The following is a 106,314-nucleotide window of genomic DNA, read 5'->3' as shown; positions in this document are numbered from 1 at the left end:
CTACTGAAAATTGAGATGTACAAACAATGGCATAAGGGGACGACAAGCAGATTAGAGGCAATCTGTAATTTCAATTAAGACATGAGCAAGCTAGGATGGACGTAGTCAAAACTTTGCTCAGCACTTTTGAAATGTACAGTGACAGAATTCAGAACATGGGCTGTTCTTACTGTGCCCTCCCTGTACACCAAGTCAGAACTGTAGCATAAATAAAGGCGGCATATAAGCAGACAATGAAAGCTCTTACAATATTTAATTACATTTCTCAAAAACCAGTTATGGACTACATGTGCACCACACATTACTTTCTTAGCTACAGTATACATATCTCCCCGGCATATTTAATTTATGCAGAAGAATACAAGACATTTTTGGACTCACCTTGTACTGTGCTCACTTGAACATTTTTTGTCATCAAACTTTGTCATTAAAGTGGCATTCTCTGGATTTATGGTGCATTCAAGACAACTGGGAACTCGGGGGGGGGGGGGGATTGTATCATGATGACGTCAGTGATCTTCAGGTCGTAGCTCTAGAAAGAGGCCCGAGTTCCCGATTTACAATTCCAAGTTGGATGAAATTTTTAACCGTATTTTCCCAGTCGTAGCTCATTTTTCGAGAGTTCCCAGTTGTATTGAACTCACTAAAGTCAGATTTTGCAGTTTTGAGTGCGGCACAAATCATGCTTCATTGACAGCATGGCCAATATTGAATGTTTATAATTTTAAACTAGGAAAAGAGACCCATAATCTTAGACTTGGGACCACACAGCCACTCCACTGAATAGCAGACTAATGATTGCTTTGCAATGCTAGCAGTTAGCCACTGATTCCTTCCAAACCACTCATTGTTGAATTTGCGATTTCCAACTTGTTGTGTAATGTTTATGTCCAATGGCCGATGAGCACTGATATGTTGTATCAATAATTTCTCTATTTCTCTTTGTATGACAAGGATTAAAAAGGATTTGCCAGTAGATTTTCGACTTGATTCACGATGATGACGGCTAGCTAAGATTTTGAAAGTATGATGTTGAAATGATCAATCCAATCAAAGCTACTGTAGATATAACGTGATGTGACATAATTGTATCTGTGGCCAATGAGCTTGAGCCTTCTTGGATGGGCACTTCTAATGTAACTCTATGGCAGCACCCAAGGGGCTAGAATTTTAGAGCTCTACCCTTAGACTTGGTGGTGACATAGTGTCCCCATGAGTGACAGAACACTGAGCCAATCATGGCGCAACGCTCCGTATTTTCTGCTGGCTTGCCCCACCACCACAGAAGCACTGAACTAGGCTTGAACACCTGCATTTTGGAGCTGCCTTACTCAAGAAAACAAAAAAGAGACCATGTTTGTATGCAGCTTTTTTAACTCAATGATATATATATATTTTACATTGTTTGCAAACATATGTGACATGAATTAATGCCAAAATAGCATGCAAAACAGGCAACCCCCCCCCCCCCCCCCCAAAAAAAAAAAATCTATATATTTTGGTGCTAAAAATGTGGGACTGCCCTGAATGACTGTGTCGCCACTGCTGCGTACCCATTTCAACAGTTAGGAAGCTATTGACTCTTGACAAGTTACAGTGAGACTCAGGCATTTTGTTTGTAGATGGAGAAGTTGACCAGCAGATGGCACTCAGCCTCTGGATATTATAAGTGCAATGTATGAAGAGAACATTATCTAAAGGATATTTCTCATCAGGCCAGTCAATGTTTGAATCTCCCAAAACTGAAGTGACATTGTTTCATCCACTTTTGTGGAAGTGTATCCTAGGCCACACCCACAATCCTACCTTCGTTACATATTATTCTGGAGAGGCTCTGAGTTGAATGACCCAATTGTCAGACTGTCTAGTGGTGTGCCATCACCTCCCATTGCACCATATTTCACCACAACTGTGCAAGTTTTGATATTAATCATTTACACACCGGTGTGTATGAGAGAAAGAATTGCAACTCTTACCAAGGTCTGTATTGCCAGCTGCACTAGACTGAGGATTACACACACTGACTGTACAGGGCACTTGGCTCATCTGACTAATATGATGCAAAAGATTCTTGCTCCTACCAAATGAAATTTTTCCACCTTGAAATGGTCTGATTTTATTACACATTTTAATGTATTACCCTGGTTCTGTTCGTCATACCGTAATGAGCTATCTATACTAGAAAAAATATTACATTGGTTAGACAGCTGGTGTTGACATCATTTTTGTTAGCGTTATTTTATTTGGAATTTGTTGATTTGTGCACAAGGCAATACAAAACAATGTGATGAAAGGCAAGGCAAGCGATAACTGCATGTGCAGGATAGGTAAACAATTATTACGATCTGGATTCCTTCAGACTTTCCTACCCTAAACCCTAACATTAACTCCTTACCCTAACCATAACCCTTACCTAACCTTAACCCTTAACCATTTTCAAATTCAACTAAAATCGAGATTATGTACACACTAGATGATTAATAGGGCCGTTGTGTTGAAGCCACCTTGCCTCCATCTTGGCACTCCCCAACCTTTGTAAAATATATTTTGGAAGCTATAAAATGCATTTATTAATGTCTACACTCGTTTTGCCATATTTATTCCATTAAAGACACCTTAATGCATACTTTTAAATAATATTATGTGAGCTAAACATAAAAATAAAAACATATATAAAAACATTTCCTTAAAGTATATATTTTTTTAGATGACTAATGTTACTGTCCCCACTACAACTAAAAAAGTACTTAAATACATGCTATTTTCTTCCTTGAAACATTTAATTGAAATATAATTCAATGTATTCCTATGGAGTACTGCTCATACTGGTGAGTCCCAAAATGGCCGACCGGCGGCTTCAAAGCCTTCTCAATAACCAAAGACAGAGCATCACAAACCATGGTGTGGTTTAAATGCATCTTTGGACGTCTCAAGGATCTTAGATTGCATGGAGCCCCAAAAAACCCTGAGGCGCATAAGGCACCTCCCCTTTCAAATATTACTAGAACAAAAAAAAAAAAAAAAACTGTATCCTGTTTAATCAAACAAAGAAACAAATAGTTTGGGATTCACACACATAATAATAAAAATACCAGGGGTAAAAAAGCACAATACTGCAGTTTGTACAATTTAGTTCAAGGCCACTGAATGAAAATGCCTTTGGTGAATCATTGGCTACATGTTTATGTATTTATCTACATATGGTCAAGGCCAAGAGCAACGGGAAATATAAGTAGCCGTAATGTAGATGGACTTCAGTTCACTGGTGCCAGAATGTACTCAGATTATTAACTATTAGTATAATTGAAAAAGGGAGACAATTTTACTATCTTTTATACATGATCATGTGATTCCATTCTGATTGGCTACAATACTAAACAGACAATGCCAGCCAATCGGTGTCCTACAGTTGAATAGCGAAGTCTGTTCTTTCAACGAGAGATGGGTGTGAGCGTTATGAAGCAACAGCCATGGGGTGGTGTGACCCAATCGGAGAGCAGGAATATATCAGCCAAGTCTATCATCAGATAGGAAGAGGGGAGAAAACTGAGGAGAACCCAGAAGTGTAGTCAGTGGTCCACGCCGATAGCTAAACCACAGATACAAGAAGGAGCAGTTAGCAGTATCTTTAGCCAAACTGTCCCTTTCCTAGAATTGCCGGCTGAAATCGTTTCACATCCGAAACGATCCAAATCTTCTCAACACATAACCTGGGAGATCTTTTCCACAACTCTCAAGATATAAAGGTGAGGCAAATCTATATCTCGATTTATTTCGATGTTTACAGATTGTAAAGAGTAATTGAAAGCTGACTTGAAAGTTACATAAAGTAGTGTAACATGCGCAGTAAAAAAAAAAGCTAACACAAAGTGTGTGTGTGTGTGTGTGTGTGTGTGTGTGTTGAGTAAGGGAAAGAAAGAGACAAGACGAGTTGAACTGGTCAATCAACAGTACCAGTCTTGAATTCATAAAGAATGAAGACATTATGAAACAATTATTGTAGCCACGGCATAGCTTACTATAGTTTATTTTAAAATGTGTCGCCTCATGGGCTGTGGCTGGTCTAATGCCATAAAAGCATGTTTATTTGTTTAGAAATTTCCGTATTACCCTTAATGTAGTTATTTATTGCCATTTTAATAATGTTCACCTATTTCATTCTGGTAAAATGTAAATCATAAGGAATTAATCATTTATTTATTTCTATTTAACCTTTATTTAACTAGGCAAGTCATGTCTATGGCATGTCTTTGACTAAATCAAATCAAATCAAATTTGATTGGTCACATACACATGGTCAGCAGATGTTATTGCGAGTGTAGTGAAATGCTTGTGCTTCTAGTTCCGACAGTGCAGCAATATCTAACAAGTAATTAATCACTTCCACAACAACTACCTAATGCACACAAATCTAAGTAAAGGAATGGAATAAGAATATATATACATGTATGGATGAGCAATGACCGAGCGGCATAGGTAAGATGCAATAGATGGTATCAAATACAGTATATACATATGAGATGAGTAATGCAAGATATGTAAACATGATTAAAGTTCCATTATTAAAGTTACTAGTGATCCATTTGATTAAAGTGGCCAATGATTTCAAGTGTGTAGGGAGGCAGCAGCCTCACTCTGTTAGTGATGGCTGTTTAACAGTCTGATGGTCTTGAGATTGAAAAATAGCTTCTGTCTCTCAGTCCCAGCTTTGATGCACCTGTACTGACCTCGCCTTCTGGATGGTAGCGGGGTGAACAGGAAGTGGCTCGTGTGGTTGTTGTCCTTGATGATCTTTTTGGCCTTCCTGTGACAATTTGGTGCTGTAGGTGTCCTAGAGAGCAGGTAGTTTGCCCCCGGTGATGCGTTGTGCAGACCGCACCACCCTCTAGAGAGCCCTGCGGTTATGGGCGGTGCAGTTGTCTTACCAGGCGGTGATGCAGCCTGACAGGATTCTCTCAATTGCGCATCTGTAAAAGTTTGAGGGTTTTAGGTGACAAGCCACATTTCTTCAGCCTCCTGAGGTTAAAGAGGCGCTGTTGCGCCTTCTTCACCACGCCGCCCAAACAGATCCACAGATGATGCAATCTCTATTGCACTCCACACTGCCCTTTCCCACCTGGACAAAAGGAACACTTATGTGAAAATGCTATTCATTGACTACAGCTCAGCATTCAACACCGTAGTACCCTCAAAGCTCATCACTAAGCTAAGGATCCTGGGACTCAACACCTCCCTCTGCAACTGGATCCTGGACTTCCTGACGGGCTGCCCCCAGGTGGTGAGGGTGGGTAGCAACACATCTGCCAGGCTGATCCTCAACACTGAAGACCCCATTGGTGCATGCTCAGTCCCTTCCTGTACTCCCTGTTCACCCACGACAGCATGGCCAGGCACTACTCCAACACCATCATTAAGTTTGCAGACAACATTACAGTGGTAGGCCTGGTCACCGACAACGACGAGACAGCCTATAGGGAGGAGGTCAGAGACCTGGCCGGGTGGTGCCAGAATAACAACATATCACTCAAGACTAAGGAGAGGATTGTGGATTACAGGAAAAGGCGGACTGAGTACGCCCCCATTCTCATCAACGGGGCTGTAGTGGAGCAGGTTGAGAACTTCAAGTTCCTTGGTGTCCACATCACCAACAAACTAGACTGGTCCAAACACATCAAGACAGTCGTGAAGAGGGCACATCAAAGCCTATTCCCCCTCAGGAAACTAAAAAGATTTGGCATGGGTCCTGAGATCCTCAAAAGGTTCTAGCTGCAACATCGAGAGCATCCTGACTGGTTGCATCACTGCCTGGTACGGCAATTGCTCGGCCTCCAACTACAAGGCACTACAGAGGGTAGTGCGTACGGCCCAGTACATCACTGGGGCTAAGCTGCCTGCCATCCAGGACCTCTACACCAGGCGGTGTCAGAGGAAGGCCCTAAAAATGGTCAGACCCCAGTCATAGACTGTTCTATCTACTACCGCATGGCAAGTGGTACTGGAGTGCCAAGTCTAGGACATAAAGGCGTCTCAACAGTTTTTACCCCCAAGCCATAAGACTCCTGAACAGGTAATCAAATGGACTATTTGCATTGTGTGCCCCCCACCAACCCCTCTTTTACGCTGCTGCTACTCTCTGTTTATCATATATGCACAGTCACTTTAACTATACATTTATGTACATACTACCTCAATTGGCCCGACCAACCAGTGCTCCCGCACATTGGCTAACCAGGTTATCTGCATTGTGTCCCGCAACACACCACCCGCCAACCCCTCTTTACGCTACTGCTACTCTCTGTTCATCATATATGCATAGTCACTTTAACCATATCTACATGTACATACTACCTCAATCAGCCTGACTAACCGGTGTCTGTATGTAGCCTCGCTACTGTATATAGCCTCGCTACTGTTTTTCACTGTCTTTTTACTGTTGTTTTATTTCTTTACTTACCTATTGTTCACCTAATACCTTTTTTGCACTATTGGTTAGAGCCTGTAAGATAGCATTTCACTGTAAGGTCTACCTACACCTGTTGTATTCGGCACACGTGACAAACAAACTTTGATTTGTCATGTCTGTGGATAGGGGGGTGCTCCCTTTGTTTCCTAAAGTCCACAATCATCTCCTTTTGTTTTGTTGACGTTGAGTGAGAGGTTGTTCTCCTGACACCACACTCCGAGTGCCCTCACCCACTCCCTATAGGCTGTCTTGCCATTGTTGGTAATCAAGCCTGCTACTGTTGTGTCGTCTGCAAACTTGAATATTGAGTTGGAGGCGTGGCTGGCTACGCAGTCATGGGTGAAATGAGAGTACAGGAGGGGGCTGAGCACGCACCCTTGTGGGGCCCCAGTATTGAGAATCAGCAAAGTGGAGGTGTTGTTTCCTACCTTCACCACCTGGGGGCGGCCCATCAGGAAGTCCAGGACCCAATTGCACAGGGCGGGGTTCAGGCCCAGGGCCTCAAGCTTAATGATGAGCTTGGAGGGTGCTATGGTGTTGAATGCTGACATAGGTATTCCTCTTGTCCGGATGGGATAGGGCAGTGTGCAGTGTGTAGGCGATTGCATCGTCTGTGGACCTATTGGGGCGGTAAGCAAATTGAAGTGGGTCTAGTGTGACGGGTAAGGTGGAGGTGATATGATCCTTGACTAGTCTCTCTAAGCACATCATGATGACAGAAGTGAGTGATACGGGGCGATAGTCATTTAGTTCAGTTACCTTTGCCTTAGGTGATCATGCATTTTAATAAATTTTGGAATAAGATTATTTGAGAATCTTAATTGACACAAATCATGCATTTTTAGTCCACTCTCAAAACACAGCTCTTGCTATTTTGAAACCACTTCCTTGCTTTTCCCAAGTTCATTGTCCAGACAGATATCTTCTCTAGCAGGCAGACAGATGCTTTAAATCTTTGAAGCACGGAGGTATTTTTGTCATTTCTACCTGTCAGAGCTAGGTGCAGATGTTTTGGTGTTGTTGTAGTATAAGGGAAGGTAATCTGGAGGTGTAGGGGACCAGGCCAGGTTAAGGTTAATTGCATTCTGACTTCAGTACTGTGAAAGACAAATTCTGTTTCTGTGAAAAGCGCGATCAGATTTTCTGATCAGAAGAAGCCTGTGTTTCTGCTGTAGGTGTCCGTGGTTTTGATAAGTGTGTGTGATATGCATATTTTCTGGTGTGTGCCTTCATTCGTGTGCGTTTTGTGTGCCTCATATAGCAGTCTACAAGCGTTGCGCTTCAACCGCTCTTGATCAATGTTATCCGTGTTGGATATTTCATAGCACTGACAAGCCGCTAGCAGAGGGGAAATAGACAGATATACTGTAGTGAGTCTGTCTCCTCCCCTCCTGTGTTCTATTGGCCTCGGACCAGAGCTATAGTGACTCAGGAAGAAGAGGAGAAGAGGGATCAATACTGAAGATGCTCCAACACCACCTCCATTCATTTATCTAATCAAGGGCTAGCAGGGCAGCAGCCCAGAGCAAAGCCTTATCTGGTAGATACCAGGGCTCTTTATCTAAAAAAAAAATATATATATATATATATTTGACCCCCTTTTTCGTGACATCCGAATGTTCTCCAATTACGATCTTGTTTCATTGCTGCAACTCCCGAACGGGCTCTGGAGAGGCGAAGGTTGAGTCATGCATCCTCCCGAAAACAAGACCTGCCAAGCTGCGCTTCTTAACACCCGCCTGGGATCAAACCCCAGGCTGTAGTGACGCCGCAGCACTGTGATGCAGTGCATTAGACCACTGCACCACTCGGGAGGCCACAGGGCTCTTTATCTGACGAAGGACACCGAGAGCAAGTTGACTGGCTGCTCCATCACTGCAAGAATACTTAAGAGCAACTTGTTGTTTTACTGTCTTCCTTCGTAGTGATATTACAGAGACTACTGATTGAGTGGGTTTGTGTCAGCACAGTAACGGGACACATTTCTCATCATTGATATCCATCTGGTCTGTGGTGAAAGAAATGATAACGCTCTGTCTAAGTGAGTGTAGCAGGAAGCCAAGGCCAGATCAATAACAAAAGAATTGCAACATTCTGCTGTCGGAAGGAAAGAGAGGAGGGCTGGGGGATAAAGAGGGGGCAGGTGGTGTGGTGGAGGCTGGAGGTTGGTCACGTTTGGTACTGTGAGTCTGGACATCCAAGTACCACATTCTTCTGTATCATATCCAGAATGATTTCTTCATGATTTAATGAACATTTCATTTTCAAATTCAAACATATTGAATGTTCTGTTGCAGAGGCAACATAGGGAGTGATTAAGGCCTTTCTAGGTTGACGGACTGACGTGGTCCCAGTAGACTAGTCATTCGAAACTGAGTTTGTCCCATTTAGCATATGGCTTCATTTAAGCTAGCAGGAGGATGCCAGGAAGGGTCACGACCCTTGTCTTTGCCATGAAAGGAAAACAACATTTGATTTACACATCCTGTTGGGTTTTGGTGTTTTTGCTTGAATTCAATGTGCAAATGTCCCCCTCAAACTTTAGCGTTGTTAAATTAACATTTTAATTATTGCAAAAATGATCAAATCATTTGTCCTGACCCTTTCCAAATATCTAATGTATGATTTGTATACATGTGTGCTGACAGACAGCTGCCTTTTGATTAGTCTCTTGGGAATATCCCTAGTGTGGACTTCCAGGTCACTACGTCATACCAGGACGACCCTTCACCCGTTACAGGGTTTATACACGTGACCATGACATCACCGTAGTCTGACAATCGGGCCGTCAGGCTTATCTTGTTTGGGTATGAGACTGCACGTCTGACACTGGCACGTCTCATAATGTGTAGTTCAGAGTAGTCTGACCATCGGGCCGTCAGGCTTATCTTGTTTGTGTATGAGACTGCACGTCTGACACTGGCACGTCTCATAATGTTTAGTTCATAGGAGAGAGTCCTCACACCAGAAGGAGATGTCCTTTACCAACGGTTTATCCCTAGCACTACAAACACTGACTACACCCTTTTATTTAGTAGCAGTAGGTTCAAGGTGTGTCTGTGTGGGTGATTATTTCTCTGTTTGTTTGAGACAGCAATGCATCAGCCTCTCTGAAGGTTGCTTAGTCGTGTGTGTCTGGGTATTGTCCTCTACACAAACTCCAGGCCCCCTTCTATGTGCTGTCTGGTGATTTAAAGCTGTGCGTCTGTCTTAGGGTTCACCTGACTTTTTTTTTTTTTTTGAGAGAGGCAGCCAGATGAGGGTCCATTATTCCATTAGAGTGAAGATCCTAGACCTGGGCTAATCAAATTAGCCTCAGCATTACTGGCTGCCTGAACAAGGGAGATGACTGGGCAGATCCTACAACGTAGATAGAGACCTCTGATCTGCAGTGTATGTGTAAATGAATAGCTCAGTATATACCATTATCATGTAAGAGGCTGGCTGTTGTTAAAGGTAGGCCTATCCTCTCTGATGTGTCATATTTGGGAACATAACTAGAATATCTTATACTTAAGCTAGTCACCCTGTACTGGTATGCACTTGTGGTTATAAACGGGTTTACCTAATCTCTCTTTCGACCTGTCTCTCTCTCCTCTCAGACCACTGTTCTCTGATCTACCATGTCAGCCAAAGCCATCTCGGAGCAGACTGGGAAGGAGTTCCTCTATAAGTATATCTGTACATCTGCAGCTGTCCAGAACCGGTTCCGCTATGCCAACGTGACGACTGAGACCGACTTTGACCGGCTGGCACAGGACCACCCCTGGCTGCTCACTGAGGTAAGGAATAACTGACCCATCGAAGGCCCATATTATTATTTTTTTGAACCAAATATCGACCTAATACCTATATATATTAACAGCAGCTCTTATGTCATTCAAACACCAACGGTCAATGGCACGACTGTCTTTTCAGACATCAACTATTTCTTCATAAGGATGACTGATCCACGCAAGGTTAAATGTTTGCTCAAAACAAGGATTACATTACATTGCGGGCAGTAGATTCAGTTTGGCCACGTCGTCATAAATCTGACTCAATAACTATCACAATATCTACCTTCCCTGGCTGCGTGAAATGCTAAAAAATGTTTGCAGACACAATCACTTAGCAGGCCCATGTTCACTCCAGCCACTCTTCTGTCTAAAATGTAAACAAAGCAAAGTCGATGTAGAGGAGAATGAACGTCGTCATCGGAATGAATCATGAGCAATAAAAAGTGACATCCACAATGGGAGGAGACGCTCTTTTAAGAGCAGTCATAATTACCTCAGAGATAGACCCCTCTTTCTCCCAGACTCCTAATATAATTACAGTATGACTCATCTCCGAGGGGAAAATCTCACTCTCTCTGTCTCTCTCACTCACTCACCTGGAAGGCTGTTTTAGTGCTTTATCAAGTTGGATGCAGGAAGGGAGGAGAAGGATGGAGGAGGGCAGGTGTAGGCCCAGATACACATGACAGGATTGATTAGGGAATGACATTAACTTTCGCCCTTGGCCCTCTGCCTGGTTTTACTGGCAGCACTCCAGATGATAATGGCTTGAATCTCACAAGTCACTTCTCTCTCCATCTCTGATTGATCCAAGAGAGGTAGCAGCCAGGGGGAGGGGGGAGGACAGAGGAATGGAAGGAGGGACCGAGAGACTGATGAACAGCTTCTATTTCCAGGCCAACAGACTGTTGAACAGTCACCACTACCTTAGTCACTGTTACTAGCTGGTTACCACCCGGTACTCTACCCTGCACCTTAGTGGCTGCTGCCCTATGTACATAGATTTATTGAACTCTTGTCACTTTAATAATGTTTACATATTGCTTTACCCACTTCATATGTATATACTGTATTCTAGTCAAGGCTCATCCTATATAACTACTGCTGTACACACCTTTTCGATTCATATACTGTCTATATAGTGGGCTCCTGAGTGGCGCAGCGGTCTAAGGCACTGCATCTCAATGCTAGAGGCGTCACTACAGACCCTGATTCGATTCCAGGCTGTGTCACAACAAGCCTGCACACCTGTATTTGGGGAGTTTCTCCCATTCTTCTCTGCAGATCCTCTCAAGCTCTGCCAGGTTGGATGGGGAGCGTCGCTGCAAAGCTATTTTCAGGTCTCTGCAGAGATGTTCGATCGGGTTCAAGTTCAGGCTCTGGCTGGGTCACTCAAGGACATTCAGAGACTTGTCCTGAAGCCACTCCTGTGTTGTCTTTGCTGTGTGCTTAGGGTTGTTGTCATGTTGGAAGGTGAACCTTCACCCCAGTCCTGAGCGCTCTGGAGCAGGTTTTCATCAAGGATCTCTCTGTACTTTGCTCCGTTCATCTTTCTCTGAATCCTGACTAGTCTCCCAGTCCCTGCCGCTGAAAAACATCCCCACAGCATGATGCTGCCACCACCATGCTTTACCCTAGGGATGGTGCCAGGTTTCCTCCAGACGTGACGCTTGGCATTGAGACTAAAAAGTTCAATCTTGGTGTCATCAGACCAGAGAATCTTGTTTCTCATGGTCTGAGAGTCGTGTAGGTGCCTTTTAGTAAACTCCTAGCGGGCTGTCATGTGCCTTTTACTGAGGAGTGACGTCCGTCTGGCCACTCTACCACAAAGATCTGATTGGTGGAGGGCTGTAGAGATGGTTGTCCTTCTGGAAGGTTCTCCCATCTCCACAGAGGAACTCTGGAGCTCTGTCAGAGTGACCATCGGGTTCTTGATCACCTCCCTGACCAAGGACCTTCTCCCCCGATTGCTCAGTTTGTCCAGGTGGCCATATCTAGAAAGAGTCTTGGTGGTTCCAAACTTCTTTGATTTAAGAATGATGGAGACCACTATGTTCTTGGGGACCTTCAATGCTGCAGACATTTTTTTAGTACCCTTCCCCAGATCTATGTCTCGACACAATCCTGTCTCGGAGCTCTACAGACAATTCCTTCAACTTCATGGCTTGTTTTTTTTTCTCTGAAATGTACTGTCAACTGTTGGACCTTTATATAAACCGATGTGTGCCTTTCCAAATAATGTCCAATCGATCGAATTTACCACAGGTGGACTCCAATCAAGCTTTAGAAACACCTGGGCAAAATTCTGAGTCTCATAGCAAAGGGTCTGAATACTTATGTAAATTAGGTATTTCTGTTTTTTATGCATTTGCAAAAATGTCAAAATACCTGTTAACTTTCATTATGGGGTATTGTGTGTAGACTGAGGAAATGTTTTTATTTAATCATTTTTAGAATAAGGCTGTAACGTGGAAAAAGTCAAGGGGTCTGAATACTTTCCAAATGCCCTATAATATTCCAGACTCATTCTGATATTTCTTTTTGACTTTTTTGCATTATGTGTGTGTTACTGCACTGCTGGAGCTAGAAACACAAGCATTTTCGCCGCACCTGCGACATTGCAAATCTGTGTACCCTACCAATAAACTTTGATTTGAGGGAGGACCCGGAAACCTACCTCCTGATCTACAGATATGGTTCTCATCATGATGGGCTTCAAATGCTGAGGATTTGTAATGGTACCTGAAGTGAACTCGCCCGTTTGTGCCACACCTAAACGTCATCGTCGGCATATAGCCTGTTATCATAAACCACAAATTAGCCTCACATTAACACATTGCTAACTACGTTATCCTACGTTAATCAGTCACTTATGTCCATTATCCTGGTGTTGTGATGCTAACAGTTCGACCGTGTTGTCTGTTCCCTAGCGGCTGGTAGTGAAGCCAGACCAGCTGATCAAGCGGCGGGGGAAGCTGGGACTGGTAGGTGTCAACCTGGATCTGAAAGGTGTCCAAGAGTGGCTGAAGACCCGCCTCATGAGAGAGACCATGGTAAGTCATTACACACCACACACACACACACACACGCCAAGTCATCCTGAAGTGGATCCTCCTAAATACAGTACCTACATCTAGGTTCTGACCCATTCCTGCTAGGCTCTTCAGTCTACACTGTAGTGAACTCTTTCACTCTGCTCACTGTTTACTCTGTCTCCTGCAGAGCATTTGGTTCCACTCAGCCCTCTCGTTTCTCTTATTTCTCTCTTCATCCCCTCATTCCCATGCCCGCTAGTACTACCCATCCAAGTTAAGTTTGTTTTGTTTTGATGTATGTTTAACTCTGCCTCCAGAGCTGTACAGATTGCTAATCAGCTCTCGGTCAGGTGCTTGTCAATCAGGCCAGTCAGCCGAAACAGAGAGTCCTGCCTGTGAGTAAACAGGTTTCGGTGTAAGCCGAGCACGCTACAGTAGGTCCATCACTCTGTGTGCCACATAGATGTTTGTGTGCTTCATAAACCATGGGCTAAGAGAGTGTGTTGGGTAGATCACTGGCCAGACATTTTAGAAGAAAACATCAGTCGCTGCTGGAGACAATAAATAAGAAATCAATTAATTCACAGGTTTTAAAATGGTGTCTATCTGGAAGGATTATTTTATTCTGACTGGTTTGGACAGCTGTTGTTAATTTAGAATCTGGCTGACTTGTTATAGAACATGTTTCACAATATGTTGTGTGTTTTCATTGCTTAATGTGTTTATGGATAGCTGTATATGGGATAGTTAGTGTATTTGTATTTACTATGGTTCCCCCTAAGCAGGAGCTACTCTTCCTGGGGTCCAGCGAAATGAAGGCAGTTAGCGAAATGAAGGCAGTTAGCGAAATGAAGGCAGTTAGCGAAATGAAGGCAGTTAGCGAAATGTTTACGAAATGAAGTCGGTTTACAAAAACATTTAAAAAAACATTACAATACATTCACAACACATTAGGTGTGTTCCCCCTACTCTACTACCACATCTACAACACAGAATCCATGTGTACGTGTGTTTGTATAGTGTGTGCATGTGTCTGTGGGAAGGGTGGTACTGGGTTTTATACTACAGTATGTGTTAGTTATTTATGTAAGTGAATGACATTCTGTAATGTGTGTGTCTGAGAGAGACTGGTTGTGTCTGGACTAGAGAGAAGAAGTGGGGTAGATTTCAGTCACTGTGACTCGACTTTTTGTTCTCGCTCTCCTCTCACAACCCATCACTCTTTCTCCCCAGCTTACCAAATCACTATTCCGAGAGGTTGAGATGACTCCATCCCTGGCTATTTCCCCCAGTCTTTGACTCCATAGCTTCCCTCCAGGGATAGGGTGTGACCAGGATAGTTTGTGTTTCCAGGCAAATGGGTGTGAAAATGTCAGTGGTTATTATGCATCATATCAGTTGAATTTGACCCCTTTTTTGATCACGACTTTTTATGTAAAACTTCAATCATGTTTCACCTTTCTACTTTTTGTTGTTGAGCTTCTTAATCAATATATTCCTCCAACCTTTTTGTCCCTCTCTTCCGCTGCCTCCTCCCTCGTTCTCTAGGGAGCAGTGAGAGAACAGTATGGAGATTATTTGTCTAAATTGGCCTCAGCCCGTCTTTAATCAGATGGACGACGAAGGGAGAAAAGAGGCCGTCCTTTTTATTCCATCTCTCGGAAATGTCAACCTTCTCTTTTTCTTCTGTCGGCTGACTGCTCTCCTGGGCAGTCCATGGTTGTTTTATGCCTGGGGACCTTTTAACACAGGCAGTGTGACAGCCAGCTAAATGAGCTCTCATTTCCATGTTGAATCCACCTAGGACTATACTAGACTGCTGCTCTGTGTGGACGTCATCCTCTGTCAGTTTGGGCCTCCTTTTTTCAGACTTTATTCAATGGCACTTTCTTGTCCCGTTGCCTGACTATTTAGTTTGTGTCTGCTCTGTGGCCACTTTGTGTTCACTTTGGGGCCTTGAGGTGTGTTCATTCATACTGCTTTTTATAGCCCCCCCCCCCCCCTCTCTCTCTGCTTCTCTCCCTCTTAGTCCTGAGGGCGTACCTGTAAACAAGTGCGTTGTTGCGTTATGATGGATCCTCCAGACTTGCTACAGCTGGCTCACTTCAACTGCTCAGAGAAATAGTCATTATAGCATTGTAGTCTCCTGTGGGAATTAATGATGGTTTTGACCAATTGAAATGTAGCCTTTTTGCTTCAGAAGTTATATATTTCTCCTCAACACAATGTCTGTTTGAGCTTCTAAATAAGTGCTGTATGTGTTTCTCAGGTGGGAAAAGCAAAGGGGATCCTGAAGAACTTCCTCATCGAGCCATTCGTAGCCCACAAGCAGGTAAAACAATCTACGTGATGCGATTTCTCTAGTCTAGCTTCCTCACAGAGGACTGCAGCCGAACAGGTTTTCCAACTTACTTTCATTTTATTCATGAGCTGTGTGAGGTACTGCGCCTTCACTAAACAGCATGTCAAATCTCAAGGAATGGCTTTAAAGGGATAGTTCCCCCCCAAAAATGATACTTAAGTATTTTCTTCATTAGTCCATTGTTAATGTCATCTCAAACAGTGATGCATGTCAGCAAGTCAAGTTTTCAAGATTGAGTACTTTTTAAGTACAGAACAAAAACTCTGATGGTAGCTTGAGTGAATTATCCCTTGAACAAAATGTCTTCTATGACGTACACATCTCTGGTTGTCTATAACTGACCGGTGTGTGTCTCCCTATCCCTCAGGAAGAGGAGTTCTACGTGTGTATCTACGCCACGCGGGAGGGAGACTACGTGTTGTTCCACCATGAAGGAGGGGTAGACGTGGGGGATGTGGACGCTAAGGCCAGCAAGCTTCTGGTAGGAGTGGACGAGAAGCTGACTGAAGACGCAGTGAAGAAACAGCTCCTGACCCATGTCGCTGCAGACATAAAAGAGTGAGTGGCGCGGGACAGTGCGTTCATTTAGAAACAGAATTCTACTTTGTAAGAGAGAGACTTTGCACACTAAAATAACAGGATACTAGATTAATGGAAGGTATATTTCTGGGAGAGGACCTCATTCATTCTGAGGTAGAGAAGTGGAGGGTTAGAGAAGGAACCTGTTGTTGCGTTAAACTAAAGCTGGTTGGCAAGCAATGGCAGCACCACTCACTACAAAACAGAGAGGGGAAAGCGATGGCGAGGTACTCTAATAATGCTGGAAGGAGGAGGGGGGGGTGAGTTCCATTAGAGAAATGACATACTCCCTCTACGAGCTCGCCTTTCTTCGATCACCCCCTCCTTTCTCCTTAGCCTTATTCTGAGCACGTTCCTGGAGCCTGACGTTTATTTTGATGGGTGTGATACAGTGACCCACCTCCCTTCGCTCGAAACAGCTCTCTGTGAAGGCAGGCAGGGCCTGGCTGGGCTCCCCACGGTCTTGGCTGACATTGAGGGAGGCGGCTCTGCACTGTTCACCCCCCCCCCCTCCCTCACCCTCTTGTCTCCTTTTGGATCCAGGACCGGAGCGGTGGCCCTAGCCCCATCAGAACCTGTCAGTAGGAGAGGAGCTTAGTCACTGTGGGTGTGATGCGTTGTGCCTGACCCCCCCCCCCCCCCCCCCCCCCCCACTCCTTGAGGCCAGTGTTCTCCTGGCAGCTAGAGTAGCCCCCCTGACAGACAGGAGACCGATGTGGTCACAAGGCCACAGAGCTGCCTGCACAGCTGACAGACAGGCAGGCACAGAGAGAGGAAGAAATACTGCCCCCACCACAGCCCTTCACCCATCTGTTTTGACAGGAGGAGGCGGGAGTAATGTAAATGTTTCCTTCGTTGTAGCGAGGCTCACCAGCTAATTTACAGGTGCAGTGGAAAAGAGCTAGCTCCTCCTCCAACACTGCCTCCACCCCTCCCTCTTTCCCTCACTTTTTCCTTATTAATGTTGGCTCATGTTTTTATGGATTTAGTGCTGTATAAAGGGTGTGACTCACTGATTGAAAGGAAAGTGCTATCACTAAGGGAAATTAGTTAGCTTGAACAGTCAGTCAGTTAGTTGACAGATCTTCCACTGAACCATATTTATTTCTCTGCACATAATAAGGAAGAGAAAGGGGCTGTCTGTATTTTAGGGAAAGTTAAACGATTAAGGTGTGGCTATAAAACAGTTGAACTTGTTGGCTGGTTATTTCTTCCTGCAGGGTTCTGGCCAGCTTCATCGTTGGACTGTTCAACCTGTATCAAGACCTATACTTCACCTACCTTGAGATCAACCCACTGGGTAGGTCCTGTCATACAATCCTACCACATCCAACTCTCCTACCAACCTCCTACCACAGCCTAAACATGATGCTCTGAACGACTCCCTCATCCAGACATACACTCTCAGCCTCGTCATTTTGTCATAGAATTAAGAGGTTTGAGGGGGGAAATAATGATCTGACGGAATCTAAAAACATCTCCTTGTAGGAAAACATATAGAGGAGCAGAAGTTCATTACAACATTCTAATTCTGAGGGGGGAAACTGGTTCTATCATTCATGTTCCTGCTGTTTGGTGACTGCAGTGTGTTTTATCAGGGTGTAGTTGGTCATCAGTACCAGGTTATATGCCTCGTGGCAGCTGTTCCTGTGGAGGGGAGAGGACTGGGGATGCTGAGACCTCCCCTCCTGCTTTGATGTCTCCCCCACACCCCCTGCCTCTCCAATCTCCCCTTCCTGCAGAGTGAGTAGGGACTGGGGAGGTTAGGACTCCCCCTGGGGGTGGACATGGTCCTCTCTCATTTCCCCTGCGTTCTATTTTAGAGATCACCCCCACAGTGGCACCGCTGGAGACCAGCAGGTCTCTGTGGAAACGACACGAATGAACACACACCGTGTCAGTGTTTGTCTCAACAAAACTGTGCCGTTTCCAAACATACCTGACCCCAGAACAAATCCAGTTAGGTAGGATGGAAGCAGTGAGGTACAGATGGAGAGCTGTACTCTGAATCAATCACAGTGGAAGAAGCCAAATCAATATCAAAAAGAGGATGTGGTTCTTTTGCCTTCTGCATTTAACCTGTTCAATACCCCGGGCTAACATGCTACTCTTTGCCTTTCATGTTGTGTCTCTCTCTCCGTTTCCTTCTCCCAGTGGTCACGAAGGATGGCGTGTTTGTGCTGGACATGGCGGCTAAGATCGATGCCACGGCGGACTACCTCTGTAAGGCCAAGTGGGGCGACGTGGAGTTCCCTCCACCCTTTGGCAGGGAGGCCTACCCTGAGGTGAGGACAATCACCTGACTGCTAGCCAGAGGCTGCTATGTCCATTTTGTTACTTAGAAGGAACTAGAAGGATAAGGGCAGTTCCAAGGAAGTCATAAAATATTATACAATCGCTTTACAAGTAATTGTGTGTCATGTAAAGACCAGGGTTAGGGTCAATTCAGAAAGTAAATCCAATTCAATGTTTTCCTCATTGAAAAGAATTTGAATTTCAGTGTACTTCTGGAATTGAAATGGAATTGGCCCCAACCCTGATAAAGACTTGACATATATTTTCAAACAAGCCTCCACCTAAGTTAATCTGCATAAAAATCCCAGATGTACATACTATATCTGGTTCCTCGTGAGTTATTTTTTGCTGACTAGATGCACACCCGACCCGTGATAAAGGTTTTAGTTCCTTCCCATTTGACGACGACATGACTATTTTATGAGTCCTCTGGCTGTCCCAGCTATGGAGAGAGATGTTGATCAGGAAAGGGACTAGGGGAGTGACTCTGAGCCTTGACTCATACTGAGTTAGTACCATATCTCCGTGGCGATACCATAACACACCCCAGTAGCGATGGTCGTCGGGGTGTAGGGCTACTTGGACAACAGGGATGTTGTGACCTCATTAGATGTTGTTATTATTCTACACTTAGATATTCTGTCTTCCATTTCGATGGCCCAGTCTAGATTTAAAATGTTTGACCAGGGTTTTTGTCTTTTATTGTTGATTTAATTAGCTTGTGTTTTGATAGTTGTTTTTGGCATTGTGGTTAATGGTTCTCTGTGTGTGTGTGTGACTCTGGCTGGTCTGAGCTGCTTTGAGACAGAGGGTCTGTCTGGGTGCTGTAGGCACCAGACGGGACTGTTTAATTGGGCTGCTGTCAGTCTCTGGTGTAGCCGCGGGACCAGCGGGGGCCTTTGATTGGGTGTGTCTCCAGCTGTGTCCCTCGTTGTCACAAGCAACCAGCTCTGATTGGCAGCAGGCTGTTTTTACTGCCTGGACATTCCGTCTTCAATAGTGTCAGAAATGCGTGTTTCACCACACAGGAACATCCACGTGAACAGGTGCACATACTAAAAAAAGAATCAGAGGAAAAACACTGATATTTGAAAGTGTGGACCTGGGCTCCCAGAGATGTTTTATCCTCTGTCGTTGAAGCAGGATAAAAATGAGTTTGAAAAGGAAACAACATGAGTGGATTATTACAGCCTAATGAAGTGGTGCTCAAACTGATGTCTGGCCTGAGTTTTACTGCTGCCCTCAGAAAACCCTGCGTTCCCACTACCCCCACAGGACCTTCAGCTAACCTCCTCTTTGGCTCTTGCAGGAGGCCTATATTGCAGACCTGGATGCCAAGAGTGGTGCCAGTCTCAAACTCACCCTGCTCAACCCCCGTGGCAGAATCTGGACCATGGTGGCAGGAGGAGGGGCTTCTGTCGTCTACAGGTAGAGTCACCAATCACAATGTTTCAATCTGAGCCATGCGTCTTCACCTCAGCATGCCAAACAATGTTACTAATAACATGTTTGGAGTTTCTCTCCACACTCCCATGTTCTTTCATTGTGGTGTTGCTGATGGCCCTGTTAGCTTAGTTTCTGGCTGCCTCCTAGGCTACGCTACCTCAGTTGTAATTGGGTTTAGCATTAGGAGTGTGCACCAGCTGGTGATGGAACAATCAGATTGATGGCGCAGCCGAGGTCAGACGCTGCTGCTTGTTCAGCAGAGAGCTAAATGAGATCATCTAGCAACCCGATCTTAACGAGAGTCTGGAGGAATGAGGAGCCTTCCGTCTGTCAGGGACATGAGGCGTAACGTACACAGACACGCCTACTGTGACTGAATGCTTCTGTAGATTGGAGTAGTGTCTGTATAGATTGTTTTAACAGTGTTGACAGACTTGGAGAGAGAGACTTGGTTGATCTAATTAAACTTTCACAAATCACTACTATACTGAATGTACAGTATACTGTAGATGCTTTCTTCAGGTGATTGTGTATCTTGTCCCTGCACCCCTGTGTTTGTGTTTTTATCCAATGGGATCCATCCCACACAGTGACACCATCTGTGACCTGGGTGGGGTTGACGAGCTGGCCAATTACGGGGAGTATTCAGGAGCGCCCAGCGAACAGCAGACCTATGACTATGCCAAGACCATCCTGTCCCTGATGACCCGCGAGAAACACCCCGACGGAAAAGTCCTGATCATCGGAGGAAGCATTGCAAACTTCACTAACGTTGCAGCCACATTTAAAGTAGATCTAAAAATGCATCCACAGAGTTGAACACAATATCTGAAGCAATTGTGATTTAGATTCCCATAGGGTTAGGCTACTCTGAGATCCTCGCTTGTCTCTGTTCCAGGGCATTGTCAGGGCCATCAGGGACTACCAGGGCCCCATAAAGGAGCATGAGATCACCATATTTGTCCGCCGTGGGGGCCCCAACTATCAGGAAGGCCTTAGGGTCATGGGCGAAGTGGGTGAGTAGCTCCACAATAGATAAAGGTTCATTTTGCAAGAGATGTTCATGGTCTTGTATTTCTCCTAATTTCCTCTGTGATAAAAGGTCAGGCCAATGCTATTTTTAGCTTTGATTGACACACTCGACCTTCTGAAGACATTCACTGTGTGTGTGTGTGTGCCATGTTTCCACAGGTAAGACTACTGGCATCCCCATCCATGTCTTCGGCACAGAGACTCACATGACTGCCATTGTCGGCATGGCGCTGGGCCACCGACCAATACCCAAAGAGCCTCCCGTCGCCGCCCACACCGCCAACTTCCTGCTCAACTCCAGTGCCAGTTCATCGGTAGGTTACACTGGGCCTATAATTGGTTACAGGGCAATTCTACCACTTTTCAATGCAGTCAAAAATGTGATGCTGCTGTTTTTTTTATGATATTTCCACACTGAGCTCAAAATAACACTCTGAAATTGTGAAAATGATGATAATGCCTTTTTTAATGTAAGAGATTTTGGAGAGAAAAAATGCCTGGAATTCCAGCCTGTTCAGGTGGGATAATCTTGATTATTCTGATCAATGACCAATCACCATTTATTTGCATATGCATCCTCCTACTTTGAAGGGGTAAGCGGGGTGGTCTAGATGATCCTATCTGCTAATCAGTGTAGGTAAATATATTCGCATTTGTATCAGCACGCCCGCACCGTCAGACCGAGCATTTCAATGGCAAAAGGAGGCTCGGGGAAATAAATCATTTCCAATGATAGTTATTTTCATGAAATATAAACACACGGTGGTTTTATTAGACCTACAGTGATGATATAGAAATAAGACTGTATGGGGGCTTTAATAAGATCTACCCGATGACATCATCAAAAATATGAACATTTTTAAAAAGTGATTTTTTTTTTTTTTTTTCAAACACTGAGATTCACGGTGACGTGTTTCCCATGCAGGCACAGTGAGGTCATCTGAGGTGCGTCTTTTTGTGTGTAGGGCATTTCCTGGCTTTGTGTGCTGCTCTGGTTTTAAATAGCAGCCAGGAGACAAAACACTAGGCCTGTGCTGTAGCCTGCAGGGCTACAATAATGTGCTGCACCGGGGCTTTCAGAGAGATGCGTCCGTGGTCATGAGTGTGTTATGGGAAGGGGGCCCACGTCCATTTGATGGGCAAAAATATGAAAGCAGCAAATGCACAGGTTCGCAAAGGTGCCGATTGGGCTTCCTGGGGAATGCACCCATCTCACTCTAAACACAGCTCAATGATTTGAATGAATTTAAACTGTGTGGGCTCAGCATGTAGATTTGTTTGTTTTTAAAGCAGGTTCAACACATGAGTCTGCTGTGCCATAGACATAGTGTGTACATAGGGCCCTACTGTGCAGCTGGCATTACTGCAGGTTTATCACGCAAGGCTTCATTGTAAAGCTTGCACCGTGCTACTCTCCCTCTCTATGCAGGTAATGTGGCACCGTCACAAATAAAACATTACCGTTTTTTTAGGCAAGTCATTCAAATCGAGCCTGTTCTAGGAAGGCATGTGTGCATCAGGGCTGGTGTTAACCTGATTAGCTCTTCTCCTGTCTCTTATCTCCTCTGTCCTCTCCAGACCCCAGCCTCCAGCAGGACAGCCTCCTTCTCTGAGAACAAGGCTGGACCCGGGGCCTCTGCTGCCAAGAAAGCCAAGTCAGGGGCCCCTCCAGGTGAGCTCCTCGATGAGACCACACACACACACACATACACGGGAAACGTAAGAATGATGCTTCTCAGGTATTTATGTAAAAGTAATGGAATGCAATTTTACAAGCCGGGTTGGGGTCAATTCCATTTAAATTCCAGTCAATTCAGATAATACACTGACATTTCAATTCTCTAAAAATGCTTTTTAATTAGGAAAATTCCATTTCCACATTTTTATTTTCTTAATGGACTAGAATTTAAATGGAATTGACCCCAACCCTGGTAGCAAGAGGCTTCCTTGAGAACCATTGCTCTCATAAAATGTGAGTTTCTGTCTCCCAGCTCCCCCTGGTGGCCATTAGGGGTCTCACAGCCCACATCAGCCCAGGATCTGTTGTGAAAAACCTTCCCTTTTAGAGGGCATAATCGACGCACGTTCTGAATGTAATAACATTGAGTATATTGTTTCTGATTTTTGTTTTGTTTTATTGTTGTGGCACCACAGAGCGACAGGCGTCGTCAGACAGTCCAGGAGGTAGGACACTCCCCTGTCAGACTGACTAGGGTGGGCCTGGGACATGGTTCTCCCCCTAGCCCCCCTGTGAAGCCCTCGAGCTGTGTCATGTTCTCCTGTCCTCTCCTCTCATGTGTCGGGCTTTTATTTCTATGGTGTTCTAATGGTTCATCCATGGGAACAACCCTGGACAATATTGATGTATAGGCGACTACATTTCTGATCACATTTGTAGTTCTTAAAGGGGAATTTCTGACATTCAGAAATATACAGTGATAACATGTTTTGTATGGTTGCGGGTTCAGCTTCTGTCTCACTAACCCCTGTAGTTTCCTGTCGGTTGTGATGTCTCAGTCAGCGGCTGGCTGTCAGTGTTTGGTTCCTTCACTGTCTAAAAACTGTTTGCCCTGCCATGTGTCTTCTGTTGATGTTGTGTGCCCTGGTCTATCACACCTCTTAGCAGAGCAGGATATGACTTCTTTAAAGCTCGTACCTCTCTGTAGCGAGTTAAAAGCCCTTTTCTCTCCTGGTGTGGTAATAAGGAGATCAAGCTATTTTTCTCCCTCTGAGTAAGTGTGTGTGCACGCCAAACCTCTGTTCATTGTTTGAGTGACTTTGCATTTTGTAGTTAACCTTCCCATCTCTCTCCCCCTCCATCTTTCCCTCCCTCACCTTTCCTTGTCCCCTGTGTGTTCCTTGTCCCTGCAGTCAAGGCGTCAACCCTCTTCAGCAAGCAGACCAAGTCCATCGTGTGGGGCATGCAGACTCGGGCCGTGCAGGGCATGCTGGACTTTGACTACACCTGCTCCAGGGATGAGCCCTCTGTGTCTGCCATGGTCTACCCATTCACGTAGGTGTCTCTTTCCTTACACCCTGTCTCTCTACTTCCTGTTTCCTGTATACCACTCTTAACTGTCGTGCCCCGAGACCACAGAGGTGTTCACACATGCTTATCTTATTTGTCTGGTTCATCATTCGATACTCAACGTTGTGACTGTCTGTGTGTTCCAGTGGGGACCACAAGCAGAAGTTCTACTGGGGCCATAAGGAGATCCTGTTGCCTGTCTATAAGAACATGGGCGACGCCATGAAGAAACACCCGGAGGTGGACGTGCTCATCAGCTTCGCCTCGCTCCGCTCTGCCTTCGACAGCACCATGGAGACCATGCAGTACCCGCAGGTTGGTAGCGCCTCCATGCCATTCAGAAGGTGTCATCTAATGGTGAGAGAGCCGTAGGTCTGACCGACTGTAATTCTTCATATCCCCACCCCTTCAGATCCACACCATCGCCATCATAGCCGAGGGCATCCCAGAAGCCCAGACCAGGAAGATCATTAAGAGGGCGGACGAGAAGGGTATCACTATCATCGGCCCGGCAACGGTAGGCCCCTCCTACTCTATACCCCTCACTTACAGTATGTGCGGCCTGCTTTTTAAGGGTGTAGAGAAGAGTATCATATCTGTGTGTGTGTGTGTGTGCTTGGCCAGGTTGGAGGGATCAAGCCTGGCTGTTTTAAGATTGGGAACACCGGGGGCATGCTGGATAACATCCTGGCCTCTAAGCTGTACCGTCCAGGCAGTGTGGCCTACGTGTCCCGCTCTGGAGGCATGTCCAACGAGCTCAACAACATCATCTCCCGCACCACCGACGGAGTCTACGAGGGTGTGGCCATTGGAGGAGACCGGTAAGAGAGTGGCTGTGTGTGAATGGGGTGGATAAGATTACTGATGTATGTCTCTGTGTGTATATAATTAATGCTTATTTCTTCATTAGATACCCAGGCTCAATCTACACAGACCATGTGCTGAGGTACCAGGACACCCCAGGGGTAGAGATGATCGTAATGCTGGGAGAGGTGAGGTTTTGAAAGACACACACACACACACACACGTCCACATCATTGCTGCTAATGGGCCCCTCCACTGAGTAAACTAACCATAGAAAAATAAACCTTATCCTTTTAACACAATCAGTTTATTTTCATCAAGCGTAGCTAATTAACATCGACCATTTATGACCAGACTAATTCCATGATTGGATGTCACCTCTGCAAGTGTGTGTGTGGACTTCCTTTTTAAAGCACTGTTGGTCTCCCTTCTAGATTGGCGGCACAGAGGAGTATACGATCTGCCAGGGCATCAAGTCAGGCAGGATCACCAAGCCTGTGGTGAGCTGGTGCATCGGAACCTGTGCCACCATGTTCTCCTCAGAGGTGAGTGTGATGGGAAGAGTTTGGGGGGGAGGGGTTGAAGTCATTGGATTGATATCAGAGACTTGCAGGGCAGGCATACTGGAAGAAGGGGTCTGGTTTAGAGGTCGACCGATTATGAATTTTTCAACGCCGATACCAATTATTGAAGGACCAAAAAAAGCCGATACCGATTAATCGGCTGTTTAAAAAAATATATATATGTGTATGTGTGTGTATACATGTAATAATGACAATTACAACAATAATAAATGAACACTTATTTTAACTTAATATAATACATCAATAAAATCAATTTAGTCTCAAATAATGAAACATGTTCCATTTGGTTAAAATAATGCAAAAACAAAGTGTTGGAGAAGAAAGTAAAAGTGCAATATTTGCCATGTAAAAAAGCTAACGTTTAAGTTCCTTGCTCAGAACATGAGAACATATGAAATCTGGTGGTTCCTTTCAACATGAGTCTTCAATATTCCCAGTTAAAAGGTTTTAGGTTGTAGTTATTATAGGACTATTTCTCTCTATACCATTTGTATTTCATATACCTTTGACTATTGGATGTTGTTATTGGCACTATAGTATTGCCCGTCTAATCTCGGGAGTTGATAGGCTTGAAGTCGTGAACAGCGCAATGCTTGAAGCAAGGCGAAGAGCTGCTGGCAAACGCATGAAAGTGCTGTTTGAATGAATGCTTACGAGCCTGCTGGTGCAAACCATCGCTCAGTCAGACTGCTCTATCAAATCATAGACTTAATTATAATATAATAACACACAGAAATACGAGCCTTTGGTCATTAATATGGTCAAATACGGAAACTATCGTTTCAAAAACAAAACATTTATTCTTTCAGTGAAATACAGAACCGTTCTGTATTTATCTAACGGGTGGCATCCCCAAGTCTAAATATTGCTGTTACATTGCACAACCTTCAATGCTATGTCATAATTATGTACAATTATGGCAAATGATTTGCGGTCTTTGTTAGAAAGAAATGGTCTTCACACAGTTCGCAACGAGCCAGGCGGCCCAAACTGCTGCATGTACCCTGACTCTGTTTACACTGAACGCAAGAGAAGTGACACAATTTCCCTAGTAGAAAAGAAATTCATGTTAGCAGGCAATATTAACCAAATATGCAGGTTTAAAAATATATACTTGTGTATTGATTTTAAAGAAAGGCATTGATGTTTATGGTTAGGTACATTGGTGCAACGACAGTGCTTTATTTGCAAATGCGGGTGTTAAATCACCCATTTGGCAAAGTAGGCTGTGATTCAATGATAAATTAACAGGCACCGCATCGATTATATGCAACGCAGGACAAGCTAGATAAACTAGTAATATCATCAACCATGTGTAGTTAACTAGTGATTATGTTTAGATTGATTGTTTTTTTATAAGATAAGTTTAATGTTAGCTAGCAACTTACCTTGGCCCCTTGCTATGCTCACGTAACAGGTAGTCAGCCTGCCACGCAGTCTCCTCGTACAGTGCAATGTAATCGGCCATAATCGGTGTCCAAAAATACTGATTACCGATTTATGATAACTTGAAATCGGTCCTAATTCATCGGCCATGCCCATTAATCGGTCGACCTCTAGTCTGGTTATGGGGTTGGTGACTGTCTGCTGTGATATGCTGACCCGCTCTGTCACCTGTAGGTCCAGTTTGGTCATGCTGGAGCGTGTGCCAACCAGGCCTCAGAGACAGCCGTGGCCAAGAACCTGGCTCTGAAGGAGGCTGGAGCCTTCGTACCCAAGAGCTTTGACGAGCTGGGAGATGTCATCAAGTCAGTGCAGAAAATCACACACTGATATGATTTAGAAAAACATACATCTAAGCCACAACATAAGATTGACAGTTTTTTAATAAATGTACAAAAGCACTGATGTGAAATTGAAGCTTCCCATCCTCATGTACAGATCAGTGTATGACGACCTCGTTGGCACAGGAGTCATCGTTCCAGCTATGGAGGTGCCCCCTCCCACGGTGCCAATGGACTACTCCTGGGCCCGGGTGAGTAATGACAACCAGTCAGTGCCACGCTAGCTCATGTCCCCTGTGAGTTAAGCGGGGAATCAGGATCTCTTATTGGCTCTGGACAATGTGTTTGACTTCCATATAAGGCAAACTTCACTGAACCGCATCAGACTGTGTTAAACTGAAACAGATGGAGAGCAATGGGAGGGTGTGGTGACTCCCTCCCTCTCTCTCTCTATCCCTCTATGCTGTAGGAGCTGGGTCTGATCCGTAAGCCAGCCTCCTTTATGACCAGTATCTGTGATGAGCGGGGCCAGGAGCTCATCTATGCTGGAATGCCCATCACTGAGGTGTTCAAGTCGGAGATGGGCCTGGGAGGAACCTTGGGACTCCTCTGGTTCCAGAGGAGGTACACGTCTGTCCCCCAAAACATGAAACCGTGAAACAGTCAATAATAATACTGCCATTGTTCACATAAAACATTAAACATACACTATTGTAATTGAATTTGAATACAATTCTATGTCTCTGTGTCCTCCCTCCTCCTTGCCCCAAGGCTGCCCAGTTATGCTGCCAAGTTCATTGAGATGTGTCTGATGGTAACTGCTGACCATGGTCCTGCCGTCTCCGGTGCCCACAACACCATCGTCTGTGCCCGTGCTGGCAAAGACCTCATCTCTAGCCTCACCTCTGGCCTGCTCACCATTGTAAGAACATAGTCAAGTGAACCTCGACATTCTTAGGCCCACTCAAACCAGCACAGTATTCTCTTCTCAAGATAATGCCTCTAATTAATTGAGCTTTGGTAGTCGACATGTGTCTCTATCTAGTCTTTCTGTGTGTGTGCTTTCCAGGGGGACCGGTTCGGAGGGGCCCTGGATGCTGCAGCCAAGCAGTTCAGCAAGGCGTTTGACAGTGGCATGCTGCCCATGGAGTTTGTCAATAAGATGAAGAAGGAGGGCAACCTGATCATGGGCATCGGACACAGAGTCAAGTCGGTGAGCACCGTCCCTGTGTCTCTGTTTGGATACCATGTCTTTCATATTTTTTACTGTGTGTGTGTGTGCGCTTCAGATCAACAACCCAGACATGCGGGTGCAGATCCTGAAGGACTTTGTGAAGAAGAACTTCCCCTCCACCCAGCTGTTGGACTACGCTATGGATGTAGAGAAGATCACCACCGCCAAGGTACTAACCCTGTCATCCTCTCCTGCACCCTGGATCACCCCACTGGGATCATCTGTTCTAAACCATGTCTTCTCCTCCTCTGCTGCGGTTTCAGAAACCCAACCTGATCCTGAATGTGGACGGTTTCATCGGAGTAGCCTTTGTGGACCTGCTCAGGAACTGTGGTGGATTTACACGGTAAATCCTATGCTATTTAACTCCAGTCAATGACATTCTACACAATGCAACTGTACTACTGTGTCTGGGTCATCCGGCTGTCCTTTTTGTTGGCCTTCGCCTACATTCAGTGTTGCATAAACTCACCATTGTCCCCCGGTGTTTGTCTTCCCCCTCAGGGACGAGGCTGATGAGTTTGTGGAGATCGGAGCGCTGAATGGAATCTTTGTCCTGGGGCGAAGCATGGGCTTCATCGGTGAGTTGGGGGTCAGTGGTCATGACCCTGATGAGTTTGACCCCTAGAAATGGTAATGGGAAAGGGGCTGTGATGTAAGGAGCGGAGGATGCGCAATATGATATTGCTCAAATTAGAAACTTACCTACGCTTCTACTTCTCCCTCAGGACACTACCTGGATCAGAAGAGGCTGAAACAGGGTCTGTACCGTCACCCTTGGGACGACATCTCCTACGTTCTCCCTGAACACATGTCCATGTAACCATGGAAACTAGGCCATGGACACCCCCCCACCCTCCCCCAGTTACCCCACCACCGCACCCTAACCTCCACCCTCACCTTTACTGTGTTCTGTCAGCCCCAAGTGGTGGGAGAACAACAATGAGGACTGATATTATTATAGATGTGTCTTTACAACAGTAATAAGGACAACCCTTTTTTTTTTTTTTTATTAATACAGTTTCAGTTTTTTTAAATCAGTTCGCTGATCAAACATGCTGCAACCCCGTTAATAATAAAGGCCTGCAAAACTGTGGAGGCGCACTCAGATGTGTATGAGTCTGCTAGAGAGATCAAGCAAGCTGCAGAGAATGAGAAAAGAGGCACATTCATTAGTTGACCCTTAACCCTATAGTGTGTGAGTGCAGATAATGCAATTCTCTTCCCAAGATTACCAGTAGGGATACAGATGATTGTCTTCCTATTTACTGCTATTACTACTACTACTACTACAGCTTCTATACTACACCTATGCCTACAGTGAAGTACGTTGATGAGACTGTATCTCCCACTATCATCTCTCTCCATAAACCAAGCATGTGTCTGTGTATCACAGACTTCCTGTGTGTCGCTGTGCAGTTCTCTTTCTTGTGTGTTGGTGCCATATTAAAATCATACGCTTCTTATCAGGGGTGAACCGTAGTGCAACAATACTAGCTACTGTTTTACAGTTATATAGATTATAGCTTTATTTATGTATAGATGTTTTAACAGCCGAGTAAATAAATGTAATGGAAAGTATTAGCATTTGGATGTATTGTAAATGCCCATGAAACAGTTGTGTTTTAAACCGTAAGATATGTCGCTGACCAATCACATTGGGCTGTAAATACAGTGAAAAGCTCATCCTCTGTCCCAAACAGGACGGTGCCCAGGATGGCAAAGGTACCATAGAATGCAGCATTATTTAACTGAATGTTACTAGCTAGACCAGCTCCATTGTGACCGGCTATTTCTCGTAAGCTGTATCTGTCCGTACCATTTGTGTTGTCATGTCAACACAATTTGTTTGACCTAATGTGATGTGAACTGAGCGTGCCTCTGTAGAGATGTGTCGTAATATATTTTCAGAACGGTGTGACTGCGTATATTAAAGATGACCCATTGGAACATAGCTCTGTCTGGTTCTTCCATAAAATACATGTGGTATATAATAATACTTTTAATTGTTTCACTGTGTCGTACTCCATCCATCAGTTTATTAAATCATTGTTTTTTTTACCCGATACATTAATATCATATCCAATAACAACAGAGGACGTAGCTCCTAATAGGCCACTATCTTCGTTTACTCAAACAGCCAGTACAGCTGAGGGTCTACTAGACGACTATAGAGCTTATTCTTCAGACCTCTGTCCTGTTTTATGTGCTCTGGGGGTGTCATTTCTGTACATTCATGGCAAAGTGATTCTACTCCCTTATGTAACAGAGCGGGACTATGTATTGGCCTTGCTCTTTTATATGAAAGAACATCCATCACATTAAATGAATGGAAACATCCATGTGAATTGATGATACCCTAATTTGGCAGAGAAAGCGGAGGTTGAAGAAGCACAAAAGCTTCTCCTGTCAGCCACAAGTGAGTGGGAGGGGCTTTACGACACACGCCGAGCAGTAACGCCTTGCATCCACTGCGCATGTCAGTAATTCCGTCTGTTTTGAGTTTATGTATGTGTGTCTGCGTGTGTGTCCTTTCCCACACGAGTTTACTGCAATTCCGAATTCTTACAACCACCGCCAGAATGGCAGCTGCACCCCCGAACCCAGACGACTCTAGCCGGGGTAGTAGCGGTAGCAGCACGCCCAGCGTCCTTGTCGGGGACGGGGACACTGAAGAGGCCGAGGATTTCACCTCCTCTTCCCACTGCACAGAGCTATCTCGGCGGCAGAACGAACAGAGGAAACAGGGATTGTTCTGCGACGTGACGCTGGCCTTCAGCAGTGGGGCGGCAACCGGGAATGTTCAGAGCTGTGAGCTTTCCGCTCACCGTTCTGTACTGGCCGCGGCTACGGACTATTTCACGCCGTTGCTGGGAGGGCAGTTCTCCGAGTCGCTGTCGGGGCGGGTTGAGATGAAGGAATGGAGCGCTGAATTGGGACCAGACCCGGAGACGGTGGAGAGTGTCATTCAATACATGTACATCGGAGAAATACGTGTGAGCACCTGCAATGTGCATGAAGTGTTAGAGCTTGCTGACAGGTTTGTTTACAATTTACATTAGTGTTCCTTTTAATGTGCATAATCCATTTCATCGCCACATGCTAGTACTTGATTATTTGTATGTAGTTCAGCGACATAATCATGTTGTTTTGGCTTACTGGAGGTGTCACAAGCATATTGGTTAGGGTTTAGGGTCGGGACGTCCCATGCGTCCCGGATAGCACTGACCATCCTGTAACCTGTCAACCCTGAATTTGAGTGTGCTGAGTTCATGGGTGTCATAAATGGCCTTGCCAATGTTTGTTTCTCATGTTCTGTTATTGATTGTGTGTTTTGGCTGCAGGTTCCTGCTGCTGCATCTGAAGGAGTTCTGTGGGGAGTTCTTGAAGAAGAAGCTGAGCCTGGCCAACTGTGTGGCGGTGCACAGCCTGGCCCACATGTACACCCTGGACCAGCTGGCTCTGCGGGCCGCTGACATGATCCGACGCAATTTCCACAAGGTCATCCAGGACGAGGAGTTCTACACCCTGCCCTTCCACCTGGTGAGGGACTGGCTGTCTGACGCAGAGATCACTGTGGACGAGGAAGAGGTGCTGTTTGAGGCTGTGGTGAAGTGGGTCCAGAGGAACACAGAACAGCGGGGGAGGTACTTTGAGGAGTTGTTCCGTCTCCTCCGGCTACCCCAGATTAAGCCTACCTGTCTGACGCGCGTGGTGAAGAACGAGGCACTGGTGGCTGCCAACCAGGCCTGTCTCCGCCTGGTGTCTGATGCCGTGGAGGGCCACGCCATCCGCTGTGAGAACCTCAAGTCAGCTGACCTGGAGTTCTGGTCATCCTACATGGCCTCCTTCCAGCCGCGCTTCGGCCAGAACATGGACGTGATCATGGTGGTGGGCGGGGTGTCGGAGGGGGGTGACTACCTGAGTGAATGTGTGGGTTACTTCATCTACGAGGACCGCTGGGTTAACCTGCCCCACATCCACAACCACCTGGATGGCCACGCCATCGCCACCACAGAGTCCCACATCTACGTAGCGGGATCCATGGAACCGGGCTTCGCCAAGACCGTGGAGCGCTACAACCCCAACCGCAACACCTGGGAACAGGTGAGCAACCTGACCACACGTAAACACTCCTTTGGTCTCACCTGTATCAAAGACATCCTGTATAGCATCGGTGGCCACGGCAACTTCAGCCCCGGCTTCAAGGACGTGAGCGTGTACGAGCCTGAGCCGGACAAGTGGCACAACCTGGAGTCAGCACCCAAGATCCTGCGGGACGTGAAGGCGGTGAGCGTGGAGGACCGCTACGTATACGTGACGGCGCGCACACCGGTGGACACGGACAACGAGGACGGGCTGAAGACGGTCACCACACGTTACGACACAGAGAGCCGCCAGTGGCAGGACGTGGACTCCCTGCCGCTCATAGACAACTACTGTGTGTTCCAGATGGCTGTAGCCTCCACCAACTTCTACCACACAGCCTCCTGCTGCCCTAAGAGCTACACGGTGCGGGACGAGGCCGCCAAGCAGAAGATCAGCGCTCACATATCAGACGAGATCCTGGAGAGCTTGCCGCCTGAGGTCACCAGCGTCGAGGGCGCCGCCATCTGCCACTTCGACGAGGACGTGTTTGTGATCGGCGGCTGGAAGAACAGCGATGACGTGGACAAGCAGTACCGCAAAGAGGCCTACCGCTACTCTGCCGAAAGGAAGCGCTGGATGCTGCTGCCGCCCATGCCCCAGCCCCGCTGCCGCGCCACCGCCTGTCACGTACGCATCCCCTACCGCTTCCTGTACGGCTGCCAGCGCTACCCCATGCCCCAGAACCTGGCCCGCCAGCGGGACCGTATGCAGCAGATGCAGCAGCTACACCGGCGCACCCTCACCCTGCGCAGGCAGCTGCAGTCTCAGATCGAGTGCTGAGCTGTCGCAACCCCTGTCTGTCCATCACACCCACCCCAGTGGGGGAGCAGCCCAGTCCAGCTCCAAGCCCCAAACATCCCCTGGAAGCCATTGTCATCAACCCCCACCCATAACCTGCTGGAGCAGCGGCTCCTATGTTGCTCCCATGTTGGTTCTCTTTCAAGAGAACTCTGTGCCAGATCATCAGGTTGAGACTATGGTGTTGGTTGAGACTATGGTGTTGGTTGAGACTATGATGTTGGTTGAGACTATGGTGTTGGCTGAGATTATGGTGTTGGTTGAGATTATGGTGTTGGTTGAGATTATGGTGTTGGTTGAGATTATAGTGTTGGTTGAGACTATGGTGTTGGTTGAGACTATGGTGTTCAAGGCTGGGAGATGTGGGAGGGATGTGACTCTGTGCTGGCCAGGTGTTAGTCTATGTGGGGAGGACAGGCTGAATGTTACAAATGTAAATAGAGTGTTGTACAGTGACCAACATCGGACTACACTACGTACGTCAGGCACAGGTGATGTTTATCTTTTTATACATGCATATAGTATATATGTATACTTTTATTATATATAAATATTTTCTGTCCCCCTTTTATGCTTATATGATGTAGGCAATGTGACCCTTCAATACCGCAGAATCTCTATTCCTCCAATCCAATGTGCTTAGTGAAGTCAGTCGCTCTCTATGACATTCCATCAGGACACTGACGGTCTCTCCATGCAAATATCATTCATTCATACATACATACATACATACATACACACACACACACTCTGTCCAGCTGTAGGGTCGGGACAGTACTAGTATTGCGATACTCGTTAGTGTCGTGGCAAGTGAACGTAACACGAAGCAGATTTAACTTCGTTAGGAAAACAAACATTTTATGTCATCCAGAGTCTCATTTCTTTTTCCAAGTTATAGCACACAATATGTTACATACAGCAGGTTATTATAGGACCTAAGGGTTCGGTCTGTTTCGTGTATTCATTTTTGCCATGGAAAAATTATTGCCATACTGGTGTCATCCTGGCCCTACCAGTCAGTCGGACCAAACCCTTACCAATGCCTGATGGATCTTCTGTGCTTTATACTAGCCTCATCTGAATGGCTCCGCTTGTTGTTATTATAGCTTTGATACAGTAGCTCAACATGAATGAAAGGAGAATTGTCTTATATTTATTATCAGATCTACGGTCCAATCAAGAGTGGACAACTTAATTAGTGATTTACCATCACTATCTATGTGGGCTGTGGTTTTCCCCTGTTTCCTTAATGGAGCGCAGTAAATTAGACTTCTCTCCTCCCCTGGTTGCTTATTACTGACGATCGATAGTGTATTTCTTTGAGCAGTCAGTGAAGAGAGGGGTAGTCGAGAGAAATCTCCCATGTTGCATCAGTTAGAAAGATAAGAAGTTGGAAAGGAGAATGGAGATGGTGGGAGTCTGAGACAGATGGAGAGAGTTTATTCATCCATCCCCATTCTCTTAATTAGACTCGTGTGCACCCATCCGTCTGCAAGAGTGATGGTCATCATTCTGTTCATGTCTGAGTCTTGTGGAAAATTCTCCTTGTCAGTGTTTTCTGACAGGTATCTTAATTAAAATATTTTTATTTACTTTTTTACCCAATTGGTAGTTAGTCTTGTCTCATCTCTGCAACTCCCGTACAGACTCGGGAGAGGCGATAGTCGAGAGGCGTGCGTCCTCCGAAACACAACACAATGACCATTTAACCCGGATGCCAGCCGCACCAATGTGTCGGAGGAAACACCGTACACCTGGCGACCATGTCAGCGTGCACTGCGCCTGTCCCGCCACAGGAGTCGCTAGTGCGCGATGAGACAAGGACATCCCTGCCGCCCAAATCCTCTCCTAGCACTACGATGCAGTGTCTTAGACCGCTGCGCCACTCGCACGGCCCCTTAATGAAACTGTCTTAACTTGGTAACATTCCATTGATAATTTGAAATTCCATCAACCATTCTGTTTAATTATTCTTCAGTCTTCTGCTCGTCACATTCCCGTTGGTAGGAACATTGTGTAGAAGGAGGGAGGTGGGAGTTTATGAATGTTTCACTTCTTATTTTGTCTGCATTGGTTTTATTGAGTTTAATGGCTGGAGGGTGTGGTTCCGATGGGGGACTTGATAACTTGTGTATCTGCGTATGGTAAAGAATGCTTGGCAAAGCTGGTGAAAAGCATGCTTCGTAGTGCACTTGTCTACCCCTTAATCAGTTTGTAATATTTATGTCCGAGTGGGTTTACCTGTCATATTTGTCTGCAGATATGGCCGATTTGCATTTTTTTTCTTTTAATTGATCATTGAATCCAACACCAGCCGATAATCTATTCTGTTCCCATGTGAGAAAATATGTACACTACAGTGCATAGTAAACCAAAATGAATGTGATGTGAAGTGAAGTGTGAGAGAAACCTGTTGCTGTACCTCAGGCTTATTCAGGGGTTCATCTGAGAGATCCTGCCACATTGGTGTATGTTCTCCTCACCCTCCAAAGACGGTCAGATGAGCTGTATAGACCAGTGGTTCCCAACCAGGGGTACTTGGCCTATCCACAGGAGGTACTTGAAAAGACTGAGTCCATAGGGTTAGTGGTAAAATGCACAGTGGGGGGGGGGGGGGGGGGGGGGGGGGGGGGGGGGGGGGGGGGGGGGATTCTGGGCAGAGCAAAATTCAGTTGGTGGTAACCAAAAAAGATTGTGAACCACTGGTATAGACTAGAGGGTATCCTTATGTTACTGAGTGGAATGACCATATCAAGGTGAATGTGTTGCCATTGAGTTCAAGAGTTCATTGATTGTTATAAGCACTATCCCTGAAGCTAATTTATAACGTAAAGCACTATAATTTTGAGAATGCAATGAAAGTGTATTTCCTCAGTTTTGTTCCTCTTGCATAGCATTTGAAAGAATATTATTGACATATGTAGGAAATATATATTTTGCTTTGCATGTGGCAGTCTGGCATTGTGTCAATATATTGGATGTAAAAAAAAAAATGCTGATGTCATCACTTGCAATTAAAATGGCAATTTTTTTTATACAACCTTGGTTTCCCATCTATCTTGTGTAAGGGGTTATCTAAATTCTGAATGTCAATATTATTGGGCAGTTTTCAAGACTAGCTTTATATACATCTGTCTTTTCCTTGGGTGGAATGTTCTCCTCCAACGTGACAACCTCCTTTTTTAATTATTTGTAAAAAAATGTTACAAAGCATAGAGAATGATAGAGAAAGCATCCCAATATAGCATCTATGAGAGCATGGGCAGTGTCATTGGGGCAATCTCCATGTTTAAGTAGTCCATTTTCTTCTTCACAATTGGCTGATCCCTCCTGATGACCATGAGGGATCAGCCAATAATGTTGGAAGTCCCACCAGGTTGACAACATTAAAATGTTGGAAGCCCTCGATGGCGCTGCCAATTCTAAAACAGCCTTTTGGCCACTAGAGGCCTCTACATGGACATTAAACAGTGCTATGTACTATGCACAGAGTCATTGGGCATGAGCCAAGCACAGTTACAAATTCAGTACAGTCAATCTTCCCTTCTACTAATACAGTAGAAAAAGAATAGTACAATCACCCTTGCAGATGCAATAAGAAATATAGACATTTATATAGATATATGGGATTTTCTCTGGGACATGCAGTAGTGGATTTATTTGCGCATGATAAATGCCAGTGGTAAGTGGGATACGGTGGGCAGGAAGGGGTAAGGGTGGGGGATAGGGGCGAGGGGACGTCACACAGACAGGATGCTGTTGGAAGCGGAGAGCTTCAGCTCTTCCCGGGGGGACTGGAGGGAGTCCCGGGGGGCTGCGTACTGGGCCACGTTGGGCAGCCCGTGCACCACGCAGCAGCTGAGGGCACTGCGGAAGATGCCCATGTCGTGGGCGTCGTACCACTCCTCTGTTTTCTCGTCATAGCACTCCACGTTGAAGGTAGTGGTGAAGCCATTGAAGCCCCCCACCACGAACAGGAGGTCGTCCACCACCTCAATGCCAAAGTTGCTGCGCGGGTTGAACATGGTGGGCACCGTGCGCCATGTGTTGGTCAGCGGGTTGTAGGCCTCAGCGTTACGCAGGCGGTTAGCCCCATCGAAGCCGCCGACCTGGGAGAGGACAGGAAACTTGAGTCAAATATTTCTTAACTTTCAGCTCTTACTGAATAAGGTGCTGAAATGCATTGTGCATGTGAATGTTCTGCTCACCGCATAGACCTGCTCTGCATAGGCGATGACCCCCACACCACTGCGCCTGCTTCTCATGGGGGCGGTCAGAGTCCACTGGTTGGTCTGGGGGCTGTAACTCTCTGCTGTGAACAAACACTCATTCCCATTGAAGCCACCGCAGATGTACACCTAGAGAAAAGATCATGCCAACATTTTATTATCAAAAGTCATTATCCATCATGAAGTTCTCTCCCAGGTCCCTCTGTTCCGCTCACCTTGCCATGTAGTGTGGTAGCACTGGCATCACTCCTCTGCTCATGCATGGGTGCAATCAGGGTCCACTGATTAGTCTCAGGCTCATAACACTCAGCGGTGTTCAGTCGTACGTAACCATCAAAGCCACCCATGGCATAGATACAGCCATCCAGCACCGCCACACTGACGTAGCAGCGCCGCGAGTGCATGGGGGCCACCTGGTGCCAGGTCCGTGTGACAGGGTTGAACTTACGTACACTGTTAAAGTAGTCAACACTGTCAAAGCCACCCACACAGTAGACAAAGCCATTGAGGTAAGCAGCTCCATGGTAGGCTCGAGGGCTCTCCTCCTCCCGGGTCACATTCACCCACCGGTCAGCCCGTGCATCATACGCCTCAATGCCATTGGTGGGGCTGCCACCGCTCCAGCCACCGATGGCCAATAGAATGGCATAAGGCAGACGTGGGCGGGTCAGAGGGTTGCGGAAATCAGTGTTGGAGGGCCCGTTCATGTTCAGGTCGTACATGGCCTTCAGGGCACTGATGATGATAGGCTTGCAGTCATCATTGTCCTTCACCAGGGTATTGTTCTTCACGTTGTTCATGAAGTAGTCGGCTGTCATCAAGGACATGCGGACCTAAGCACACAGACACAGACAGACAGACGTGTGGTTAGCAGTTGACTAGCCCGACACCCAAACTTACAAAAGTTATCCAACAGTAAAACATTGACACTATTGTTCACCTCTCACCTTGGGCAGCAGCACAGAGACGTGGGCCTTGCGGTCCTGAGGCGAGTGGTTGATCCAGCGTAGGACCGCCTCAAACACAACATCCTCCTGCTTCACATTCAGGTCATCCTTCTCGATGATGTCACAGAGCTGTGCCAGAGAGAGCTCCATGAACTCCTCCGAGAAACGCACCATCTCAAAGTGGTGCAGGATGAAGAGGTAGGCCCGGCGGCGCAGATCAGGGCAGGAGTAGAAGTCCGCAAACTTGCAGATGCCGATGCAGTTCTGCAGACAGAGCTGGGCCTCCAGATAGTCGCAGCAGGCCCTCACGATCCCCAGGATGCAGAACTGGTCTGCAGCCGCCAGGAGTGGTTCTACATTCTCTGCAGTCACAGGCACGGAACGTGTGTAGGCATACTCGATGATCAGGCGCATCATGTCTGGGTTCACACCAGGAATGCTGTAGACCCGCTTCTCGACGTTGTTCCAGCCGCTTGTGAAGAGCGCACTGTGGGTCAAGGGTCAGGGGTTATAATAATACAGGGAGATAGAAACATCCTCAAGGACTCAATATTCTTCTCACTACAGCATTGCAATTGAACAAAGTTCCTCAGGACTCCCCAAAAGTAACTAATAATTACAGAGAGTTGGACCAAGGCAGAGATACCATAAATCAACGAAGTTCTCGCATTCTCATTCAAAGCCAGAATGGGAATGTCGTCTGGCCAGCACATCCCAACCCAACCTATCCCAACCAAGGGAAGCTACTCACCGGAAGTATGAGCTGCATCCACAAAGGATGTTCTTGTGGGCATTGAACTCGATGCCATTGACTTTGATGACCACATCACAGAGTTTTCCCTCGAGACGTAGCTCGTTAAAGATTGTACAGGTCATAGCACTCATTTTCCTCTCCATGTTGCATCTTTGAAATTTGATGGAGGTGGCCGTCTCTTCCAGTTCATTCATTCCTTGCGTAATAAATCTATTATAAACTATATTTAATGGGGTTTTGCTAGCTCTTCGGCTTAGACATTTAGCTGGTTTACTACGGCAGCTGTGTTCATCTAAGGATTGTGAATTGTGAACGTTCCACTTATATTATGTTCCAAAGTTGTTCATTATTACATCACAGCGATGAGCAAATGGAATCAGAGCATCAGCCTCACTTGTCATAAAAAGTTTGTGTTTCATTTGATCTATCTGATTTATATGCCTACTGATGGTACAGTGAATGTGTAACAGTCATTTAACACTAATATTTGACACTACATAATACGTGTTATTAAATACAGTCCATTTCAGATTTAGTGAGAGAGAACGTGAATTAAGAATAAATAGAAGCACACAATTTGCCATAATACTTTCTTAATCTGCTCTATCAGAACATAAATTATATTAGGAACATGTAATACTGCTTTTGTGGTACTGGGGAAGATGTTAAACGCACACACTTACTTCCTCAATTTATACCAGCAAATGCGAGCCCTCGGTGTAGACTGGTTATTGCAGCATAGCTAAATGCTAGCTAGCTAGTTATATAACTCATTGATTGAATTTCTAGCTAGATCCATCGTTTGGATCTTTGGACTTTTGTTGAATTAAACAACATCTCTCTAGAAAATGGTATGTGTACTTTATTTTCCTGATTGCCACTGAGTGAATGACTGAAATGGCTAGCTAGCTATTTAAACGTAACTTTAGTTATTACAAACTACCTGCCTAATTTCTATTGCTAGTTATGTGACAGTGACATAACATTACAATCCCAAAAAGTAAAATCACACAGAGTACTTGTTCATGCTTGTTAAGTATGTGATTGGGGTATTAGTTTACCCTAGTGTAAGAATCCATTAATTCAAGTCCTAGCTGTGACAACAGCTGCACATGAGGGGATGTCATGCGATAGATATGTGAAGATCTCTCTAGGCTACAGCTCCTCAGTACAGTATTCTAACAATGTATCAGCTGGATGCATACGATGTTATCCGCAGCAGGACTGCTGTTAGGTTTGGGACACAACATCAGGAGTCTGTGATGTGACGTTATTGATCCAACCAATACACGGGCTCCCGATGTTGTGTCCCAAAGCTAGGCTGCTGTGAAATCACTTTAATCTGTGCTCTGTATATGGTAAATGCTGTAAACAGCAGCAAGCACAGTGGCCTTCAGTGAATATGAGAGTTTATCATCACATAAGTGTTTAGGGGCGGCAGGTAGCCTAATGGTTATGAGTGTTGGGTAAGTAATCGAAAGGTTGCTGGTTTGAATCTCTGCGCCAACTAGGTGGAAAATCTGTTAATGTGCCCTTGAGCAAGGTACTTAAGCTTAATTGCTCCTGTATGTCACTCTGGATAAGAGTGTCTGGTAAATGATAACAATGTAGTGGAGAAATATTTATCTCTTCTGTTTCTTTCTCTCCTCACTCCTTGTCTCCCTCCTCCATAGATCCCGGAGCTGTCCAGTCCCTCAGTGTGTATGAGGGACCCTCGGAGGGTGGAGGAGATCATCAAGGCCATGCAGAAGGCTGGCACCAGCACGATTCAGGTCCCACCACAGAGATCCTATTCAATTAGGATTGTATATATAATTCTATGGGTACCACACCCAAGTGTTTTGATTTATTCTGAGATGTTTGCTTGATAATATGTTGACAACGTCTCTTGCTTTTTCAGGTGATTTCAGACTTCGACATGACCCTCACACGGTTTGCCTACAATGGGAAGCGGTGCCCTACCAGTCACAGTAAGTACAAAAGCTGGGATAGATTGTACGGAGAAGATACTAATGTGTACGTAGAGTTAAGCGATCCATATCTTGTCACTGGTGTTTTTTTCGACAAGCCCATGAGAATGATGATGATCGCATCTGTATTATTTGTATAGATATCCTGGACAACAGCAAGCTCATCAGTGAGGAGTGCAAAGCACAGGTATATTTAATCAGAAGAACAACTAGAGCACATGACAGAACTTCCTGTGATTTGGCAGATAAAGTTGTGTAGATTAGAAAAACGATGACACAAGATTCACTGCTTAAATAAGTGGAAAATAACTGTCTTTTCTAGATGCGTACTAGCCCGTTTATCCTTTCTGAGTGTTGTCCATTCTCCCTCGGTTCAGCTGAAGGACCTGCTCAACACATATTACCCCATAGAGATCGATTCCAAACGGACAGCGGAGGAGAAGCTACCACTCATGGTGGAGTGGTGAGTCACAGCTCTCTGAGCCAATCACTGCCCTTCTCGACCAGTAACACATCACTTTGCTGTCAAACTGACCAATACCCTCTGTTCTACATCAAACATAGGCGCCTCCCTGCAGTCTCATTTAACCAATGAGTCCCACTGTTATACTGACACATTTTTAAAAACTTCTAACCCGTTTTAAACATTGTATGTTTAAGCTACAGACTTATGGGTTGTACCATCGGATTCGTCTTAGTCTTCTGCGTCCAAACATTAGTCTGTGTGAAAAGCTATCGATGAAAAGCTGAGACTCTCACGAACTCACACGCTTTGCTCTATGACGCTTACAAGCTACAGAAGAGTCGTTAGAATGTAAGGGGTTCTTCTACATAGAATATCGTAGGAAATTCTTGGACAAAGTGTCTATAATACTGTAATAAGCTCACGTAGCTCACAACTCCAAACAGTTGACATTGACTAGTTGGATATTCATTTGCCACTGAGTAAACAATTTCTCTACAGCATTCATATCAATTCATTTTTATGAGTTTTTTGCTTCAGCAGGCTTTCTTTTCTTATTGACATTTGTCAATAAAACTCATGAATGCCACTGTTTATGTCAAATTGTTCTGTGTTCTACTTGTAGCCCTGGTTGTCCTGAAAATAAAATGGTAAAACACTTCATTGTGATGCTAAATATAAGCGCTGGACATGCAGAAAAATGAAAGTCAGATAACTGAAAAGGCGATTTTTGCTGGGGTCTCGGGACTGATGGGGTTTACCAATCCCCTTGTTTCATGCATCCCATAGGTGGACTAAAGCCCATACTCTTCTGGTGCAACAGCGCATCAGGAAAGACCTGCTGAAGGATATGGTGAAGGAGTCCGATGTTATGCTCAGGTGAGAAGACCCTGCTACTGTTGCCAAACCACAATTATGGCTGTTTAGTAGTGTAAAGGCATCGATAGCATAGATGGTACCAAATTATGAAGCCATATCAAGTCAATAATGTTAATGCCGACCAGGATGATGACTATAATGGTAGTGATTACAGCGCTATCTATGCTGCTGTCCCCCCAGGGAGGGCTACCAGCTGTTCTTTGACCACCTGCAGGAGCACAGCATCCCTCTGCTCATCTTCTCTGCTGGGCTAGGAGACGTGCTGGAGGAGGTGATCCGCCAGGCCGGGGTCTTTCACCCCAACGTCAAGGTCTTCTCCAACTACATGGACTTTGATGAGACTGTGAGTAGGCTATCGCTGACACACAAACCACAGAATATACAATACATGTAGCCTCTATGGAGTTGAGTAGGGAGAGGGGGTTGTCATGAAAACACTTAGTTTCATTGCATTAAATGCGCTTTTCCTATGCTGGTGACGACGCAAAGACTGGGCAAAAGGTTAGTGGTTGGAATGAGGATTCAACCCATTGGTGTCCCTCATTCTCAGGGAGTGCTGAAGGCTTTCAAAGGGGAGCTGATCCACATCTATAACAAGAGGGAGGGAGCTCTGCTGAACACGGGCCACTTCCAGGAGCTCAAGTCACGCCACAACGTCCTGCTGGTGGGAGACTCTCTGGGGGACCTGACCATGGCTGATGGGGTGCACAGCATGGAGAACATCCTCAAGATTGGCTTCCTCAACGACAAGGTAGGGTAGTACTGGCTACACGTACACCAAAGATCTCTCTCTCCCACCCTAATAAACCCTCAACCATGCAAGAAGTCATGTTTTTACCTACTGTTTTTACTCCGAAGTTGTATTTTAAGGCAATTGACTTGTTTTAATGCACAGTCAGCTTGTTCAAGCACTGTTTAAATGTCGTTGGACATTGACCCCTTGTTAACCGTTCCCTCTCTGCATGATCTTTCTCAGGTGGAGGAGAGGAAGACGTCCTACCTGAATGCTTATGACATCGTGCTGGTGAAGGATGAGACCATGGAAGTGCCGAACGCCCTACTGCTCCACCTCACCAGCACCAAGTGACCTGACCATGAACTTCATCTAACTGGCCAATCAGTAACGAGCGTTCTGACGCTACAGGAAATATGTCGTGCTGGTTTAGGAAGCTCTTGCTCAGGAAGTGCCAGTAGTCAAATACCATGAGCCAAGTCAGAATGGTATTGTTTTTGGTCTTTTACTAAAGCTCCAATGGCTGTTTGTGTGGGTCGCTGGGATGGATTCCAGACTGTCGCCCTTCCACGCTCCTCCAGTTGAATCCTTGTTGAACACTTACAACTTGAGAGCAACATCCTTTATAGTCCTACAATTTGATTTGATTTACTCTACTCAGCAACCCTACGGTCACATTCTCAATTGTTTACGAACCATCAATAGTCCAACTGAAATGGAACAGGGAAACTAGGTGACTTCCCCGTCTGGTAAATGTGTATTGGGTTTGTGGGGAGAGAAACGTTACTGGTGATATGTATGCTCTGTCTACATATGAGGAATGTACAGCACCAGTAAAACGTTTGGACACACCTACACATTCAAGGGCTTTTCTTTATTTTTACAATTTTCTACATTTTAGAATAATAGTGAAGACATCAAAACTATGAAATAACACATTTGGAATCATGTAGTAACTAAAAAAAGTGTTAAACAAATCAAAATATAGTTTATATTTCAGATTCTTCAAAGTAGCCACCCTTTGCCTTGATGACAGCTTTGCACACTCTTGATATTCTCTCAACCAGCTTCACCTGGAATGCTTTTCCAACGGTCTTGAAGGAGTTCCCACATATGCTGAGCACTTCTTGGCTGCTTTTCCTTTACTCTGTGGTCTAATTCATCCCAAACCATCTCAATTGGGTTGAGGTTGGGTGTTTGTGGAGGCCAGGTCATCTGATGCAGCCTGGAGGTGTGTTGGGTCATCGTCCTGTTGAAAAACAAATGATAGTCCAGCGGGGTGTAAACCAGATGGGATGGCGTATCGCTGCAGAATCCTGTGGTAGCCATGCTGGTTAAGTGTGCCTTGAATTTTAAATAAATCACAGACAGTGTCACCAGCAAAACACCCCCACATCATCACACCTTCTCCGTACTTCACGGTGGGAACCACATACGCAGAGATCATCCGTTCACCATCTCACAAAGACACAGCAGTTGGAACCAAAAATCTCAACTTTTAACTCATCAAACCAAAGGACAGATTTCCACCGGTCTAATGTCTATTGCTTGTGTTTTTTGGCCAAAGCAAATCTCTTCTTATTGGTGTCCTTTAGTAGTGTATCTTTGCAGCAATTCGACCATGAAGGACTGATTCATGCTGTCTCTTCTGAACAGTTGATGTTGAGATGTGTATGTTTCTTGAACTCTGTGAAGTATTTATTTGGGCTGCCATTTCTGAGGCTGGTAACTCTAAAGAACTTAGAGGGGGTTTTCCTTTGGTCCTCATGAGAGGACCAAAGTGTTGGTCCTCGTGAGAGGACCAAAGTGTTGGTCCTCGTGAGAGCCAGTTTAATCATAGCTCTTGATGGTTTTTTGCGACTCTACTTGAAGAAACTTTCAAATTTCTTGAAATGTTCCGCATTGACTGACCTTCATGTTTGAAAGTAATAATGGATTGTAATTTCTTTTTGCTTATTTGAGCTGTCCTTGTCATAATATGGACTTATCTTTTGTATACCACCCCTACCTTGTCACAACACAACTGATTGTCTCAAATGCATTAAGAAAGAAAGAAATTCCACAAATTAACTTTTAACAAGGCACACCTGTTAATTGAAATGTATTCCAGGTGACTACCTCATGAAGCTGGTTGAGAGAATGCCATGAGTGTGCAAAGCTGTCATCAAGGCAAAGGGTGGCTACTTTGAAGAATCTCAAATATAAAATATATTGGGATTTGTTCAACACTTTTTTGGTTACTACATGATTCCATCCATATGTTATTTCATCGTTTTGATGTCTTCACTATTATTCTACAATGTAGAAAATAGTACAAATAAAGAAACACCCTGGAATGAGTAGGTGTGTCCAGACTTTTGACTGGTACTGTATGTATGCATGTGGGTGCTGTTGTTTAGATCTAGATGTTGTCTTCTCTGTATAGATGAAAGTTGAATGAGTTATGGTTTGTTTGTCATGTGGGACCTATCTTTGTCATATAAAGGGAAAGAGGACAGGATAGAGGGCAATCTAACTTGACTTTTGCCGTGTCAGTTTGAAATGCCAGTGTTTTATCTTAGTGTTCTATACACTATACGCCATTTTTTTTGTTTCGTGAGACTTTGTTCTCGCCTTTTTTTTTTGAGAAGTGTCTATTCAATGAGAATGATTACAGTAAATTAGGTTCATGTTAGGCACTTATTTATTTTCAGCTCTTAACAATAGACTACTGTTTTATGTGGATATCATCAGTATGGAATCTGATGAGACTGTGTCACAGTATTATGGCATAGGGTTGTGTGCGTGGCTACGTTTTACAATTGACTTTTTTGGCGCCACAGTGCCACCATGTGGTCAAAGTAATAGTAATTCGAGCCATGTGTATATATTGACATTTACAGTATCACTCCATGCTGGTCTCAAAAATCCATCCACCTTTAGCCTTGATACATCGAAAGTACATGACAAAAGTAATAGAATTGAATATTTGCCATGTTTATATTTTCTCTGAAATGCCATCACTTTCTGTAAAACAGCAGAGTTTTGATTATGTTGTATCTTTTAGAGTCCAATTGTTGCCTTTTAGAGTCCTGTAAAAGTAATGGTTGACCTATTCGGTTTATGGTGAAGAACATCTGAATATTTAGTACTTTAAATTTTTTGTATGACGGCAAAACATTTAATTGCCACATAATGGAGTTTTTTAGTTCTTGGTACAGCCAAGGCATCTGATTCTATTGCTGTTATTAGTATGTTTTGCCAAATTATAGTATAACATTTTCACCCAGTTACATGTTTAAAGATTTGAAGTGGAAATCCATTCATATTAAATAACGTTGTCACTGGTACAGTACGCAAGAATCTGGTCGTACATTTCCCTTGAGACGTGTGTTACTGGGGGGGACAGTGTGTTCGCTACATTGTATTTTGAGGGGACAGTGTGTTCGCTACATTGTATTTTTCTCCTGTATGAGATATGTAGGCAGAACAGGATAACCTCTCCACAACTGTAAATAAAATGTGGCCACCGAACCCTTGTTTCACTTCATCTAGGTCTATTTCCTTTTTGTAAAACATGCCAAAATCCAATTCTGTAATCACTACTGATGCCATTCCCAGGGAACTATATATTAATGTTATTCCCAGCCTACACAATCCCTAGACAATGGACATGGATCCCAAACACGGGAAACAATGCATTTTTTATAGGTTTTTATTAGAAAACAGATGATGTTTATTATGTGATGTATATTCTACAATGCAAGGCACTTACACAATCTTGTATTGTACAAAATAGCCACTCTTAAAATATACAACCTACAGTCTTAACATAATTTTCATGTCTGGGAAGAAGGGGAGGGGTGGGAGACAGCCATTTATTCCTATCAGCCATTTTGAAACCAACTGCATTGCATCCTGGGAAGAAGGACCACCCCAAATGGCTGACAAGGTAGTTCAATGAAAGTGCTTTTAGCTAAATGTGTCTGAGTCAAACATTTTTTGAAAACATAATGATGCAAGACTGCAGAATAAGTTATTTTTAAAAAGTATAGATGAACCACATTTTCATAAGGCAATTTACAACACATGGAAGCAGTCCTTCGTTTAAATAAGTATGGACCATTTTGGGTTATTTTCAACCAGTGGAGGCTGCTCAGGGGAGAACGGCTCATAATAATGGCTGGAACAGAGCAAATGGAATGGCATCAAACCATGTATTTGATACCATTCAACTTCGTCCGTTCCAGCCATTACCTGTCCTCCCCAATTAAGATGCCACCAACCTTCTGTGTTTTCTACATAATAAAATGTATTTAAGAGCTCCACTAGTTGGTAACCCCCTAATTGCATAGTCTGCATAGTCTGTCAGTCTGTTGTGTCTCTCTCCGTCCCCGCACCCCTCTGCCCGGCTGTACCCCCCTCACAGCTCCTCATGTCTGGCCTTGTCAGAATCCTCCTCCACCTTCAGTTTGAGCTCCTCAGCCACTATCTTGCCATCACTGTTGCGGTCCTGGTTGTTGAACATGTCCTTGATGATGCCGTCAGCATCCATCCCTGGCCTCAGGCGACCTGTGCCCTCTGCCACCTGGAGGTTTATGAAGGCTGTGAACTAGAGAGAGCAGAGAGAAATATGAGAGTTGTCCTTTCAAGAGCTACATCGTTTAAAGAATAATTGCAGTTTTAGATGATCACCTGACTTGTTGTCCTGACCTACACAAGGATGTTACCAGTGTCTTACCAAGCAAAGGGCAGAATTTATTGGGTGAATCCTGACTTTGATTGATGGATCATGCTAAATGTCTGGCGTGTGTTATCTTACCTCCTCCAGAGGGACAGATAGATCTTTGTTGAGGTCCATGGCAGGGAACAGGGGATCCGGGCTGTCCCCCAGCCACACAAACATGTAGCCGTCAGGCACTCCCTTCTGCAGGTCCAACAGCTCCAGCTCAAAGTGCAGCACGGCACTGCTGGGAACGCCCTTGGCTGCAGGGACATGGAGGGGAGAGCATGATGAGAGACATAGAAACAGTGTTGGAATATTGGAATGTCCAAACGAAAGATATCGCCACGCAGGATTTGGTTCTGGGTTTCAAGATGAAAGTGATCATGACTAGTTCATTCCCTCACCTCCATTTTCTCCATGTCCCAGGTGGGGTGGGACGATCACCACTCTCTTCTCTCCCACACACATGCCCCTCAGGCCCTCGTCCAGACCCTCAATCACTTTGTTGGCTCCCAGGGTGGTGATGGGGGCATTCTCATAGTGGTCCCTGGAAGAGGAGGGAGATCTTGATCAAGGCCCCACCGATGCTCCAACGTGCTATCAGTCCGTAGGAATTAAGTATGTAGCCCTATACTTTCTACGTTGTAAGATGTATATAATATGTAAGATACAGTAATATGGCTGGTTTCTATGTCTTGGTTATATTTTGTATCATATATTTTCCTTTCTACACAACATAAGTAGCTGATAAGTCTTCCTGTCTGTTGGCGTGGAGTCCTAGTGATATCAGTCAGACAAGTAGCCAGGGGTGATTAGATTACATGACTGGATCAGGCGTTGCAGTGTGGCGTTGCAGTATGGCGGTGCGATGGACAGGAGGCGCTCCTACTCACGAGGAGTAGAGCAGGGTGCCGTCCATCAGGGAGCAGTTGTAACGGTATTGGATCAGGTCGTCCACCTCACTGGTCAGGTTGCACTTCTTGGGCTTGCTGGTCACCTTGATCTCAATGAGGTCCTTAGGGTTGTGGAAGTCGATAACGTGGATGTCGAAGACCAGCACAGCCGAGCCAGGGATGAGGTCTCCTAGAGTGGGGGAGGAGGAGAGAAAAAAAAAAGAAGAAGGGAATTTGAATAGGAGCAGGGACAAGACTCGGCGTGGCCACTGGACAGTAAGACATGTAAATGCTACTCTGACTCCTCCCACCCCAAAACCTTTGGCCAATGCCACAGAGCCACATACTCACCAGTTCCCTTCTCCCCATAGGCCATGTGAGGAGGAAGGATGACACGCCTCTTCTCCCCAATACACAACCCCTGGAGGGCCTTGTCCATGCCCTGGATCACATAGCCCATGCCAATGTAGGTATTATATGTGCTGTTGCGCTGGTAGCTGCAGAAAGAGGAAACATAGCAAATGCAAATTAGTGTCAGTCTTTACAATGCGCCCTTTCACTCACACAAGTCTTGGTTTGACAGTAGATGTATTAAACCCGTTCCTACCTGGTGTCAAAGCCAGAGCCGTCCTGGAAGGTGCCGTTGTAGTGGTAACGAATGTAGTCTCCCACCACTGTTTTACGGGTGCAGGTCTTAGGCACCTCCTTGACCACCACGGCGATGTCATCCTTAGGGTTGAACAGGTCAATCATGAAGACCTCAAACACCAGGGTGGCCTGGGATGGAATCACAGTGCCTGGAAGAGAAGGATGGGTGTTTAGAGTCAATTGTATTATCTGTACACAGCCCAATGCAAATCTTACTTCCTCGGAGGGAGTGGTCCACAACATTGTTTTTCATCTGTAATATATTTTTACCTGCATTTAACTAGGCAAGTCGGTTAAGAACAAATTCTTATTTTCATTGGCGGCCTAGGAACAGTGGGTTAACTGCCTTGTTCAGGGGCAGAACAATAGATTTTTGCCTTGTCAGCTCGGGGATTCGATCTTGCAACCTTTCGGTTACTAGTAGTTACCATGTCCCTTCTCTTCATAGGCTAGGGATTATAAACAGTGGTTACTAGTAGTTACCATATCCCTTCTCCTCATAGGCCAGGAAGGGTGGGATGATGATGGTGCGTGTCTCTCCCACACACATGCCGATTAGACCCTCGTCCATGCCCTTAATGAGGTAGCCCATGCCCACGTAAGTGTCATAGGTGCCGTTCCTAGAGTGGCTGAAAGAGACATGGACGGAACGGGTTAACACACACACACACACACACACACATACAGCATGACTGAGAGTAGATATGGACCCCACCTGGAGTCGAAGGGCACGCCGTTCAGCAGTGTGCCATTGTAGTGATAACGGATGAAGTCAGTAGCCTCCACGAGGCGCTTGCAGCTCTCAGGTTTGCTGAGGGTGCGTGTCTGGACCTTGTCTTCTGTGTTCCAGATGTCGAGCAGAACCACGTCAAACACCAACACAGTGTCAGCAGGGATCACATCACCTAGGAGAGAGAGACAGGTTGGGAATTCATTGTGTGCCACTGGAATATACGACTGGGGCCAGCATCAGAGGATAACTATTTGTGGAATTTAGTTTGTACAGGGCACACCATCTGGCGCCAGGCCCTATGTAAACTGTAAAGGTCATATAAGAGAATTAAATGAGTTGTTACCTGCTCCTATGCTTCCATAGGCAAGGTGTGGGGGGACGGTAACTTTTCTGCGCTCATTGACACACATGCCCTGAACTCCCCTGTCCAGACCAGTGATGAGACGCCCCAGTCCCACCTGCCCACTGAAGGCTGCACCACGTTCATGACTGAAAGGGGGGATGGGTAGAAGAGAGGTTAGATGGAGAGAATAGAAGAGACATTCCTCAAGATTACAAAGATTATATTTCTTTCAATGGTAGGCGGGGTCTAGTCAAGTTATTCTGTTCTATTCCTATTATTATATTAGACTATTTATATTCATTTTAACTGGTTGTAAACCATGTATCTAACCATATCTGAATGGGTTGTGTGCAAATAATAAAATAAGTAATGAACAAAACACAAAAGTAGGCCATCGTAAAATAACTAAACAGGCATTTTAAGAAAAAGCCTCACCCAGCCTATCAACCAACTGAATTCAGCTGTTCGTCTTTGCATTGAGTGTGCGTGGCATTTCGTAGTAGTAAACACCATTGAACGATATTGTGCTGAGCGCTACATAGGCCTCGTTCGAGGATGCGCATGACACGCACCAACTCACACGGCAGTTACAATGTATCTGTGCAAAAATGCACAGCGCAGGGATAAAGTTACAATGTATCTATGAAGCGCAGGATCTTCGATACAAAGTTTCAAAATGGTTGCTTAGAGGGGCTGCAAATTTAGAGGTAGGACACGTCTGCAACAGGCCAACTGCGTGAGACCATAGTTAAACGAAAATGTCCTCCAGCCAGCACAGAATGTTTTTGCACAGGAATCAGATGCAGGAATCAGTGCAGAAGAGCATCAAAGCAGGGCAAGGCTATGTCAATAGACCAATACAAGCGAGTCGTGCGTCGTAGCTTACCTTGAATCGAACTTTTTGCCGTCGGTGAAGGTACCGTTGTAATGATAACGAACGAAATCTCCCGTTTGCACTTCTCTGGGACAAACTCTTGGAATGTCATACCGATCAATAACCACATCTTCTAACGGGCCCGGGCTACTGCTTACATGGGTTCCCGTTACACAGAGCAATATTAACGCAAATATTGACTCCATTATAAACGTATTCCCTGGTGTTTTGTTAAAGTATGAAAAACAGACGGATGAATTCGCCGTGACTTCTCCGTTGGCTACCGTCTATAGATGCAGAAAGAGAGAAGTGCGGACGTAGCTTCTGCTTGTTCAGAAGGGGGAGGTGTGTGGCATCCAATTCACCCCCTCCTCTTTAGAGGAATTCTGTAAACGTGTAAAGTAGCCCTCGGCCACATATAATAGGCCTAGGTATCTGACTCGAGCGCAAACCAGAGGAAGCCGACCTAAAGCACAGCCTACTATGTAATAACGTCTGTGCTATACTATTTACAAAGCCTTATTATTTGAATGCCCATCGAACATAGACAGTGAGTGGAAGTTATTTGCATTGTGTGGGAATACCCTACCCGCTTCTATAGAGAAGCTCATTTAACCGGGAGACGCCCATCTGGCTGAGTCGGAAAGAAAGGCCCAGAATTATGTTCTCGCAGGTCCTAAATTCCAACCTTTGGGCTACTTCTCTATTTAAATATGAATTGTTATTTATCTAACATTTACAATGGCCTATGTTAATTTGCTGCTCATATTTTCACTGTTAAAAAGTTTAAAAAGCACGTCCCTCTCATGACCATCTCATCTGGCATGCGATGTTCCAACATGCTTGCTGGAATGTTCGTAGATCCAACAAACCTACCCATGCAAAAAACAACAATGAAGAGTTGTCGAATCTGTGAAAAAGTATTTGCTTTAGATGTTTAAATATGGAAATAATAGCATATTCCTTATTAGACCACCACACATATGCTATATTTACATATTTTACAGTGTGTTCAATTCCTCCACATATGTATTTCCTCCATGTATATATTTATAATTTGAATTTTTTTAAATAATGTAGGGCCTACCATCGGCCCATCAAAATGCAAAACATAAGTTTTGTTGTATTTTCCAGTAACTTGGTCAATGTCATTTAACCAAAATCATGAGGGCGTTATGACCCAGGGGCTAATCTAAACCCGAAATCACTGCCTCCGACTGACTCCCTGTGAAACTATTGCAGAGGAACCCTGACTTTTCTGTCCCCTCCTCTCCGTCTCTCCAAGGCTCTGTACGTGCAAACAGACATGACCATTCACTGGTGAAGAAAACCCTGGAGAAATTCGTGTTTGGTTGGAGAAACGGAGGGCATGAGAATAAGCATAATGGCCCCTACAAACGTTAAAGAAACCCGGCTTTTATTTTGTTTCTGTGTAGTTTTGGTCGCGCCGCTTCTGGTCGAAGCCCAGTATGAGAAATATAGCTTCAAGAGTTTCCCACATAACGATCTAATGCCACTTGAATCTGCTTATGGACATGCTCTAGACCAGTATGGAGCGCAGAACTGGAGGGACAGCATCAAGTACATGGAATTGAGTTTGCGTCTTCACCGGCTCCTGAAAGACAGCGAAGCGTTTTGCAGCCAGAACTGTAGCACTGTCAGTCGGGACAATGATACCCTCTTCGCGGACTGCAGTCTCCGCATCATGCAGCATTTCTTACTCCGAGCTTCGTGCCTTAAAACGTGCAAAACAACATTTCCAGTGTTTACAGTAGCCTACCCAAAGAGGGATGTTCTGGAAGCTTTTGAAAAGAGGATACCCTACCGGTACATACAATATGCTTACTACCAGGTGAGATCGAAGAGTTATTCTGCTGAATGGGTGGACATTAAATACATTTAGGGTAAGATATCCAAATAACGGTTTACAAATAACGGTCGACATGGTCACAGTGGTTGTTCCCTTTAGTAGATAATAGGCCTATTTGTAAGAATCTTAGCATATGTGGAATACATTCTTAATTCTAATATTATCATATAATTGTAACAACCTGTCCTGGCACACCTATTACACGATATGAGTATCTAATGTGTAATAGGACGATATTTACATAGGCCACTGTCATAGCCTCATACTTCGAATGAAATATCATATAGTAGCTTGTTTTCCATGAGCAAGACTGTGACACAAGCGTGAAACAATAAAGTTTTTCCCAGACTTTCCTCAGCCCACCTGTTGAGAATGCTACAAACTCAGTAGTTGAACACACATGCCACGTCTCTCTAACAGCGCCCCGTTAAACGGTCCCCCAATAAGAACAGTCGTCTTATTATTTTCTACCAAAGCGAACACCACACGTAGGCCTATGATGCAGAATACCAAGCAGGCAAATCAACAGTGTTCCCCGTGGCAAAATAAAGAGGATTTACTTTTGAAGTGAAAGTAAGCCAAACACTCGTGCCATTGGAATGTGCATAAAATATATGTGTGCAACAATTTCTGTGGCCTGTGCGCACACGTGAGTGTTATAATTGGAATCTTTCCTCAGGCAAGCCCACTCCTCCATTGGAAAGCATCTTCTCAGGTCATCACCTCTGGATGCTCGCAGCATCTGTCTCGATTTTTTATTTATCTTTTTATTTCACCTTTATTTAACCAGGTAGGCCAGTTGAGAACACATTCTCATTTACAACTGCGACCTGATCAAGATAAAGCAAAAGCAGTAGGAGAGAAACAACAGCACAGAATTACACATGGGATAAACAAACATACAGTCAATAACACAGTAGAAAAATGTGCAGATCAAAAGAAAGATGTGCAAGTAGAAATACTGGTGTGCAAAAGAGCAGAAAAACAAAAACAAATATGGGATGAGGTAGGTAGTTGGTTGGATGGGCTATTTACAGATGGGCTGTGTACAGCTGCAGCCGGTAAGCTGCTCTGACAGCTGATGCTGTAATGCGTGTATATGGGAGGCGAAGTCAAGTGCAGGAGAGCGGAGTAAAATAAACAGGCGCACTTTAATACCGGTTACCAAATCACAGCACATAACACATACAAGTGCCAAAAACACGGTCTAAAACAAACGTGCAACGCTTGACAATAATCCACATAACAAATACAAATACAACATGGGGAACAGAGGGTTAAATAATAAACAAGTGATTGGTGAGTGAAGCCAGGTGTGATAAGACAAAGACTGAACAATTGGAAAATGAAAAGTGGATCGGTGGTGACTAGAAAGCCGGTGACGTTGACCGCCAAACGCCGCCCAAACAAGGAGAGGGACCGACTTCGGCGGAAGTCGTGACAGTATGCGCAGCTCCAGCAGCGCATCGACACTGACCTCGGGGACGACCCCAAGAACGAGGCGCAGGGCGATCTGGATGGAGACGGTGGAAATCCCGCAGCATCAAAGGGTCCAGGACGTCCTCCACCGGCACCCAGCATCGCTCTGTACCCCTTCCACACCACGAGGTAATGAAGGCCCCTCGCCCGACGCCTTGAGTCCAGGATGGCTCGAACAGCATACGCTGGGGCCCCCTAGATGTCCAGTGGAGGCGGAGGAACCTCCTGCACCTCAGCTTCCTGGAGTGGACCAGCCACCACCGGCCTGAGGAGAGACACATGGAACGAGGGATTAATACGGTAATCTGGGGGAAGCTGTAATCTATAACATACCTTGTTCAGTCTCCTCAGGAATTTAAATGGCCCCACAAACCGCGGAACCAGCTTCCGACAGAGCAGGCGGAGGGGCAGGTTTTGGGTCGAGAGTCAGACCCTGTCCCCTGGTGCGAACACCGGGGCCTCGCTGCGGTGACGGTCGGCGCTCGCTTTTAGTTTTTTCCCGACTCACGGACTTAGAAAAACGATCCACAATGACCAGGATCATGGTGTTGCCCTGTGAGGGAGATAGTCAGATAGTCCACCGACAAGTCCACCGACAACGGCCATTGTGGAACGGGTAGGGGTTGTAATTTCCCTCTGGGCAGGTGCCTGGGAGCCTTGCACTGGGCGCACACCGAGCAGGAGGAAACATAAACCCTCATGTCCTTGGCCAAGGTGGGCCACCAGTACTTCCCACTAAGGCAACGCACCGTCCGACCGATGCCAGGATGACCAGAGGAGGGTGACGTGTGGGCCCAATAGATCAGACGGTCGCGGACAGTAGACGGAACGTACAGGCGCCCAGCTGGACACTGGGGGGAGTGGGCTCTGTGCGTAACGCCCGCTCGATGTCCGCGTCCAGCTCCCACACCACCGGTGCCACCAGGCAAGAGGACGGAAGTATGGGAGTGTGACAACAGCCAACAGCTCCCGGTCCCCCACATCATAGTTTCGCTCCGCCAGGCTGAGCTACTTCGAAAGAAAGCACAGGGGCGGAGCTTTGGTGGCGTCCACCTCCACTATAAACGCCAAAGAGGGAACCGGATGAGCCAGCACGGGAGCCAAGGTAAACAGAGCCTTCAGGTGACCAAAAGCCCTGTCCGCCTCAGCCGACCACTGCAGCCACACCGGTCCCCCCTTCAGCAGTGAGGTAATGGGAGCTGCTACCTGACCAAAACCCTGGATAAACCTCCGGTAGTAGTTGGGATACCCCAGAAACTGCTGCACTTCCTTTATCGTGGTGGGTGTCGACCAATTACGCACGGCTGAAATGCAGTCGCTCTCCATCTCCACCCCTGACGTGGAAATGTGGTACCCTAAGAAGGAGTCGAACTGTTGGAAGAACAGACATTTCTCAGCCTTGACGTACAAGTCATGCTCCAATAGTCGACCAAGCATCCTGCGCACCAGGGACACATGCTCGGCGAGTGTAGCGGAGTATATCAGAATGTCGTCGATATACACCAATAGACCCTGCTCGTGCAGGTCCCGGAAAATCTCTTCAACAAAGGCCTGGAAGACTGATGGAGCATTCATCAACCCGTACGGCATGACGAGGTACTCATAGTGCCCTGAGGTGGTACTAAATGCCGTCTTCCACTCATCCCCCTCCTGGATACACACCAGGTTGTAAGCGCTCCTGAGATCCAATTTTGTGAAGAAGTGCGCCCCGTGCATTGACTGAATCGCACTGGTGATGAGAGGCAGCCGGTAGCTGATCTGATTGATCTGATTGATCCCTCAACAGTCAATAGACGGCCGCAGACCCCCATTCTTCTTCTTCACAAAAAATAAACTTGAGGTGGCAGGTGAAGTGTAGGGCCGAATGTATCACTGCCCCAGGGATTCGGAGACATATGTTTCCATAGCCACCGTCTCCTCCTGTGACAGAGGATACATGTGACTCCTGGGAAGTGCTGCGTCTACCAGGAGATTTATCGCACAATCCCCCCGTCGATGAGGTGGTAATTTAGTCGCCCTCTTCTTACAGAAGGCGAGAGCCAAATCGACATATTCTGAGGGGATGCGCAGGGTGGAGACCTGGTCTGGACTTTTCACCGTTATCTCACTGATGGAAACCCCCACACACCTCCCTGAGCACTCTCGTGACCACCCCTTGAAAGCCCTCTGTTGCCACGAAATAGTGGGGTCATGACAGGTCAACCAGGGTAAGCCCAGCACCACGGGAAACGCAGGAGAATCAATAAGGAAGAGACTGATTCTCTCCCCATGACTCTCTTGTGTAACCATGTCAAGTGGAGCGGTGGCCTCCCTAATCAGCCCTGACCCTAATGGTCGACTATCTAGGGTGTGCACAGGGAATGGCATATCCACAGGAACAAGGGAAATCCCTAAACTATGAGCAAATGAACGGTCAAAAAGAATTCCCAGCTACCTGTTGTAGTGGATCTGGTGGAGACACTGAAAAACCTCCTCCTCTCTCCCAACGATCCATAGTCTGCAGCATGCGATCCATGGCTGTGCCTAGACATTGCAACATGGTCGTGTGCTGCTGAACGCACTCCTCCACTGCAACTGGGATGGCGTCTGCTCCTGCTGACTCCATTCTTGAGGTGAGTGATTATGTAATGCGTGTATATGGGAGGCAAAGTCAAGTGCAGGAGAGCGGAGTAAAATAAACAGGCGCACTTTAATACCGGTTACCAAATGACAGCACATAACACATACAAGTGCCAAAAACACGGTCTAAAACAAAAGTGCAACGCCTGACAATAATCCACGTAACAATAACAATCACTCACAAATACAACATGGGGAACAGAGGGTTAAATAATAAACAAGTGATTGGTGAGTGAAGCCAGGTGTGATAAGACAACAACAGAACAAATGGAAAATGAAAAGTGGATCGGTGGTGGCTAGAAAGCCGGTGACGTCGACCGCCGAACGCCGCCCGAACAAGGAGAGGGACCGACTTCGTGGGACGTCGTGACAGATGCTTGAAGTCAGAGAACTGGAAGGAAAGGCGTCCAAAGAAGGTGTTGGCTTTGGGGATAACCAGTGAAATATACCTGCTGGAGCGTGTGCTAGGGGTGGGCATTGCTATGGTGACCAGTGAGCTGAGACAAGGCGGAGCTTTACCAAGCAAAGACTTATGACCTGAAGCCAGTGGGTTTGGAGATGAATATGTAGCGAGGACCAGCCAACGAGAGCATACAGGTCGCAGTGGTGGGTGGTATATGGGGCTTTGGTGACATAAAGGATGACACTGTGATAGACTGAATCCAATTTGCTGAGTAGAGTGTTGGAGGCTATTTTGTAATTGACATTGCAGAAGTCAAGGATGGGTAGGATAGTCCGTTTTACGAGGGTATGTTTGGCAGCATGAGTGAAGGAGGCTTTGTTGCGAAATAGGAAGCCAATTCTAGATTTAATTTTGGATTGGAGATTCTTAATATGAGTCTGGAAGGAGAGTTTACAGTCTAGCCAGACACCTAGGTATTTATAGTTGTCCACATATTCTAAGTCCAAACCGTCCAGAGTAGTGATGCTAGTCGGGCAGGCTGGTGCGGTCAGCGATCGGTTGAAGAGCATGCATTTCGTTTTACTAGCATTAAAGGGCAGTTGGAGGCCACGGAAGGAGTGATGTATGGCATTGAAGCGCGTTTGGAGGTTTGTTATCACAGTGTTCAAAGAAGGGCCAGATGTATACAGAATGTTGTTGTCTGTGTAGAGGTGGATCAAAGAATCACCTGCAGCAAGAGCAACATTATTGATATATACAGAGAAAAGAGTCGGCCCAAGAATTGAACCCTGTGGCACCCCCATAGAGACTGCCAGAGGTCTGGACAACAGGCCCTCCGATTTGACACATTGAATTCTATCTGAGAAGTAGTTAGTGAGGCATACGAGGCAGTCATTAGAGAAACCAAGGCTGTTGAGTCTGCCGATAAGAATACAATGATTGGCAGAGTCGAAAGCCTTGGTCAGGTCGATGAAGACAGCTGCACAGTAGTGTCTTTTAATCGATGATGGTTATGATATCGTTGAAGACCTTGAGCGTGGCTGAGGTGCATCTGTGACCAGCTCGGAAACCGGATTGAATAGCGGAGAAGGTACGGTGGGATTCTAAATGGTCGGTGATCTGTTTGTTCACTTGGCTTTCAAAGAGTTTAGAAAGGCAGGGCAGGATGGATATACAGTTCAAGTCAGAAGTTTACATACACTTAGGTTGGAGTCATTAAAACTCGTTTTTCAACCAGTCCACAAATTTCTTGTTAACAAACTATAGTTTTGGCAAGTCGGTTAGGACATCAACTTTGTGCATGACACAAGTAATTTTTCCAACAATTGTTTACAGACAGATTATTTCACTTATCATTCACTGTATCACAATTCCAGTGGGTCAGAAGTTTACATATTGACTGTGCATTTAAACAGCTTGGAAAATTCCAGAAAATGATGTCATGGCTTTAGAAGCTTCTGATGGGCTAATTGACATCATTTGAGTCAATTGGAGGTGTACATGTGGATGTATTTCAAGGCCTACCTTCAAACTCAGTGGCTCTTTGCTTGTAAGAATGGAAATATCAAAAGAAATCAGCCAAGACCACAGAAAAACAATTGTAGACTCCACAAGTCTGGTTCATCCTTGGGAGCAATTTCCAAACGCCTGAAGGTACCACGCTCATCTATACAAACAATAGTATGCAAGTATAAACACCATGGGACCACCCAGCCGTCATACCGCTCAAGAAGGAGACGCGTTCTGTCTCTTAGAGATGAATGTACTTTGGTGCGAAAAGTGCGAATCAATCCCAGAACAACAGCAAAGGACCTTGTGAAGATGTTGGAGGAAACAGGTACAAAAGTATCTATATCCACAGTAAAATGAGTGCTATATCGACATAACCTGTAAGGCCGCTCAGCAAGGAAGAAGCCACTGCTCCAAAACCGCCATAAAAAAACCAGACTACGGTTTGAAACTGCACATGGGGACAAAGATTGTACTTTTTGGAGAAATGTCCTCTGGCCCGATGAGACAAAAGTAGAACAGTTTGGCCATAATGACCATCGTTATGGTTGGAGGAAAAAGGGGGAGGCTTGCAAGACAAAGAACACCATCCCAACCGTGAAGCACGGGGGTGGCAGCATCATGTTGTGGGGGTGCTTTGCTGCAGCAGGGTCTGGTGCTTTGCTGCAGCAGGGTCTGGTGTTTTGCTGCAGCAGGGTCTGGTGCTTTGCTGCAGCAGGGTCTGGTGCTTTGCTGCAGCAGGGTCTGGTGCTTTGCTGCAGCAGGGTCTGGTGCTTTGCTGCAGCAGGGTCTGGTGCACTTCAGACGGCATCATGAGGAAGCAGAATTATGTGGATATATTGAAGCAACATCTCAAGACATCAGTCGGGAAGTTAAATCTTGGTCGCAAATGGGTCTTCCAAATGGACAATGACCCCAAGCATACTTCCAAAGTTATTGCAAAATGGCTTAAGGAAAACAAAGTCAAGGTAAAGGAGTGGCCATCACAAAGCCCTGATCTTAATCCTATAGAAAATTTGTAGGGAGAACTGAAAAAGCGCGTGCGAGCAAGGAGGCCTACAAACCTGACTCAGTTACACCTCTGTCAGGAGGAATGGGCCAAAATTCACCCAGCTTATTGTGGGAAGCTTGTGGAAGGCTACCCGAAACGTTTGTCCCAAGCTAAACTATTTAAAGGTAATGCTACCAAATAGTAATTGAGTGTATGTAAACTTCTGACCCACTGGGAATGTGATGAAAGAAATAAAAGCTGAAAAAGCTGACATTTCATATTCTTAATGCGGTGATCCTGACTGACCTAAGACAGGGAATTTTTACTAGGATTAAATGTCAGGAATTGTGAAAAACAGAGTTTAAATGTATTTGGCTAAGGTGTATGTAAACTTCCGACTTCAACTGTAGGTCCGTAACAGTTTGGGTCCCCCTTTGAAGAGGGGGATGACCGCGGCCGCTTTCCAATCTTTAGGAATCTCAGACGATACGATAGAGAGGTTGAACAGACTAGTAATAGGGGTTGCAACCATGGCCGCGGATAATTTTAGGAAGAGAGGGGGTGGGGGAAGCATGGCCAGCCGTAGAGAAATGCTTATTAAAATTCTCAATTATCGTGGATTTATCGGTGATGACAGTGTTTCCCAGCCTCAGTGCAGTGGGAACCTGGGAGGAGGTGCTCTTATTCTCCATGGACTTTACAGTGTCCCAAAACCTTTTGGAATTAGTGCTGCAAGATGCAAACTTCTGTTTGAAAAAGCTAGCCAGCCTATTGCTTTCCTAACTGACTGTGTATATTGGTTCCTGACTTTCCTGAAAAGTTGCATATTGCGGGGACTATTCGATGCTATTCACATCCAGACGTTCTCATAGGTGTTCCAGGCATTAGTGTCAGCCAAACGGTGATCTCATGGCTCTGTTGAGAGCATTTTTCCGTTTCTTCACTTGTTCAGATATATAGCAGTATTCCAAAAACCCTCCTCCATAAGACAGACCAAGGTCACAGTTTGAATCTATACACCATGGGTTCTTGACAATTGCCAGGCTTAGCTACCACATAGTAATCTTTGAATATAGGCATACAGTATTCTTCTTACCGACAAAAGTGTTGATTGACAGTTAATCATTTCAGCACATGCCTTAGAGCCATATTGAGACAGTGGCTGAAGCACACCTCTTAGCAGTTGGTGAGGTGATTTGAGGTTAGAAGCCATGCTATTCTAAGGACTAACTAGTGTTAGCAAGACCTGCTGCATGTAGAGAACCCCTTGCTTCAGCTAGGCATTCGTTAGAACGAGAGAGAGAGTGTCTTTAGAAGTCATCCAACGATGACACTAAGTATCAGAGAGCCAAGAGCAACCAACCAAGACTACTGGACCCTATATGACCCATAACAATAATGATGATACATTCTGTATCTCCTCTCTCCCACAGTTAAACAACATAGAGAGGGCCGTGTCAGCGGCCCACACGTTCCTCCAGAAGAACCCAGAAGACCCCTTTATCTCCAAGAACATGAACTACTACAAGACGCTGTTTGAGCTGGACGAGTACCTCATCGACCACGAGGAGCGTCCCTACGAGGTCAGTGTGAGGTCAGCTCACAACCAGCCCCCATACACATCACAACTAGCTCTGATACCCGTCACCTGGCACAGTACTAGAACTAATGAGAATGGCTGTCCAAGAAAAATCTCCAAAAGGACTAATTCGACATAAAAAGGATTGAGAGCACTGGAAGTTTTTCTTGGTAAGCCATTCTCATGATTTTTTTCAATGTTGTTGCTCCTTTCCTTCTTTTGCTGAAGAACCCATCTGTCCCATCTGAACACAGTATTAGAACTATTCATTGAAAATATGTGTTGGTTAGTATGTTATCGATGGCTTTCTCAATCTAAACATGAATGGCGGAGAAACATACTGAAGTATTTTTTCACAACTCTGTTAGAAAAACGTCTCAGAATAGAATGTAGATTTGAATTCTATTCAAATGTTGCTTGGTGTTCTGCAACTGCGTGCTATGTCCTGTCCCTTCAGCACATATCTAGTGTCTCTAACTGTGCTGTCCTTTCTGACCCCTGGCTGTTGTTCTTTCAGCCCATGTCTAGTGTCTCTAACACTTTGATTGGTCCTTTCTGTACTCCAGCCTGTGTTCCTGAAGGCTGTGAAACTGTATAACTCTGGAGATTTCAGTGCCAGTGCTCGGGACATGGAGCAGGCCACTACGGAGTACCTCAAAATGTACGACCTCTGCCTGGCAGGCTGCGAAGGGTCATATGAGGTCACAGAGTACAAAGACTTCTACCCTACACTGGCAGGTGAGTGTCTGACAAACCCCCATCTACTCATGGTCCCTATTGAGAGGGCAGAGACTCTGGTCATAGCAGTATAATCTCTCTCTCTCTCTCTTTTTCTCTCTCTCTCACTCTCTCTCTCTCTCTCTCTCTCTCTCTTTCTCTCAGATCTCTACACAGAAGTTCTGAAGTGTAAGGTGAAGTGTGAGGAGAACCTGATGCCCAACGTCGGTGGTTTCTTTGTGGAAAAGTTTGTGGCTACCATGTACCACTACCTCCAGTTTGCCTACTATAAACGTAAGGACATGAAAGTGTCACACCTCGATAGAGCTCCAAACTCTACTGCACTTGCATTTCATGACCAGAATTGTACAGCAACTATTCAGGTTGTTATGCAGTTGTCAGATGACCCACCCTCCCTCTGTGCAGTGAACGACGTGCGTAACGCGGCTCCGTGTGCGGCCAGCTACATGCTGTTTGACGCTAACGACCAGGTGATGCAGCAGAACATGGTGTACTACCGCTTCTACCGAGAACAGTGGGGCCTGGAGGAGACACACTTCCTGCCTCGCCCGGTGAGTAACCAGATTACTTTATATAACCTTGACGCCCAACTCAGCATCCCGATGTGCCCTGTCAAGACTTAACATGTCATTTCTGATTAATATGAACCATCGTCTAGAACAGTGGTATTCAAAGTCAGCGTCGCGACCCTGGGAACTGCAGTGGGATGGCCAATTTTTGTGGTTGTTGTATGGGACAATATACAAACGTTTTGGAAAAAGATCATGGAGAAAGGGGAAAAAAATATTGAGTAAATGTATTTATTGGTTTCTTTTCATTTTGATAATAGATGAAAATGCAATGAATTAAAGGTTGTTTGTTGATGTAAAAATCAAAAGTGACAGAATTTGGGGTGGGATCCCCATAAATGTTGGCTGAAAAAATGGGCTTCTGGCTGAAGAAGTTTGAATACCACTGCTCTAGAATTATGGTAATAAACCTTACCCAGTTTAACCTCATTCCTGAACCTGATTCCAAACAAGATGTGTAATAGTTTCAGATTTTGGGTATGACCTAGCTGTTGTTTCCTTACTAATATATGCTATGGAGCACCACAGCTCCACACAAACCAAGAAAAGGAAAGCTGTAACATATATATATATAGCAGCAATTCCCTACAAAGGTGGTGGATTAAAAAGGATTCATTCATTGAAAAGGATTAGGTCCTATAGGTTCTTGGTTATGCTCTACCAGTACAGCACTTACAGCAGCTGCAACGCCATCAATGAAATAAAACCAACAAAGCTCCCTGAAACATATAGGCCTTTTTTAAACGGTGATAATTTCAAATGGAGTTAGTGGTGCTGTAGATACTCCATGATATGCTGACTGGAGGGAAAATGAGCATTAAAACAAAGGGAAGCAGCATCAAATGTTTAGTTTTCTAGCGCTAAAAACTATTTGGAACTGTATCTTTGTGTTCTCTCCTTGCACCTTGAGTCAACCAATGATATTGACGCACCATGTTTGTTGCGCAGGAGGCACTGAGGTACTTTAACCAAACGACCAAGCAGAGGGAAATGCTGGAGTTTGCACTGAACTACCTACAGACAGATGATGAGGTAAGGCTTGCCTGCAAAGGGGTGGAGATGGAAGTAACATAGGAAAGCAGTTTTTATGTGCAGGACAAATTCTGGACAGAAGCACCAAACTCAGAAGTAACAAACTGTAATAAATTGTCTGGTTTGCTTCAAATCTGGCGAGAATTTGGTTCTGGGCTGCTGAGAATATTTCCAATGTGCAAAACAATTTTTGGGTACAGTAACTGGTATGCTATTTTGTTTTGTGGGAGGTGACTGAAAAATGAGCGGGGGGAGGTGGGGGGAAGGGACCAGTCAATCACAGTGTTTACTTTGATTCTGATTCTGACTACAGGGGATGTATGAGGGAGACTACTGTAGAGAGAGTGGGATGGATAGAGGTTGAAAGAGGGTCAGTAGCTGGAAGAGAGAGAAATGGAGAAAGGGATTGAGATTGATAGGGAAGGGTGTTGTGTTTTCCGACAGTGGAGTGTGGTATGTAGCTGGGAGGTGTCGGCCTCTGAGGCCCTGCCACATGCGTTTTTTTCTCTGGTCATCCCCTCCCAGCTAACCACACAGCCTCAGCTTAGACCTGAGAGGGGGAGGAGGACAGAGAAGGAGAAAGGGAGGGAGAGAAAATGACAGCATGCACTAGTAGTGAGAGATTCACAGGGAAAGAAAATAAGAGCCAAGAGAAAGGCAAAGAAAGTGTGAGAACGATGACAATGTGCTAGAAATATATCCCTGAGCCAACTGAAATCAAGCCTCATCTTGAAGTGTAGATGTGTTGTTGTATGTCTGTAACTCAGCGTTGTGTTCCTTGGCAGGGTGTGGTGAGTCCAGAGGAGGTGGCTGCTCCCTCGGCCCCCCCTGACGCTGAGTTTGAGGGGATAGGAGATTACGAGGAGTCCTTCGTAGCAGACTGGTGGCAGGAACCCAAAACCAAGGGGGACGCTGGGGAACCTGCAGCCTGACCCCAAACACCAACTCCACCATGAACACCACCCCTCCCCCAAGCAGAACACTTCTGAAATCCCCTCTCAAAGAATATGGACAGCCCTGCAGAGCCAGACCCCGTCCAGAAATGCCAGGATACGATATTTAGTACACCCCACACATTAAATTGTTCCATGGTGTATATATACAAACACACACAGACACATCATTTCAGAGCTTAAGGAACACAAAAGGGAGAATTTACATTGCCAGTTGCACACAGTTCCACCATTAGCAAGATCACACAAACACCCACACAGGACTTATTGAAGGTCAGAGCTGTCCATGTCGGAACTGAAAGCTAAATGGTGCATCTGTTTTGGCATAAGGAAAGGGAAAAGAAAGGGAAAGGGGGATACCTAGTCAGTTGTACAACTGAACGCCTTCAACTGAAATGTGTCTTCCGCATTTAACCCAACCCCTCGAAAGGTGTATTGTAATTGTTAATACTGTATGACTGTTATTGTTGTTGTTACATTTCTTATTTAATGAAATGATTTGCCTTTGTGCCTTAGCCCTGGTAGTATGGCACTGATTTATGCCTTCTGTCAATATCTAGGATGTTTGATGTTGAATTCTGACCTACTGGAGGTGTATTTTGTCTGTCCAGCGGTAAGATAAAAATCCACACAAAATGCTAAGTGAACAACGGCAGAAAGTGTGGAATAAAGTGACATATTATTTTACTACACCGCTGTTATTGTCTCTTTCAGCACATCCATTGCAGTACAGACATACAGTATAATGGAAACGTACTTATGACATCCTTAGGATGTGTTTACACAGGCAGCCCAATGCTGATCTTATGCTCAATTATTGGTGGGATTATTTGAGATACTCTAAGGAGGTAGGGTTTGAGACGTTGTGTTCAGACCTCAACTCGGTTTGGGGTGTAGGGTTTGAGCGTAGCCTGACGGTAGGGAGGGGCAGTTCCTCCTGCTGCTCTGTAGGTACAGTGCCTTGCGAAAGTATTCGGCCCCCTTGAACTTTGCAACCTTTTGCCACATTTCAGGCTTCAAACATAAAGATATAAAAATGTATTTTCTTGTGAAGAATCAACAACAAGTGGGACACAATCATGAAGTGGAACGACATTTATATGTCGATATTTCAAACTTTTTTAACAAATCAAAAACTGAAAAATTGGGCGTGCAAAATTATTCAGCCCCCTTAAGTTAATACTTTGTAGCTGTAAGTCGCTTGGGGTATGTCTCTATCAGTTTTGCACATCGAGAGACTGACATTTTTTCCCATTCCTCCTTGCAAAACAGCTCGAGCTCAGTGAGGTTGGATGGAGAGCATTTGTGAACAGCAGTTTTCAGTTCTTTCCACAGATTCTCGATTGGATTCAGGTCTGGACTTTGACTTGGTCATTCTAACACCTGGATATGTTTATTTTTGAACCATTCCATTGTAGATTTTGCTTTATGTTTTGGATCATTGTCTTGTTGGAAGACAAATCTCCGTCCCAGTCTCAGGTCTTTTGCAGACTCCATCAGGTTTTCTTCCAGAATGGTCCTGTATTTGGCTCCATCCATCTTCCCATCAATTTTAACCATCTTCCCTGTCCCTGCTGAAGAAAAGCAGGCCCAAACCATGATGCTGCCACCACCATGTTTGACAGTGGGGATGGTGTGTTCAGCTGTGTTGCTTTTACGCCAAACATAACGTTTTGCATTGTTGCCAAAAAGTTCCATTTTGGTTTCATCTGACAAGAGCACCTTCTTCCACATGTTTGGTGTGTCTCCCAGGTGGCTTGTGGCAAACTTTAAACAACACTTTTTATGGATATCTTTAAGAAATGGCTTTCTTCTTGCCACTCTTCCATAAAGGCCAGATTTGTGCAATATACGACTGATTGTTGTCCTATGGACAGAGTCTCCCACCTCAGCTGTAGATCTCTGCAGTTCATCCAGAGTGATCATGGGCCTCTTGGCTGCATCTCTGATCAGTCTTCTCCTTGTATGAGCTGAAAGTTTAGAGGGACGGCCAGGTCTTGGTAGATTTGCAGTGGTCTGATACTCCTTCCATTTCAATATTATCGCTTGCACAGTGCTCCTTGGGATGTTTAAAGCTTGGGAAATCTTTTTGTATCCAAATCCGGCTTTAAACTTCTTCACAACTGTATCTCGGACCTGCCTGGTGTGTTCCTTGTTCTTCATGATGCTCTCTGCGCTTTTAACTCTGAGACTATCACAGTGCAGGTGCATTTATACGGAGACTTGATTACACACAGGTGGATTGTATTTATCATCATTAGTCATTTAGGTCAACATTGGATCATTCAGAGATCCTCACTGAACTTCTGGAGAGAGTTTGCTGCACTGAAAGTAAAGGGGCTGAATAATTTTGCACGCCCAATTTTTCAGTTTTTGATTTGTTAAAAAAGTTTGAAATATCCAATAAATGTCGTTCCACTTCATGATTGTGTCCCACTTGTTGTTGATTCTTCACAAAAAAATACAATTTTATATCTTTATGTTTGAAGCCTGAAATGTGGCAAAGTTCAAGGGGGCCGAATACTTTCGCAAGGCACTGTAAGTACCATGGTCTTGCAGTGGATGCGACCTTTGACTGGAAGCCAGTGGAGTGTGTGGAGGAGCGGGGTGACATGGGAGGATTTGGGACGGTTGAACACCAGGCGAGGTGCAGCGTTCTGGATGAGTTGCAGGGGTTTGATGGCACAAGCTGTGAGCTGTCAACCATGATGGTGTCACGTTCTGACCATAGTTCCTTTATTTATGTCTTTGTGTTAGTTTGGTCAGGGCGTGAGTTGGGGTGGGTAGTCTATGTTCTTTTTTCTATGTTGTGTTTATGTGTTTGGCCTGGTATGGTTCTCAATCAGAGGCAGGTCGTCCTTCGTTGTCTCTGATTGAGAATCATACTTAGGTAGCCTTTTCCCACCTGTGTTTTGTGGGTGATTGTTTTCTGTTTAGTTGATTCCCTGACAGAACTGTGCGCTTTCGTTTTCACCGTTTGTCATTTTGTTTGAGTGTTTTTTTTGTGAACATTAAATATGAACAATTTCCCCGCTGCGCTTTGGTCTCATTGACGATCGTTACAGAATCACCCACCAACCAAGGACCAAGCAGCGTGGTATCGACCAGGAGCAGAGGGTTCTGGACTCCTGAACATGGGAGGAGATTTTGTACGGAAAGGGACCCTGGGCACAGGCTGGGGAATATCGGCGCCCCAAGCGGCGATATGAGGAAGAAGCACGGCAGCGCGACAGACACGAGAGGCAGCCCCCAAAAATGTTTTGGGGGAGGCACACAGGGAGTGTGGCAGAGTCAGGTTGGAGACCTGAGCCCACTCCTCGTGCTTACCGGAAGAAGCGCAGTACTGGTCAGGCACCGTGTTATGCGGTCAAGCGCACAGTGTCTTCAGTACGTGCTCATAGCCCGGTGGGCTATAGGCCATCCCCCCGCAAGTGCCATGCGAGAGTAGGCATCCAGCCAGGGCGTGTTGTGCCAGCCCAGCGTGTTTGGTCTCCAGTACGTTGTTTCGGCCTAGGGTATCCTGCGCCGGCTCTGCGTGCTGTGTCTCCGGGGCGCTGGGAGGGTGCAGTGCGTCCTATGCCTGCGCTCCGCCCATGCCGGGTGAATGTGAGTATTGAGCCTAAGGAAGAGGTGCGAGTGGTATGCACCAGATCTCCAGTGCTCACCCACAGCCCGGTTCAACCTGTGCCTACACTCTGGAGGGTCCGGGCTAAAGGGGTCATCCAGCCTAGAGGAGTGGTGCCAAGGCTGCGCACCAGAGCTCCAGTGCTCCACCACAGCCCGGTCCATCCGGTGCCTCCTCCACGCACCAGGCCTCCTGTAGGTCTCCCCAGCCTGGTGGGTCCTGTGGCAGCCCCACGCACCAGGCTGTCTCTCCGTCTCCTCCCTCCAGGTCCGCCCATCTGTCCTGAGCTGCCAGAGCCGCCCGTCTGTCCTGAGTTGCCAGAACCGCCCGTCTGTCAGGAGCTGCCAGAGCCGCCCGTCAGTCAGGAGCTGCCAGAGCCGCCCGTCAGTCAGGAGCTGCCAGAGCCGCCCGTCAGTCAGGAGCTGCCAGAGCCGCCCGTCAGTCAGGAGCTGCCAGAGCCGCCCGTCTGTCAGGAGCTGCCAGAGCCCTTCACTCCCTTCAGCCCTTCACTCAGAGCCCTTCACTCCGGCGCTGCCGGAATCGCCCTTCACTCCGGCGCTGCCGGAGTCTCCCGCCTGTCTGGTGCTGCCGGAATCTCCTGTCCATTCAGGACCCGTGGCAAGGGTCCCCAGTCCGAGGTCGGCGGTGAGGGTCGCCGCTCCCAAGGCGCCACTTAAGTGGGCCGAGACTATGGTGGAGTGGGGTCCACGTCCCGCGCCAGAGCCGCCACCGCGGACAGACGCCCGCCCAGACCCTCCCCTATAGGTTCAGGTTTTGCGGCCGGAGTCCGCATCTTTGGGGGGGGTACTGTCACGTTCTGACCTTAGTTCCTTTATTTATGTCTTTGTGTTAGTTTGGTCAGGGCGTGAGTTGGGATGGGTAGTCTATGTTCTTTTTTCTATGTTGTGTTTATGTGTTTGGCCTGGTATGGTTCTCAATCAGAGGCAGGTGTCGTTCGTTGTCTCTGATTGAGAATCATACTTAGGTAGCCTTTTCCCACCTGTGTTTTGTGGGTGATTGTTTTCTGTTTAGTTGATTCCCTGACAGAACTGTGCGCTTTCGTTTTCTCCGTTTGTCATTTTGTTTGAGTGTTTTTTTTGTGAACATTAAATATGAACAATTTCCCCGCTGCGCTTTGGTCTTATTGACGATCGTTACAGATGGAGAGGTCTTGGGAGTGTGCAGGCCTTCCCGGGAGGGGAAGCTTGCAGAGAGGAGTGTGGATCACAGTCATTCCACATCTTCATTCAAGAGAACATTTAATGAGGTGCAATGAAGTCTGAAACTAGAAATACATCTAATGGAAAAGAAAAATGTGTCAGTCAAAAATGTAAATGTATAATCATTGGCCAAGTTCAAGAACATAGAATACAAGGCAATGCACACTTTTTCCTAGTCTCTTAAGAATCTTATATAGAGAATAACATTTAGGCAGTAGTTACTGAATTTAGTTATTCTAAACAATAATTAAACACACTGAGCAAAGTACATACATCTTGGCCTCAAGTAATGACGGCATTGTCATAGCATCCCAGATATATTCACACAATGAAACCAGAGGAAAGAAATACTTTTGACTTTTATATTTTATTTCCCCTTCATTTCAATTCATCTACATTGCTTATTTCAATTTGTCTACTTAATAAAAAGATAGTGTTTAAAAATATGGGATATAACGCGTTTCTTTTTCTCTGCTTCCTAAATTCAAAACGCAAGCAAACTGGCCACCATCTAAAGATTGTACATATTCTGTACAAATGGTGAAGAACTGTAGTGCATCAGCCATAGTGCTGAATCAAAACAGACCTCTCCATACATCTAGTGTACCAGACCCCAGGTTAAGTCCTAAATGGTAACCAATTACCTATGTAGTGCACTACTTTTCACCAGCAGAGCACTAAGGGCCCTGGTCAATAGTAATGCACCTCATCTCATCACATTTCCACTGAGGAGCTGTCCTGGGGTCATTTCAAACTCACTGTGTTAAAGCATCATCAGCGTAAGGCTCAGAGCCTATCAACAAGTGTCCAATATTTAGATGGCATTTAGATTGACAGCAATGATAGATAGATGGCCAGATTGCTAGTTTACTAGGCAGTGTGCCTGCTAGACAGATAGATGGACAGCTAGGAATGGCTTAAAGGAGATGGACAGTTGTATGGCAGGAGACAGATAGATACTTAGTTGAAACAGATTAAATGAATCAATATTAACATTGAATTTTAAAACAATTTCCTACAGTGTATTCAACATTCAGTATTATCTTCTTGTACATACTGTATATACAAATAGATGTGCATATGTGTTCTCACATTCTGTAGGCTAGTGCTCGTTTAAGTTTGTTGTTACATATTCAATACAAACCATTTGTTTGTTAGTGTGCTGTCATTGGCTCCTGAGCACAAAGCCAGGCAACAGAAAGATAACCTTTTCTAGAAGTAAAAATCTATAAACTATCTACCAGTGTTGTTGGCAGGAGTGTCACGGTGAACAAGGGCATAACTGTCACAAACACGACAAGTACTTTTCTCATTCACCTGCTCTCTTCCTCACTCAATCTCTCTCTCTCACACGCACACACATGCACACATGTGCACACGCACGCACGCACACACACACTCATTTTAGTAACTTTCTCAACATTCCCTGGTTGGAGGATTCCATATTTCCTTGCTAATTCCTTCACAATTCCAGGAATCTTCCAACCAGGATTTCAAATATTGGGAAAGTTACCGGAATTTTGGTACCCTACACACACACATGCTCACACACACACACACACACACACACACACACACACACACACACACACACACACACACACACACACACACACACACACACACACACACACACACACACACACACACACACACACACACACACACACAGAGTTTCAACCTTCTTTACCATACACACTTTGGGCCTCTTAAGAAGGTGGTGAATAGAATACAGACACATACAGACAGTCTCTGTTAACTAACACTATGTGGAATGTTGTGTTGGTAGATCTACGGTTGAAAACACTGAGTTACGGTCTCTGCTGCATTTTAAATATGATCCCAAAACCATAGGGTCTCCCCCTTCCTACATCTCAATAGACAGGAACAAAGAATTAACAATCAACATAAACCCTACATCAGTCCATGATGTTTTGAACGGTCTACTGCTTTTGTTTCATAGTCATTCTCACAATAAGTTGCTCTTCTTTCTTTGGAAATGGCCTGTACACAACAAGTCCAATAGAGGACTCTTCTTGGATCACATCCGTGTTGTTGTAACTAGATAATGTCTGAATCTGGGTTGTCATCCAGTCACCAGACAAGGCCTCTCTGAAAGGGGCAGTTCAACTGATCCAATGGCCACTTGAGTCTTTGATCAATGTTTGTTTTTCTGTGTTTCCTTGACAACATCCTATGATTTAAATCGTTTTTCAGATGGCAGGTCTGGGCCAGTCCAGCATTCTCAAACAGCGGCCAGAAGTGTGTTTCCAGACAAGCATTGGAAAGACATGTCTCATACTGAATTTTGAGTCCACTGTTGACATGTTCTTCATTGGACTGTCGTAAGCGGAAGGAAAGGGAACTACAGTACGCAAACACCGAAGTGCATACTACTTAGTCGCTGGAAAGCAGGAAGACCCTGACGCCCCTCTAGGGACCAACAACAACCTTCTCATTCTGTCCGTGGCAAAGACTTTATCCTGATTGGATAATATAATTGGCTGGTATGCAATGTGGGAGGTGCTACACTGTCCAGGAGGGGCCGGAGATAGACAGGTGGACAGACAGGAAGTGGACAGGAGAGGAGATGTTAACAGAAGAGGTCTGGAGAGGTTCGGGACAGGAGTGGAAGACTTGTTCTTTTTCCCTCTTCTCCGACTTGGAAACATCACAGAGTGAGAGAAAGACAGGAGCAGACAGAAAAAGACAGACAGACGGACAGACATCTTATCCTCCTCCAGATCTGGAAAGAAAGGAAACAGTGTAAGAGACTAAAAGTTGTACGGCTGTAAATAAATTGAGCAGTTGACAGAAGGTGATTGTTGGACTTGGTGTGAGGAGAGTAAACAAGACATGAAATGGTTCTGAAAGAAAACTGCATTCTGGGTGGAATAGGTCATGAGGTGGAGAAGACAAAGGCTGAGACTGATGCCAGAGTTTTGCTGTGCTATATGGGATTAGGTCAGAGGATGAAATCAACTGTGAAATTAGGTCAGTGGAGGAATGACGTTTAAGGTCAGAGGTGGGATGATGTCTGATGGGGTCTGAGGCCATGCTGTGAAGAGCTATGGGATGAGGAGGCGGGGGGGGGGGGGGGGGGGTTGAAGGATGTCACCCTGCAGTGTCAGGGGGCTAGGTCATACCTTCCTCTTCGGATATTCCTTCAACCAGGAAGGAGGAGGAGCAACACATTGGGAGAAGAGACAGGAGGAGGGGAGAAACATCAGTTGCAGTAAGAGACCATGAAAGATCAACAACAGTAGATTCGGTATAGTGATGACAAAGGCATTTCAAAGTCGTGGTACAGTGCCTTGCAAAGGTATTCATCAACCATTAAAATGGATTTAACTGTCATTCTTTTGTCAACAATCTACACAAAATACTCTGTAATGTCAAAGTGGATGAAATAGTTAACATTTTAAAAAGGTTGATAGAAAAATATAAATATAAAATATAGTCGTTGCGTTCAGCTCCCTGAGTCAAGACATGTTAGAAACACATTTGGCAGCGGTTACAGCTGTGAGTCTTTACACACCTGGATTGTGTAATATTAGCTCTGTCAAGATGTTGGGGATCATGGCTAGACAGCAATTGTCACGATTCCTGGCCACTCAGGAAAATTCACTGTCTTCTTGGTAAGCAACCAGTGTACATTTGCCCTTGTGTTGTAGGTTATTGTCTCGCTGAAAGGTGAATTCCTCTCCTAGTGTCTGGTGTAAAGCAGACTGAAGCAGGTTTCCCTCTAGGATTTTGTCTGTGCTTAGCTCCATCCCGTTTCTTTTTATCCTGAAAAGCTCACCAGTATCCATCATGATGCAGCCACCACGCTTGAAAATAAGGAGGCAGTTACTCAGTGATGTGTTGTGTTGGATTTGCCCCAAACATAAGGCTTTGCATTTAGGCCAAAAAGTGCATTCCTTTGCAGTATTACTTTAGTGCCTTGTTGCATACATGATGCATGTTTTGGAATAATTTTGATTGTGTATATTTGTATTCTTCTTTTCATTCTGTCGATTAATTCATTATTGTGGAGTCACTACAATGTTGTTGACCCATCTTCAGTTTTCTCCCATCAATGCCATTGAACTCTGTAAATGTTTTAAAATCACCATCGGCCTCATGGTAACATCCCTGAGCAGTTTCATTCCTGTCCTGTAGCTCAGTTCAAAAGGACGACTGTATCTTTGATGTGTCTGGGTGGTTTAATACATCACCCACAGCATAATTATTAACTTGACCATGCTTAAAGAGATATTCAATGTCTGATTTGTTATTGTTACACATCCACCAATCACTGCCCTACTTTATGAGGCTTTAGAAAAGCTCCCTGGTCTTTGTAGTTCAATCTGTGCTTGAAATCCAATACTTGACTGAGGGATAATATACATATGTGGTATGAATGGGGGACAGAGGAAGGGTTGGTCACTCAATCATGTCAACCCCTATTATTTCACACAGTGAGTCCATGTAGCTTATGTGATTTGTTAAGTAACATTTTACTCCTGAACTCATTTAGGCTTGCTTAAACAAAGGAGTTGAAAACTTAGGCAAGAACTAGATTTTATCACATTTCTATAAATCATATTATTATTATTTTTAATTCTTCCACTTTGACATTAGAGTATTTTGAGTAGATTGATGACCAAAAATTACAATCACATCAATTTTAATCCAACTTTGTAACACAATAACATTTGAAGAAATTCAAGGGGTCTGAATAGTTTTTGCAAGTCATCGTATAAAGCCTATTCAAAGTGATGTTTAGTAGACGTTGTTGTCCCACTGCTCACTCCGTCTACAAGATTATAAACACCTTTTTTCATACTCAAATGAATGATGCTGTAATTAGGGCTGGCACAATTACCGTATAATCGTGTAACTGACGATTATGGATGATGGCCATCATGAAATGAAATAACCATCATAACAAACAAAAAATTGTGTATGTTTGTGTGGAACGAACAGCTGACTGAAGGATGGCCGGGGATTCGTGCGGTAGAGTCCGTTTCCACTGTATCGTGGGCTCTTAACAACGTGATGAAACTTTGTTGCGCCTTGACGAAACAAGCAAGGTGTTGGTAGCAAACAAGTCTTTGGTTGCCTAGGCAACTCCCGCTTCCCTGCAGCAGCACGTGCAATCAGGAGCGGAGGAGAAAATGTGCGTCTTAAAAAACGTTACTATTCAAACGATTATGACGGTGACTGCAGTCATTGGCTGACTAATAACCGTCATCCAAAATTCCATGACCGTCACAGCCGAAGTTGTAATAAACAATTGTCTTGTTTGTTCAAATGAGTGTAAAGCTTACCACCACAAGAAGATATTGTAGAAGATATTTAACCGACCACATTAATATTGACACAGATCATGCACACATGCACACACAGTTACCCATGTCCCCAAAAGGATTACTCATTATTCCCAGCAAAATATGAACTATTTGGAGAAATGGATCAAGCAAATTCATTTAGATGAACCAGACAAAGAAATGTAACACAAATTTGATCATTCTTGATGCAAGTGATGACAGGGAGTGATATAATCCTTTTGGATCAGAGACTAAGGAGTGAACAGGAATTAGCAGGCCAGGCATGCACACAGCTAGGGCTCTCCAGAGACAGCCACTGCAGCAAGGGCACTTTGGTTAGGGCACTACTGAGTGGGCATTACTGAGCGGACACTACTTTAAAGATACTCAAAATGAAGAGCTGCACTAAGGAGAGGCATCAAAGAATGACCACTACACGGGAGGCTTCAAAGAGAACCACAACAGTTTGGGAACTTCATAGGCGACTACAGGGGAACTGTCCACTCCTGTCCCCGGTAGGAGAGCTGGGTTGGAGCCAGTCTGAAGGTGTGAAAGGGAGGCATCTCTTTCTCTCCCTGGAGAGATGTATGGAGGAGGTCAGGGTTCAATTCTACTAGATCTTACAAAGTGAAGTTTCAGAGGTACCAGCCCGATACTCATACTAAATATCTCCATATGTTTCAAAGCAATTGGATGGTGAACTCAACCCATGTGTCCCCACCGTTGGTGGGGCAATGAGTTGCAAAGTGGGTGAATTCTGGTTTTTTGGAGGGGTGTGAGTGGGGGCCTTGGGGAGAAGCAGACAGGTACACAGAGGCATGCCAGAACTCTTACTTAAATCCCCATCCTGTCCCCCCTAGGACTATAGCTGCCAGAAGAATAGCACCTGCGATGGACCCTATTATGATATTGGTGCCACTGGGACCTGCGCAGAGGAAGGAGTAGGGAGGAGGGGTGCGGAGGGGAACACAACAACACCACCAAAAACACACGTCAGAGGACAGCATCAACACCACACATCAACAACATCAACATCCAGGAAAGAGAGAGAGAAAGAGAGAGAGAGAGAGAGAGAGAGAGAGAGAAAGAGAGAGAGAGAGAAAAAAAAGATACCCAAAGAAAGAGAGTAGGAAAGAGAAAGAGAGAATAAGAAATGACATGGGGTGGAGGAAGGGGGAACGCATGGGAGAGCGAGGGGAGATCAGGGAGGCGACAGTTAAGAAAGGAGGGTGTTTTTATTACTTCTTTCTCATCCCCCTCTCTTGCTCTTTCAGCTGGACACACTCTTGCTTAGGATGCGTTTGGTTTTTTGGGGCCTATGAGCCCTGTGTCAATGGAAAGGGAAAGGGGATACCTAGTCAGTTGCACAACTGAATCTATTCAACCGAAATGTGCCTTCCGCATTTAACGCAACCCCTCTGAATCAGATACAGACTGGAAGATAGGAAGGAAGACACTTGAAGATAGAAGCCAGGTGTCTGTAACTTATAGAAACACCCACACAAACACACAGACACACACATACAGTATATGCACACATGTACACATTCAGCATACACATTCTCACACTAACTCACTCACACATGTAGACACAGTGTCAGTCAGTTTCCCTGACTTTACTCCACTGCCCTTTCACCCAAAGCATGACTAAGGCAATAGCTATTGGAAAAGCTAGACTATAGCCACCCTACACTCCATATATGTACACAAAGAGATAAAGTGATGGTAGACAGACAATGAGAGGGATACGAGGAGAACAGGCAGACAAACAGACAGAGAGAGAGAAACACACACACACACAGACAGACAGAGGAGCTTTGGACCTTTCTTCTCTGTGTTGGCAGGCGGCGTGGGGTCAGGGATGGGGTCAAAGACACTGCAGTCCTTCCCGGTGTAGTCCCTGTCACAGATACACTTCACCTCGTTACTGCATGTCTGAGAGAGAACGAGAAACCAAGTTGAGAACGTTCACTTTTGAAAACACAAACCCAACAAGCTAGCATCCCTCTATTTAAATGCAGGCCTGCGTGGTGGGGTGGTCCCTGTGGTGGGGTGGTCCCTGTGTGTGTCCTCACCCCGTGGTCAGAGCAGGTGCGTCCCAGCGTGGAGCCGGAGCAGGTGCTGAGGTTGAAGGCTGCCACGGGGAGACAGCGGCGCTCCAGACACATCATGTTGGGGCCGCACGGCGTACCGTCCTCCACGTAGCCCAGGTCTGACCCATCCTCCAGCAGGACATGGCCCCCTCTGGACACACAGATGGGAGAGGAGGAAGAGTAGAGAGGAGATTACAAAAAAGAGAGGAGAAAAGAGGAGGAGAGGGAGGGAGAAGAGGAGGAGGAGGAGGAGGAGTTGAGAGGAGGGGGAGGAGTTGAGAGGAGGGGGAGAGGTGACGAGGGATAAATTAATCAATTAATCTATTCTGTTCAATCTATGAAAGCCTCCCAAACACAAACAATAAATGGGTAGAAAGGTACAACTCACCGGCAGTCCAGGTACTTGTTCTGGTGGTATATTGTAAGGCTGGTCACTTCCCCCTCCAGATCCCCAAACTTTGGCTTCACCGTCATATTGATACAGAACAGGAAACCACAAAGCACATCCCTGAGAGAACGAGACAAAGAGAGAGGGAGAAAGAGAGAAAGAGAGAGAGAGGAGGGGAGAGTGAGAGAGAGAGAAGGAGAGAGAGGGTGAGAGGGTGAGAGGTTGTGAGGGTGAGAGAGGGAGAGAGAGAGAGAGAGAGAGAGAGAGAGACAGAGAGAGAGAGAGAGAGAGAGGAAATAAGATGGGGAAGAAAAACATTAATAATAATAATAAATAAAACTCCGGTCATGTCTATGGTGTAATAATGAGAGTGATAAATCATGTGATAGAAGGCTCACGGCTTGTTGCACTGCAGCCATCCCTGGCCCTCAGGACTCCGCCCACAGTTGCCCTTCTCTGTGCCCTCTGCATTCAGCTTCTCATAGCAGAAGCGGTCTGCTGAATCTGAGACAGCACACACAACACAACACACATTAGATCCATATCACCGCCATCTGTAACTCAGATGCAGTTCCATATCAGTCCACAAGATGGCATACGACTGTCATGGGCATAGCCATAGAAACAGTACCAATATATGACTACTGGCAAGTAAGCAATTCAGGGGTGTGAAAGACATTCAAGAAATTAATGAATCATTAATACTTACTGTAGCCCCAAAGCCCCTTACACTGGCCATCGAGAGTCCTGCACCGACCACTATAACAACGACCCTGAGTGAGAGATAGAGCGAGAGACAGAGAGGGAAATAGAGAGAGAGAGAGAGAGAGAGAGAGAGAGAGAGAGAGAGAGAGAGAGAGAGGGAGAAAAGGAGAAAAGGAGAAAAGGAGGAGAAGAGCGAGAAAGAGAGAGAGAGAAAGAGCAAGAGAGGGAGGTAGAGAGAGAGAACAAGAGAGGGAGGGAGAGAGAACAAGAGAGGGAAGGAGGGAGAGAGTGCGCGAGAGAGAGAGAGAGAGCAAGAGATGGAGGGAGAGAGAGAGAGAGAGACAGGAAGATGAAAACAAAGGATAACAGCAGGACAGACATATCTCAACAACACACTGACTGCAGAGCAAAACCCCATTCAAACAAAGGTGTGCCTTACCTGACTAGTGTCACACATGTATCCATCCAGCTTGTGCACATTATGAGGGCACTGCAACAGGAGCAAATTACATACAGTATGGTTTACTTCAGACCAACTCATGCTCCCCAAAGACTCCATCTCCCAACATGCACCAGGGTAATAGTGTAGTGTAGAGTACAGTACCTGGCTGGAGTCTCCTGTGCAGCTCTCTGGGATGTCACAGTCATTCACAGCCTGTCTGCAAACCGCTCCTCTCAGCTCATACTGACACACAAGAACACAAGAATGACCTCTTCCTGTCAAAAGAGGTGGACCGTGTAGTAGCACCAACAGACTCTTAATAGTCAAGATTGTATGATTTTATTATTAAAACTGTGTGCGATTCTTAATAAAAACATTTTGTAATTAAATGTTTGGTAATGAATGAGTTAAATCCTGAAGAGGCACTAGCCTCCATAGAGTGGACTAGCTAGTGTGATGAGTAATATGTAAATGAAGCGGTGGTGGTAGTGGAGTAGAGGGACTCACCCTGCACCCACTGCAGCACAGTCCACTACTGCACATGGCATCGTGGGTCAGGGTACACTTCTTACAGCACGCCCCTCCACTACGGGCACACTCCTACAGACAAACACACACAGTCACTGAGACTGTTCCTCATACCAACAAGTATCACCATGACAGTGTCTGTCTCAAATGGATCCCTAGTACCTTTATAGTGCCCTGCTTTTAACCAGGGCCCATAGGGCCGTGGTCAAAAGCAGTGCACAATATAGAGAATATGGTGTCATTTGAGACGCAGGCTCCATTCATACTGGAGGGTTCTGGTTCCTCATCGTGTATGGGTTACAGTTCCTTAGGGCTAGTACCCTTTTTTCTCCACTTCCTGTCTGAATGATGTGCCCAAAGTAAACTGCCTCTATCTCAGGCCCTGCAGCCAGGATATGCATATAATTAGTACCATTGGAAAGAAAACCCTTTGACGTTTGTAGAAATGTTAGAATAATGTAGGAGAATATAACACAATAGATATGGTAGGAGAACATCCAAAGAAAAACCAACTGGAAATCTTTTTTTGTTAGAAATGCAAGAGTAAGGTCATATTGAAAATTAGCTCCATGGATGCAATTCCTATGGCTTCCACAGGGTGTCATCAGTCTATGTTCAAGGTTTCAGGCTTGTAACTTCAAAAACGAATAAGAAATATCAGTTTTAGTAGTGGGACACAGTCTTGTAAATTCGTGTTTGCGCACACCATGAAGACATTACGCACCTGCTAAAATCGGTTTCCTATTGAACATACTTCTTTCTAAAATAAATATTATAGTTTTTATTTATTTATTTTTTGAATTTTACCCCTTTTTCTCCCCAATTTCGTGGTATCCAATTGTTTTAGTAGCTACTATCTTGTCTCATCGCTACAACTCCCATACGGGCTCGGGAGAGACGAAGGTTGAAAGTCATGCGTCCTCCGATACACAACCCAATCAAGCCGCACTGCTTCTTAAAACAGCGTCCATCCAACCCGGAAGCCATCTGCACCAATGTGTCGGAGGAAACACCGTGCACCTGGCAACCTTGGTTAGCGCGCACTGCGCCAGGCCCGCCACAGGAGTCGCTGGTGCGCAATGAGACAAGGATATCCCTACCGGCCAAGCCCTTCCTAACCCGGACGACGCTAGGCCAATTGTGCATCGCCCCACGGACCTCCCGGTCGCATAAATATTATAGTTTGATTAAATTTTTGGGTATCTGAGGAGTAAATGGAAACGCATTTTGACTTGTTGAAACAAAGTTTAGGGGTAGATTTTTGGATTCCTTTCTCTGCATGTTGAACAAGTGGATTACTCAAATCGCTGGCGCCAACTAAACTGACTTTTTGGGATATAAAGAAGGATTTTATCTAACAAAACATGTTATAGCTGGGACCCTTTGGATGACAAATCAGAGGAAGATTTTCAAAAAGTAATGTGGGGCGCCAACCTCAAACAATCGCATGGAATGTTTTCGCTGTAATAACTACTGTAAATTGGACAGTGCAGATAGATTAACAAGAACTTAAGCTTTCAGCCGATATAAGACACTTATATGTACATAAATGTTCAAAATCCATAGTATTTATGATATTTAAAAAAAAAATTGCGCTCACTCCAGTTAGCGGGACTCCTATCCCTAAGAAGTGTTAAAGAGACTCTCACCAGCTGAGACCCACAGTCACACTCCTCCCCTGTCTCCACGAAGCCGTTCCCACATTCAGGAGGGTCCAACAGCTGATAGAGAGATGGAGGGACAGAGGGAGAGGAGAACAGATGGAGGGAGAGACAATAGACAAGTAGGATGGGAGGACAAAAAGAGGGGAAGAAGGGAAAAGAGAAGGTCGTAAAGAAGAAGAAGAGAGAGATAATCAAGGATGGGCACAGAGCTGTATGTAAATATCTAATATGGAGAAATGAGGACATTGGGATAATTAATTAGGCTATATATAACAGCACTCCTGGGACCTTCAGCTTACACTCCACTCCCCACTAGAACATCAGGCTAGGCCAGCCTCCCACATCCCTCACCCACACCAACCTCACCTTGTTGGGCTTGTTGAAGAGGCAGCTCCCGCCCCCCTGGAGCAAGAACTGGATGTACTCATCAACACTGCAGCGAGAGAACTTTCTGGGTAGGTAATATCTGTGCACACAAAACAAGCACACACACACATACACAGATGCAGGGAGAGAGAAAAGAGAGAGAGAGAGAGATAAAATGGTCAAAGCCGATGATGCCAAATCAAATGTGATAATTTTTTCAGCAATTTTGCAATCTGACTCAAATGTTACCATCTGTGGTAAAAACAAACCTGCTAATTGTAGTAGATGGATTTGACAATAGCTTGACAATAGCTTATCAAATCACCATTGTACCATCTGGTAATACCAGACTGGTATTGAATAAGCCGAAGCCAAACGCTTGTGAGCACATTGTGTGTTCTGTAGACTGATGTACTGTATGTACAGTATATGTATTCCTAAAGTCAATCTTTACCCAGTGTCTTCCATGATACAACCAAGCCAAGAATCAGGACATCTGCAGTCTCCTGAGAGAGATGGAGAGAGGGAGGGAACAGAAGAAAAGGAGGGTGAAAGAGGGAGTGAAAAGTCCATGCCAAAAAATGAGATGGTTAATGACATTCGTCTTGACTAGAAGGAACTTACATTCATTTACTGAGGTAAATCCTTGAGAAAAAAATACAATTATTTCACAAGTAAGTTTGAAATAAACTCAATCCATCGCTGCCTGTGCCACTCCATCCATCCCTTCCTTCCTCTTTTTACTGAATCCATGGGCTGCTGTCTCCTGTCTCTACCTCTCGCTTAATCTTTACACTATCTGTACCTGTTCCCTCTCTCTCTCTCTCTCTCTCTCTCTCTCTCTCTCTCTCTTTCCCTCTCTTTCTCCCTCTCTCCCTTCCCTTCCTTCCTTCCTTTATTCCTTCCTCCCTTCCACCCTCCCGCCCTCCCTCCCGCCATCACGCCATCACCAATCCCCCTGCTCTGATCGTCCTTACCCGCAGAGCTGCGTATGTTGTTCCACCTCATCCCAATGTTCTGACCCAGACTCTGGCACAGAGTGATGGCCATAGGACCCACATTCCCATACTGGAACACAAACACACACATCCACTCTGTATCAATGGTGTTCTCTTTGACTAAAGTTACACTCCTCACATTCCTTACTGAAGAAACAAAGAAGTCTAAGAAGAGTCATTCTTAAGTGTAGTAGCTGTGTCAGATCCTAAACCATGAGCCTGGACATGAGCCCATTGTTGTGAGTCATAGTCCTTTGAAGCTGAGTAGGAAGCACACAGTTGTCTCTCTTACCTCGTTGATGCCCCCTCCTCTGGTGAGAGAGCACACCCCTCCGGTGTAGGCCGTCCCACTGCGACTGCTTTGGAACGTACGCCCCCTGGAGGAAATGGAGGAGAACTGGGGTCAAACCTGGACTAAAGGACCAGGACATATTGTAGTATATATAAACCGGCTGCAACCAGTCAATAATACTGACTTTGTCCAAAATGGCACCCTATTCCTTTTATAGTGCACTCCGTTTGACCAGAGCCCTCTGGTCAAACACAGTGCACTTGTGAGGGAATAGTGTGGCATTTGGGACGCAACCCCTGACTGCCCCAGGTTAGATACAGGAGCATATCAACCTCCTCTATTTTTCATTTCAGGGGGACATAGACAGGGGGCGCTCACGAGAAGAGGTGCACGACGTCACTTTGCTCCTTAATACTGTCCTTCCTGTACTTCATGAAGTTCTGCAGCGTCGTCAACGGGTCCGTCACCACGGGAACCATGTTGGCCGACGACCAGGTCTCCATGGCAACCAGCACGATGCGTGTGTTCAGCTGTTCCCTATAAATCTGCAGGCCAAAAGATACACTAGTGGTATACCCAAATTCATATCTAGGAGCATGGACATAATGAGTAAGATATGTTAGATTGTTCTCATAGGCTACAACCTAGCCTATGATTATTGACATGACTTTAACTTTAACAACATAACAATATCATCATAATTGACGATGAGTATCAGTACAAAAGTTAAGTATGGAGTGACAGAGCTCTTACTGCATCAGCCATATTGACCACTGCTTTGGCAAAGTTCCTGGCCTGGGTAGTGGAGCGTCGCAGCTGTACAAACTGCAGACAGACAGCAAACGTTAGGTACAGTGTGTGTGCCCGTCACACACATGCACGGACACGCGGACGAACCAACACACATCAATTATTTTCACAAAAGGCTAAATCACCATTTCATAGTCGTTGACCACCATCAGCTCGATGTATTTGGTCTCTGACTGCACGGTGGGCCTGCGTGGCAGCTGTCTCTTAGAGCGCCTCAGCACCTCACTGACCCGGGGATCCTTCATCTGCTCATCACCATTACCTCTGGCTCTATCCCCCTCACTGTTGTCTGTGCAGTCTGGACACAATACAACACAGAGGACTGAGAAATGACATCAAAGAGCATGGATCTACCAATATCAATGGTAAGTATGAACATCTCATTGGTAGGTATGAACATCTCGTTGGAGGTATGAACATGAATGATTGTATAAAGGAGAGAGGATGTAGGATGTTGCCAGTACCTTGACAGTCTGGGGATAGTCTGACATCAGGCATCCTACGCACTAGGTGGGCCCCCTCAGTCTGGAGAGGAGTCAAAGAGACACCAGGAGAAAACAATATCATCTTTACTACGTTCCTCCATATTCCTCATCTGCATCCATGTTACTATGAATGAATGAATCAATAACATCAACACTACTCCACAGGGCTATCTATACCACACACTCACCTGATTGGTCCCATCGAAAAGAGGCTCAATCCCATAAGAGAACATCCCATCAGAAAACATACCACTGAGAGAATGAGAGAGAGAGAGAGAGAGAGAGGGAACACGTTCCTTATATATCTGTAAGACTCCCATTGCATAGCAGTGATATTAGTACATGAAGATCAAAGATACCATATAGCTTATCAAAGCCATAGTGCCAGTACTGTACCGAGTCAGTGTGCTGAGGCAAGGTCATTGACAGACAGTTTATAGCTATGGGGAGAGTCTCACCATAAGCCAAGACAGGTGGAGAGAGCTGCCCAGGACTCTGGTAAGCCCCTCAACCTCCCTTGGTAGTAGCAGTGCTCCCCTCCCTGTGAACACAAAGACCATACCATTGTTAATATACAGTCACATGCTCAAGTAAGTCGACTCTGTAGTGGTACACTGGTTTGCAGGTTTCCACACACTGATTGAGGAGGATGGTGTTGCTCATTTCACAGTCCCCTAAAAAACAATATGGAGTCTCCAGGAGTTGTGCTTTAAACAGTTTCTACTTCTATTCCCTCTCTGTCTCTCCCTCTCTTCCTCTCCCCCTCCATTATACTGCTAGCTGTATGTACTATGTGACCTATTTGTCCTCAACTCTACTCTATTCCACTCTACTCTATTCCACTCTACTCTATTACACGGGCGGCATTCGGTGGTCAACGTCACCGGTCTTCTAGCCATCGCCGCTCCACCTTTCATTTTCCATTTGTTTTGTCTTGTTTTTCCACACACCTGGTTTAATCCCCTCATTACTCTCTGTGTATATTATCCTCTGTTCCCCCCATGTCTGTGTGTGCTATTGTTCGTTTGGTACGTGTGTGTCGCTACAGGGTGGTTCCACTCTACTCTATTCCACTCTACTCTATTCCACACTACTCTATTCCACTCTACTCTATTCCACTCTACTCTATTCCACTCTACTTTAGCTACCGCTCTGACAATGGAGGGGTCTTCTGTGCAGGGATCTTATAAATAAATCCAACATTATGTTGCTCCACAGTGGGAACAGCTTGGAAGGAACAACATGGAGTGAGAATACATTGGGCTGGCTAAGAATAAACCTGTATCACAACCGGCCGTGATTGGGAGTTCCCATAGGGCGGAGCACAATTGGCCCAGTGTCATCCGGGTTTGGCCGGTGTAGGCCGTCATTGTAAATAAGAATTGGTTCTTAACTGACTTGCCTAGTTAAATAAAGGTTAAATAAAAACACAAATTGGAGCAGTGGATGTCAAAGTGTGGAAGAGGAGGACCACACACACGAGACCTCAACACAGATGAAGAAGAGGGCATCCAGCTACAACACTAATGCTCATTCTGAATAAAACATCTACCTTGCCTTCAACCACCTGAGCCCCATCCTTCATTGGTGTGAAAGAGCTGGCCTATTGTAACACTTAAAATGTTTAAAACAATTCCTTTTAAAACTGCAGAGCAAATAAAACAGTTGGCAGTAAAAACATCCCCCCGGTTGGAGGACTCCCCAAACAATTACACATGGTTAGAAAGACAATGAGAACACAGTAACAACTAACAAGACAATTAGCAGTTGGGGTGTGTGCAACCAGTAATCAGGACACGCTATGGAATGTTTGAGTTGAATGGCAAATAAACAGAAATACAAAGACAAACATATTAGGCTACATGCTTGGACAGTTATACACTCGGTGGCCTGTTTATTAGGTACACCCATCTAGTAATAGGTCGGACCGCCCTTTGCCCTCCAGAACAGTCTGAATTATTTGGGGCATGGACACATTGCTCAATTGGTAACAAGGGACCTAACGTGTGCCAGGAAAACATTCCCCACCACTACCAGTCTGTACTGTTGACACCAGGCAGGATGGGGCCATGGACTCATGCTGCTTACGCCAAATCCTGACTCTGCCATCAGCATGACGCAACAGGAACCGGGATTCGAAGGACCAGGCAATGTTTTTCCACTCCTCAATTGTCCAGTGTTGGTGATCGAGTGTCCACTGGAGCCGCTTCTTCTTGTTTTTAACTGACAGGAGTGGAACCCGATGTGGTGAAAAGGACTGACGAGCTGTGCGTTCCAAGATGCCGATCTGTACACCACTGTTGTACTCAGCCGTTATTTGCCTGTTTGTGACCCATCTGTTAGCTAACCATTCTCCTTCAGCCTCTGATCAACGAGCTGTTTTCGCCCATAGGACTGACGCTGACCGGATGTTTTTTGTTTGTCGCACCATTCTCGGTAAACCCTAGACACTGTCATGCCTTAAAAGCCCAGGAGGCCGGATGTATCTGAGATACTGGAACTGGCATGCCTGGCACCGGCAATCATACCACTCAAAGTAGATTAGGTCTCTCATTTTGCCCATTCTAACCTTCAATTGAACAGTAACTGAATGCCTTGATGCCTGTCTGCCTGCGTTATATAGTAAGGGCAGCCACGCGACTCACTGTCTGTAGGAGCGAACCATTTTCATGAACGGGGTGGCCACTGAGTATAAGTCTCTAGCCCAGGTGAAGGCCTCTCCTTCACAATTAGTCTCCTTCAAAAGATTAGTTTCCTGCTATGGCTGATCTAAAGTAGTCATTGAGCCACTACTGAGTATGAGATTGGGATAGCAGGAATACAAAACCACTCTAATAAAAGTAGAGATAGAGACACAGCAACCACAGCTGGCATAGAGTCAAGCGCTCGGCCTGGTCTGGCTGGTCTGGGAGTGTGGGTATGTGGCTCCATCCCTGCAGGCGTACTGTACATCCCACCCACACCACTGCTCTCTGAAGGAACCAACTGTCTGAAAACACACACACACAGAATGACTCTCTCTGATACCATCACCCATCCTGCCATTGTATTCACTGGCCTTTTACTCTAATTTTTCCTCTTCCTTCTTCTCCCCCCCCCCACCCCTCTCTCTCTCTCTCTCTCTCTCTCTCTCTCTCTCTGTCTGTCTCTGTCTCTGTCTCTCTCTCTGTCTTCTTTCATTCTCCTCTCTGCCAAGAACTTAATGACACTGCAGAGCTGACTTGTTGCCATGGGAACAAGCTCCTGATTGGCTAGTGAGGGCAGAGGGAGAGTTGGGAATGAGAGTGGGTGAGGATGAGACAGAGGCTCTTGCTGAGGCTGGGGGACGAGGGGCAGTTAGTAACGTGTGTAGCACAATGAACCAAATAGAAAAAACACTACTTTTCCCCAATGGTTTTCTAGAGGCACTGACATTCCTGTAGTAGTCTACTGGCCACTCAATCACACTGTAGCATTCATTCATTTTGGTGAGATGGTGGTCAACACTAATGTCATTTCAATCTGAAATGTGATGCCAACAGGAAGGACGTATCTGATTTCAATAAGACACGAAACAGATCTCTGTAGCCTACTGGACAATAGCATACAATGTCAACAGTATGTCTACAGTATGTCTACAGTACGTCTACAGTATGTCAACAGTATGTCTACAGTATGTCTACAGTATGTCAACAGTATGTCTACAGTATGTCTACAGTATGTCAACAGTATGTCAGCAGTGTGTCAGCAGTATGTCTACAGTATGTCTACAGTATGTCTACAGTACGTCTACAGTACGTCTACAGTATGTCAACAGTATGTCTACAGTATGTCAACAGTATGTCTACAGTATGTCAACAGTATGTCAACAGTGTGTCAGCAGTATGTCTACAGTATGTCTACAGTATGTCAGCAGTATGTCTACAGTATGTCAGCAGTATGTCAGCAGTATGTCTACAGTATGTCAACAGTATGTCTACAGTATGTCAACAGTATGTCTACAGTATGTCTACAGTATATCAGCAGTGTGTCTACAGTATGTCTACAGTATGTCAGCAGTATGTCTACAGTATGTCTACAGTATGTCAGCAGTGTGTCAGCAGTATGTCTACAGTATGTCTACAGTATGTCTACAGTACGTCTACAGTACGTCTACAGTATGTCTACAGTACGTCTACAGTATGTCTACAGTATGTCTACAGTATGTCAACAGTATGTCTACAGTATGTCTACAGTATGTCAACAGTATGTCAGCAGTGTGTCAGCAGTATGTCTACAGTATGTCTACAGTATGTCTACAGTACGTCTACAGTACGTCTACAGTACGTCAACAGTATGTCTACAGTATGTCAACAGTATGTCTACAGTATGTCAACAGTATGTCAACAGTATGTCAGCAGTATGTCTACAGTATGTCTACAGTATGTCAGCAGTATGTCTACAGTATGTCAGCAGTATGTCAGCAGTATGTCTACAGTATGTCAGCAGTATGTCTACAGTATGTCTACAGTATGTCTACAGTATGTCAGCAGTATGTCTACAGTATGTCAGCAGTATGTCTACAGTATGTCTACAGTATGTCAGCAGTATGTCTACAGTATGTCTACAGTATGTCTACAGTATGTCAACAGTATGTCAACAGTATGTCAGCAGTATGTCAGCAGTATGTCTACAGTATGTCTACAGTATGTCAGCAGTATGTCTACAGTATGTCAGCAGTATGTCAGCAGTATGTCTACAGTATGTCAACAGTATGTCTACAGTATGTCAACAGTATGTCTACAGTATGTCTACAGTATGTCAACAGTATGTATACAGTATGTCAACAGTATGTCTACAGTACGCAGAAAACACAGTAGCTTTTTCAGAGGCATGGTTAGAACTTCTATTATAACTAGGGCCATGTGTTTTGTGCAATCATGTGACAGAGCAGGAATTTATCCTGTATTTTATCCAAAATATCCAAACATGAATTACACCAAATATTAAAGCAGTTGTCTGAGGGTGGTGCCAGATCTTTCAATAATGGTTCAAATCCAGGCCTATCAAATGATTGCGCAAAATATTGGGCCCTAATTATAACATACAAACACACACACACACATGCACACGCACTCACACTACCATAGACTGCGAGGGTTTGCCGTCTTGGTGAAAGTGCCGCTCCACATAGTCTGAGGACAGGAGGTTGCTGCAGAGAGAAAACACAGAGACACCTCTGTTATTATGAACAGACACCTCTCTTATAAACTATACCCCAAGCCAAGCTCTACGCTACGTCTAAGACAACGAGGCATATCCTTTATGTGTATTATTTATCCTCATTCTCTGCATATCTATTCTGTTTGTGAATAGATATGCAGTCTGTGTGAATATGGTCCGTTCTTAATGTAACTCCACTTCAGTGTTCATGCATGAGTGTGTTGTGTAATGCATGGCTGTAGAGTACAGCATATGGATGTGATTTATGACGTTATCGTAGCTAGGCAGTAGCCGCAATAGAGTAGCGGTGGTCTGGCTGTTGCGTTGACTCCTTTACTGTGCTGTAGGGGAGTTACAGTACATAAAGCACATTAATAATAAAGTCATGACAATCCAAGCCACTCTCTCTCTCTCTCTCTCTCTCTCTCTCTCTCTCTCTCTGTCCCCCTCATCCCCCTCTTTCTATCTTTCTGTCTCCCGTCTCCTCTCTCTCTCTCTGTCCCCCTCATCCCCCCCTTTCTCTCTTTCTGTCTCCTCTCTCTCTCTCTCTCTCTCTGTTCCCCTCATCCCCCTCTTTCTTTCTTTCTGTCTCCCGTCTCCTCTCTTTCTCTCTCTGTCCCCCTCATCCCCCTCTTTCTCTCTTTCTGTCTCCCGTCTCTCCTCTCTCTCTCTGTCCCCCTCATCCCCCCCTTTCTCTCTTTCTGTCTCCTCTCTCTCTCTCTCTCTCTCTCTCTCTCTCTCTCTCTCTCTCTCTCTCTGTCCCCCTCATCCCCCTCTTTCTGTCTCCCGTCTCCTCTCTCTCTCTCTCTGTCCCCCTCATCCCCCCTTTCTCTCTTTCTGTCTCCTCTCTCTCTCTCTCTCTCTCTCTCTCTCTCTCTCTCTCTCTCTCTCTGTCCCCCTCATCCCCCTCTTTCTCTCTTTCTGTCTCCCGTCTCCCCTCTCTCTCTCTCTCTCTCTGTCCCCATCACCCCCCCCCCTTTCTCTCTTTCTGTCTCCTCTCTCTCTCTCTCTCTCTAAGGTGGGCAGCTGTATTGATGGCGCTCTCAGGGTCTCTGTGTCCCTGATGCTCCACTAAACATTTGGTTATGTGTCATAAATGGAAGGAGCAAAGTGTATTTGCTAACGGTAGCGGTTATGGAAATGCCAACGTTGATGATTGTGGCGATTAAGAAAATACGGACTGATGGAAATGGGGAGCGGCGAATACGTCAATCAAGTTGATAACATCAAAATTGTGCACAAATCAAATGTACTCACTGGTTTAACTCCAGGTCCAGGGTGAAGGTGTGTCCGAAGGTTTGCACCTGGAAACAACTCTGGGCCAAATGGACTGGCTTAAATAGGGAGAAGGTGAGATGAGGATCGAAAGAGAGAGAGAGAGAGAGAGAGAGAGAGACATTACAGGAAGAACCACTTAAAAGTAAACCACTCTAATAGCGGTTTGCCCATTCGGTGAGTCACAATGATAGCTATCATTCTGTAAGAAGTATAACAAACCAAAATACATACTGTACAAATGCATTTCTGCCAGCGCAATACTGCATATGTATCAAAAGCACTTTAGCAGCTAACATAGTCGGATTGATATAGTGTCCATTGATTTGGCTGGACTGAATCCATTCCAACAGGCAGTACTGAAGCCATCCAGGAAGTGCATTTGTATTCAGCGGTAGAGATGGACGGGAAGAGGGTTTACAGGAAGGGAGAAAGCTTTAAATATCCATCTACATTGAGCTGGTGTGAAGCCAATGTGTCCCTACTGTCGGCTGCCAAAAAGAATGGAGCGGTAGGAAGAAGGCAAGGAGGAGCTTCACTGGCTGCCAGAGATTTATAGCAGTCAAAACACAGTGTCGCCAGAAGCACAAACAGTGCCAGCATTCAATCCCAGACCACTGTAATTCTGTCTGCAGGATAGAGGCTGCAGTGAATCGTTGGAATTTCACTGAGACAAGACTCCCATTCGGAAATCATTCCCTCCAATGATTCCACACAACTCAACTTCAGCTGGAGCAGGGAGAGGGCAGTTCTGCTTGGCTAAAGGAAGGATTCAAATGTGGTGTCATGGATATCAATCCAAGGAGTTCTGTAAAGTTTTTATGTGTGAAGTAATCGAGACGGTTCATTTTGGTCAAACAATAGATCGGTAGATTTGTTTGAATCGATCCGTATTTACCAGCCCTGAATCATAACATCCCTCGGGATATTTAAGTGGCAACCAACAACACCCCTGTCTGTAACACCAAGGCATCTTGATAACTGTTCTAATGCCAAAGTCAGTCCTCTGGGAACCTTGTGATAGCAGGTTCATTACTCAGTAACAACCAGCGATTGTAAATAAATCTGAAATGTGCACATGCTGTAGAAACAGATGTATCTTCACTTCCAGTCCATTGATAAGCAAAGTCACTTGAGGAAACAGTAGGCTGTATGACTTGGAATCAAAGTGAACCTATGGAATAGTTGATCCATCCATGAGTCAGAATGACAGCTACGAATATTCCATCTAAACTTATTTAGAATCCTCTGTAAAAAAAAGGAAAAAAAAGGACATTATGACTACAAAAAAACACAACAGAGGCAAAACATTAAATGAAATGTAACCAACAGAACCCTCCTAATTAAGCAAAAAATATCCCCCTTTTACCAATTATACCACTTCTCAAAAACAACTTCAAAAACAACAACACCGGGATTTTACACGATCTCCATCCAAATACCCATGAGCCTCTTTCAGTAGTTCAATCACATCACACGTTAAACCAAGCAGTGTAATCAGAGCCAGATTTATCTCCAGACGAGGGTAATGATTCTCTCAACCAACTCAACTCCAACACTCAACCCACCAGAGGGGTATATTACAAAGGAGGATCGATCAGTTAGCCAGCTAACTTTGATAAACAACCAGAAATAGCTATTGATTTTCTGATTCATTAGGAAAGCTAGACTTACAAATGTGTTTTTGGTTGTTGAGTCAATTCCACCACACCCATTTCAAGCTTATCCTTAAAACATATATACGTCATTTCAGAATATTTAGATGAGTTATCTTGTTAACTCATTGATCTCTGGTGCCCCGTTGAAAGATGTAGACCTTTCACATCATCATCTGCACATCTATCACTCCTGTGTTAATGCTAAATTGTAATTATTTTTGCCCAGTATGGCCTATTTATTGCCTTACCTCCCTAATCTTACTACACTTGCACACACTGTCATAGATTTTTATTTTGTGTTATTGACTGTACGTTTGTTTATGTGTAACTCTGTGTTGTTGTTTTTGTCGCACTGCTTTGCTTTATCTTGGCCAGGTCGCAATTGTAAATGAGAACTTGTTCTCCACTGGCCTACCTGGTTAAATAAAGATGAAATAAAAAAATAGAACCTCACTCTCCATCCCACCTACACCTTCCTCTTCAGAGAAAGAGAGAGAGAGGGTGTATGAAAATTAAAGAAAGAGATGGGTTGAAGGCTGAGGTAGAGTTTAGGTCAGAGAGAGAGCGAGAGTGAGAGAGAGTAAGAGATAGAAGAAAAAAAGAGGGTGATTTTGTACCAGTGGAGTTTTTGGCCCAAGTAGCACTTCTCACACAGGCCTTGTTGAATCATTGATGGGGACATACTTCAACACACCATTGAATAATAGAGGAATGGAAGAGAGAGGAGTTCTCCATAAGAGATCTGAATATTTCACCACACAGAGCCTTTTATCATGAGGAGATGAGGCCAAGCAGCTAAAATCACATTCACACAACAGGCTTCTGTTTCAGATCTCTTTCAGATACTCTTCTCTCCGGTGGACGGTAATTATAAATCTGTGGCATGGGGTGACATAGCGGGTGAGTACAGTAGGTCAGAAGGTTTTGGGTTCAAGTCCCAGATATTGTGCTCCCTCATAGGGTGTAATGCCCGTTGGTTACAGTTAAATATATATAAAAAACTAAAATATAAATGCAACATGGAACATTTTCAAAGGTTTTACGGAGTTACAGTTCACATATGGAAATCAGTCAATTGAAATAAATTCATTAGGCCCTAATCTATGGCTTTCACATGACTGGGAATACAGATATGCATCTGTTAGTCATGGATCAGACAACCAGTCAGTATCTGGTATGACCACTATTTGCCTCATGCAGCGCAACACATCTTCTTCACATAGAGTTGATCAGGCTGTTGATTATGGCCTGTGGAATGTCGCCCCACTCCTCTTCAATGGCTGTGTGAAGTTGCTGGATATTGGCGGGAACTGGAATACGCTGTCGTACACGTCGATCCAGACTCCAGAGCATCCCAAACAGGCTCAATGGGTGACATGTCTGATGAGTATGCAGGCCATGAAAGAACTGGGACATTTTCAGCTTCCAGGAATTGTGTGCAACATGGGGCCATGCATTATAATGCTGTAGCGAATGAATGTCACAACAATGGGCATCAGGATCTCGTCACGGTATCTCTATGCATTCCAATTGCCATCGATAAAATGCAATTGTGTCCGTTTCCCGTACGTAGCTTATGCCCGCCCATACCATAACCCCACCACCACCGTGGTGCACTCACATCAGCAAACCACTCACCCACATGACGCCATACTGCGGTCGTGAAGAGAGGTGGACGTCCAACCAAATTCTCTAAAAACGACGTTGGAGGCGGCTTATGGTAGAGAAATTAACATTCAATTCTCTGGCAACAGCCCTGGTGGACATTCCTGTAGTCAGCATGCCAAATGAACGCTCCCTCAAAACTTGAGACATCTGTGGCATTGTGTTGTGTGACAAAACTGCACATTTTAGAGTGGCCCGTGTAATGATCATGCTGTTTAATCAGCTTCCTGATATGCCACACCTGTCAAGTGGATGGGTTACCCTGGCAAAAGAGAAATGCTCACTAACAGGGATGTAAACACATTTGTTAACTAAATTTGAGAGAAAGAAACTTTTTGTGCATGTGGAACATTTGTTTTATTTCAGCTCATGAAACATGGGACCAACACACATGTTGCGCTTACATTTTTGTTCAGTGTATATATATATATATATATATATATATATATATATATATATATATATATATATATATATATCAGTAACATAGTAACCACTGTTTTGCAGGACCAGAAAGGACTTGGTGGTCATTATCTGATGCTGGTTAAAGGGGAAACTTAGTGGGCTTAGAGGTTGCAGCAAACCTCCTCCCTTCTCTGTCATTCAGTGAGGGCAGAGCATGCGGCACAGAGCACTGCATTGCTCTTGACCAACTGGCAGAGGTGCCCCCGGACATACAGCAGGAGAGAGCCAGTGGGTCTTGCATCAGTCACGCCCAAACTAGGTTTCTGGCTAAGACTGACTTCATCCCTCAGTGCAAACACAAGCAAGCTGAAGACACCAGGAGAGTTAGGGCAACATGGGACTGATAGACTTGTGCAGTTTGGGATGGATCTTATGATAAACTTAGAAAACAAGACACAGGCCAAAACAGGCAAGAAAGGGTTCACAAAAGTAACTTGAGTTGAGAGAAACCATTACAGTTTCAACAATGAACTGGGAGTTTAATACAAGAGAGGGAACGAAAACGAATAAATAACACTCAAATAAAATTAGGTTGCCACACCCACTTCTCCATTATAGACAGTGGTCTATACTTACCGAGGTGCCTCCCGTGGTATTCTTCACGCGGGTATCCAAATAGCCATGGGACATTTCTTCCTTCGACTCCATCTGTTGCACCAGACGCTTTGGATAGGTGACTTCGGCCGCAATGTCGCTGCTGTCTCCCCGCTCCTCTGGCGAGAACCAATCCCACAAACTCGCATCCCGCACCAAAGTCGACCTTCCGCCGCCTGTAACGCGGGAGGCCTGATAACTGCCAACTTTAAACCACACACGGGTTATCACACAGAAAAACGATAATTATTGTTTGAAAAATGATTTTTGACATAAATAGGCTGATATGGCAGCGCGCCAGGCGCTGGTTCTACAGTGCGCGCAAGCCCTGGATGTAAAGGGCGACAGCGCTGCGGTGAAAATGTGTTGATGCAGCAAATCTACCGCATCCGTAGAACTGAAGGGAGAGGGATCTTAAAAAACACTACGTTCTTGGCACAGATGTAACTATCTCCAGCTGCGCGCTACCACCACACACCCACAATTGTAGACTAGTCTACAGAGGAAGAAGTGATTGCAGATGCAAAAAAATTGGGGATAGCCTACATTGGGCAGGGGTAAACTTGGAAATGAAAAGGGTGCTTCCCCCCTCTCCCGTCATCCCTCTTACCTGACACGGCAAACCTCTCGCCCACTGCAGCAAAGACCAAGCACCACACCGCCAGCATGATGTTCACATATTCCCCCGAATTAACATCGAGTGCGTTACAGTGTAACAGGCGCAGATAAAAAGAAAACCGACGCACAAACGATTATGGCGAGAGAGAAAAAACACCGACTGAATCTGGTTGACAGCTGACGCTCGTCCTCTCATCTCCCATTCAGCTCGTAGCATACAGTCTCACCGATATCAGGCAATTAAATTAAATAGCCAATCTATCACTAAATCAAAAAACAAATAGGCCTATGCCAGAGCCGATCAATAATGGAATTGACAAATTAGCCTAGATTATGTAGAATAGGTCAAATGGGGAGATTTGAGTGCACGTATGCATAAATCCTACAGGATTGTGCGTGTGTAAGCTCTATATATGCATGAGTGTATGCGAATCTGCGATATGGGGAAGTGGTAGATATACAATAAAAATGATGAGGACACGTGGGACCATAGTACCCTCCCCTCATTCTATCTCCAAGCGTCCTCCCGTTGCCATGCAGTTCTATATCTCCACAAAAGCAGATTCTACAACCTGGGTGCCAAGGTGCCAATTGAGGTAAACTTGGTAGGGTTTTGTGTGTTCATTCATTTTCTATGAGGACTTATGAATGGCAAAAGTCAACACGAGTAATTAATGAAGATCCTGAATAGATAGGTCCAGGGATAGACGAGGTGGGAAAAATGTCCTTCAGAGAAACAATACATATCGGTCAGTATTGTGGTGCAGCTGAACTCACTAACAGAATGTATTGTAATGAACAAAATGGAGATCCACACAGCAATTGAAAAGTGGTATCCAATAGCATGACATGGTGCACCCATTGTGCCCAGAGGTGTGTATGGTAAATACAGATGTCATTCTCCTTCTCTATCTCCAGCTGTCCACTACAGTAAGGAGACACAGAAGCTGCAGGAACATATCGAAAAATGGGACAGTGAAGAGTGTAGAGCGATGACAAGCTATTGTTGGAGGAAGTGGGCTTGACTAGCAGGCTGTGTGTGTGTGTGTGTGTGTGTGTGTGTGTGTGTGTGTGTGTGTGTGTGTGTGTGTGTGTGTGTGTGTGTGTGTGTGTGTGTGTGTGTGTGTGTGTGTGTTGGAGCTGATAAGAAGTGTCCTGAGGTGACTCCATGTAAGCTGGATGTCTTAGATGATCATACAGATAGCTGAATGTGCAGAACGAGGGCTATTGTTGTGCACAAAATGTAAATGCCATGTTATAGAAGGGTCCAGACTAAAGGTCTTCACGGGTCCGACTGAACCCGAATACCAGAGACCCGACCCGGGAACCGAGTAGGTCTGGGTCAAAAATTCTAACTTTTCCCTCGGGTCTGGGTCGGGTCCTGTTTGATGGTCATTGGGTCTGATAGACCGAGTGGACCCAAATGCACCCGACCACAGCTCTGTATAGCCTATAGCATATTTATTTTACGCTAATATGGTGAACTTTTTGGACCTGAGAAGATCACTTTTTTTTTGTCAATTTCACTTGTTTTTGAGACACTTACCCCAACCAGCAATTCACTTCTTCATCCTCATTGTGCAGTACGGGGGCTCTGAAAAAAACATTAACAAATGCTCCAAAAACGACCAAATATGACATTTTATAAATGGAATCACTCTCAGTATAGTGATGTTGGTCCCTCAGGTTTGTGGGATAAAAATGAGAACTCTATAGTGAATATCTTCTCGCTACTGTGATTATCATGTCTTTGATTGTGAATATCTTCTCCTCAGCCACCCAGGCCATCCTTCTACTTCAGAGGCGCCCATATACCTGGAGTGCACTAAGGCCATGACAGAGATGCACTTGCCAATTTTGCGTCCTGCCTAATGCTGCATTCATATTCAGAACCAAGTAGGAAGTTGGTAATTTCCAGTTGTGAAGTGGTAAATACGAGTTGGATGCATTCATGTGCTTTGAACTCGTTGAGAAATGTTGATTAGCTAATGGAAAACAAGCTGCGGTAAACATAAACGAAAATTACAGCTATCATGCTCACAAATTACATTGTTAAAAAATCATAATTAATAGATTGCTTTTTATAAATCATGTTTTGTGGCATTTAATTCATAGGGTAATTTTCCCCCCTTAATAAACTTGTACCATTTGAATGTAGACATAAATATAAGAATATTTTCTTTTACACATGTAAGTAAACGCTTTACTAAAATATGCAAATGAGGTGAAATCTCATTAAATATATGCATATTTTCATATTGTGCAAATCCATTTTTCTGGACACTGGGTGTAGTCAGGCTAAATACGTTTTATTTCATTTTGTTGAGACACTCCAGGACCGAACTTGTCCAGAGCAGATTGTGGATAAATAGTTTTTTCAACTTTTTATCTGTAAAATACTAAAGACATGTACGTAAAATGCATTTTTGGCGTATTTTTCAGAAGAAAATGTTATTTACAATAAACAATTTACAACATATCAACAGCCAGCTGCACCAGAAATACCGTTCAACTGACAACCGAAATCAGCCTCCAGGCGCCTGCCACAAGGAGTCGCTAGAGCGCGATGAGCCAAGTAAAAATGTGTAACCTTAATTTAACTACAGTAGGCAATCCAGTTAAGAACAAACTCTTATTTACAATGACGGCCTACTCCGGCCAAACCCGCACGACACTGGGCCAATTGTGCACCGCCCTATGGGACTCCCAATCCCGGCCGGTTGTGATACAGCCTGGATTTGAAACAGGGTGTCTGTATTGACGCCTCTAGCAGTGCGCCCAGTGATGGTTGTAGCTTGTATGGCTCCCTGGGCAACCCCCCCTTCAGCCCCCGCCATAAAACACCATTCTGCACTAACTGTAATTCGAATTCACCCCAAAAGACTCCATATATCACACAATATACAAAATATCAGCTTAACATAGATGTATTTTAAGTTAGACTACAGCATTGGAAATTCCCCTTACTGAGCTCAGGACCAATCAATACAATCACAGAAAACCTTCATGATTCACCATGGTGGTGTACAGACTGGTTTTCGATTATTCTTAACGATTTCGCACAAACCAGAAACAAATGCGACAATATGTCTGTGAAACTATATATTCACAGTATTATGAATGAATTGTGGTTTATTAGGTTGCATTTCGTTGTGTGACGGATTTTACTAATTGCATTTGTACTGTACAAAGTTAGAGGTGCGCTATTTGATAGATTCCCCCGCTTCCCATTCCTTCGGCTTCCAGTGGGGAGACCTGAGGTCAACCTACCCCCGCCCCCCTCCCCATCTCGTACTTCTGTGTGGGAGACCTTCCCTGGCAGTAGCCTGCCCATGTCGCCTATACCTAAATCCGCCACTGGCTGCGCCACTCGGGAACCTCCCCGGCCAAACCCTCCCTTAACCCGGACGACGATAGGACAATTGTGCGCCACCCTATGGGACTCCCTGTCACGGCCGGGATGCCTTATTTCTATTATAAACTGGTTACCAACATAATAACTTTAAACAAGTAATTTTTGCGTCCAGAACTACTCCAGAGCTGACTGTAGTAGGCTAGTAGAGGCTCCTAAATCATGGGGGATGTGTTCTGTCTGGGAATCCTTGGGTTTGGGAATAATAGTTTCGTATGATCAAGGAATTAATGCTCTTGCAACAAAGGCTACATCGCTACTTTTCTCTCAAATCTGATTGTAGTAAGATATGCTACCCTCTGCTGTAAGAATACAGTAGTTGCATCGCAGTGTGTTGAATAGATGCTGAACAGTGGGGATCTGTTGATTGCTAAAAATATATATATATATATACAATACATGTTTGAGCTAACCTGGGCTGCGTTCTGTATGTGTTTACGGTCTGGAATGTTCAATTGAACGGAAACGGTGCCGTACTGAACGACCGGTTGAAAAACGGGTAGGGTTGGTTTATGGGTTGGGAACGCTGTCAGTATGGCCACTGGCCTTTAAAGGCGTCACACGTTGCTTCAAGCCAAACCCACCAAACGTACCTCAAAGTCTGCTCAAGAACATTTTGGGGGATCGTGTCGTTCAGTACAAACCGTCCCGCAACGTATCAAACGTTCATGCGAACTGAATGCACCTCAGGCATTGTGCGATCTGACATGTCTGCAACCAGTCAGCCTGGAACACGGCCATTCACTGCAAATACTGACACTCAAATTAATTAATTCGGCACAGGTGCAACCTGGGTCAATTAACCTCAGTGCACTCTCCGCGGCTACAAGAGTAGTTGGCGCGGGGTGCAGTTTCCTCTTGATTGACAGTGTGCAACCGAATAGACGACTGTTTTCAGTAGACAATGAACGGGGTAGCCCACAAACAGGACTCGGATCCTCGACAACAGCTTTTCAACTGCAACCATTCTGATTGTGGGGCGACGTTCCAACGGGAGTGGCGTTTGAAAGAGCACGAGACCGTGCACACGGGAGCGGTAAATATTATATGGGGACATGGCTGATATTTGAGTCATACTCGAGTTCAACTATGGTTCATGTGGATGTAACGTCATCCCCGGGTTAATATATTTCGTGTGAAAAAATGTGCAGAAGTGCGTAGGCTTCTGCCATAAATATGGCGAAATAGTTAGAATGGCAAAGTTTACTTCTGAAGTTTGAGCTATTGATTAGTCAAAGATTGCGTAAACTATCATTTATAACCCTACTTACTGGTTCTTGTTTTTCAGCAACCTTTTCAATGCAACGTGGCTGATTGTGGCCGTCGTTTCTCACGGAAATCTCACCTGAGCCGCCACGCACTTGGCCACACCGGGGTGAAACAATTCAGGTCGGTTAATTTCAGTGTACATTTAATTTCATACCCATGGGTTAGGCTGTAGTTTGAACAACTTCACGTACACTAGTATATTTTTTTCACCCAACAGATGTACCTTTGTGGGTTGCACAAAGGCTTTCTTCAACGCGGACAAGTTGAAGAGACATGTCCATTATGCCCACGGAGAAAAGGACAAGTACTTTAAGGTTAGTCCACTAGATGTCGCAGAATAACCACGTTACTATGAAATGGGTTCTTGCAATTAATTTATAGGGAACCATTTCCCTTACCGTTTAAATGTGCTGAATGTCATTTTTACCTGCTTAATTGTCCCCATGTGCAGTGCAATTTTCCAAATTGCTTATTGACATTCAAGAAACGGAGGGTGTATAAATTACATTTGAAGGAGCATGGAATATCTTCTAATTTCAAGTAAGTCACAATATTTTAATGGTCCTGTAGGCCTTACATCCTTTGAATACTGCATAAGGCCTACGTTGATGCACAAGCTGATGCATACTCTCTATTTAAAATGCAAGTGAATTCATGTCTCAGATAATTGTTAAATTATTCCGTCCCTGGTTTTCTCAGATGTTCGAAGAGAGGATGTGGAGTCACGTTTGACACAAACGTCGCTCGCGAAGCCCATGAGAAGAAACATGCAGGTTTGTCCCTTTGCAAGTTTGTCAGTCTTCTATTGCTGTACGTTCTTGCATAAATCAAAAATCTAGCAGTCATTTTGTATCAATACTATCAAAGGGATAGTAGCAGTTGTCATGTCACTTAACTTAACACTGCCCATGCCCCTCCCACTCTGCAGGGTACCGCTGCACACAGCCTGAATGCAATCATTTTGAACAAACCTGGGGGAAAATGCACAAACACATGGCTAAACACCCAGGTATGCACCCCACCACCAAACCCCCTTAATTGGAGCTGTTACTGAAGGATTATGAAAATGAGTTACTGTATCAGTCTAGGCCAACCTGCCTTTACACTCACTGAACTGTTGTCGGATGTAATTGTTCACATTTTGTATTCTGTTTTTCCTCATCTTCTACCACTTCTGTAAATGTCCTGCCTTGTACCCTGCTAGTTGTAGTGTGACAGTGTTTGAGAAACTGCTTATGATGCGTGAAGCTATGAAGCTGATTAGTAATTTAAGGGGAAGCTTATTTTATTGGTAACCTTCAGTGTCAAACATTCATACCGTTTACTCTGCCACCAGCTGCCTGCTCATGCCATCTGTTTTGGCTAATGGACAACTTGTTGGGCAGGAATCGAGTAGTGACATTTGCCTCTCTCCTGTCCCTGCAGCCACATTCACCTGTAAGCTGTGCCAGAAGGTGTTTAAGCATGTCGACTCTCTGCGTAGACACAAGCGAACCCACGCCCTGCAGAAGCCTGTCCTGCTGTGCCCCAGCAGTGGCTGCAAGGCCTACTTCTCCACTACCTTCAACCTGCAGCACCACATCCGCAAGGCCCACCTGCAGCTCCTCAAGTACCATTGCTGCTTCCCCGATTGCCCCAGAACCTTTGCCATGCGGGTATGTACTGTAGCCCTTGTGGGCAGTCAGAGTAAGACTGGGGGGGGGGGGGGGGGGGGGCTGTGCTGATTGTGGTACCACTTCTGCCTGAGCCAACACATCAGACACCAATCAACTAATCATTATCTTCAGTTTAGAAGGCAATTAGTTAATCAGCTGTTTGCTAGGATGGGGAGGAAGTGACGCCACTCTGGTCCCTGACGACTAGTTACCATCCCTGATTTTTAGGTAGTCTAGTTTGCTGTTATCTATTGAACCCACTTGTAGCATACTGCTCTAAACTTCCCCTCTTCAGCCTTTTCTTTCTCACGTTAGTCAGCTGTCTTAACTAAGAACACACATCCATAACTGTCTTGTCTTCTACACGGTGGTGATGTGCAGTTGGGTTTTAATCAATGCATGCAAAGCAGCCTCATGAATTTCTTTGTCACTGAATGTCTTGTCAAGTAACTACTAGTGGCTTATTTTCCATTGCCTCCCCATGGACAGAATTGAATTTGAATCCTAAGATAAACATTTGTCCATGTGGTGGACGGAGATGTTTGCCATTGTGGCGCTGGTACAGTATAAATGTTTAGAATAGATTGATGTTCATACTTTGCTGCTGTCATAATGTTTGTATGCCATTGTTGTCGTGACACATCACTGTTCAATCTCACAGGAGAGCCTAAGCAGACACCTGGCTCACCATGACCCAGATGCCAACCCTGAGAAGGTAAGCATGGCTTTAGTCAGTCTATCCCCTGTAGGCTTGAGCCAACAGTGGGTCTACTGTGTGTTGGCTCTGGCCAGGTGACCATTGATCTGTATGTGGCCCTGAACCATGTCTTTGAACCATTTGAAAGCAGCATCCTTTAGATGTCTGGCAGAATCTATAGCAGCTTTGGGCATAGTGGGGCTCGAGGGAGGGGTGGCTACACACAATGTCGCTCTTGTTCAGCTCTGAAGCCCCTACAGGAACTGAAGTCCTAATTTAGGCTTCCTGTCTACTGGGCAGTTGGGAGTTAATGACCCTTCTGAACAGTTGTAGCGGTGATTTGTTCCCCTAGACATTTTATACCTCAAATCAATTTCTGTCCCATCGTGTTTTTTTCTCTAGAAGAAGCGCAAGCGGCCCAAGAAGGCCTGGCAAAAGCGTCTGGAAGGCCACCAGCTGCCCCTGGTGGAAGATGACCTGCGGCGCCTCTTTGCCTTGCGCATGAGGGTGTCACGACGGGCCAAGGTTGAGGTTAACCTCTCAGGCCTCTTCAACGAGCGCAAGATCCCCCACTTTGTCGACTCGGAGGTCAACCTGCGTGACCTCTTCAGCATCAAGCCCCCTCACCCCTCCTGCCCTGCAGAGCGAGTCCCTGTGGAGGTCACCCACCCAGAGGTCACTGATCAAAGGTGTAACTTGTAGCCTGAAAGTGTCATAGTATCATTATGAAGTAAAGTTGTAAATGCTAGTGAAGTACCATTGCTCTTTTAGTTGATCTAAACTGAGGTTTTGAATGATATAAAATATAATTTTTATAGTGCATATAAAGCAACTGGTCTTTTGTTTTCCTGTATAAAAGCACTTGCGTTTTGTTTGTCCTATGCATGATCAAAGCTGACCCAATAAAATGTTTTGCGGCCAAGTCATTGTTTGTCTAAATGTTTAGGTCTGGGGAAGATGGGACTGTGCCACCTAGTTTCTCTCCAACTAAATCAGTAATGACATATCAGGGTGGTCAATTACCCTGCATCAGTCCTTAGTGTAAACCACAAGTTGGGTCGTGTATCTCGGAGGTAATGACTGTTGCGGTTCAATGATGCAAAAGAATGCAACCTGAACTGGTCAAGCAAAGTTTTGGAACAGAAGGCGTTTCGTGCGATGTCAGTTTACTAGTGCCATAACAGGTGTGCAGGTAGACTTGCATTGAAGTTAACTTTCCCTTCCAACACCCATCAAATATGAACAAAAAATCGGACCTATGAGTAACGAGTCCCCCACCATTGATTCATCAAAGTGCAGGGCTCTGCTCGGGCACCAGGTCCAATTCACTAGAACTCTTTAAACCAAACACCCGGTAGAGGGGGAGCTGAGCTACGGCAGTATAAAATCGTCAGCTTTACAATTGTGCCTATTGAAAGACTGCAGAATAATTGAACTGCGAAGTCTGACCAGTGACATTGATTGAAGGAAGAGATTGTATCAGACATTTCTATCTGCCACTTAAACTGAATTGCTGTGTAATATGGCTAGCTTTCTAGTGTTCGTTCCATCAGAACCTCATATCACTTCAGCTGACTGGTAATGGCATGTCTGCTCGATTGCTTCCTACAGAGCGCTCTCCCTGTCATGATTAAAGCACAGCACATTTCCAGCTGAACTTGTCCAATAAAGCTATTCCGAACAAAAATATAAATTCAACAATTTCAAAGATTTTACTGGGTTACAGTTCTATGGAAATCAGTCATTTAACTTCATTGGGCCCTTGTCTATGGATTTCCCAGGACCCCACCGCCACCATAAACAACTACCTTATTTCTATCGCGGAATCTGTAACTCTTCAGCTTCACCTCAACAGTTTGAACCACTTCTTACCCTGTCAACTCACCAGTTGTTGAAAATAGACAGTGCAGGAAGACAAACTTGTAATCATTCACATTAGGTAATGTGTACTCTATACAGAATGAATGGCTTGTACGGAGATCCTCTTTCACACACAGGCGTACCATCATATTCCAAGGTGTCTAGTTGTCCAAGTCCTGTGTTGTGGCTGTAATATGGCTGGGTCCAGTTTGACATTTCAAAGCCTTTGCTAAGCCCCCTTCCAGCCTACTATTGGAGTCATTACTTTTGATGTGTTTTTCTACTGCTGTTGTGCTCATTCTCCAGGGCTCCTCCTGCTGCCTCAGGCCATGTCAGCTCGTAATCCTTCACATAGCCAGCAGACATATAGGCCAGGTTTAACGACCCACGCCCTCTCTCCACTGTGTTTATGTGGTGGTAGTGTACAAGCGTTTATAATTACTTTGCTTTTGGTGCTTTGTGTGAAATGTGTTTTTACAACAGATTAGTCCATTAGAGAATGTCTTTGTTGCCCTGGTGTCCAAAGCGTAATTGAAATATAAATTATTCGCTAGTGTTCAGGGTGATACAGGGTTAATTATAAATTGTGTGTTTGAGGTCTTTCAAAACAATGTGTTGCTTTGATGATTGCTGATTTATTTTAATGAGACATCAGGGGTTCTCAAGAATTTACAGTTGAAATTCAGCAGACTAGCTGTTTGGAAGATGGGCCCTGGCTGACTCCATGGTAATAAAACGTTTAAAATTCAGCATATATGCACAGACCACAGAACAGTTATTCCAATAAATCTTTTTATATATAATGCTGAATATATTTAAGCAATAAGGCCCGGGGGGTGGTATGATATCTGGCCAAAATAGCACGTCTAAGGGCTGTTCATAGGCACGACGCAACGCAGAGCCGTGGTATATTGGCCATATATCACAAACCCAGAGGTGTCTTATTGCTATTGCAAACTTGTTACCAACATAATTAGAGAAGTAAAAATAAATGTTTTGTCATACCTGCGGTATACAGTCTGATATACCATGGATGTCATCCAATCAGCAGTCAAGGCTCAAACCCAGTTTATAAATATATATATAGTACCAGTCAAAACTTTAGATAAACCCTTGAATGAGTAGGTGTTTCTTTATTTTTTACTATTATCTACATTGTAGAATAATAGTGAAGACATCAAAACTATGAAATAACCCATATGGAATCATGTAGTTACCAAAAAAGCGTAAAACAAATCAAAATATATTTTATATTTGAGATTCTTCAAAGTAGCCACCATTTGCCTTGATGACAGCTTTGCACACTCCTGGCATTCTCTCAACCAGATTCACATGGAATGCTTTCAAACAATCTTGAAGGAGTTCCCACATATGCTGAGCACTTGTTGGCTGCTTTTCCAACTTGTTTGCCATAATAAGGACTTGGTCTTTTACCAAATAGGGCTATCATCTGTATACCCCCCTACATTGTCAAAACACAACTGATTGACTCAAACGCATTAGAAGTAAAGAAATCCCACAAATGTACTTTTAACAAGACATGAAGCCGGTTGAGAGAATGCCAAGAGTGTGTAGAGCTGTCATCAAGGCAAAAGGGTGGCTACTTTGAAGAATCTCAAATTTAATTTGAGACTGGCCAATAAAAATAAAAGATGAAGATGTGCAAAAGAACACAGACACTGGACAGAGGAACTCTGCCTAGAAGGCCTGCATCCCGGAGTCACCTCTTCACTGCTGACGTTGAGACTGGTGTTTTGCGAGTACTATTTAATGAAGCTGCCAGTTGAGGACTTGTGAGGCGTCTGTTTCTCA

General features: G+C 45.1%; 8 protein-coding genes across 12 annotated transcripts; 5 read left to right on the top strand and 3 right to left on the bottom strand.

Moving 5' to 3' along the window:
• Nucleotides 1-3,433: 3,433 nt before the first annotated feature.
• Nucleotides 3,434-30,319, top strand: LOC139421161 (ATP-citrate synthase-like). 2 transcript variants are annotated; one of them, XM_071171771.1, is made up of 28 exons: nucleotides 3,437-3,746; nucleotides 10,066-10,245; nucleotides 13,173-13,295; nucleotides 15,547-15,609; nucleotides 16,007-16,197; nucleotides 17,439-17,518; nucleotides 18,373-18,503; nucleotides 19,823-19,941; nucleotides 20,550-20,748; nucleotides 20,858-20,975; nucleotides 21,151-21,305; nucleotides 22,570-22,663; nucleotides 23,146-23,175; nucleotides 23,863-24,004; nucleotides 24,166-24,334; nucleotides 24,432-24,536; nucleotides 24,644-24,840; nucleotides 24,930-25,011; nucleotides 25,258-25,368; nucleotides 27,028-27,155; nucleotides 27,289-27,382; nucleotides 27,601-27,755; nucleotides 27,903-28,053; nucleotides 28,201-28,344; nucleotides 28,421-28,534; nucleotides 28,629-28,711; nucleotides 28,870-28,946; nucleotides 29,094-30,319. In XM_071171771.1, exons 2-28 carry the CDS (start codon nucleotides 10,087-10,089, stop codon nucleotides 29,186-29,188), a joined length of 3,309 nt encoding a protein of 1,102 aa, XP_071027872.1. In that variant the 5' UTR covers nucleotides 3,437-3,746; nucleotides 10,066-10,086; the 3' UTR covers nucleotides 29,189-30,319. The 2 variants fall into 2 exon arrangements, with proteins under 2 accessions (XP_071027873.1, XP_071027872.1); XM_071171772.1 differs by lacking the exon at nucleotides 23,146-23,175 and having other exon boundaries at nucleotides 3,434-3,746.
• Nucleotides 30,320-30,842: 523 nt separating this feature from the next.
• On the top strand, nucleotides 30,843-35,905 carry LOC139422205 (kelch-like protein 11). The gene is made up of 2 exons (XM_071173372.1): nucleotides 30,843-31,405; nucleotides 31,710-35,905. The coding sequence occupies exons 1-2, from the start codon at nucleotides 30,843-30,845 to the stop codon at nucleotides 33,292-33,294; spliced, it is 2,148 nt and encodes a 715-aa protein (XP_071029473.1). The 3' UTR covers nucleotides 33,295-35,905.
• Nucleotides 35,906-37,052: 1,147 nt separating this feature from the next.
• Nucleotides 37,053-39,436, bottom strand: LOC139422204 (kelch-like protein 10). The gene is made up of 5 exons (XM_071173371.1): nucleotides 39,240-39,436; nucleotides 38,489-38,975; nucleotides 37,757-38,374; nucleotides 37,521-37,670; nucleotides 37,053-37,421 (listed from the first exon to the last, which is right to left on the bottom strand). Exons 1-5 carry the CDS (start codon nucleotides 39,434-39,436, stop codon nucleotides 37,053-37,055), a joined length of 1,821 nt encoding a protein of 606 aa, XP_071029472.1.
• Nucleotides 39,437-39,914: 478 nt separating this feature from the next.
• LOC139421160 (cytosolic 5'-nucleotidase 3-like) lies at nucleotides 39,915-46,816 on the top strand. Its single transcript, XM_071171769.1, has 9 exons — nucleotides 39,915-40,093; nucleotides 40,916-41,014; nucleotides 41,143-41,212; nucleotides 41,353-41,399; nucleotides 41,590-41,675; nucleotides 42,465-42,554; nucleotides 42,735-42,897; nucleotides 43,105-43,305; nucleotides 43,531-46,816. The coding sequence occupies exons 1-9, from the start codon at nucleotides 40,091-40,093 to the stop codon at nucleotides 43,639-43,641; spliced, it is 870 nt and encodes a 289-aa protein (XP_071027870.1). The 5' UTR covers nucleotides 39,915-40,090; the 3' UTR covers nucleotides 43,642-46,816.
• On the bottom strand, nucleotides 45,957-52,080 carry LOC139421158 (peptidyl-prolyl cis-trans isomerase FKBP10-like). 2 transcript variants are annotated; one of them, XR_011635596.1, is made up of 11 exons: nucleotides 51,496-51,878; nucleotides 50,610-50,755; nucleotides 50,249-50,438; nucleotides 50,017-50,162; nucleotides 49,493-49,682; nucleotides 49,237-49,382; nucleotides 48,886-49,075; nucleotides 48,397-48,539; nucleotides 48,089-48,252; nucleotides 47,524-47,878; nucleotides 46,964-47,449 (listed from the first exon to the last, which is right to left on the bottom strand). XR_011635596.1 is itself a non-coding variant. In XM_071171766.1 (10 exons), exons 1-10 carry the CDS (start codon nucleotides 51,687-51,689, stop codon nucleotides 47,690-47,692), a joined length of 1,698 nt encoding a protein of 565 aa, XP_071027867.1. In that variant the 5' UTR covers nucleotides 51,690-52,080; the 3' UTR covers nucleotides 45,957-47,689. The 2 variants fall into 2 exon arrangements, 1 of the variants encoding a protein (XP_071027867.1); XM_071171766.1 differs by having other exon boundaries at nucleotides 45,957-47,878; nucleotides 51,496-52,080.
• A 619-nt stretch (nucleotides 52,081-52,699) lies between these two features.
• Nucleotides 52,700-65,915, top strand: LOC139421159 (endoplasmic reticulum protein SC65-like). 2 transcript variants are annotated; one of them, XM_071171767.1, is made up of 7 exons: nucleotides 52,700-53,335; nucleotides 61,788-61,937; nucleotides 62,500-62,671; nucleotides 62,816-62,944; nucleotides 63,077-63,222; nucleotides 64,189-64,272; nucleotides 65,058-65,915. In XM_071171767.1, exons 1-7 carry the CDS (start codon nucleotides 52,853-52,855, stop codon nucleotides 65,202-65,204), a joined length of 1,311 nt encoding a protein of 436 aa, XP_071027868.1. In that variant the 5' UTR covers nucleotides 52,700-52,852; the 3' UTR covers nucleotides 65,205-65,915. The 2 variants fall into 2 exon arrangements, with proteins under 2 accessions (XP_071027868.1, XP_071027869.1); XM_071171768.1 differs by lacking the exon at nucleotides 52,700-53,335 and adding an exon at nucleotides 57,295-57,444 and having other exon boundaries at nucleotides 65,058-65,431.
• A 5,586-nt stretch (nucleotides 65,916-71,501) lies between these two features.
• Nucleotides 71,502-95,872, bottom strand: LOC139421157 (disintegrin and metalloproteinase domain-containing protein 11-like). Of its 2 annotated transcripts, XM_071171765.1 has the most exons (26): nucleotides 95,602-95,872; nucleotides 94,974-95,197; nucleotides 90,592-90,668; nucleotides 89,257-89,323; nucleotides 84,612-84,694; nucleotides 84,342-84,405; nucleotides 84,133-84,193; nucleotides 83,794-83,966; nucleotides 83,612-83,683; nucleotides 83,237-83,403; nucleotides 82,859-82,943; nucleotides 82,546-82,636; nucleotides 82,023-82,074; nucleotides 81,569-81,668; nucleotides 81,188-81,259; nucleotides 79,518-79,610; nucleotides 79,173-79,253; nucleotides 79,008-79,058; nucleotides 78,573-78,636; nucleotides 78,262-78,367; nucleotides 77,864-77,983; nucleotides 77,458-77,626; nucleotides 77,206-77,317; nucleotides 76,217-76,307; nucleotides 73,217-73,234; nucleotides 71,502-72,816 (listed from the first exon to the last, which is right to left on the bottom strand). In XM_071171765.1, exons 1-26 carry the CDS (start codon nucleotides 95,657-95,659, stop codon nucleotides 72,801-72,803), a joined length of 2,367 nt encoding a protein of 788 aa, XP_071027866.1. In that variant the 5' UTR covers nucleotides 95,660-95,872; the 3' UTR covers nucleotides 71,502-72,800. The 2 variants fall into 2 exon arrangements, with proteins under 2 accessions (XP_071027866.1, XP_071027865.1); XM_071171764.1 differs by lacking the exons at nucleotides 71,502-72,816; nucleotides 73,217-73,234; nucleotides 76,217-76,307 and having other exon boundaries at nucleotides 76,950-77,317.
• A 4,030-nt stretch (nucleotides 95,873-99,902) lies between these two features.
• Nucleotides 99,903-103,564, top strand: LOC139422203 (P43 5S RNA-binding protein-like). Its single transcript, XM_071173370.1, has 9 exons — nucleotides 99,903-100,057; nucleotides 100,310-100,410; nucleotides 100,508-100,604; nucleotides 100,742-100,830; nucleotides 100,990-101,063; nucleotides 101,219-101,299; nucleotides 101,716-101,945; nucleotides 102,607-102,660; nucleotides 103,045-103,564. The coding sequence occupies exons 1-9, from the start codon at nucleotides 99,926-99,928 to the stop codon at nucleotides 103,342-103,344; spliced, it is 1,158 nt and encodes a 385-aa protein (XP_071029471.1). The 5' UTR covers nucleotides 99,903-99,925; the 3' UTR covers nucleotides 103,345-103,564.
• The last annotated feature ends 2,750 nt before the right edge of the window (nucleotides 103,565-106,314 follow it).

The sequence above is a fragment of the Oncorhynchus clarkii genome, chromosome 12, assembly GCF_045791955.1.
Source record: "Oncorhynchus clarkii lewisi isolate Uvic-CL-2024 chromosome 12, UVic_Ocla_1.0, whole genome shotgun sequence".
Taxonomy (NCBI): Eukaryota; Metazoa; Chordata; class Actinopteri; order Salmoniformes; family Salmonidae; genus Oncorhynchus; species Oncorhynchus clarkii.
This window is presented reverse-complemented; position numbering and strand designations above follow the sequence as displayed.

Excerpts from the sequence above, each read along its gene's own strand:
- LOC139422204 (XM_071173371.1), bottom strand. The coding sequence starts at position 39,436 with ATGAATGAACTGGAAGAGACGGCCACCTCCATCAAATTTCAAAGATGC. Across the intron at positions 38,375-38,488 it reads TCTCTGTGCTGCTGCCCAAG|GTCCGCATGTCCTTGATGAC; the intron begins GTGAGAGGTGAA and ends CTGTGTGCTTAG. Across the intron at positions 37,422-37,520 it reads ATGCAGAGCAGGTCTATGCG|GTCGGCGGCTTCGATGGGGC; the intron begins GTGAGCAGAACA and ends GTCCTCTCCCAG.
- LOC139421161 (XM_071171771.1), top strand. The coding sequence starts at position 10,087 with ATGTCAGCCAAAGCCATCTCGGAGCAGACTGGGAAGGAGTTCCTCTAT. Across the intron at positions 13,296-15,546 it reads GCCTCATGAGAGAGACCATG|GTGGGAAAAGCAAAGGGGAT; the intron begins GTAAGTCATTAC and ends TGTGTTTCTCAG. Across the intron at positions 19,942-20,549 it reads GGGGCTTCTGTCGTCTACAG|TGACACCATCTGTGACCTGG; the intron begins GTAGAGTCACCA and ends CATCCCACACAG.
- LOC139421157 (XM_071171764.1), bottom strand. The coding sequence starts at position 95,659 with ATGCTGGCGGTGTGGTGCTTGGTCTTTGCTGCAGTGGGCGAGAGGTTT. Across the intron at positions 82,075-82,545 it reads CAACATACGCAGCTCTGCGG|GAGACTGCAGATGTCCTGAT; the intron begins GTAAGGACGATC and ends CATCTCTCTCAG. Across the intron at positions 81,669-82,022 it reads TGTATCATGGAAGACACTGG|ATATTACCTACCCAGAAAGT; the intron begins GTAAAGATTGAC and ends TTGTGTGCACAG.
- LOC139421158 (XM_071171766.1), bottom strand. The coding sequence starts at position 51,689 with ATGGAGTCAATATTTGCGTTAATATTGCTCTGTGTAACGGGAACCCAT. Across the intron at positions 49,383-49,492 it reads GGCTCTGGCTTTGACACCAG|CTACCAGCGCAACAGCACAT; the intron begins GTAGGAACGGGT and ends CTCTTTCTGCAG. Across the intron at positions 48,540-48,885 it reads GGCACCCTGCTCTACTCCTC|GGACCACTATGAGAATGCCC; the intron begins GTGAGTAGGAGC and ends CTCCTCTTCCAG.
- LOC139421160 (XM_071171769.1), top strand. Across the intron at positions 42,898-43,104 it reads ACATGGACTTTGATGAGACT|GGAGTGCTGAAGGCTTTCAA; the intron begins GTGAGTAGGCTA and ends CCTCATTCTCAG. Across the intron at positions 43,306-43,530 it reads TTGGCTTCCTCAACGACAAG|GTGGAGGAGAGGAAGACGTC; the intron begins GTAGGGTAGTAC and ends GATCTTTCTCAG.
- LOC139421159 (XM_071171767.1), top strand. The coding sequence starts at position 52,853 with ATGAGAATAAGCATAATGGCCCCTACAAACGTTAAAGAAACCCGGCTT. Across the intron at positions 53,336-61,787 it reads TACAATATGCTTACTACCAG|TTAAACAACATAGAGAGGGC; the intron begins GTGAGATCGAAG and ends TCTCTCCCACAG. Across the intron at positions 61,938-62,499 it reads ACGAGGAGCGTCCCTACGAG|CCTGTGTTCCTGAAGGCTGT; the intron begins GTCAGTGTGAGG and ends TCTGTACTCCAG.
- LOC139422205 (XM_071173372.1), top strand. The coding sequence starts at position 30,843 with ATGTCAGTAATTCCGTCTGTTTTGAGTTTATGTATGTGTGTCTGCGTG. Across the intron at positions 31,406-31,709 it reads GTGTTAGAGCTTGCTGACAG|GTTCCTGCTGCTGCATCTGA; the intron begins GTTTGTTTACAA and ends TTTTGGCTGCAG.
- LOC139422203 (XM_071173370.1), top strand. The coding sequence starts at position 99,926 with ATGAACGGGGTAGCCCACAAACAGGACTCGGATCCTCGACAACAGCTT. Across the intron at positions 101,300-101,715 it reads ACACATGGCTAAACACCCAG|CCACATTCACCTGTAAGCTG; the intron begins GTATGCACCCCA and ends CTGTCCCTGCAG. Across the intron at positions 101,946-102,606 it reads CCAGAACCTTTGCCATGCGG|GAGAGCCTAAGCAGACACCT; the intron begins GTATGTACTGTA and ends TCAATCTCACAG.